We start from the raw sequence: 144179 nt of genomic DNA, 5'->3' as shown, positions 1-144179 counted from the left end.
AATATAAGTATCAACCAATTGATGCTTATATCAATATATTGCATTAAATTGAAAAAGATGAGTGTCAACCAATTGAAGCTTATGCAAATACATTGCACTCAATGGGAAAAGATGGGCGTCAACCAACTGATGCTTATCTCAATACATTGCATTAAATGGGAAAAGATGAGCATCACAGGGTTGACGGTAATGTTAGTACATTTCCAGTCAATGGGAAAAGATAAATGTGTCAACCAATTGATGAATATGTCAATACATTCCAGTCAATGGGAAAAAAATAAAAGATGAAAAGATGAGACTCACAGGCAGACAGTCTTTCTCTCTTTTCCCATCTCTTCCTTCTCTCTCTCGCTCTCTCATTCTCTCCCTCTCCATCTTCTCTCTCCCTCCCCCTTCTCTCTCCTTCACTTTGCCTCCCTCTGTCTCTTTCTCTCTACCTCCTCTTTAACCCCCCTCCTCTTCTTGCTCCCTCCCCCTCTTTCACTCCATGCCCTTCTCTCTCCCTCCTCTATCTCTCTCTCTTTCCCTCTCTATCTCAAGTCACTTCCTGTAATCGTAAGAAGCTGAAATTCGATGTATGGCCTCCTGTTGACACTCTTTAACAATGCCTTGAGAGAGAGAGGCGTGTCTGTCTGTCTGTCTCATATTTTCATATTTTAATGTTTTCCCATTCAAATAAAATAAAATAAAATGTTATTGGTCACATACACGTGTTTAGCAGATGTTATTGCGGGTGTAGCGAAATGCTTGTGCTGCTAGCTCCGACAGTGCAGTAATATCTAACAAGTAATATCTAACAATTTCAGAACATATACCCAATACACACAAATCTAAGTAAGGAATGAATTAAGAATATATACATATATGGACGAGCGATGTTATAGCGGCATGGACTAAGATACAGTAGAACAGTATAGAATACAGTATATACATATGAGATGAGTAATGCAGATACTGTATGTAAACATTATTAAAGTGACTAAGATACCATAGAATAGTATAGAATACAGTATATACAGTTGAAGTCGGAAGTTTACATACACTTAGGTTGGAGTCATTAAAACTCGTTTTTCAACCACTCCACACATTTCTTGTTAACAAACTATAGTTTTGGCAAGTCGGTTAGGACATCTACTTTGTGCATGACAACAATTGTTTACAGACAGATTATTTAACTTATAATTCACTGTATCACAAGTCCAGTGGGTCAGAAGTTTACATACACTAAGTTGACTGTGCCTTTAAACAGCTTGGAAAATTCCAGAAAATGATGTCATGGCTTTAGAAGCTTATGATAGGCTAATTGACATCATTTGAGTCAATTGGAGGTGTACCTGTGGATGTATTTCAAGGCCTACCTTCAGACTCAGTGCCTCTTTGCTTGACATCATGGGAAAATCAAAAGAAATATGCCAAGACCTCAGAAGAAAAATTGTAGACCTCCACAAGTCTGGTTCATCCTTGGGAGCAATTTCCAAATGCCTGAAGGTACCACGTTCATCTGTACAAACAATAGTACGCAAGTATAAACACCATGGGACCACGCAGTCGTCATTCCGCTCAGGAAGGAGACGCGTTCTGTCTCCTAGAGATTAACGTACTTTGGTGCGAAAAGTGCAAATCAATCCCAGAACAACAGCAAAGGACCTTGCGAATATGCTGGAGGAAACAGGTACAAAAGTATCTATATCCACAGTAAAACGAGTCCTACAGTGGGGAAAAAAAAGTATTTAGTCAGCCACCAATTGTGCAAGTTCTCCCACTTAAAAAGATGAGAGAGGCCTGTAATTTTCATCATAGGTACACGTCAACTATGACAGACAAAATGAGAAAAAAAATCCAGAAAATCACATTGTAGGATTTTAATGAATTTATTTGCAAATTATGGTGGAAAATAAGTATTTCGTCAATAACAAAAGTTTCTCAATACTTTGTTATATACCCTTTGTTGGCAATGACACAGGACAAACGTTTTCTGTAAGTCTTCACAAGGTTTTCACACACTGTTGCTGGTATTTTGGCCCATTCCTCCATGCAGATCTCCTCTAGAGCAGTGATGTTTTGGGGCTGTCGCTGGGCAACACAGACTTTCAACTCCCTCCAAAGATTTTCTATGGGGTTGAGATCTGGAGACTGGCTAGGCCACTTCAGGACCTTGAAATGCTTCTTACGAAGCCACTCCTTCGTTGCCCGGGCGGTGTGTTTGGGATCATTGTCATGCTGAAAGACCCAGCCACGTTTCATCTTCAATGCCCTTGCTGATGGAAGGAGGTTTTCACTCAAAATCTCACGGTACATGGCCCCATTCATTCTTTCCTTTACACGGATCAGTCGTCCTGGTCCCTTTGCAGAAAAACAGCCCCAAACCATGATGTTTCCACCCCCATGCTTCACAGTAGGTATGGTGTTATTTGGATGCAACTCAGCATTCTTTGTCCTCCAAACACGACGAGTTGAGTTTTTACCAAAAAGTTATATTTTGGTTTCATCTGACCATATGATATTCTCCCAATCCTCTTCTGGATCATCCAAATGGAAACTTCAGACGGGCCTGGACATGTACTGGCTTAAGCAGGGGGACACGTCTGGCACTGCAGGATTTGAGTCCCTGGCGGCGTAGTGTGTTACTGATGGTAGGCTTTGTTACTTTGGTCCCAGCTCTCTGCAGGTCATTCACTAGGTCCCCCCGTGTGGTTCTGGGAGTTTTGCTCACCGTTCTTGTGATCATTTTGACCCCACGGGGTGAGATCTTGCGTGGAGCCCCAGATCGAGGGAGATTATCAGTGGTCTAGTATGTCTTCCATTTCCTAATAATTGCTCCCACAGTTGATTTCTTCAAACCAAGCTGCTTACCTATTGCAGATTCAGTCTTTCCAGCCTGGTGCAGGTCTACAATTTTGTTTCTGGTGTCCTTTGACAGATCTTTGGTCTTGGCCATAGTGGAGTTTGGAGTGTGACTGTTTGAGGTTGTGGACAGGTGTCTTTTATACTGATAACAAGTTCAAACAGGTGCCATTAATACAGGTAACGAGTGGAGGACAGAGGAGCCTCTTAAAGAAGAAGTTACAGGTCTATGAGAGCCAGAAATCTTGCTTGTTTGTAGGTGACCAAATACTTATTTTCCACCATAATTTGCAAATAAATTCATAAAAAATCCTACAATGTGATTTTCTGGATTTTTTTTCTCAATTTGTCTGTCATAGTTGACGTGTACCTATGATGAAAATTACAGGCCTCTCTCATCTTTTTAAGTGGGAGAACTTGCACAATTGGTGGCTGACTAAATACTTTTTTCCCCCACACATATATCGCCGCTCAGCAAGGAAGAAGCCACTGCTCCAAAACCGCCATTAAAAGCCAGACTACGGTTTGCAACTGCACATTGGGACAAAGATCGTACTTTTTGGAGAAATGTCCTCTGGTCTGATGAAACAAAAATAGAACTGTTTGGCCATAATTACTATCGTTATGTTTGGAGGAAAAAGGGGGTACTTGCAAGCCGAAGAACACCATCCCAACCGTGAAGCACGGGGGTGGCAGCATCATGCTGTGGGGGTGCTTTGCTGCAGGAGGGACTGGTGCACTTCACAAAATAGATGGCATCATGAGGAAGGAAAATTATGTGGATATATTGAAGCAACATCTCAAGACATCAGTCAGGATGTTAAAGCTTGGTCGCAAATGGGTCTTCCAAATGGACAATGATCCCAAGCATCCTTCCAAAGTTGTGGAAAAATGGCTTAAGGACGACAAAGTCAAGGTATTGGAGTGGCCATCACAAAGCCCTGACCTCAATCCTATAGAAAATGTGTGGGCAGAACTGAAAAAGCGTGTGTGAGCAAGGAGGCCTACAAACCTGATTCAGTTACACCAGCTCTGTCAGGAGGAATGGGCCAAAATTCACCCAACTTATTGTGGGAAGCTTGTGGAAGGCTACCCGGAACGTTTGACCCAAGTTAAACAATGCTACCAAATACTAATTGAGTGTATGTAAACTTCTGACCCACTGGGAATGTGATGAAAGAAATAAAAGCTTAAATAAATCATTCTCTCTACTATTATTCTGACATTTCACATTCTTAAAAAAAAGTGGTGATCCTAACTGACCTAAGACAGGGAATTCTTACTAGGATTAAATGTCAGGAATTGTGAAAAACTGAGTTTTAATGTATTTGGCTAAGGTGTATGTAAACTTCCGACTTCAACTGTACATATGAGATGAGTAATGCAAGATATGTAAACACTATTAAAGTGGCTAGTGTTCCATTATTAAAGTGGCCAGTAATTTCTAGTCTATGTCTATAGGCAGCAGCTTCTAATGTGCTAGTGATGGCTGTTTAACTGTCTGATGGACTTGAGATAGAAGCAGTTTTTCAGTCTCTCTGTCCCAGCTTTGATGCACCTGTACTGACCTCGTCTTCTGGATGATAGCATGGTGAACAGGCAGTGGCTCGTGTGGTTGATGTCCTTGATGATCTTTTTGGCCTTTCTGTGACATCGGGTGCTGTAGGTGTCCTGGAGGGCGGGTAGTTTGCCCCCGGTAATGCGTTGTGCAGAGAGCCTTGCGGTTGCAGGCGGTGCAGTTGCCGTACCAGGCAGTGATACAGCCCGACAGGATGCTCTCAATTGTGCAAAAGTTTGTGAGGGTTTTAGGTGATAAGCCACATTTCTTCAGCCTCCTGAGGTTGAAGAGGCTCTGTTGCGCCTTCTTCACCACACTGTCAGTGTGGGTGGTCCATTTCAGTTTGTCAGTGATGTGTACGCCAAGGAACTTGAAGCTTTCCACCTTCTCCACTGCGGTCCCGTCGATGTGGATAGGGGGGTGCACCCTTTGCTGTTTCCTGAAGTCCACGATCATCTCCTTTGTTTTGTTGACATTGAGTGAGAGGTTATTTTCCTGGCACCACACTCCCAGAGCCCTCACCTCCTCCCTGTAGGCTGTCTCGTCATTGTTGGTAATCAAGCCTACTACTGTTGTGTCGTCTGCAAACTCGATGATTGAGTTGGAGGCGTGCTTGGCCATGCTGTCATGGGTGAACAGGGAGTACAGAAATGGGCTGAGCACGCACCCTTGTGGGGCCCCAGTGTTGAGGATCAGCGAAGTGGAGGTGTTGTTTCCTACCTTTACCACCTGGGGGCGGCCCGTCAGGAAGTCCATGACCCACTTGCACAGGGCAGGGTTCAGACCCAGGGCCTCGAGCTTAATGATGAACTTGGAGGGTACTATGGTGTTGAATGCTGAGCTATAGTCAATGAACAGCATTCTTACATAGGTTCCTCTTGTCCAGGTGGGATAGGGCAGAGTGCAGAGTGATGGCGATTGCATCGTCTGTGGATCTAATGGGGCGTTAAGCAAATTGAAGTGGGTCTAGGGTGGCAGGTAAGGTAGAGGTGATATGATCCTTGACTATTTTCTCAAAGCACTTCATGATGACAGAAGTGAGTGCTACGGGGCGATAGACGTTTATTTCACTTACCTTGCTTTCTTGGGTACAGGAACAATGGTGGCCATCTTGAAGCATGTAAGGACAGCAGACTGGGATAGGGAGAGATTGAATATGTCCGTAAACACTCCAGCCAGCTGGTCTGCGCATGCTCTGAGGACGCAGTCTGCCGTCTGGGCAGCCTTGCGAGGGTTAACACGTTTAAATGTTTTACTCACGTCGGCCACGGAGAAGGAGAGCCCACAGTCCTTGGTAGCGGGCCGTGTCAGTGGCACTGTGTTATCCTCAAAGCGGGCGAAGAAGGTGTTTACCTTGTCCGGAAGCAAGACTTCGGTCTCGGCAACGTGGCTGGTTTTCCTTTTGTAGTCCGTGATTGTCTGTAGACCCTGCCAAATACGTCTCATGTCTCAGCCGTAGAATTGCAACTCCACGTTGTCTCTATACTGACGTTTTGCTTGTTTGATTGCCTTGCGGAGTGAATAACTACATTGCTTGTATTCTGCCATATTCCTAGTCACCTTGCCATGGATAAATGCGGTGGTTCGCGCTTTCAGATTCGTGCGAATGCTGCCATCCATCCACAGTTTCTGGTTAGGGTAGGCTTTAATAGTCACAGTGGGTATGACATCTCCTATACACTTCCTGATATACTCAGTTACGGTATCGGTTTATTCGTCTAAAATAATTTTCGTAAGCTACCCGGAACATATCCCAGTCCGTGTGATCAAAACAATCCTGAAGCGTGGATTCCGATTGGTCAGACCAGCGTTGAATAGTCCTTAGCACGGGTACTTCCTGTTTGAGTTTCTGCCTATAGGAAGGGAGAAGCAAAATGGAGTCATGGTCAGATTTGCCGAAAGGAGGGCGGGGGAGGGCCTTGTAAGCATTGCGGAAGTTTGAATAACAGTGGTTCAGAGTTTTAGCAGTGCGAGTACTACAGTCGATATGTTGATAGAACTTCGGCAACCTAGTCCTCAAATTTGCTTCGTTAAAATCCCAAGCTACAATAAATGCAGCCTCAGGATATGTGCTTTCCAGTTTGTATAAAGTCCAGTGAAGTTCTTTGAGGGCCGTCATGGTATCGGCTTGAGGGGGTATATAAACGGCCGTGGCTATAACGGAGGAAAATTCTCTTGGGAGATAATACGGTTGGCATTTGATTGTAAGGTATTCTAGGTCGGGTGAACAAAAGGACTTGAGTTCCTGTATGTTACTACAATTACACCATAAGTTGTTAATCATGAAACACACCTCCGCCCTTCTGCTTCCCGGATAGATATTTATTCCTATCTGCGCGATGAACTGAGAATCCCTCTGGCTGGACCGATTCCGACAGAGTATCCCGAGAGAGCCATGTTTCCGTGAAACAAAGTATGTTACAGGCCCTGATGTCTCTCTGGAAAGAAATCCTCGCCTTCAGCTCATCAACTTTGTTATCCAATGACTGAACATTAGCGAGTAATATACTTAGAAGCGGTGGGTGGTGTACGCGCCTCCTAAATCGAACCAGCAGGCCGCCTCGAGTGCCTCTCCTCCGCCATCGATGTTTTGGGTCGGCCTCTGGAATCAGTTCAATTGCTCTGGGGAGAGCGAATAAAGGATCTGCTTCTGGGAAGTCGTATTCCTGGTCGTAATGCTGGTAGTTCTGGTGAGTTACCGCCGCTCTGATATCCAATAGTTCTTCCCGGCTGTAAAGACACAAAATATTACCTGAGCTAATAATGTCAAAAATAAATTATTGACATAAGCATCAATTGGTTGACACTCATCTTTTCCCATTGACCGGAATACGTTGACATAAACCTCAATTGGTTGACACTCATCTTTTCCCAGTAGCTGGAAATGTATCGACATAGGCATCAACCCTGTGACACTCTTCTTTTCTCATTGAATGCAATGTATTGACATAAGCTTAAATTGGTTGACACTCTTCTTTTCCCATTAAATACATTGTATTGACATAAACATCAACCCTTTGACACTCATATTTTCCCGTTGAATGCAATGTATTGACATAAGCATCAATTGGTTGGCACTCTTCTTTTTCCATTGACTGTTAATGTATTGACATTAGCGTCAGCCCTGTGACACTCATCTTTTCCAATTGAATGCAATGTATTGACATAAGCGTCAAGTGGTTGAAGCTCATCTTTTCCCATTGGCACTGCAAAGCCTGCTGGGAGCATGACCAATTGACAGAAGCTTGAATTGGTTGACGCATAACTTTAGGCAAAAACATGACAAGATGACATTGTCCTATGATACCATCTTGCAAATAACCGAAAATACCAGCAAACTCCATTGACATACTGTATCTCAAAGAGACAGAGCGATAGTAGCTATAGGCAGAGGTAAAGTGTCTTGTTTAAAAGGGCGTCACCACTTTTCTGGCTCTCGTTCTCATGAGTTTATTACAGGGAATGACTGGAATGTTCCACTTCAGTTATCGAAATATGTACATCTCTAGATTTTTCTACCCAAGGCATCAACACACAACGATTCATAGTTCTTAAATCTAAAGTGTTCCTTCTTCCTTGAGTTTCATTAGGCAGATCTCTCTTTGTCTGACCATCGTAGCCCAGTGATGTTTTCAGACAAAATGTTTAACTTGTGAACGGTCTGTTAAAGAGAGACATGGACAGGCCAGTCAGGCCACACAAGATGAAGTGTCCTGTAATGACTGTGTTTTTACAGCCTCATCAAAGCAACACAAGAACTGCAATCCATTAAAACCTGACACACACACACACAAACACACACACATGCCTCCCCCCCACCACCCCCACACACACTGAACTCACACACAATGATCAAGTTGTTAGTCAAAGCTTCTTTCCCACAGCCATCCATCCCCATGCAGCATCAGTGCCCTGTATACTTATCCTCTCCAGTCAGGCTCCAGGCATTCAGCCCACTTCAGCCCAGGTCTCAAGATGAGGGATAAGTCAGATGCTCAACCACCACGTCCCAAACACTTGGCTGTACGTGGGATAACTTTGGGAGAAGGTTGCTAGTTGGTACGATAAGAACAGAACGATCTCATAGGCATAGCTAATGTCTTCACCTCTGAAAATAACCTGTAGGTCATTACCCATTACAATCCCAGTGGACGGTAACATGGTGTGTGCACTAGTCTGTTCAGAGCACATGGGCTACGCTGATGATGGACCAATGGATGACCTTTGCAGATACCATTGTTATTGAACCACAGCCTTGACGAAGAGGGCATCTCAGAAGAGAGACAACGCTGTTGCATAGGAATGAATGACAACAGGCAAACACTTGAAGAATGAAGAATAGAGAAAGAATACAAAATGATTGACCTAGAAAGTGCAGATCTAGACAGTATCCTAACAGGTGATATGGCGGTCAACTAGGACAGTCATATAATGTGTTCTAATAAAAGCAGAGAAACGTGGTTCACTCTGGAGGCTTGTAGCATGTCCTTTTACTTTTGAGACCTACTAGAGTAGCTACAACATTGTTCTGCTAAATGCTCCAGATGGTGTGTTGCTTTTACTGTGGGAACACTGAGGATAACTGACGCCCTGCAACAAACATGCACACACACACGTGCATGCACGCACACACACACGTAGACACACATGGCCTGGGTACCATTGGAAACACGGCGCAACATCGCAGCATCTTTCCCTCATGAATATTGATGCAGGACGTTTGTTGCTTGTCGGGAGTGAAGACAGCCTCCCCCCTCCATCCCTCCATCCCTCCCATCCCCAGCCTCATTAGAATATTCATATTGCTCAGAGCTCATGAGAATGACGTCTGCCTGTCCTGCTCATAAATATTCATGCGAACGGTCCTATGAAGATTTAGATAGCGCAGTATGTTACGCTGTGACACATCTCTCACAGTAGATCAGTAACCTTAAATAATGACAGTCATTCATAAACATACTGTAAAGTAGCGGATATTTTTCTCCCTGATCAGGGCAGATCCTCTTTTCTAGGTCACAAACAAGAGAGACGAGGCATACTAAGAACTTTCCTTTTTGCGAGGATTGGACTGATGACTTGCATTTAATTGGTCAGTAAAGATGAATACATATATTACAGTCACATATACTATAGTTTTACTAGAAGATCACCAACACATATTTTCTTACGTTTCCATTGTTTTATACTGTTTATAGGGAGCTCTAGGTCAGTGCACATACAGTAGGTTGAGTACATAACAGTGGGCCTTAATTTCCCTTTCCAGTATCTTCTGGTCAAGTTTTGTTTTGACTCAAAATGTAGGACTAACATTTTAGTAATCGACCAAAGAGGTGTCAAAAGCAGCCTAAAACCTATCATTTTCCAAAATTAGGTCACAGCAGACATGTCTTCGCAATGACATCCATTTGATTTAAGTACACATACATACAGTATCTTTAGAAGCTCTAGAATCCCTCAGAACCCTTTGCAGTGTTCCGTTGACAGAATGAAGAACATTGACTGACTGAGAGGGCCTATAGGAGATACAGATTTGCACTTTTCCACGTACACACAAGCTTCTGCCCAGGCAGGTCTCAGCACGCTCCTGGAGTCCCTGGGTAGCTAGACGGGGCATAAGTGGTTAATATTTCCAACGAGTGCATTTTTGGGTGATTTTCTTATTTTCTATAGGGTGTTGCCTGCCTGCCTCCCTATGGGTCCCCGGTATTTCTGCTTAGCTAGCTGCATCTCTTTAGGGCACATACTTCTGGGCCACATATTCACAGTCATTAGTTCCAGAGTTTTGGGGGCCCCCAGAGTGCTCCTCCTGTGTTGAGTAGTGCAGTTCCCATTGTACTACACAGTAATGCTGGGGCCTGATTGAGCTGCTGATTGCCTGAACGTTTAGGGGGAGCAATTACTGTGTCTTGCAGAGTCTGTCTGGCTGATGTATGTAAGGGGCTATAGGGAATAGGAGCACACACACACACACACACACACACACAGGGTCGTTATTGTGTGCCGGTCCGGGGCCCAGGGACCTACGAAGACCTGCCAGTGTGAAAGAGTAATGGAATTTGGCTCTACCACCTGATGATTAACTAACTCCACATTCCTAATTATTGGTAATCGTATGGTTACGTGAAAAACATAAAGACGCGTTGTCTGTCTCGAGGTTGCATGCCCTCTATACAAATCCATACTCATGCTGGATAGTAAAGCAGCTCAACCAATAGGCCAATCTGATGCATGTTTATTATGGGTCAGCTGCAGAGCAGCCATGCTATTTTAGGGTCACAGCCTCACAAGCAATCCACTAATCTGCTGGTATTAGTGACTTCACCAGTTAAGAACGCTGTCACCAAAAAGATTGTACAACGCACATGATTAATGGGGCTTAAATAAACTTGTGTGGGAATACCAAAATGCTATTATGGTCTTAGGTGGATTTCATGTTGGAATGTTTGCTTCTAAGCCACACTTTTTGTTCCTTAAGAAAGAAGACTTAGTATGCCTTATTTCTTTAAGTTGAGTCACTAAATTGTTTACTACAATGACTTAAAGCTGCATTTTGGGCGACACGACCAAATTCATATAGAAATGTGTGTTGTGGATCTGCCATTCTCATTGAAAGCAAGTCTAAGAAGCGGTATATCTGTTCTATGTGTGCTATTTCTATGCTTCCCTATCTTAAGTTTCATCTTTTATTTTCGGTTTTGTACACCAGCTTCAAACAGCTGAAAATACAATATTTTTGGTTATGGTAAAGATATTTCAAAGCGGTTTAGATGGTACAATGATTCTCTACACTTCACATAAACTGAAATTAGCCGAACTATTAGAATTTTAGCAACCAGGAAGTGGCGGAGCGATTTCTGCGCAGTGCATCTTTAAAGATCAAAGACACATCAAATGTTGCTTGTAATTATACACTGAGTACACAAAACATTAAGAACACCTTCCTAATAATGAGTTGCACCCCCCCACACAGGGATTCTGGCCCATGTTGACTCCAATGCTTCCCACAATTGTGTCAAGTTGGCTGGATGTCCTTTGGGTGGTGGACCATTCTTGATACACACGGGAAATTGTTGAGCATGAAAAACCCAGCAGTGTTGTGCCTGGCACCTACTACCATACCCCGTTCAAAGGCACTTGCATATTTTGTCTTGCCCATTCACCTTCTGAATGGCACACATACACAATCCATGTCTAAATTCTCTCAAGGCTTAAAAATCCTTCTTTAACCTGTATCCTCCCCTTCATCTACACTGATTGAAGTGGATCTAATAACTGACATTAATAAGGGATCATTGCTTTCACCTGGATTCACCTGGTCAGTCCATGTCATGGAAAGAGCATGTTTTATATGCTCAGTGTAAATCAGGTAGTTTTTTTTTACCATATAAAGCATCAAAGATGTACAGGTATATTCTTGACTTTCAGTAGTTATTTGTACAGAAACTTCAGAGAACACTCGACAGAAACAGACCATTTTGAAAATATTTAGAAAATTACACAATGCTTGCCATTAAAACAGTAGCTTTCTTGTGATCAGAAGAAACATGCACATATTATAGGGGACGAGATCTAAATACAATGTACAGAATGTATTGCTTTTGCAATACATCTAACCTGATAATGGCACATAGCTGCCTTATCCTATATGTATTTGCACAACTAAATCGCTCACAATGGTGGTTTTGACTCCCAAAACAGTTCAGCCAACATCTCATGGACTCATTAACCTTCCTTGTTACCAGCCCGACTGACTGCTGACTGACCTGGTAACGTGCACGTGCTAACATGTGTAGAATAAAGAGCACTCGGCTCCACACACCATTCCCCAGGAGAGATGGCAACCGTTCAAGAAGCCAGCTATGGCGCTAGGGAGCTAGGGAGTTACTGCCTCCAACTAATCTGTTCCCATTCACGATTCATTACTGGGATTCAAACCCCGGGTCCCCGGCTCAATGAATGACATCACTCGCAGCTTGTGTTCATACAAATTTCAGCCGGGCTGAGATCTCAGTTGAGGGAACATGAACAAATATTGGCAATGAGCCTCTAGGAACTGAGGGTGGACACGTCTCTTCCGTTCGCAAGCAGGGCTTTTCTCTCCAGCGCCTACTTCTCCTACTCACACTTCTCATATTAGATATTGGATGGATTCACCGTTAAGATGTGATCATCAGAGTCAAATCTATTGGATGTATGGTGAATGTATGGTGTGTGTATGGTGGGTGAATGTAATAAATGGATGGTGATTTAAGGTGGGTGTGTGTTATTAGTGAGAGAGGCCTGATAACAATCATGTGGGGCCTGTGTATGTATGTGTGTGTGTGAGTGCGTGTGTGTCTGTTGTGTGTGTGTTGAGGAGCACAATTGAGAGATTTGTAAGGGGCTTAGAGCCCCGCAACCCCCCATGGGGCCAGAACAGAGTGTCTGCAGTCTGTGTGCTCCAAGGGCAGGACCCAGCACACTGAGCCACTGTCCCCCACTATGACCCTGTCCATCATTCACTACCGTAGCACCACAAGTGGAGCCAAACACTGTCTATCAAACTAAAGCTAGTGTAGCCAAATAATGTCCATCACACTACCACCAGCCCAGCATGGAAAAAGCCCAAAGAGAAAGAACAACGTTGAATGACACTGGCCATCCCTTCAACATTAAACAAACAAGAGGAATGGTGTATTTTGATTCAACATTAGGACTTTATTCCCCTTCAAATAGCATGAAGTTCAACATATGAAGCACAACTGAGAGAGGTTGGTCGGTAAGGGTACAGAAGTGACTCAAGAAACACTATAGACAGATGTCATGTTAAGAAAATAAATCACCATCAGAATGGGTCTGGGTCTCTCGGTCTCTCGCTCTCTCGCTCTCTCTCTCTCATGCCTTCTAATCAAGCCAGGAGAGTACAGAAACCAGCTGGACTGCTGATATGAAAGGGATCATTTCATGAGAAAACAGGTGAGAGGCCTCTCTCAAGTCTTTGATGATTCAGGGTGACTTCTAAACAAAATAGAAATGGTTTTACTATTTTCCTGTCCTGTGACAGTGGATGAAATATTACATTGCGCGGCCCATAATTCAAGTGTTTTAGGAGGCAGAGGCAAAAAAGAAGTCTGAATCAGTCGCCATTGCAACACACATACTTTCTGGTTTCCTGTTGCTGTGGAGTGGACTTGCAGTATACACAGGGACAACAGTTGAAATAATATAAGTAAATAAGTTACACAGCCATAACTCAAAAATAACTAAAACAAGCTATACTCCTCTAGTGATGATGTACATGATAGTCCAAAGGAATGGGCTGGGGAGGAAGAAGGAGGAAGGAGGAAGGAGGAAGGAGGAAGGAGGAAGGAGGAAGGACGGCATACACAACAGACCAAGATTGAGTTGGAAAGCTCAGTGAGAGAACCAGAGTGGCAGTAGGCTGGATTCCTAATGCACTGACTATCCTCCTCCAGGCTGAAGTTTGGAGAGGTCGGCCTGTGCTGGGAATACCAAGCGCCTGGCTCTCTGCAATGGGAACAATGGGAGAATGGGCGTGCTGCTGCTGCGCCAGCTCAACTTTCAAAGAGCGTGAAGCAGAGAGCAGGGAAATCACTGCTGCCCATCTCTACAGCCCTCTGACGGACATCTCTGAAGTGTACACAGAAAGAGATATTGTGATGGAAATTACTATGTTGGCTCAATATTAACAGTGATTTTCCATGATTGAAGACCATACTGGGATTTGAAAGATAATGATTTTTAGGAAGTTAGTGTTTAATGTGAATTTGTTTAAGATAAGAGAGAGATACAGTATGTCTCCTCACCAAATGCGGCATTGGTTCCAATGTGGTTATTTAGGCCATCAGTATGACTGGAATTAGAGGCTACAGTGCCATCCATACATGTTAAGGTCTGGAGTAACGTATAAGATCTATTTCTGTAAATCTCAGTCATTTCTCCAAACCTTTATGAACTTCATATGACACAATCACTTTCCCAGGGTATAGTTATGCTTTACATACACGTCTAAATGATGTAGAAGCAGACAGTATGAAGCATCGTATTATATACAGTACATGCTTCCATTGAATTACATATAGAATCCAGAGGTGTAATTTATAGGATCTCTCTGCATGCTTCTGCAAGTTGGTGACTTTCGAAAACCAAACTAAAACATATGAACCTGGAAAGAGCACTACAGCCCCAGGGGGAGGGAAGGGAAGGTGGGACCTGTCTTCTTGAAGATAGCTCATATTGACAGCTTTGAGTTCGGCCATGTTTTATCCTCTGACCTCGGCCAGTCAGCCTGCCAGTCAGCCAGTCAGTCAGTCAGTCAGTCAGTCAGTCAGTCAGTCAGTCAGCTAGTCAGCCAGTCAGTTAGTCAGCCAGCCAGTAAGTAAGACAGTCAACCAGCCAGTCAGTCAGTCAGTCAGCTAGTCAGTCAGCCAATCAGCCAACCAGTAAGTCAGTCAGTCAGCTAGTCAGTCAGTCAATCTGTCAGTCAGCCAATCAGCCAGTCAGACAGACAGACAATCAGTCCGTCCATACGTCCGTCAGTCAGCTAGTCAGTCAGTCAGTGAGCAAGTCAGCCAGCCAGCCAGTTGGTCAGTCAGTCAGTTAGTCCACGTGTCCTCTGTGATGATTCATCTGCCAGTAACTAGCCCTATACAGCCGCTGAAACCTGATCTCCTCACAATCACAGCTGCACTGCTCAGAGGCATCATGCACCCTGAAAATCTGAGGGGGCACAAAATACATGAGGATGGCTGGGGGGTGGAAGTTGTAGAATTGTGCATTTTTCAAACACCTGAAACAGCTTTTTCCTGCAATCTAGAGACATAAACATTATGCTTAATTCTATGGAAGAAATATTGTAATTATCTGCATATCTAAGCATACCTCTTGAGCTGTCTGTGTCCTCCTGACTGGTGGTTATTTTTTTAAAGAAACTAAATATGCTTCTCTGCTAAAATCTGGGTAAAAGATTGAAAGGAATGTTAGTCTTATTCAATACATTTAGGAATTGCTTGTTTTTCTAAAGTTTACCAACCTTGCCAGCAGGCATGCCAGCTAAGATAGTTAAACGAGCTAGCTACTCTAACTTGATTGATATCCTGAAATGGCTTCTTGGTACCTAGTTATGAGGTGTGGAGATTGGGTACCTATCTGGGCTAGCTAAAGCCAACGTCATAAAATTCCTAACCGGCTAGTAGTATTACAGAGAAACATTTTTTAAATTGTTTTATCATATACATAAAAAAGAGACAAATCTGAGGGGGCACGTGCCGCTTTTGCCCCCTATGGGCATGATGCCTCTGGCACTGCTCACTTTTCTATTTCTGCGCCCAAAGCTGAATTAGAGGGAGCGTTAGCATACTAAACACAGGGCACAGGCCCTGTCTGGAATGTTGGAGATAATGTCAGTCCTTTTCATAGCCTACATCATTCAGGAATCACACAACATTCTGGAATCCTCCCTCTATGAACACATGCTGTTAGCACTTTACATTACTTAAATATGTGCTCTATCCCACAACTCCAAACTTTTGAGGACCACTAGGACTCAACCAACCCCATTCCAGAAGTATTCAGGCAAGAAAGTGATAACTTGTTTCTAGTTATCTCAACAAGGGAGTTATTTTGGAGGATGTTATTCTGCAAAGGTTATGTTGGGATGTGAGTTGCCAACCTGCTGCGTAGACACCAGGAATCTTGTGGATCCTAAAATAATCATACATTATTGAAAACTTTTCTTAAATAAAACAGTAGTTTTCTGTGTGACATTTTTGAAAGTTTGTCCCTAAATGACATTCACTTGACACAAGACGGAGAGAGATATAAAGAGAGAGATGGAGAGAGATAGAGAGAGAAAGAAAGAGGGAGAGAGAGAGAGAGAGAGAGAGAGAGAGAGAGAGAGAGAGAGAGAGAGAGAGAGAGAGAGAGAGAGAGAGACAAAGAGAAAGAGACAAAGAGAAAGAGAGAGGACAATCTAGCCTACCCATACAATTTGAATACAAATGAATACGTAACTAAATACACTAATAATTAATCAAATATATGAATGAATACACAATTAGCATAACCACATAGATATATCCCTTTGCCCCCAAAAGGCAGGCAATGGTTCATTTCCATGAGAAGTGCTGCTCAAACCAAAAGCCATTTTACAGCCCTTTGTTTCAGCTAAGCAGCTGTCAATTGCCTAACATTATGCATTTTGCATTCTTCTATGCTAATTATTTTGAGGGACAATTTTTCTACAATAAGCACTCGGGCCACTAACAGAAAGCCCTTTTATGGTACAAACCCCAGGGAGCTATAAGCTGTTGCCAAGTCCAACAATGGCTTACGGCTCGCTCCGAGGCCGTCGGCCCGGCTCTTAATAAGGCATGACGTTCACAGCACACTGTATCCCCGAGCTCCACACACTCAGCACCTGGTCCGACGCCGCCTGGCAATTAATGAAGATATCAATCAATATTGACAAAAATATATAGGGGCGAAATCACTTAGGGATGGAGCGTGGAATAGCTGTAATGTAGTATTAAAGTGGATCTTTGATTTTTTTTCAGTTTATGAATCACGTCAGGTGTAAAAGGGTACTCCTGACATTAGTCATTTCTTTCATGCAACTTTTATGAATAATATCATTGTTCATAACATTTGATGGGAAATGACACAATATAATATGCATCAAGCCTCTGAACATTCTCACTCGTTTGAGCATGTTTTGTTCATTTCATAAAAACTAGTTGATCTGTGAAGAAATGTGTTTCAATCTGCTGTGAGCGAGGGATGAATCCATTTCTCATCACTCTGTTTTCACTAATTGCCCTGTTTAAACAAACATAATGCAATTAACGCACCATTTGGTCTGATAATCAGGAGTCAGCGGGGAGCTGGTTTAATTAATTTGTCATTTTATCCATACTCTGATTCATAGTCAACAAAGAGCTCTATCCATAAGTGAAGAATGACTCACACATTACCAAGGCTCAAGTTGAATAATTAAACTGAATAGTAAAGTGTAGTTCAGATGCTCAACTACACTTTACTATTCAGGTTAATTATTCAAACTTCACAGAAAATATTCTGAGGGTTTTCATTTAAGATGAGAGTTTTCTTAATAATGAATATTATGAAGCTGTATTGAGATAATAGCCTAAATTCAACGAGAGAATGTAATATATAGGTAGAGGGAAATGGGGTAGCGATACATTCCATATTGATCATGAACTACTATAGATATTGTGATCGCAGTGCAGCCCCTAAAATGAACCAAATGAGCTCACTTAAGCATTGCATGTGAGTGTGTGTTCGTGCGTGCATTTGTGTGTGTGTACGTGTGTGCGTGCATGTTTGTGTGTGTGCATGGATGTGCGCACGCTCGTGTGTGAGTGTGCGCTCTATGTTTGACTTCATTGTGTTCCTTGAATTATCCCATTCCATAACCCCAGGCCGCCTCTCTCCCTGGACAAGCAAAGTCAACTCAAATTGGGTTATTGGACACCTCAGGCTGAACAGGCAGGCAGGAGGGCCACCAGGAGTCCAAAATAAAGCAGCAACACTCCTCCCCAAAATAGTTTTCTATTATAACCATCAGCTCAGAATCAGGTTAAACCATGAAAACTTCTCACTATGACTAAGTGGGTTAAATGTTAAATCTAGGGTTCTTTATTGAGCTATGCAGCTATTCTGTTCTGACCCCATAGATATTGGTACTTTTCATAATAAAAGCCCAATTCAAACAAATTAGGCAGGACAATAATTTAGAGGTCATTGCTAAGACCCCCCGGGGGAAATCAATTCCCATTCATTGGGAATGGTGCAAGGAGATTACTTTCAACTATCTGAGCTCTGTGAGGACATGACAGGGAAAGTACCAGAAACAAATTCAACCCTTTATTCCCGCGGCACAACCCGAACCATGCAGACAATGGATGGGTCATCACATTAAGGACAAATCATAGTGTAGCCTACACTCTTAGAAAAAAAAGTGCTATCTAGAACCTAAAAGGGTTCTTCGGCTGTCCCCATAGGAGAACCCTTTGAATAACCTTTTTGGTTCCAGGTACAACCCTTTTGGTTCCAGGTAGAACCCTTTTGGGTTCAATGTAGAACCCTTTCCACAGAGGGTTCTACATGGAACCCAAAAGGGTTCTACCTGGAACCAGTGGCATGAACACTCCCCCGGCCGGTCCTGGCAGTAGGACCGCAGGAACCTACCCACATCCTGATTCACCCATTCCACCTGCCCATTAGATTCGGGGTTAAACCCAGAGGTAAGGCTGACCGAGACCCCCAGACGTTCCATGAACGCCTTCCAGACCCTAGACGTAAACTGGGGACCCTGGTCAGTCACTACGTCCTCTGGCACCCCGTAGTGCCGGAAGACGTGAGTAAACAGGGCTTCCGCAGTTTGCAGGGCCGTGGGGAGAAGGAGGCGGCAGGCTTTAGAGAAGCGGTCCACAATGACCAGGATGGTGGTGTTACCCTGAGAGAGGGGAAGATCAGTTAGAAAATCGATCGATAAGTGGGACCATGGCCACTGTGGAACTGGTAAAGGATGTAACTTACCCGCCTAGGTGCCTTACTCTGGGCGCACACTGAGCAGGAGGAGACATACACCCTCACGTCCTTAGCCAAGGTAGGCCACCAGTACTTCCCGGTCAGGCAGCGCACTGTAAGGCCGATGCCTGGGTGACCAGAGGAGGGGGACGTGTGTGCCCAATAGATAAGACGATCACGGACACTAGATGGCTTGTACTGAAGCCCAGCTGGGCACTGAGGTGGAGATGGCTCTGTGCGTAATGCCCCGCTCTATGTCCGCGTCCACCGCCCACACCACCGGCGCCACAATGCAGGAGGCCGGGAGTATGGGGGTGTTGTCAATGGGCCTCTCCTCTGTGTCATACAACCGTGACAGTGCGTCTGCCTTCACGTTCTTAGTACCTGGTATATAGGACAGCTTGAAATCAAACCGGGTAAAGAACAAGGCCCACCTGGCCTTGCGAGGGTTCAGCCTCCTCGCTGCCCAGATGTACTCCAGGTTACAGTGGTCAGTCCAGACGAGGAAAGGGTGTTTAGCCCCCTTGAGCCAGTGCCTCCACGCTGTCAGGGCTCTGACAACAGCCAACAGCTCCCGATTACCAACGTCATAGTTCTGCTCCGCTGGGCTGAGCTTCTTAGAGAGAAGGCACAGGGGCGGAGCTTGGGTGGTGTGCCCGAGCATTGCGATAGGACAGCGCCTACCCCTACCTCGGACGCGTCCACCTCTACTATGAACGGCAATGATGGATCGGGATGGGCCAGTACCGGGGCTGAGGTGAACAGAGCCCTCAGGTTACTGAAAGCCCTGTCAGCCTCAGCAGACCAGCGGAGCCAGGACGGCCCACCCTTCAACAGAGAGGTGATGGGGGCTGCGACCTTGCCAAAGACCCGGATAAACCTCAGATAGTAATTGGCAAAGCCAATGAAGCGCTGCACCTCCTTTACCGTGGTTGGAGTCGGCCAATTACGCACGGCTGAAATGCGGTCTCCCTCCATCTCCACACCTGAGGTGGTGATGTGGTATCCGAGGAAGGAGACGGATTGTTGGAAGAACAGACATTTTTCTGCCTTGGTAAACAGGTCCTGCTCCAACAGTTGGCCAAGCACTCTGCGAACCAGGGACACATGCTCGGCGCGCGTAGCGCAATACACCAGGATGTCATCGATGTAGACCACCACACCGCGACCAAGCATGTCCCGAAACACCTCGTTCACAAAGGACTGGAAGACTGATGGAGCATTCATCAACCCGTACGGCATCACCGGGTATTCATAATGCCCCGTGGTTGTGCTAAATGCTGTCTTCCATTCGTCCCCTTCCCGGACACGCACCAGGTTGTACGCATTCCTGAGATCCATACATTGATTCAATCACAGAGGAAATGAGGGGTAGAGGGTAACTATAGCGAATGGTAGTTTGTGCACGGTAATCAATGCAAGGGCGCAGACCCCTGTCTTTCTTCTTCACGAAAAATTTACTCAAGGAGGCGGGTGAAGTGGAGGGACGTATGAACCCCTGACGCAGGGACTCGGAGACGTATGTCTCCATAGCCTCCATTTCAGCCTGCAACAGGGGATATACATGACTCCTAGGAGGCACAGCGTCTAACCGGAGGTTTATCGCACAATCCCCCGCCCGATGGGGTGGTAATTTGGTCGCCTGCGTTTTGGAAAAAGCGGGCGCCAAATCGAGGTATTCACTGGAAACAGCTAGACACCTACCCTGACAGTCTCGCGACCACCCCGTAAGAACCGTCTGCAGCCACGAAAAGGTGGGGTCGTGTAGTGCAAGCCAGGGAAGGCCCAACACAACAGGGAAATCAGGGGACTCAAGAATATGTCGCTCAGCTGGTTCCGCAGGGTCGGGTCCTCTCCTCTTCAGGTGCTGGACAATCCATCGCTACGCCCAAGCTGGCTAACATATTGGAATGCTCCCGGACCCGCTCAAAGACTCCAGGCATACTCTTCACTCCTGCTGACTCCATTCTGTTGGGTGTGTGATTCTGTAGCAGGTGATTAGGGAGTCAGGCGCAGGAGGTGTGAATCACAGAATATGTTTTTTTCGTCCAATACAGCAGTTAGCAGCAATGCGTAAACAAAATATAGTGCGCCTTCAATGCGTACTGGGGAAACAAAAACACACGGGTGAATATCCCGGCGATAAAAGTACATAATGCTCAACCGAGCTAGCGACACCTCCACATGGAAACAATAACACACAAAGACATGGGGAGCAGAGGGAATACTTATACAGACTGATGAGGGGATATGAACCAGGTGTGTGTGAAAAACAAGACAAAACAAATCGAATGATGAAAAGAGGAGCGGCAGTGGCTAGAAGGCCGGTGACGACGAACGCCGAAGCCTGCCCGAACAAGGAGAGGAGGCAGCTTCGGAGGAAGTCGTGACAAGTACGTAAAAGGGTATCCCTTTACAAAGGTCCCCAGTGACGCAGTGGTGACGCAAATTGTCCACTTAAACACTTACCAATCAGGCATTAATGTGCTACAGTGCATGTCCAGCATAAATCACAACACGTTTCCTAAAGACCCCACATTAATGAGGTGTTTCAAGAAAGCACAGCTCAGCTTAGCATGGGCTTGTCCCAGCCGGCATCTCTCGCTTTACTGCCTCTCTGACAGTAGGATAAGACGGACCTGCCATCAAGACAAAAGAAGGACTCTACTAAGATAAATGAACAGATACCACCCAGCTCCACCTCTCAAATTCTTCAAAGATAATTTGCCATTTGTTTCATTTTTTCCATTTGTTTCATTTCTACAGTTTAGTAAAGAGTAGACGGTAGTGTAAGATGTTGACAGGTAGAGGTGGTCTAATCAAAAGGTAATACATCATTCTGGTGGGAAAATCAACAGAAAGAGAATTGATGCATACCAGACAGGCCCATGCATACACTGAAAACTAGTGAATGAGAAGATCTGCGGTGCTGTCCACCTCTTGTCCCATTCTAAGGTTGAATGGGGCTAAATAAGGATTTATGACCATTCTGCATTCCACACTGCAGCAGGGCAGGCCAGTGGAGAGCATAGAATTTCAATTAATTTGATAAATAGTTCTAGAACCTTCCTCTATGGTGGAGAGTGATGGGACACGACAAGGACCCTAGTGTGCCAGAAGGATGAGGGTGGAGGTTGTGTGCGCGCATGTGTGCGTGCGTGCATTTGTATGTGTGTGTGTGTGTGTGTGTGTGTGTGTGTGTGTGTGTGTGTATGTGTACACTGCGAAAGAGGTTTGGGCAGGGTGACAGGCCCTGAAGGATCTTTACACACATCGCCACATGGTGCCTGTCCCTGGCTCTGTCCCCAGATTAAGGGGAGCTGCCCAGGGGTCAGCGGTGCGGCGAGCCTCGCCACAGGCTCCTGCCATGTCAAGTCAATCTGTGTCAATCCCACTCTGTCCCACTAACCACAACTGGACTGATGGGCAGAGAGGAAAGGGACTGGATGTGACTGGACACATCAGATGCATTCTCCACGCCTGTTAGCTAATGCTTCTGTTCCGACAACGCTCATCTGCTGCGGTACCAAAACACATATACACATTCTGGGTTAGGCTAGCTGTTCACGTTAACTACTATACTGCCAGACGTAAGAGATGCTGTCTGGCTGACATATTTCCAGCCTGGAAATGAGGGGGGAGTTCACCCCATGGAGGTTGATATTCTCTGGGACTTCTGACAGCAAGGTCTGCATTGGTACAAATCATTAGATGATGTTGTGTCAAGTCCTATTCCTTGTATTGCAGATAAAAAAAACTGGTTCCATACATCATTTCTGTAATAGGTAGACAAGGTTACAAAGTCTCCTTTGGTTCCTTTAAACTCAAAAACATGAGTGTTCCCCACAGTGCTGTATTTGGAACAGAGTGCCTTTATATCCTTGTATTATCCCTGGGTGGGTTCATCCAGTAGCCCCCCCTAACCCCTCCCAAACTACCCACCCCCACACACGCCCCTCCCCACCGCAATCCACTCTACCCTCCCCATGTTTTTGCCTTTCTGGTCCAGTTCCCATTTATAAGCCCTGGGGTGTTGACAAGACCATATTTGATCATTGGGGTTCACATGCATGGCATGCCCAGCACAGCTCAGCTCATAGAAGGGCAGAAGGAGGAAAGGGAAGGCCCTCACACTTAACTGAATGCGTCCGAAAATTGCACCCTATTCCCTAAATAGTACACTACTTATGCCCAGAGCCCTATGAGCCCTGGTCAAAAGTAGTGCACTATTGGGAATAGGGTGCAATTTGGGATGCAATACTTTTATTACACAGGTGACCATGCAATAATACAGGCCATAGCTTAGTGCAGGAAGTCAAGAATGTCTTTGATCCTGTCTTTCCATTGATTTGGTACACTGCAGAGCGTAAACACTGTCTTTCAATGGGAGTTTCTTTCTTTCAACCCTCGTGTTTACGATTGACAAGCTTATCTTCTCAGCGGCTGAATGAGTGGATCTTCTGAACTTATGAGGAGATAAACAAAAGGAATAGATTTTTCTAAGCTATTCATTTACACATTTTGTGTATGAACATCGACGTGACTCTTAATAAACGTCAATGTGAAATTAGAAGTGGTGGTCTCAGCAAAAAGAGGGGTCCCATCCACACCTCAAAAACATTTCTTTTTAAATATGGTGAAGTAAAACTCAAGTAAAGCGACCAATCCACCATTTTAGTGAAATGAGCTTTGGGGTGGGAGCTCTTAGTGAAATGACCTTCGGGTGGGAGCTCTTTGTGAAATTACCTTGAGGTGGGAGCTCTTAGTGAAATGACCTTCGGGTGGGAGCTCTTTGTGAAATGACCTTGAGGTGGGAGCTCTTTGTGAAATGATCTTGGGGTGGGAGCTCTTAATGAAATAACCTTGAGGTGGGAGCTCTTTGTGAAATGACCTTGGGGTGGGAGCTCTTAGTGAAATGTTTTACTTTTGATGGTTGGAAAAGTCAAGGTCAACAAGGTGTGGGGGGGTTACCGAAATTTTGAAACCCTAATGGTGAGATTTTTTATCAGATTACTCAATAATAATCATTCCGGTAGAAATAGTTAACAATGGCTGGGAAATAACAGTGATAATGTAGCTACTCATCTTTTCTATCAAAGAATGAGTCAAATTCCACTGAGTTCTGAATTCCACTTGTGGTTTCCCAAGGAGGCGAAAGGCACTCGTCATTGATGTGTCCCTCCCTATGAAATCCAAACAAAAATTATGAAATAACAGGCGATAGTTAAAACATGGCAGACTGTAATTTAAACTTGGGCTCTCCAACCCTGTTCCTGGAGAGCTACCGCCCTGTATGGTTTTCCCTCCAACCCTAATCTAACGCACCTGATTATAATAATTAGCTGGTTCATAAGCTGAACAGGTTAGTTAAAACTGTGGTTGTAGCAAATACCTACAGGAGGGTAGCTCTCCAGGAACAGGGTTGGAGAGCCCTGATCTAAACAGAGAAGAAATGCACCCTGAGAAGTTTTCACATAACTTTGAGAATGTGTTTGATAAAGAAGGCAGAACTAATTAGAAATTGTGAAAATATATAAATAATGATAATATGAAAGCTGCTAGTCATAACAAACAACACTCTGTTTTCTTGGTAATTGAACACTGGCTTTGAAGCTAGCCTCACTCTGTAATAATAATAAAAAAAACAGTAACAACAATCCAATGAAACTAAAACCTACTGTAGTAGCCCCATGCGTAGCACAGCAATTAGCAGTTACAAATAAATTTGGGTTCAATTCAGGGAAACACGTGGAACAAATGTGATCTTTGTCCAAGAAAGTGTCTAACCGGTCTGAAATGAAAATGATTCCCTGGCATTTGTTATAACTACTTGTAGTGTAAAATCCAAATCACTGACATTCGGTTTTAGCTAATTACAGTCAATGCAAATATTTTGATTGTTGACTTTCCTAGTGCTTTGTTTTATTGGGACAACCATCCTCTCTGTTCCATTTTGTAACTGACTGTTGCCACGTCATTGTGTATTCACTTTCACCTCCTAACAAGAACATCAATACGGGAATCAATTAACTAGTCATTTAATTAAACCTCTGGGATTTCCCTCACTCCCAAGGGAGAGGAGGCCCAGTTTAGTCCATTACAAGCTCATAGGTTGGTACAGGATCTATAAGAGGTGCTTTATCTACAATGGCGGCCATTCTTCCCAGAACGAGGTGAAACTTTGAGAGTGGACAGAGAGATGAGGGAGGCCCTGCTTGTAGAAGACCGCTCCCTCTCGGATTGTTAGGAGAGAAGCCCAGGACATAAGCCCCTCGGAACTGAACAAAGATCACAACTCACAGGACACCCTCCAGCTCCTCGCCCCCTCGCCCCCTTTCAATCCCCTCTTTCGTTTTTGGTACTTACTGATCCAAAATCCTCTCTTGAGCGATTGTAGTGAACCATAAGATGGCCTGGTGCTTTGTTGTGGTGGGGTTGTGTATGTAGGGGGGACTGAGGCCTCACTTCAGTGTGTGGTGGGCCCCGGGCCCTGGCTTCCCCGCAGCAGTCTGGTCCTTATTAATCCATGGATCTACTGCCATATCTGCCTGGCCTGCCAACCAACCAGCCAGCAGGAACAATACAATACAACACTGATCAAGGAGGGGACAAACATGTCCGCTTTGGCTTTATTCTCCATTACTTATAAATCCGAAATGGCCATGAATATCAAAATGACTATAGACAGTTTTATGTAGTGGTTGGATGACTGTCTGCATGCACCTAAGTTTTATGTTCAAAGAATAATGTCAAGAATTGAGTCCATATACAGATTAATTAACATATAATATGCGGTACCACATAGCCTATAAGAACATTTCTGTATGGTGCTCATGGTTTTCAGCTAATACCATTAGGCGGAGTCAATAGAGATCTGGGTGCTTCGTTTCTCACAGATTCCTCTGAATGAGGGGAACAATACGTATTAAAGGCAATAGACATATTTACATAATTTATGCATTTCCAAGGCTTTTAAAACTCCTTTTGCTGTTCGAGTTAGTGACCTTACTATCCCGCTTCACAATGGGTCTAACAAACATTATTAATTAGGTCTCAGGACCCAGAGAGGACACAGTCCCCTCCGTCCCAGGCCTCTGCCTTAAGACTAAAGAGGAGAAAGGATCCTCAGTACAGGAGGCTTGGGAATGGACTCGGTAAATATACAGTTTCATCAATCATAGTCAAGGGGGTACTAGATCTTGGCTATGCCTTGAGTTGTATCCTGTAGAGAGATGTCTCACAGTGATGATGTAATGTCCATTATTATTTGGGCGGTTCACATCACACTGATTATCTATGCTTCCAGATAATTGGCGACCTATCATCCTTCTAAATAATGATGATAAGGTTTTAGCTATCATAAATCTAATACATTCTAATTCCACCACACATTAGGGAAACGACTGTACTTCTCAAGGCAGCTTTGTGTGTACTGTAGCACTGTTTAAAGTTGACAATGGGTTTACAATAGCCTACTGTGAGTGCCAAAGGATTTCACTCTCCCCGAACTCCCTGAAAGACTATGCAAATCACGGCATCAACAAATATACATCGCCTGATGAAAGCCAACGTCAGCCTTTTGGATGAGACTTTTTTTAAATCATTCACTCAATTTAAATCCCAAAGTGGATTTTTACAGTAGCAAGTCATCCCAAACATTCTTCTTTGTGTGACAGGTGAAATATTTATCCTAGGAGAGACAGCAGAGGAGTCAAAGGCAGGCAACCTATCTTGTTTGAATCCCGACTAACACAAAGGCTATTGAAATGCGGACAAGCTCATGCATGAAGGGCTCAGCATGGTGAGAAGGGAGGCAGTTGTATGCAATTGAAGCGGAGACAAGCGAGAATAAAAGGATGTGTATTCTTCCTGCGCTACTCTACTGTAATCTCGGCTGTTAAAAGCCATCTCCAGTCAGGCTGTGTGGTTTCTCTCTCACAGGGACGAAACAGAGACCATGGATAAGGAGGCTTTTGAAATAACTTCACTTCTCTTCAGCCATGGTGGCTGACCTCAAGAATCTGATAGCCTCTCCCTCCTTTTACGGAAGGTTCTACACAAAAACCTTTTATCGAAGTGCTGAATGGAGCTTTTAAGAACAAGGATTGTTTCTCAAATCTATCAATTCATCTCCTACAGCTATTTACACTTACCAAGTGCAGCCTCCTTGCAGACTGCCCTTATTGTGTAATCAGTGTTAGCATGCAGGTGCCAGGGTTGACCTGAGACACTAATCGCTTGACCTCAAACCCATTTAGTGGACCGTTAAAGAACATATAAAGGAGGTCTGTCCCCATTGGCTCTGGACATCAATTGGGGACGACCTTGTGAGTAAGGGGAGAGGGTGGGAGGTACAGAATAGTGTGGGGGTAGGTGCACAGGCCGACAAGGTCAATTTACGATGTTTTTTAAAATATAGTCTAAGGCCTTTTGTTAGGCATTAATTCTCTATTGTGTGCCTTTGTCCCAAAGAATTGCATTCAATTGGATTTTCAATCAATTCAGAGGCGAAGGAAACATTATGTCAAGTTTAAAGTGGACAATATTTTCTTGCATGTTTGTTGAACCAGTAACTAGGGGCCTGTTGATTTGGACATATTTGCAGATCTTTTCTGGCTCTTGGTTCACAGTTTGCTCACTATTTAAAAGGTCCAATAAAGTCCTTTGACCAGCAGAAGATCCTCAGAAGATATAGGCCTGGTTAAACACAGTAAATGACTGGAGTTGGACTCTTTCAAAGTAGATTATCAGGTCAGGTCCATTTGACCTTGAATTATCCTTGACATATGTTTGGCCATTCTGTTGGCGCTCTAGAGGTAAAACGTATTAAGGGCCACTGGTTGAAAGGTCAAAAAGGTTGTGACCCCCAACCTTTGCGTTTCAAGTACTCTTCCAACCATTTGTCAAGAAATATTGACCCTAGCACTAAGACGTTAGGCCTTCAGCTTAACCCTTGGATCTCAATGGAGTCCAAAACCATTACAGACTGAAAATCTACCCAGGCTCAAGAGAGCTTATATAGAACCACATCTGTGACTTGTGGCAATGGGTTCAATGTATGCATGCAATCTTCCAGAAACGTTGGGATTTGCTCTCATTGTTCTGCTATATGAGGTTCACACTTGTTACAGTATGTTGGGACCAGGCTGTCTTAGAGCAATAATTATTTGTACTCTCTTCACAGACGATAAAAGGATTGCCACAGTAAAGGGGGTTCCAGACAATAGGCATCCTTACTATAAAACAAACTTCTCACCCACATCCTCAGCAGTTATCTAGACTTGGGGATGATTTACAAAACATTTACCAAGTATTCTACACGTCGGAGTAGCTTTGAAGTCTCTGTGTCCCCTCACTGAACACTTATAGTGCAAATACTGCGCTTCTTTCTGTAGTGGAAAAGCATCCCACTGGGTACAGACGTCAATTCAACGTCTGTTCCACACTGGTTCAACGTAATTTCTTTGAAATGATGTGGAAACAACGTTGATTCAACCAGTGTGTGCCCAGTGGGATCTTTCAGTCATGGTAGGGAGCAGGAGACAGCTGAGTCCTCACACTTTCAAAGCTCTATCTCTTTTATAAAGTGGGGAAAAAAAGTATTTAGTCAGCCACCAATTGTGCAAGTTCTCCCACTTAAAAAGATGAGAGAGGCCTGTAATTTTCATCATAGGTACACGTCAACTATGATAGACAAAATGAGATTTTTTTTCTCCAGAAAATCACATTGTAGGATTTTTAATGAATTTATTTGCAAATTGTGGTGGAAAATAAGTATTTGGTCAATAACAAAAGTTTCTCAATACTTTGTTATGTACCCTTTGTTGGCAATGACACAGGTCAAACGTTTTCTGTAAGTCTTCACAAGGTTTTCACACACTGTTGCTGGTATTTTGGCCCATTCCTCCATGCAGATCTCTAGAGCAGTGATGTTTTGGGGCTGTCGCTGGGCAACACGGACTTTCAACTCCCTCCAAAGATTTTCTATGGGATTGAGATCTGGAGACTGGCTAGGCCACTCCAGGACCTTGAAATGCTTCTTACGAAGCCACTCCTTCGTTGCCCGGGCGGTGTGTTTGGGATCATTGTCATGCTGAAAGACCCAGCCACGTTTCATCTTCAATGCCCTTGCTGATGGAAGGAGGTTTTCACTCAAAATCTCACGATACATGGCCCCATTCATTCTTACCTTTACACAGATCAGTCGTCCTGGTCCCTTTGCAGAAAAACAGCCCCAAAGCATGATGTTTCCACCCCCATGCTTCACAGTAGGTATGGTGTTCTTTGGATGCAACTCAGCATTCTTTGTCCTCCAAACACGACGAGTTGAGTTTTTACCAAAAAGTTATATTTTGGTTTCATCTGACCATATGACATTCTCCCAATCCTCTTCTGGATCATCCAAATGCACTCTAGCAAACTTCAGACGGGCCTGGACATGTACTGGCTTAAGCAGGGGGACACGTCTGGCACTGCAGGATTTGAGTCCCTGGCGGCATAGTGTGTTACTGATGGTAGGCTTTGTTACTTTGGTCCCAGCTCTCTGCAGGTCATTCACTAGGTCCCCCCGTGTGGTTCTGGGATTTTTGCTCACCGTTCTTGTGATCATTTTGACCCCACGGGGTGAGATCTTGCGTGGAGCCCCAGATCAAGGGAGATTATCAGTGGTCTTGTATGTCTTCCATTTCCTAATAATTGTTCCCACAGTTGATTTCTTCAAACTAAGCTGCGTACCTATTGCAGATTCAGTCTTCCCAGCCTGGTGCAGGTCTACAATTTTGTTTCTGGTGTCCTTTGACAGCTCTTTGGTCTTGGCCATAGTGGAGTTTGGAGTGTGACTGTTTGAGGTTGTGGACAGGTGTCTTTTATACTGATAACAAGTTCAAACAGGTGCCATTAATACAGGTAACGAGTGGAGGACAGAGGAGCCTCTTAAAGAAGAAGTTACAGGTCTGTGAGAGCCAGAAATCTTGCTTGTTTGTAGGTGACCAAATACTTATTTTCCACCATAATTTGCAAATAAATTCATAAAAACTCCTACAATGTGATTTTCTGGATGTTTTTTTCTTAATTTGTCTGTCATAGTTGACGTGTACCTATGATGAAAATTACAGGCCTCTCTCATCTTTTTAAGTGGGAGAACTTGCACAATTGGTGGCTGACTAAATACTTTTTTTCCCCACAGTAGGAGCTGTGAATAACTGCATTTCAGCAATATTGTTGACACTGACTCTCAGACACATCAATCGACAGAAGGCCATTTAAAGTGCTCTTTCCCATGGGAATAGACCCTAGTCATATCTTCAGTCTGATACACAATGCAGCACAATGTTCAGGAAAAGGTTGTCAGGGTTAACAAAGATATATGTCTCTAGAATTGCAGTGATGTGTTGTTCGTATTAACCTATCTTTGTACAGCTCTGAAAAACAATAATATTCGGAGCATTAGAAATAGACAGAAAGACAAAACACATTTGCAGATGGCCAATTCAATCTCTTGAGGTTACACACAGATACAGGTATCTCTGTACTGTAGTCGCAACAGCAACGTAAAAACAACATAATCTATTCTCTTGTCCAAACTGGAATATGCCACGTGAGATCCCACAAACGTGAATTGCATGAAAATCGACATTTTTAAACAGACAATTTGAATCTAAACAATCTGTGCATTTCCTGCTATAAAACAGATATGCACTATTGCATTTACAAGAGCGTTTGACAAGAACACATCCAAGTTTAAATGTAGTGCAGAAACCAATGATCTGGAAACAGAACATCAAACATTAATTGTTGGGGTTCTGGAATTATAATGAGTCATGTTGATGACTCTGCTTTCATGTGGCCAATCAAACACCAGACACATAGAGGAGCGTTGAATACATCATCCATCTCTCTTCTATAGGACCCTCGTCCGACGACACCTGTCCTCTGAGACACTCAGAGGACATTTATGTGCTGGGTTGAACTTGTTTGAAATTCGTAATGTTTTATACCTAACTTCTAACCAACTCATATGTAGTCTCTCATGAATGTGCCCGACATTCATATAAATATACTAGTTAGCTGTAGAGTTGGTTAAGGCTTGCGATAATAACTGAAAGCTTAACCTCAATACAGCCTGAGTAAGTTCCCTCCGAACACACACAAACACACAAACACACACGCACGTCCCTAAAGATGAGCTAGAGGTTTGTTTTTGTGTTGAGGGGTGTCTATTGTGGCCTGTTGAATCCCAACCCTTATAGAGGGCCAGGGTCTACACAATGTGGCATAGGGAGGGTTAATCAGCACTATCCCACTAATTGGCAAGACTGCGCTTTTCCCACGACCTCAGTATTTAACACATTATTAGCTGTATTGTTCTATCCATTCAGCATTACCTCATCATTATCATATACTATGGCTACAGATGTAGGATCTTAATTTGAGCCAGTTTGCTACAGCAGGAAAATAATCCTGCAGTAACAGGAAATGTGAATTTTTATGTAGATTACAATTAAATGAGTTTTTTTGTGGGGGTTGATACATTTTTCGTTAGAGCAAATCAAGTCGGACATTTTAAAGTGGAAATTCCTAACTTTTAAGCCTTTTTAAACCTAGAATAAACTACAAGTTTGCATTTCCTGCTGTGGAGGAAAAGTCTCAGCAACAAAAGAGTAATCAAATTAAGATCCTACATCTGTACTTCACACACACAGATCAAAATAAGTGTGACTACAAATCATTTAAAGCTGTTGCAAATAGATGAGCCACTATGTGCAACAAACTCACTGACCCAAACCTCTGGCCTTGAACCTACTAGAACAAATAGCAACATAGCACCTGCCAAAACCATGCATACTACAACTCTGATTTATTTTAGAGGGAAAACATCTGAGTAAAATATAGGACTAGGATTAATCTGGGTCAAGGAAACCAGCCCTGTGTGTGTCTTGTCGTGGCAGTGCACCGAGGTCATAGGTTGCCCCAAGAAGGACAGAAGGCCTTATTGCCAACTGACCAGCTGCCTATTTACATTCTATTTTCCACAGTATATTCACCCGTTCAGGTCTACAGCTCAGCCAGCTCTTTAGCCAACCTTCTCCTTCTCCTCTAACCCCAAAGTAAGTCACAATTGTGTTTAACAGAGCTTTTTTGAAGGGCATCTCTCTGTCACGTTCTCTGGTTTTTGGGAGGCAGTCAGCTCAGAGAGAGAAGAGCAGAATTGACAAAGCTTGAAAATGTGAACAAAAAAGCATCTGTGGAGGAGCAATAAAACAAAGTGCGCATGCATGTTGTTCCTGCGTGGCACACCCCCCTTAGCCACGGCAACTGAAAAGCATGCATAGCTAACGCTTGGGATTGTGTGCAGTCTTTTGTCTGGCACACAGGCTCTGCGAGAGGCCTTGATTACAGAGTTTGGCATCATACCCAATACATTTTTTTTGCTAATGGGCCGTTGTACATCACTGACATGCGTAATACGAAATGTATTCTTCAGCCTCACCGGTTAAATTCATTTTAAACACTTTACCCCGACAAAACAACGGCCACTGGACAGGCCTATTATCTGCCGATTTATTACAGAAAATTGGCTCAGGGGTGACAGTTCTGTGAGAGTGAGAAAGAGGGGGATTTGGCAGGAGGGATGATCAAACCATGCCTAGTGTGTGTGTGTGAGAGAGAGAGAGAGAGAGAGAGAGAGAGAGAGAGAGAGAGAGAGAGAGAGAGAGAGAGAGAGAGAGAGAGAGAGAGAGAGAGAGAGAGAGAGAGAGAGAGAGAGAGCAGATGTGTTTAAAGCTCCATTGGGCTCACTTCTTCTTTCAACATCATCTAAAGAGAGCAATTTTACTTTTCAGATAAAAGAAAAGGGCCATCACCATGAACCACTCACTATTCAAATACATTTCTAATACGTAATCTGATTATCAGATGGCCAATGATAAAGAGATATGAAGCCAGCTCACAAAAAAAGAGCTTAATGTAAAAAAAGATGCTTCCAGTCAGAAAGCCATTCCTGTGACAAAGCAGTTCTACTGTCTGAGTGGCTGTGAGTAAATTCAGGGATGATGTGGTGAAGTGATGCCAAAGAGGATGGGATGGGACCAAACTACCAACTGCTGTGCTTACTGAGCAGTTACTGAACACTCTGAGTCTAAGCAGAGAGCAGAGAGCCCAGAAACGAGGCCGTCTGAGGACAGTGACCTCAAACAACCTCTCTAAGCGCCTTATCTATGGTGTGGATAGCGAAGAAAATCAACATGTACTGTACATGTACACACGCACACATTTTTCTAAACAATCCCACTGGGCACAGACATCATTTCAACGTCTGGTTTTGATTTAGATTTGGTTCAGTTGTCAACTAACGTGAATTCAACGTGAAATCCACAACAAATATCACCATCATTGGATTACGGTTAAAAGTTGGGTGAAAAAAAGATGAAATTCCCTTACGTTGATGACCTTTGCAAATGACTCAATGTCATCACATAGATTTATTTGGTCGAAATGATGTGGAAACAACGTTGATTCAACCCGTTTTTGCCCAGTGGCATAACACTACAGAAATGTGTGGAGAGCTGTGTAGTGTACACCATTGCAACCCATAGTGTCCTCCACTCTGACTGAAATACGGACGATATATAGAATGCTGTGAAAGGGAGAGCATTGCATGACCAGAACGATATTCCTGGGAGCAGAATGAATGCACTGCATAGCCCGCTGATTGTCTGTTTGCTCTTTAGGTCATCATTTTAATGCACTCCTACAGCACTGAGGCACAGTTGCCCAACAAACACACGTCATTGGAGTGGTCCCCTGCTGGGCTCCTATTACCATCAGCAGTGAACAACTTGACGCACTCAAGCAGCAGTAAACCCCAAATCTCATCTCCTTGACCCTTTACGGGCAATAAACAGAATCTGATTATGGCACACAGGCACAGGCAGAGACAGGCTCTCACAGCACAGCACAACATAGCACTCCTTCCCCTTCCTTTGGCCTGTAGTCAAATTCCAAATACGGGCCGAAGTTTATGCCAAATGGTAACGTTTTTTGACAGGCTTTGCCGTTTGGAGAAATTGAGAATTCAGAGAATTGTGGCACTTAGGGGCGTAGCTTAGTGTGGCACTCCTCTCCGCTCACACAAAAGGTAACGCTTAAGTCATGCCGCTGCTGCTTCTGCCTGCATAGGGAGGGGAAATGAAATTGCTTCTCCGCGGACATGGCATCCTGCTGAGCGCAACATGTTGCCTCATATTCAAGCAGGGCTTTAGGAAAATTATAACACATCCTCAGCGCGCTGGCGGGATATTCACCACCGCTTCTCCCTCCCTCCCCGACCATCTGTGCCCCCGCTCACAAGACATTGTGTAAAAATGTCAATATCGTTTGAATTCCTTTATGGCCTCCTATCCCTTACTTCCTCTGGACCTGAAAGAGATGTGGTCAGGGCGATTGTGGGGTGCAAACAGAGAGCTGAGCCTCGGAGCCTCACAGCCACTGACAGCAGCTTTTATTAATGATGGGCTCTCCCGCCCTGCTTTCAATAGGTGGGCTGTGGTAACAATGGCAGTTGTTGGGGCGTTGGGAGGACGTTGGGGAGGATAGAAGGTTCCTTTTGAAAAGCCCAGCCTGCTGACAGGTGTTGGTGAAAAGGTGGGTAGGGTGTCCCTGCCCATGTGCCCTCACAGGTGTGGGGAATTAGGGAGCTCAGAACACCTGCAGAGTCTTCTTCATGTCTTCTTCTTCACGCTACCGATTTCACTGTATGTATCGCTTTGCCTTTTCATACGGCTGTACGCATGCACTACATCGCTGAAAACAAGATCAGGATAGAAGATGACAACTCTGGCCAGGCTTTGGCCACACACTGTTGACACATAGTGTAGCTATGTTTGACCAGCCTGGTCTCATAGACTAGATGTAGCATAGTAAATGTACATCTGTAACTTGTTAAAACAAGATCCCATGAGGGAGATTTGATTAATTGATTAAAAATGCCATTGTGAAAGCTTGGGATAATGAACAGCAGGTTGTGGGGTGGAAACTAACAGTCTAACATGACAAGGAAGTGATGATTAATATACAACAATGTGGCTTGCATGAGTAGCTAGCATCTTTTACTACTGATAATGAAATAATTGGCTACTGAGGGAAGGGGGATCCCATTGTGCGTCAGTTTATCAATGCAGAACTAACACACTGACAAAATAAAACCCTAGAATAGACAATGAGTAAATTATAGTTGTTTTGTCTCGCTCTCTTACAAAAATGTTCAGTCACATAAATATGTATCCTGTGACCTAGAAAACCACACAATGGCAACTTTTGCCTCTCTGAGTCTGAGTAAGAACAATGATGGCATTCATAGTGGGTCCGTTTGAGTGGCAGGGCAGGGCTGATGTCGTCAGTGAACCCTGTCATTAGCAACACAACCTGGTGTGTCTCCTTAATCACAAGCCATTAAGGCTGCTCACGGCAACAACAACACCATTATTCTCTCTGTGGGCCCAGCGAGCCACAGGCAGGCAGCACACAACACAAAGATGCCTGTCATCCTCTGTCTGATGTCTGCCCTGGGTTAGTGCTGCCTTAGTGGACAGCAACACTAAGGTCGATCACCTTTTACACTGGCTGAACGTACATCTGCATTTTAGAATCTCGGGTTAGGTGAAGGGTTAGGGTTACGGTTATAGTGCTAGGGTTAGTGGATATTGAATTAAACAATGAGTTGTAAGTTGAACATCTATAAACCATCTGTAAGGGGACTCTCCAAATAAAGTGTTACCAAATGTGGCAGCACAAGCTCATCACATTCTCAAGAGCAGAATTCAAACCATAGGACATACTGTAGGATAGATAGACCCCTCCTCCATATGAAGAGAACAGGAATGTCCGCTGGGAATTTGGGCAGACACGGGCAGGTTCTATGGAGCCAAGGCTTTTAGATTATCATAATTGGAGACAAAGGGAAATGTTGGCTGGCTGGAATCCATCCCACTGTGATATCATGGCCTATGACTGCAGGAACAATGGCCGTCATGATCGGGGTGGACCAACTTTTCAGTTGTCAAGAGAACACATGGACAACAACAAAAAAATAAGACACAAACCTGTCACAAATGTCATTTTACAGTGTGAGCTTTGTTGTGGACAGTGTGGGTTTCTCATAGGGAGTTTTCACACATGCTTTTCAGAAATTAAATAATTTCACGGCATTGAGTGAGTGTAAGAGAACGTACAGTAAGAACTGACTTGACAGTTTTAAGATATTAACAAAATGTGTTCTTATGTTCTTCTCAGCATAAGCACAACAAGTTGCATTCTTTGGTTGAGAAAAAACAGCTATTACATATCTAAGTAGGATTGTTTTTAGCAATGTTTTAAACAATAGAAACTGAGAAAAATACATAATTTATTGAATGGCTCGGTTTTGGACACTAAATATTGCTTGTTGGTTATGAACAAATGCATGGCAGGCAGAACCACAGTCAGAAGAGATCTAATGTGGAAAAACATATTTGAGGTTTTTTTTAGGGCATGATGAACACATGTTCAAGCCCATAGGAAACCAGGGGATTTGAGGAACCATCTGTTGGCCAAAGCCTTTGGGAAGAACACTAAGATGGACTTAGGGCATTCTGCTCTCCTCTCCACAGGTGGGAATGGTAGGGGCTTGGTAGGGGCTTCACGGGCCAGGGACCTTCTGGGGGAGCAGTTGGGAGGAAAAGGAGGTAAACTGTTGGGCGGATTAGGAAACGAAGGGTTGTAAAGATGCTTAATTGCTGAGCCCCTGTATAATCTCATTTTCATTCATATTTTAGAGGCATTAGGTGGAGGGAAAAATCTATGAAAAACAAATGAGGGGACATAGGCTATGTTATGTCAGTGTTATCATGACTAAGGGCCTAGATCTGGGGAATTGATTTGTTCTTTAATTCAGCTTTCAACTTTTTGAAAGATTAATAACGTCAGCAAAGGTCAAAATTTTTAGTTACGTGGGAATTTTGCTCTTCAAATGCAGGATAATTACAGAAATCTAAAATTGCTTTATTTCAAGTTCCACCACTTTAGAGTGGGAGACAACATACATTGGGAATTGAGTAGCTTACGTTGTGAGGCCAGAGTGAGAGCAGTTGGCCATTACAGTGGACATCTTGTCCTGGCTTATAAGGTTATTGCCTATAGTACTTGTTTGTTTGTTTGGCGTGTGAGACAAGCTGGAAGTTAGAGGTATTAGAGGTATTCACTGTGTATCAATGGGACTTAGAGCAAGAACACATCTGCTCTACCTAGAAAATTCCACATAGGCTTCTGTGCAGAGTTCACCCAACCTTTTCATGATCCTTCTGTGTCGTCATGCACTCTGGATGCACCCCGTGATATCATCAGGACTGGACACCTGGCTGCACACAAGTTGGAGATATGATGGGCAGAAATATCCCAATCGAATGGACGCAAACAGAGACAAATATTAAACTTTCAAAACATTTGTTTTGGTTAGCCAACAGTAACTAGCTAGCTAGATGTTTAGCTTGCTAGCACACTCACATACTGAACTCATTTGTAAACAAATTAGCTAGCTAACAAGATAGTTAGCAGATTATCTAGTCAAAGCTTAGCCTCTCCTCTTTTCAACAGTAAATCTGTAAGTATCATCATGGTGACTAGGTAGCTAGAGTCAAGGTAAGTAGCTACAGTATATACTGGATCAATCATTGTACAGTAGCTAGCGAAGTACTCAGCATAACTATTGTAATTTGTGACACCAAATAGGTAAAGGACTCAACCAAGGCATTTCTGATGTTTTAACAAATATGTTGGGGTCCATGTGATTGAATTATGAGCAAGTCACATATTATCTATCATAGATAGCATACCAATAAATCAACTAGCAACTAGGCCTAACTATAATGGAAATACTTTGACTGTGATTACTACATAATTGAGAGCTCCTTGTTGATGAATGTCACAGACAAGGGCTTCTAGGACTTTTCCAGCTCCTAATTATCCCCCTACTGGTTCAATTCATCTCTTCCTCCCCTCCTCCTCCTCCTTCTCCTTGCTCTAGATAAATAAGGAATGGAGGGAGTGGGATTTTCTTTTGGGGGGGGGGGGTCTCGGATGGTTGAGGGGCAGCTCTCTGGGAACTGTGGGGGGATCTTGGATGGTTGGTGGCCTGGCGATTGGGAGCTTGGGCCGGTGGCCGATAGGTCGCTGGTTCGGGTCCCCGACTTTGACTTGGTGGGAGATCTGTCGACATGCCCTTGGGTGGGGCACTTGACCCTAGCTGCTCCTGTGGGTCGCTCTGGATGGGAGTCTGCTAGATGACTGAGTATAATGCAGGTAGATTGTATGTTTTAATATTTAACAAAACATAAAGAAAAAAAATAAGTAGTAGTCAATGTCAATATCTATTTAATGTCAGTATCTACACATGGTGCTATGACTATATCTCAAAATATTGATATGACGTCATCTAACCAAATTAAATATTCAGCCGAACTTGAATTTTTGTCAATATCTACATTTTCAGTAATTACATTAGCCCATTCGATATTATTACATAATTGCCTTCATTTGATGTATGCGCCCTAAAACACAGTTATCATTTAATTGAGAAACTGTAGCATGTGGTTCTGTCACTGGAGTTCTATATGGTTCTGTAGCTAGTGTTTGTTTGTCTTAAGAATGATCCAATGGGGTCATTGTTTAAACTCTCCCCTTTAATCCCTGACAGTAATGCCATAGTTGACCTGTTCTTCATTCTATTTTTCATATCGCTCCTTTCTCCTCTCTCAGAGGTACATTACATATTAAGAATTGTTATTATGAGTCATTGTTTTTCTAATTGAAAGGCAGCATGTTTGACTGGCCTGTGGAACAAACACACTGAAGGATTAATTAAATAGATTCGGTCCCCAGCAGCGCAGCGGTCCCGCTGGTCAAATCCGCACAAAGACTCAGCAGCTTCTTATAAGATTAATTGCTGGCAACATTAAGCCATTAAAATCTTATCACAGAGTAATCATCTATCAAAGTCTCGGAATTCATTTATGTCTCATAAAGACTCAAGCGTAATCCTGATTAGCAGTCTTTGCCTCCGACCGTCAGATAAGGATCCTTTGTGGAAGAGAGGCTCTTAACCATTGTCAAAAACAATAACTGCATGTCATTGTCAATTGACTCCTGTATAAATGACAACGGAAAAGATTATGTTGTCATACTAGATGTGTGGCAGATAATTCATAGTGAAACTAAAAGCTAAATATAACTGGAGAACCATTACCTCATTTGCTTCATCAAGAAAAAGCAACAACACCTCAATGTCAGGCATCACACCCACCTACAGCCCACAATAAACATCACATGGTACTCTTCCCCTTATAAAACACATCTATCATCTTACTTTACAAGTCTTTGTTTCTGCAAAGGGGAAAAAAATCCCCCTTATCTGTTGCATCTGTAAATGTGGTGCGTCACTTTCTGACAACGAATGAGCCACACTGTTATATCTACAGATCTACTTCTCGAAGGTAAATGGTTTCTTAGATAGCCTTGCGCTCACAAAGCATCTTTGTCATTCGAACGTGCACATTAAAACATTGTTATGTTACATCACTGGGGGAAGGAGTGAGGGGAGGGGGGATTGTAGGGAGGAGAACACAAAACACACCTTTACAGTCCTACTGTACGGTCACTGATGTAGCATTGTGTTACCTCTATCTTGGCTTCCCTTTGATGCCAGATTGCTTTCACAGTCCACGGAGCGCATAATAAAAATGCTCCACTGTACACCTACACAACACGTACAGTTCAACTGTAGGGAGCTTTGTTCATTGTCGAAGAAAGCCACAACGGGACACAATTGAACACTTTGTGAAGGAATGATGGGTACAAGGTAATTTGATCTCCATGGGCTATCATGGTGGTTTTAACTTCCTTTAAAGAGGTGGCTCAAGTTAGAACAGTAAACAATGAAGAGCTCTGTAGACGCAGGTTGACGTTTATTGTCATGAATCTTGCCCTGGAAGCAGAACTGAGCGATTTTTCCGCTAAATGGGCCAGCTACAAAGTCAAAATTGGCTATAGCGTAAAATTCACGAAAGCTACAATGTACTTTTTGATTTAAGGTTTTGGTTAGACATTAGGGTTAGCAGTGTGGTTAAGGTTAAGGTTAGATTGTATGACTTTGTGGCTGTGCTAGCTAGTGACCACTCTGCAGAGCTGCCTCCAGGTCAAGATTCATGACAATAAATGCCAACCTGCTCTGTAGATAGCCCAGAAGTTGGATTCCACCTGAGATATCCGGGTATCAGATCACTGTGGTTAGTGACTAATGTGAGGACAATGTTGCTTTCCTAGAGTCATTTGTGAATGTGAGAAGAAATGGTATGAAAATGGAAACTATATTCTCCATGATCACTATATGATTCCATTTTAGAAGTAAATGTTTTAATTGAATTGCTTTCAGTGATATCTCTTCTTCAAACATAAAATCTTCAGCATGTCCTTACACGGCACTGTTCACTGCCAAAAGTAACGCAATTTCAAAGATTTAGATCATTTACCATTTGTGATGTGTTTGAACTGCGAATTCTTCCATTTTCTCTCCCATCTTCCCTTACTCCTAATCTTTTACAATAACTATTATCATAGGCTCAGTCAGCCAGGAATTCCTATATCCAGATATCTGATAGGTCAACATAGATAGGCCTTTTAAAAGAGAAACATCCAGTGAATGTTTGTTTTCACAGTATTGTCTGTGGTACTCTGGGGGACTCCTTTGACATTTGAGAAAGAGAGGAACCAACCAAGCATGAAATATTGAACAGCTTTAGCTGCTTAGACTCTCCTGTCTTCTCAGTGTGTTCTGAGGCGTTCCCTAAACTCCTCGAGTCGAGGCTTTGTACCTTCCAGACAGCATGTTACCTCAGCGTCACTGTGCACCTCTGTCTAGACCTCTGTCGCTAGACTCAATGCTTGTTTTATGCAACCAGGCACAGGAACCTAATCATTGCAGATAGTGGATTTTCTGCACTGCACTTTCAGACAACTTTGCTGAAAGTGACCTATTTAATCTATGAGGTCTCTTAACTATACTCTTCCTTTTAACGTTGTGTGTGTTTGTGTCTGAGGAAGTGTGGCACACACACAGACACACACTGAGAGCATACATGGTGTCTGTATCAGGTTAACGGGCCTGCGGTCCAACAGCTAATCAGCTTTATTAGTGCCACTAAAACCAATCTGTGCTGATCAGACACACCAGCTGTCTACAGCCTCATTGTCACAGGATTTCATCTCATCTCATACACCAAAAGGCGGGAATGATCATTCAATTGATCCATTAACCTGTGGATCTGTGACAGTGACTGATGTGAGCCAGCTGGTTAGAGTTATTATATTACTGTACTCATGCTGCAGCAGGTAGGCTACACTGCCCTCTCTGGAGGGGCATTGCATTCACTCTGACCCATAACAGATATTCTGATACCGTCCGCGGTTAATGTACAATTGAATGACAGTGGCTTGATAAGCTGATAATGGCTTAAATGATTAATTAGCTGATTAAATAAATGAATTAAGTAGACAAATAATGAAAGCTTGGAACTGCAAAAGGAATGTTGATTCTGCTTTGATGGACATTGCATGGCCTATGAAGGCTCTTTCTGAAACATTTAATAATTTGTTGTAATTTGTTAGCTAGGCCTAATCTCAATCAGATTGTGGCAGCCATGACAAAGTAGAGAACTGATCATGATACACTCTACCCATCAATCTCTTTAAAAGCAAGATGTACGATCCAAAGATATCCCAACTCACTTCTGCCAAATGACATAAACATGTCACCTCACATCCCATGCCTACGCACCGCTGGAACATCAAGGAGTTCAAGTGGGGTTCAAACCAACAACAACTTACCATGTTTAACTATGTTGGAACAAGCATGGTTCCCTCATCAAAACGCATCAACAGTCACCATAATCAAAACCAATGTGGTTTAGAACTAACTTGTGATCCCCAATGGAGAAAAAATCCCTTTATCCACATCTTCAAAGCTGTGCTCAATTTCCTGTGAACACTAGTATGTGGTGGGCACACACAGGGGAGGCCCCTACCAGAGCATGTACACACACACACACACACACACACACACACACACACACACACACACACACACACACACACAGACAGAGAGTACAAACAGTGATTAATGGGATAAACCCAGATCCAATTTGTCTTCAAGAGAACAGCTCTCCTGTTCTACGACTCTTAGAACAGGACAGACTTGTGAGCATCACAGCTGGATAGAGTTACCTGAGCTCTCAAATGGCATTGTGGTTTCCAATACAAAGGCAAAACTGTCGCAATATTTTTTTGCGCTTTCATGGCAAAAACAATTATGTTTTGTTCTGTCATAACCAAATCCCTTTTAATTCACAATTAATCTGACAAACACCCAATGACTCAATATTTCAGAGAAGGGGCCAACATTGATAGGGTGTGACTTGCACATTAATGGCAGGGTACTTACCATGATGACATAAGATGTTCTCAAGAAATGAAGCCTGTTTCGCCCCCTGGCTCCGCAAAATCCACAGCAATGATCCATCCACACAAATTGAACATTCATCTGCAGGACACAAAGCTTGGGGACGTCAGATGGACACTCATGGTGTTCCTGGTCAGAGACTGCACCACGCCATGGTCATGAACTGACTACCATCCACTATCCCAACATTACTTACAGCAGACAACAGTTGGCTGCCGTGTTCATCTTAGTTTAACTTAGAAACTCTGCGACTTTATCAAATCCCCATGCAGTCTGGACTCTGATGACCTATAGAGCCAGTGGTGGATAGACCCACTGTTTCAACACATTACCCTACTAAACTAAGAATGGATTACTCCCCTGATTAACACTTCAAGTAACACATCATTTAACACTTTCATTAACACGCAAAATAGCCAAATACCACAAAGTGTGTACTACGCTAAAGAAGCCGTGGGGCTAATCCGCTAAACTTTTTGGGGAATGTTGCAGTGATTTTGGAGTGATCAGACAACGGTCTACTCTATGTGACCGAAACATTGATCTTAGATAAATATTAATTTGCAATACAGATCCTTTGTCTGTAGGTAAAAGATATCCAGTTCTACGGGTGTTCTGACAGGCCGATGGACAGATATTTCCAATCAGAAGAAACATCCCCCCCGCACACACAGTATTAACCCCTTCTGCATTGTCTCATAAGGTCAGTTAGATAAGCCCTGTGGATTTCCACGCACGCCATGCTTCTCGTGAACTTGACCTCTGGCAAATTCATTACCAAAATACCTTCTGTTGGGGGGTTGAAGGGTGGTGAGTGGCATGCGAACAAAATAAGCCCCTTCTACTCCCTCCATGTCGATTACCCTAATGAACCCCATATGTCCAGTCCAGTTGAAAACTGATGGGTGAGGAGTGTACTGAGGAGAGGAGGGGGTTAATATTAATGCCAGGCGTTTTATTAGGCATGCTGTGTTGTGACCACTTCCAGTACGCCAGCCTTGGCCAGGCCTCTCCATGCTTTTTTGGCCCTGGCTAAGACTGGAGGAGGGACTGGAGAGGGCAGAAGGTCCCCTGTTAATCAGAATATGGCCCTGGCTGGGACTCCCCTCTTGACTCCCCTCCTGGCCGGTAGTCAGCAGATGCTACTGACCACTAATCCTACGCGAGGAACTTAATTGTATCTGCTTTAAATAACAGTTCCTCCCTCCGTCCGGACAAATAAAGCTCTGACTGCCACAGACGGTAGAGCTGTGATTAAGGACCTATTGCTGTTAATGGGGAAAACTCTTCATTCACTGGCCTAATAAAAGCTGGATAAGTATCCGTCGCCTAATGACTCACTGACTTGGCTCTCATCCGATGGAATTCCTTGATGCTGCACAAGTGCTTTTTTGGAGGTGTTTGATAAGTACGAAGCTTTGCCTCTTGCCTGTGTGACTGGAAAAGTCTTAAAGGACATCTTTCTCTTAATGACCCTCTGTCTGTTTGGTTATATTGTCATGATCGTTGGAGGAAGTGGACCAATGCGCAGCGTGATGAGTGAACATACTTTTATTTATATTCACCCACACGAACAAAACAACAAAACGATACGTGAAGTCCTTGGTTACAACACAAAACCAACACAGAACAAGATCCCACATTCACACATGCCCAAACGGCTGCCTAAGTATGGTTCCCAATCAGAGACAACAAGCAACAGCTGATACTCGTTGCCTCTGATTGAGAACCACCCCGGCCAACATAGATACACATTGAACTAGATCCTGAACAAAGAACACAAACACATAGAATCTACACACCCTGGCTCAACATATAAGAGTCCCAGAGCCAGGGCGTGACATATATGACAAAGTGATGATATTCAATGCCTATGTCATGTGAATGTGCACTTCTTGGTGACACAACATACAGTACACTGAGTGTACAAAACATTAGGAACACCTGCTCTTTCCACGACATAGACTGACTAGGTGAATCCAGGTGAAAGTCACCTGTTAAATCCATTGTCATCAGTGTAGATAAAGGGGAGGAGACAGGTTAAAGAAGGGACAATTGAGACATGGGTTGTGTATGTGTTCCATTCAAATGGTGAATGGCCAAGAAAAAAGATATAAGTGCCTTTGAACAGGGTATGGTAGTAGGTGCCAGGTGCACCGGTTTGAGTGTGTCAAGAACTGCAGCGGTGCTGGGTTTTTCACGCTCAACAGTTTCCTGTGTGTATCAAGAATGGTCCACCACCCAAAGGACATCCAGCCAACTTGACACAACTGTGGGAAGCATTGGAGTCAACATGGGCCAGCATCCCTGTGGAACGCTTTCGACACCTTGTGGAGTCGAATTGAGACTTTTCTGAGGGCTAAAGGGGGTGAAACTCAATACAGTTCTCTCAGTATAGGACTATGTTGTGTACATTTCTGAAGACTTCTTCTATTTATATCTCAATCTTCATCTCATAATAAACAGCCATGATGAGGGTGAGGATGAGTGCCTTCAGAAAGTATTCATACCCCTTGACTTCTTCCACATTTTGTTGTGTTACAGCCTGAATTCAAAATGGATTAAATATTATTTTTTTCTAAACCATCTTAACACAATACCTCATAATAAATTTAAACGCAACATGCAACAATTTCAAAGATTTTACTGAGTTACAGTTCATATAAGGGAATCAGCAAGTTGAAATAAATAAATGAGGCCCTAATCTATGGATTTTACATGACTGGGAACACAGTCTGTTGGTCACAGATACCTTTAAAAAAGGTAGGGGCGTGGAACAGAAAACCAGTCATTATCTGGTGTGACCACCATTTGCCTCATGCAGAGCGACATCTCCTTCTCATAGAGTTGATCAGGCTGTAGATTGTGGCCTGTGGAATGTTGTCCCACTCTTCTTCAATGGCTGTGCGAAGTTGCTGGATATTGGCGGGAACTGGAACATGCTGTCTGATGAGTATGCATGCCATGGAAGAACTCTGACATTTTCAGCCTCCAGGAATTGTGTACAGATCCTTGCGATATGGGGCTGTGCATTATCATGCTGAAACATGAGGAGATGGCGGTGGATGAATGGCACGACAATGGGCCTCAGGATCTCGTCACGGTATCTCTGTGCATTCAAATTGCCATCGATAAAATGCTATTTATCTTCGTTGTCCATAGCTTATGCCTGCTCATACCATAACCCCACCGCCACCATGGGGCACTCTGTTCACAATGTTGACATCAGCATACCGCTCGCCCACACAATGCCATACACATGCTCTGCGGGTGTGAGGCCGGTTGGGCATACTGCCAAATTCATTAAAATGACGTTGGAGGCTGCTTATGGTAGAGAAATTAACACTACATTCTCATGAAACAGCTCTGGTGAACATTCCTGCAGTCAACATGCCAATTGCACGCTCCCTCAATACATCTGTGATATTGTTTTGTGTGACAAAATCGCACATTTTAGAGTGGCCTTTTATTGTCCCCAGCACAAGATGCACCTGTGTAATGATCATGCTGTTTAATAAGCTTCTTGATATGCCACACCTGTCAGGTGGATGGATTATCTTGGCAAAGGAGAAATGCTCACTAACAGGGATGTAAACAAATTTATGCATAACATTTGAGAGAAATACGTTTTTTTGTGCATATGGAACATTTCTGGGATATTTTATTTCAACTCATGAAACATGGGACCAACACTTTACATGTTGTGTACATTTCTTTGTTCAGTGTATTTTAAATTGAGGCTGTAACACAAAAAAATTTGGAAACAGTCAAGGGTTATGAATACTTTCTGAAGGTACTGTCTCTGAATGTCTTTAGGCAACGCCTGTTTCATTTGAAACACCTGTTTGTAAAGCTTATCCTGCTCTAATATAGTACAAACAATCAACTCACGCCAAAACATGGAATCATCTTTTTTTAAATATACATTTCACTGACCCAGAAATATGATCCCATACATTATTTTATTTAAAATATAGAGACAAACATTTATTTAGTAATACCTACTTACTTTGATGTATGATCTGTAGTATACATTTATACAGTTTGGGACTCCCAGTTCAACTGATGTTGTGCGGCTTAGGAAGATTGATGTTTCAGTGAGCTGTAACATTTTCAGAGGATTACGATTTGTTTACTTGCTGGATGTGGTGGCATCCACTATAGGGTAATAAACAGTTGCGCCTGAAGATCACCCAGTCTAGACTCCGGTATTGCTTTAATGAGATTCCTACAGATTTACAGTTTAAGCTTGTGGGCAGAATAAGGGCAGCTAAATAGCTAGCTTTGTGGGACCTATAGTTATCCAACTGCGTAGTCTCAGCCTGCAGCAGCCAAATGATGCTGTGCTGTTATTTATGTGTCTTCTCTGGCCGCTTGGCGTTGCAACTGTCTGCCCAGAGAACCGTGACACAGCTATCATGTGTTGAGCGTGACCAAGCACATCAACAAACGTCCCAGACTGACTCATACAGTATGACCTTCAGTACGGTGTCCATATTAGGACATATTCACGTCAATGGAAGTTGCTTCAGAGTCATTTATATGTATAAACGTGTTAGAAGTAACCACAGTCTCTTTTCCACATCCCCCGACTCCACAGACACCTCTACAGCACAGCATAATCCTGATACGACACGTCGCTAGGAACATTAAGCAACTCCAATTTAACAAAGACCCTAATCTGTTCGGCCATCTAATTGTCCAGTCTAATTCCTGTTCTACTTCCGTAATGTCATTAAAAATGATCTACGGGGTGCGTCCTGCTCGAAACCTCTCCCCTGGGCCTGTCCTGGGTATCTTTATAAAGTGCGTAGGCCTGGTTGAGTAGGGGTTGAGGCCCTGGCATGCTGCCCAGCTCCAGCTCTGGCCCCAGCTCCAGCCTCCCTCCAGCCCCTTACAGCCTGTCCAGTTTAAAGAGGTGCTAGATGACACGCTGTAACGAGTGGAATGCCTGCAGCCTGCAGCTGGCCTGGCAGTATCAGAGCAAAGACAGGGAGAGGGAGAGAGAGAGAGAAAGGAAGAGAAGGCTCTACACACTGTGGGACTACAGTCTCTCCTCTTCTGAACAGAGAGAGAGAGAGAGGCAGAGGGAGAGACAGAATAGAGTAAAAGGGGACAGAGAGAGAGAAGAAGAAGAAGAAGAGAGTCAGTGGACAAAAGCAGCCTTAGTAAACCTGCACCCAGAAGGGCTCTCTCCAGGGAGGGTCCCCAGGCCCCAAGCCCCCTGCCCCATGGACCCCCAGGCCACCGGGCACCAACCACCACGCCACAGCCTGCTGCTCAAACCCACTCTGTTTACAGTGCAGGTTTATAACATCCACAGCCAAATACTCCACATTCTTATCTCTCCCATTCATATCCTGAGCTGGAAACGAGCTGAGTGCATCTGCATTTATATATCACCTCTTCTTTTCTTAGGCCCAGACACATGTTTCCCTTTTAAAGTCACGCCGGGGGAAACAATTTTCTATCTTAACATCAACATTTTGACATCTCCTTGGGAGGTTCTGACAGAACGCTTCTTCAGACATTGGTCCAGTAGTATTAGGGAGTTGTCTATGAGGCGCCTGCTGCTCGGTAGAGAGAAAAAAGGAGCTTGAGGAGGAAAGGTTTCCATTTCCTGAAAAATAGTCATAAAAAACGTAATGGTATCCAAACAGTGGTGGATATCAGGGGAGTATCTGGTGTCAAGGGCAGGTCAGAGGAAGGCTCAGTATCTAGAACTGATAGAATCTGAAACCTACAATGTGTTGTCACACAGAACAGCACCTACTCCTAAATACATCAGCGACAGCATTATGTCTTGCAGAGGCCCTGGACAACATCAAACCCCCTCTCAACACACACACACACACACACACACACACACACACAATGCAAACACAGAGAACCCAAACCAAAGGCCACGGTCGTTGAGTGCTCAGCAAACACACAAACAGCGGCACATGAGAGGGTCAGGGTCTGCCAGGGGTCAAGCAGAGTGGGCTGGAGAGGGGCCAGAGATAGACTGATAACCCCCAGAGCTGCTCTGGAAAAGGCTGTACTTCCAGGCATGATCTCCCTGCTGATACGGCCTGATGCCCAGGTCACTTCTCTCAGGTTACTCGCTGTGTGCTGTGTCCTGTTTGGTTTCCACTCCTATCTTCCATCCCTACCCCCCATGCCTCACACCCTCCTAGCCATGGACATGGTCCTTGGACATGGACTTGAGATATGGACTTGGTCCAGGCACCAAGACAAAGGCTGACCCGTGGGCAATGGGCTGGTGGTGGTGGTGTGTTGGGAGCAGATCGAGGCATCAGCTTTATCACTATCTGCATGTTAGAATGGATCTGTTTTAGCAAGATGAGGCGCAGAACAGCCAATCTCGATCACAATATTTGCTAATCTTGATCACATAAACATAGTTATTTGGGATACAAGGGGATTTGTAGATTAAAGTGTCTGATTAAGGTAGTCAATCTCAAACACATACATTTACTCTGCTGTGAGGCTTGTCAAGGCAGCTATTCCACAGCCTCCTGTCCTGTCCAGTCTGGCTCTGGACGGACCTCTGACAGAACAAAGTGTTTCCCTTGTGACTGGAAAAGTATGCTGCGCTTTCTTGCTTTCTGTTGTACTACTTTCCCAACAGACTCCTTTAAAAAGGCAATTCACTGAACTTTAGAGGCAAGCACTGAAGCACTCACTGTAGGCCTATTGTCCACAAGGTTTTGCTCTTCAAAGACACTTCTACACAATATGCAAAGAACACAAACATTTCCATGACATAGACTGACCAGGTGAATCCAGGTGAAAGATGCAACTAAGAAGAAAACAAAAGGGGGTGCAACACAATATTAGAAGGTGTCTTTACTGTTTTGTACACTCAGTATATATATATATATATATATATATATATATATATATATATATATATATATATATATATATATATATATATATATATATATATATCACACTACCAGTCAAAAGTTTGGACACACCTACTCATTCAAGGGTTTTTCTTTATTTTAAAAATGTTTTACATTGTAGAATAATAGTGAAGACATCAAAACTATGAAATAACACATAGGAATCATGTAACCAAAAATTTAAACAAATCAAAATATATTCTTATATTTGAGATTCTTCAAATAGCCACCCTTTGGGTTGATGACAGCTTTGCACAATCTTGGCATTCTCTCAACTAGCTTCATGAGGTAGTCACCTGGAATGCATTTCAATTAACAGGTGTGCCTTCTTAAAAGTTAATTTGTGGAATTTATTTCCTTCTTAATGCATTTGAGCCAATCAGTTATGTTGTGACAAGGTAAGGGGGTATACAGAAGATAGCCCTATTTGGTAAAAGACCAAGTCCATATTATGGCAAGAACAGCTCAAATAAGCAAAGAGAAACGACAGTCCATCATTACTTTAAGACATGAAGGTCAGTCAATAAGAAACATTTCAAGAACTTTGAAAGTTTCTTCAAGTGCAGTCGCAAAAACCATCAAACGCTATGATGAAACTGGCTCTCATGAGGACCGCCACAGGAATGGAAGTCCCAGAGTTACCTCTGATGCAGAGGATAAGTTCATTAGAGTTACCACCCTCAGAAATTGCAGCCCAAATAAATGCTTCACAGAGTTCAAGTCACCGACACATCTCAACATCAACTGTTCAGAGGGGACTGTGTGAATCAGGCCTTCATGGTTGAATTGCTGCAAAGAAACCACTACTAAAGGACATCAATAATAAGAAGAGACCTGCTTGGGACAAGAAACACGAGCAATTGACAAAAGACCGGTGGAAATGTGTCCTTTGGTCTGGATTCCAAATTTGAGATTTTTGGTTCCAACGGCCGTGTCTTTGTGAGACGCGGTGTGGGTGAACGGATGATCTCTGTATATGTAATTACCACCGTAAAGCATGGAGGAGGAGGTGTTATGGTGTGTGGGTGCTTTGCTGGTGACACTGTCTGTGATTTATTTAGAATTCAAGGCACACTTAACCAGCATTTTACCACAGCATTCTGCAGCGATACGGCATCCCATCTGGTCTGGGCTTAGTGGGACTATCAGTTGTTGTTCAACAGGACAATGACCCAACACACCTCCAGGCTGTGTAAGGGCTATTTTACCAAGAAGGAGAGTGATGGAGTGCTGCATCAGATGACCTGGCCTCCACAATCCCCCGACCTCAACCCAATTGAGATGGTTTGGGATGAGTCGGACGGCAGAGTGAAGGAAAAGCAGCCAACAAGTGCTCAACATATGTGGGAACACCATCAAGACTGTTGGAAAAGCATTCCAGGTGAAGCTGATTGAGAGAATGCCAAGAGTGTGCAAAGCTGTCATCAAGGCAAAGGGTGGCTATTTGAAGAATCTCAAATATAAAATATATTTTGATTTGTTTAACACTTTTTTGGTTACTACATGATTCCTATTGTGTTATTTCATAGTTTTGATGTCTTCACTATTATTCTACAATGTAGAAAATAGTAAAAATAAAGACCCTTGAATGAGTAGGTGTGTCCAAACTTTTGACTGGTACTGTAATATATATATATATACAGTGCATTTTGAAATTATTCAGACCCCTTCACTTTTTCCACATTTTGTTACGTTACATCAATCTACACACAATACCCCATAATGACAAAGCAAAAACATTTTTTTTTTTACATAAGTATCCTAATATTGAGTTGCACCCCCTTTTGCCCTCAGAACAGCCTCAATTCATCGGGGCACGGACTCTACAAGGTGTCGAAAGCGTTCCACAGGGATGCTGGCCCATGTTGACTCCAATGCTTCCCACAGTTGTGTCAAGTTAGCTGGATGTCCTTTGGGTGGTGGACCATTCTTGATACACACAGGAAACTGTTGAGCATGAAAAACCCAGCAGCATTGTAGTTCTTGCCACAGACCGGTGTGCCTGGCACCCACTACCATACCCCATTCAAAGGCACTTAAATATTTTGTCTTGCCCATTCACCCTCTGAATGGCACACATACACAATCCATGTCTCAATTGTCTCAAGGCTTAAAAATTATTCTTTAACCTGTCTCCTCCCCTTCATCTACACTGACTGAAGTGGATTTAACGAGTGACATCAATAAGGGATCATAGCTTTCACCTGGATTCACCTGGTCAGTCTGTGTAATGGAAAGAGCAGGTGTTCTTAATGTTTTGTACACTCAGTGTATATGGTATATGTACTACAGACAACACTTTGCATTGACAAAGTCTTAAATTGAGACTTTGCAGACAGTCAACATCACCTTTGGTCATTGAATGTTGACCTCTTGTGAATAATTTGCAGGTCTATCTGTGGTATGTAGCTATGCTTCTCATTCCTAAAGTAACCCAGCCTGACAATCTCACATATTCCACCAGTCACTCCCTCATCTGATATCAGACAACATTGTCCAAAACTGTTGATGTGGAACCAAAACTTCTCATTGGCATCTTGAGAATGGAGAAGAGGGGGGCAGCCTGAGCCTGTTGATTCGACCCACACTGGCTGCCCGGCCCGGGCCAGACTTTTATGACATGTCAGAGTTGTGTTATAAACACAGGGGGTGCCTCTTGTCATCAAGGACATCCGTCTGAAAAAGAGCTCGCCCACCGCCTGCCATGAACTTCAAAGAGGTTCCAGAGGAGAGCCAGAGGAGGGCCGTGTGAGACTGATTCATCGCCACTAACGTGCCGTGTGGGAAGAGAAGAAGAGAAGGAAACAAAAGGGACCCTGCTGACCTTTCCCTCCACTCCCTCCCACTCCCTCCCCTCCCTCCACTCCCTCCCCTCCCTCCACTCCCTCCACTCCCTCCGTCCCCAGTCCCCACCACCTCCACCCCTAGAGATTGAGAGAGGCCAGACTGCAGACTCCTCAGAGGAAATAGAGAAAAAACTCTCTCTCCCCTCTCTCTTTCTCTCTCTCGTCTCAGCACAAAGTCAAAGATCATTGCTGGTATTTATTTTCTCGTTGTAACCCCTTTGTCTGAGTGCATTAGAAATGCACCAGTTATTATGAATAAAATAAAAAAGATTAAAAGCAGGAATTTCAGAGCCTTGCGGCTTGCGTTGATGGTATGCATCCTTTGTCAACTTCAAATACCACCGTCGCTTCATTTCCTTCGAAAATGAATTCTTACTGCAGAACAATTCCAGACGCGTGGTCGTACAGAGCTCCAGACAGACAGAGTGCCCTTGGGGGTGTAGCTGAATGCATACTACAGCAACGAGCAACAGTGACTTTGCAATATCAAAGTTGAATGAAAGTTGGGTGAGATGTAAGTAATGTTGAAAGGAAATGCCTTGATCTAGCGAGTCTGTGGAGAATTACGGGAAGGATAAATATGTCTGGGGCCGCCGGCCACCACCGCACAGAAAGATACTTATTTTCCTGTCTGTTGTTGCTTTTACAGACATCCCGGTGGAGGATTAAGATGTTGGTCTGCGTCTTACACAAACATCTGCAGTCCACTTTATTAGATGACATTTCAGAGATGCTCCAGCAGTCTGGAATGCAGTACGAGGCCATCACATGAAGTTCAGCCTGTACCACACCTAATTCCACTGTCTGCATCCCCAATGACACCCTATTCCCTCTGTAGTGCACTGTATAGGGAATATTGTGCCATTTGGACCACAAACACTGAATAAGACAAACACTGGCTGGCTAGGATGGGTCAGACTCCGATAGCAACCTATTTCTGGTACAATTTGTTTCATCATCGTCAACATCATCTTTATCATCATCATCAACTGTGACATCATCACTCTCCTCATCATCCTAATCATCATCATCATTAGTGTCATCATCATCCTCCATGCTGTCTCTTTCTCCGTGGTGTCAAGCTCAAACTGCAGGGTGAGAGAAGTGAGGCGTGCAAATCAGAGCCGACCAGAGGTTAGACAGAGGTGAGGGAGAAGACCAGTGATTAGTGCTGCGGTTGTATCTTGCCTCAGGTCCCTCTGGTCTCTGAGGTCTCCTCCATGGTGCTGGGCCTGGCTGTGGGGGGGAAGGAGAGTCATGTTACGGGACGTCCCTCCGCTCTCACCTTTCCCTTCTCTCTCCTCCTTCCCTTCTCACGTTCCTCCTCCAGCCTGTTCACAGAGCTAACAAAGAGCACCGCTGCCATTGATCTCCCAAGGCCACGAATGATGCCAAGTAAACAAAGGCTGATTGAAATATCAGCATCTGAGAGGATAGCAGGCATACATTGTCCAGTCTGGGTGTGTGTGTGTGTGTGTGTGAGAGAGAGAGAGAGAGAGAGAGAGAGAGAGAGAGAGAGAGAGAGAGAGAGAGAGAGAGAGAGAGAGAGAGAGAGAGAGAGAGAGAGAGAGAGAGAGAGAGAGAGAGAGAGAGAGAGAGAGAGAGAGAGAGAGAGAGAGAGAGAGAGAGAGAGAGAGAGAGAGAGAGAGAGAGAGAGAGAGAGAGAAGAGAGAGAGAGAGAGACGAGAGAGAGAGAGAGAGAGAGAGAGAGAGAGAGAGAGAGAGAGAGAGAGAGAGAGAGAGAGAGAGAGAGAGAGAGAGAGAGAGAGAAAATGAATGCCCTGGGCGCCTCAGTGATAATAGGTCATGACAGCCAGGCCACGCTGCCGTTCCATTGTGACAGACAGAGATGAGCAGCACAGTGCGATGGGAGTGTGTGTGTGTGTGTGTGTGTGTGGTGGCAGGGAGGCAGGGAGGGAGGTCAAGGCTCCGCTGGCTCTCACTCCACTGTGCCAATGATACTATAGACAGGAGAGTGGGGGAGTGGTGATACAGAGAGTGGGGCATGGGAGGTGCCCATCAACCCCCACTTCCTGGCCTCAGGGCTATGCTTCCCCTCACGTACACCGAAACACAGGGGGGGGGGGGTTTGCCTGTGGGGTGGGAGTCACTCATCACCCCAACCACAGTCCACTGGTTCACACCAAGACTGATTTGGTCAAACAAAATGTAACATTAATGAATGTACTGTTACATGTTATCAAGTGGCTTTCTGTTCTTACTCTCAGGTGATTGTCTCAGCTGTTCCTAATATATCTCCTTATCTTCTCCAACAAGTATTTACCAGTGATAATTAAAAACATGATCTCTCTCTCCCTCCCTCTCACTCTCTCTCTCCTACTCTCTGTCCCCCTCCTCTCTCTCTCTCTCACCCTCTCTTCCTCTGACAAACTGTGAGATGACACAGATGGGAAATATCCTTTCATTTTCAAATACTTCCTTTTTTTAGGGGGTAGATCAGCTTTAATATTGCAGATAGATTGTAACTTCCATCATTGTAATTTTCAAATACTTCCTTGGTTAGTGATGTGGTTGCTTCATGCATGTCCTCTGCTGCCAATCCCAGCCTCCCTCCGTTGTATTTGGCCTGGAGTAAAGGAAGGCTGTCCTCCTCTCCTCCTCCTCTCCTCTCCTCCTCTCGCCTCTTCATCCGGCACAATGGGGGAGGTCAGGGAAGGGAGGGAGTAATTTAGTCTCAGAGTGTTGGGAAATAAATCAGCCGTCTTTAGACAAGGCAGGTTGGGGGCCCTGACCACCAAGGCCAGGGGCCAGGGGAGGGGACCCATACGAGAGTTAAAGGTCAAAGGTTAGACACTCTCATGTTGGAGAACACTTCACAAAGAGGCCCAGAGAGCAGGGTGTAATGAGGAGGGTGGGGAGGGAACCCGGCTGTAATTAATACACCTGTCACAAGTAAATATGGGGGCGCTGGGGTCACGGAGCAATTTGTTTAGTCATAGGGGCCTCGAAAACATCACTCCAGAGGTGTACAATGATCCTATTTATGTCAGGGGGATTCCCCTTGGTACACAGGTACCTTGCGAAACTGTTGAGACACAGGACATTGTGCATTCCATTGTGCATTCATGCCCATTAATAACAAGGAGAAACTGTAGGGTTACTTTCAGGACTGACAGAGAAAATGCCATTCTCCGAACAATAATGTTGTTGGATTTCAACCACAGTGACCTCGAGAGAGTAACTATCAAGTCTCTCGATAGTTACACCTGGTTTTTTTTCTCTCTCTTCTACAAATAGACACGTACACACTCGCATGCATGCAAGCACGCACGTACACATAAAAAGTTACATCAATCAATTATGAAAATGTTGGCTATTGTTTCCAAATTTAAGTAACCCTTTGCACAAGATTGCTTTAGGGGAGAGTGGTGTAAGTCGAGCCAAAGGGTTAATTGAGCCACCCCTTGTTTCTACAAAATGAATAATGTGACCAAATATTTAGGAAGAGGTCATCATTTCATGGAGTCTGTGAAGGAAGAAACCACATGGAAAAAGTGGTAAGCAGGTAGATCTAAAAAACGGATTTTCACAAAGTCAAATTAATGTATTGTGTTATAGGCTTCATGATGCTTCCCACTGGGCACACAGTGGTTGAATCAAAGTTGTTCCCACTTTATTTCAATGACATTACGTTGAACCAATGTGGAATAGATGTTGAATTTACTTCTGTGCCCAGTGGGTTTTATCTAAACCAAAGTAGATTGTTTTAAGATTGTTTTATACATCAGTTGGGGTGTCTATAAGCTACAATATGAGGTCCTAAACCTGGCATGAAAGTGCATCCTTGTAGCTGTGTGGGCTAACATTGTCAAAATATTTGCCTTGGGATGAGTTGAGCCAATGACAATGGGGTAAGTTGAGCCAATGGCCACCCTAACCCATACAAATGATGATTGCATTTTGTCCGTTTTATGCATAATATGCATATTATTTTTGCAATGTGTAATGCATATGAACTCAAGATAGTGTATTTTTATTGTTACAGAACAGACCCTGTGGGGCTGTGTATACAAATGTAAAACAACCCCTCTTGAGGTTCTTGAGAGAGCAGCCAAGGAAGTGAGAGAAGGGAAGAAGTCCATTTGAGCAGCAGCAAGGGATGAGAAAATAGACTGAATGACACTGAAGAGGTACATTGATAAAAAAGAAAACTAACATGTACCGGTGTGCAAGAGAGACTATGATAGAGTAGCAGAGGCACACAAGGTCTTATCTGATGACATGGAGTCTGAGCTTACTAAACATATCAAGAATCTCGCAGACCAGTTTCATGGGCTTAGTAGCCTCAAATGCAGAGAACTTGGCTATGAATTGACACATCAAAACAACATCCCTGTCCCAGACAACACCTTCCTAATATTGAGTTGCACCCCCCCCTTTGCCCTCAGAACAGCCCCAATTCGTCAGGGCATGGACTCCACAAGGATGCTGGCCCATGTTGACTCCAATGCTTCCCACAGTTGTGTCAAGTTGGCTGGATGTCATTTGGGTGCTGGACCATTTTTGATACACACGGAAAACTGTTTAAAAACCCAGCAGTTCTTGACACAAACTGGTGCGCCTGGGACCTACTACCGTATCCCGTTCAAAGGCACTTAAATGTTCTGTCTTGCACATTCACCCTCTGAACGGTACACATTCACAATCCATGTCTCAATTGTCTCAAGGCTTAAAAATCCTTCTTTAACCTGTCTCCTCCCCTTCATCTACACTGATTGAATTGGATTAAACAAGTGACATCAATAAGGGATCATAGCTTTCACCTGGATTCACCTGGTCAGTCTATGTCATGGAAAGAGCAGGATTCACATGGTCAGTCTATGTCATGGAAAGAGCAGGATTCACATGGTCAGTCTATGTCATGGAAAGAGCAGGATTCACATGGTCAGTCTATGTCATGGAAAGAGCAGGATTCACCTGGTCAGTCTATGTCATGGAAAGAGCAGGATTCACATGGTCAGTCTATGTCATGGAAAGAGCAGGATTCACATGGTCAGTCTATGTCATGGAAAGAGCAGGATTCACCTGGTCAGTCTATGTCATGGAAAGAGCAGGATTCACCTGGTCAGTCTGTCATGGAAAGACAGATGTTCTTAATCTTTTGTATACTCAGTGTATATCTGAATGTCTATATCTTAAAGGCATACATTTAAGATTTACAATATACCACCCCCCATTCCATTAATTAAACTTTGACCTACCAGCGCCATCACCCCTGACACAGGACACCATCGCCCACTTACCCCAAGACGGCTCAACTTACCCTGTCCCTATGTTCAATTTACCCCATACCGAGGTAAGTTAAACAAAGAGACCACTTTTCTTGGACAAACTATGTTTTCTAAACTGTTATGTTTATATGAATTCTGATTGTTTCCAGGGATACACAACATCCTGAAATATATGTAGATATCTTTGTTAGAAATAGTAATATATTTCCCTTGACATATGCACTAATTTATTATAATTCTATTTCAATAACATTTCATAATGCTCCTGTAAATGGATTTGAAAAACGTCTCATGAACATGATCATTTTGTCTATTTAGAAATCTCATAAATAATCAGTTTCTATCACAACACAGAAGATGTCAAGTTCAATGTCTTCTGGTTGCCAGAGTCCTATGGCTCGTTACTGCTCTCTAGTGTTAATAAAGTTGTCTCAAAACAGCTTCTTCTACACAGAGTATACAAAACATTAAGAACAGTTTCCATGACATAGACTGACCAGGTGAATCCAGGTGAAAGCTATGTTCCCTTATTGATGTCACTTGTTAAATCCCCTTCAGTCAGTGTAGATGAAGGGGAGGAAATAGATTAAAGAAGGATTTTTAAACCTTGAGACAATTGAGACATGGATTGTATGTGTGCCATTTAGAGGGTGAATGGGCAAGACAAAAAATGTAAGTGCCTTTGAATGGGGTATGGTAGTAGGTGCCAGGTGCACCGGTTTGTGTCAAGAACTGCAACACTGCTGGGTTTTTCATGCTCAACAGTTTCCCGTGTGTCAAGAATGGTCCACCAACCAAAGGACATCCAGCCAACTTGACACAACTGTGGGAAGCATTGGAGTTAACATGGGCCAGCATCCCTGTGGAACACTTTCGACACCTTGTAGAGTCCATGCCCTGACGAATTGAGGCTGTTCTGAGGGCAAAAGGGGGTGCAACTCAATATTAGGAAGGTATTCCTAATGTTTGGTATACTCAGTGTATATTGCCCATTATAACCACATACTAACTTGTTTTGATGTACAGTAAGCCTTTCAATATTTCAGTCCAGTAGTCAACAAAAGGTCTCTCTTTGTAAGTATGTAAAGGTCTCAGACTCTCTTTGTAAGTCTTTGCAGTTAAGTTTCAGACTTACAGTGGGGGAAAAAAGTATTTAGTCAGCCACCAATTGTGCAAGTTCTCCCACTTAAAAAGATGAGAGAGGCCTGTAATTTTCATCATAGGTACACGTCAACTATGACAGACAAATTGAGGAAGAAAATCCAGAAAATCACATTGTAGGATTTTTAATGAATTTATTTGCAAATTATGGTCGAAAATAAGTATTTGGTCACCTACAAACAAGCAAGATTTCTGGCTCTCACAGACCTGTAACTTCTTCTTTAAGGGGCTCCTCTGTCCTCCACTCGTTACCTATATTAATGGCACCTGTTTGAACTTGTTATCAGTATAAAAGACACCTGTCCACAACCTCAAACAGTCACACTCCAAACTCCACTATGGCCAAGACCAAAGAGCTGTCAAAGGACGCCAGAAACAAAATTGTAGACCTGCACCAGGCTGGGAAGACTGAATCTGCAATAGGTAAGCAGCTTGGTTTGAAGAAATCAACTGTGGGAGCAATTATTAGGAAATGGAAGACATACAAGATCACTGATAATCTCCCCCGATCTGGGGCTCCACGCAAGATCTCACCCCGTGGGGTCAAAATGATCACAAGAACGGTGAGCAAAAATCCCAGAACCACACGGGGGGACCTAGTGAATGACCTGCAGAGAGCTGGGACCAAAGTAACAAAGCCTACCATCAGTAACACACTACGCCGCTAGGGACTCAAATCCTGCAGTGCCAGACGTGTCCCCCTGCTTAAGCCAGTACATGTCCAGGCCCATCTGAAGTTTGCTAGAGTGCATTTGGATGATCCAGAAGAGGATTGGGAGAATGTCATATGGTCAGATGAAACCAAAATATAACTTTTTGGTAAAAACTCAACTCATCGTGTTTGGAGGACAAAGAATGCTGAGTTGCATCCAAAGTACACCATACCTACTGTGAAGCATGGGGGTGGAAACATCATGCTTTGGGGCTGTTTTTCTGCAAAGGGACCAGGACGACTGATCTGTGTAAAGGAAAGAAAGAATGGGGCCATGTATCGTGAGATTTTGAGTGAAAACCTCCTTCCATCAGCAAGGGCATTGAAGATGAAACGTGGCTGGGTCTTTCAGCATGACAATGATCCCAAACACACCGCCCAAGCAACGAAGGAGTGGCTTCGTAAGAAGCATTTCAAGGTCCTGGAGTGGCCTAGCCAGTCTCCAGATCTCAACCCCATAGAAAATCTTTGGAGGAAGTTGAAAGTCCGTGTTGCCCAGCGACAGCCCCAAAACATCACTGCTCTAGAGGAGATCTGCATGGAGGAATGGGCCAAAATACCAGCAACAGTGTGTGAAAACCTTGTGAAGACTTACAGAAAACGTTTGACCTGTGTCATTGCCAACAAAGGGTATATAACAAAGTATTGAGAAACTTTTGTTATTGACCAAATACTTATTTTCCTCCATAATTTGCAAATAAATTCATAAAAAATCCTACAATGTGATTTTCTGGATTTTTTTTTTTTCATTTTGTCTGTCATAGTTGACTTGTACCTATGATGAAAATTACAGGCCTCTCTCATCTTTTTAAGTGGGAGAACTTGCACAATTGGTGGCTGACTAAATACTTTTTTTCCCCACTGTACCTTGTGAAAGCATCATTGGTGGTCATGCTATGATGGCTAGCTGTAGAATGGGCCTCAGAACTCAGACCATAACCAAAGCTGAAGCCAATTCAAATCTCCATAACTTCTCCTTAATTAATAGTGTCAACAACGCATAACTACTAGACTATCCGTAAGGGTTGACAGATAGGAAGGCAGTGTCTGAAAAGCTTAAATGAAATACTTTTTCAATGTACATTTTATAGTTTACGGTTAGGCCTACATGATGAAACAGTGTGCTTTATATAAGCACCAGTGTGCTGTGCATTTTTTGTTAGTTTGATTCTTTCTTTTAAATCGCTCAGTGTAAAATACTAAACTTATTGACCTACAGCTCAAAATATGCAATAACAGTGATACCTAGTGTGAAGAGAAGGGTGCATTTCAGGGCGTTCCTGCATGTGGGCATTCCTGTATCTGCAGGAACCCCTCTTTATACTTCTATTGGTTCATTTTTAAACTAGGACTCGAGTACAGTAGTTGGTGGTAATGCGCCATAACGTTGGATGCCAACTGCCGATAAGAAGAAGAGGCACTGCTTTCCCGCAGTTCTGTTAACGACGGCGAGGGCAGGTGTTCCGCAGGCGGAAGCAAAGCACCTGCCCTCGCCGTCGTTCACAGAACTGTGTGTGATAGCTGAGACTCCGGTAAACAGCAGGATGGAGGCAAGGGCGACACCATTAGCTAGCTAGCTAGCTATGACACGGGTAGACAGTGTCCTTTGTCACCGAAAATGCTGATAATACTTTTATTTTCCTTTATGACCCATATTTTAATCGCATCGACAATCAGAGGAAATCCAGAATATCAAAAGTGCCTCACAAGTGTGAAGAGGTCGTGCGCGAGGGGGGGCGTTCATGCAGGAACCAATGGGATGCAGGAACACCCAAAATTGCGGGCGGCAATCACGCACTATTGGAATGTACAAAACATTAAAAGTTGGAATCCGTTGCAGTGAAACTGACACGTTCATTTGCGATATTACAACAAATAAATTACTTCAAACAACAAACACTGTTTTACTCCCTCGGACATCATTGCACGCGTGATAGAACAGCAGAGTATGTTCTACGATTTTATTTTTATTACGTTGTTGGATGCTCATCTCCTCCTTTTCAAAAACAAAACAAAAACAATAACAAATGCGCCTGGGGCGACCAGCGGCACTGTTTTACCTTTCGTGGATATCAGCTTTAATTAGTTCTACAAAACACTACAACATTACATTACATTCAGAGCAACACCAAGAAGTGCCCTACCCAATACCCTGAAATGAGAAAATGAGGTAGCCTAGCGGAGTCTGCAGCCAAACTCTATGGGCTTATAGTGGAGTCTGACTGGATTTGGGGAGACTCATACTCACAGCAGTGTGTCTGTAGGGTGAAGTCACAGGGTTAGCTCTACCACCAAAATGATTCCTGGTGCTATAAGCCTCTCAGGACGTGCAACTCTCCTCTCAACAATGAGCAGCGGAAGATCTCCCACTGCTGCGTGGAAGCCATATCCCCACGTCGGCGCACAATGACCAGAGACCTGTCTTTATCTCCAGGCTCTAATCCCCTTTCTCTCCCCTGGGACGCTCCCTCGCTGTGGGCTCGCCTCGCACCATTCAGGGCCTGGCCCCTCCGCCGCCACAGCCCACGATGCAGCTAACTTCACACAATGGCGCTAATAACGATAGCGAGTTTCCCATCTCTAAAACAAGCCTCTGTCAAACGGCCCGCGGTTCAAGTTCTGTGTCCTGTGTCTGCCCAACAGAAGAGCTGCTTATTTATATCAAAGAGAGCGAGAGAGAGAGAGAGAGGGCTTTTCTGAATGAATGCAGCGGGAATTGCATAATGAAGACAAAATGAAACAATGAGGCGTTTATTGCTTTCCTGAATGTGACAAATAAACACTTATTGAATTAGTGGCACACAGGCCTAAGCCTGGGACAGAATATAGAGGAGGCAGTTCACTGGAAGCTCTGGGCAGGCAGACCTTTTACTGAATGTTTATGGGGGAAGGATAAGGACTGGAGCGTCTTAGTCCACTGAGATGTGACTGGACCAAAACAAAAGGACTCATCTGGACTTGACATTCAACTACATGGAGATCACTTAAGTGTGACTTTCCCTTTTCGCTGGGCCCAGTGTGGTGTCTCAGACTCTCAGTCAGGACAATAACAGTGACATAGATTGTCTGGTGGTCGCTGGTTCTCACACTGAAACACGTGTATGCAGCGGGATGAGACAAGTGGTCCAACGTGTTGCCAATGCATGTGAATGAATAAACAGCCTTCTGGAGTATCATGGAGAAACAGACTATCTGTAGTACTCGAAACAGACTCTGTCTGTAGTACCAGGAACAAAAGAGCACATAAGAGGGGCTTGGTCTATCAAGAGGTTGGCAACAGGTGAACATGATGTCATCATCTATCTATGCATGTGATCATCATAAACCTACTGGCTGAGAATTACATCATGACCATGACATCATGAATATATGACAGCCAGAATACTCTAAGACAATACACACCTCAAGTTATGGTGTCCAAGTATGTTTAAACAACAGAAATGCTACTGAAAATGCCTGTTGGTTACCAACACAGTGCAGACACAAGAACTAAAACGTTGTCCTACTTGGTGCTGGTCGAAGATACCGTATGAAAGACAAAGTGCCATCTTACGAGAACAACATCATAGAATAAAATGGTTCATACAGTAGTCCCTATCTTGTCCCTGCAGACTGCAGCCTCAACCTGGTCTAGCAGGCTGAAAGAGAAGACAGAAGGAGAGGAGACAGAGCGTGTGTGACAGAGCCCAGGCCAGCCAGGCTGAGTCAGTCGGTGTGTCAGTGCCCATTGTCTCTGGTCTCACTGGGCTGGGCCTGCCGTCCCTTGTCCTCGTCCCTCAGAGTGGCAGCTCAGCCCGTCCTGGCGCGGTGCCAGCAGACACACTCAGGGTGAAACAGAGAGTGCTCTCTGTGATCTGTGGGAACTGTAGGGCTGGCAGGAAGCTGAATGGATGATGGCAGTGGAGGGCATACTCCTTTCACACCCCTGAGGACACCAATGCGTCATTTGTATCTTTGCTGCTGAAAGCCCTGATCTGGAGGTTTTGTAAGAATAAATCGAAATCTGAATTTGAGATTTCTTTGCATAACGTGTATTAGCAGTCTGAGCATAATGATCTAATACAAAATATATAATGAAAGTGTACTAATTGCATAATACTTTACAAAGGAGGACAGAACAGAACTAAATAAACTGGACAATGAATGATGCATTCATTCCTTGTGTCTTTCAACCACCTCAAAGAATGTACCGATTCAACAGATTTCACTATTCTGTACCTTGTTTTCACAGTGATGTAACGTCATCCGACCCTGGTGAAATGATACTACACAATAAAATGGTACTGTGCTGTGGGTCTGCTGCATGGTGGATCAATCTCAATCCTGTACCAGCGTTAAGGTCAACAGTGTGGCTCACTCATAACAAACATGGCTGAGTCTGGGCACTTAATCAATTACCATGGAAAATGTACAGGTCACCTGGGGTCAAGTAAGACAGGGTATTATTCATGCAGCCTGGCCAGGCAGCATATCTGATACAAAACACACTCGGCCAGGGCATGTGTGTGTGCGTGTGTGTGTGTGTGTGTGTGTTTGTGCGTGTGTATGTCTTTCAGGACCACAAAGAAACCTCTGCGGATATTAAAGGTCAGAGGTCATCTAGCATGTGTTCAGGAGCTAAGGTTACTGAAGACTAAACTTTATACAAAGACATACCCATCCATCAGGTAAATTAGCCAAGTTTAATTACAGATTTACGTCTTTGATCATGCCACAGATCCACATGTATTTAATTTCATTACCATTTTTCTATATGAATAGAAAAATTTAGTAAACGTGTTTAACGGACTGAAGTTATCTTCTGAATAGCCTTAGCTATCGAAGGTCCACTTTAAAATGCCCAATTATGTCAGATTGACATTGCAGCAACTTCACTGTACTGTACACCTATTGACATTAGTGTCCTTTCTCTGTGTATTGCGAGTGATTGTAATACCACTAGATGGAGACTTACTAAAGGATTTCAGGGACATCTGCTATTCATTTCATTGAACTTATAATTCCTGCAGCATTACTAACATAGCTTATCTAACCCTTTCACCCTCTCACCATGGCTTCCAAAAACGATTACTCTAGGCTACCATAATATATAATAATATATGCCATTTAGCAGACACTTTTATCCAAAGCGACTTACAGTCATGGGTGCATATGTTTGTACCCACGTGTGGTCCTGGAAATTGCACCCACTACTGGCATTGCAAGCACCATGCTCTTCCAACTGAGCTACAGAGGACCAGATACTGAAGCAGTAGTAACGCACTCAAAAACATGGAAATATTATCACGAATATCTCAGTAAGAGTCAACGTATCAATAACAGGAGACCTACTGCCACCATGTGGTGTAATATGGAATAGCAAGGTGGACGGCTCACCATCCTCATTTTCATATTGTTGTCAAATACACACAAAAAAACACTCATAATCGGACTTTGAAAACCCACAGCTGCACACAACAATGGCTTCATTGGCTCTATCTGTATACAGGCCGTGGTGCTGTTTTAGGAATGTGTGAGATCATATGGAAAAATCTCACAACAAGTATGATCTCACAATAACTTCACTGTGCAACCACCAACCACACCCCAACTCTGACACATCTTTGACTCTTCCTCCCAAGGCCTCTAATCAAATCAAATCAAATTGTATTTGTCACATGCGCCGAAAACAACAGGTGTAGACCTTACCGTGAAACGCGTACTTACGAGCACTTAAACAACAATGCAGTTCAAGAAATAGAGTAAAGAAAATATTTACTAAATAAACTAAAGTAAAAAATAAAATAAAAAGTTACACAATAAAATAACAATAACGAGGCTATATACAGGGGGTATCGGTACCAAATCAATGTGTAGGGGTACAGGTTAGTCGAGGTGATTTGTACATGTAGGTAGGGGTAAAGTAACTATGCATAAATAATAAACAGCCAGTAGCAGCAGTGTAAAAACAACAGGGGGGGTCAATGTAAATATTCCGGGTGGCCATTTGATTAATTGTTCAGCAGTCTTATGGCTAGAAGCTGTTAAGGAACATTTTGGACATAGATTTGGCGCTCCGGTACCACTTGCCGTGCGGTAGCAGAGAGAACAGTCTATGACTTGGGTGACTGGAGTCCTTGACAGTTTTTTGGGCCTTCCTCTGACACCGCCTAGTATATAGGTCCTGGATGGCAGGAAGCTTGGCCCCAGTGATGTACTGGGCCGTACGCTTTACCCTCTGTAGCGCCTTACGGTCGGATGCCGAGCAGTTGCCATTCCAGGCGGTGATGCAACCGGTCAGGATGCTATTGATAGTGCAGCTGTAATCCTGGCAACACATTGCCACGTATCTGACCTCATTCCTATAGGCTGTCTCATCGTTGTCGGTGATCAGGCCTACCACTGTTGTGTCGTCAGCAAACTTAATGATGGTGTTGGAGTCGTGCTTGGCCACGCAGTCGTGGGTGAACAGGGAGTACAGGAGGGGACTAAGCACGCACCCCTGAGGGGCCCCCGTGTTGAGGATCAGCGTGGCAGATATGTTGTTGCCTACCCTTACCACCTGGGGGCGGCCCGTCAGGAAGTCCAGGATCCAGTTGCAGAGGGAGGTATTTAGTCCCAGGGTCCTTAGCTTAGTGATGAACTTTTTGGGCACTATGGTGTTGAACGCTGAGCTGTAGTCAATGAACAGCATTTTCACATAGGTGTTCCTTTTGTCCAGGTGGGAAAGGGCAGTGTGGAGTGCGATTGAGATTATGTAATCTGTGGATCTATTGGGGTGGTATGCGAATTGGAGTGGGTCTAGGGTTTCCGAGATGAGGGTGTTGATGTGTGCCATGACCAGCCTTTCAAAGCACTTCATGGCTACCGACGTGAGGAATATGGGGCGTTAGTTACCTTCGCTTTCTTGGGCACAGGGACTATGGTGGTCTGCTTGAAACATGTAGGTATTACAGACTCGGTCAGGGAGAGGTTGAAAATGTCAGTGAAGACACTTGCCAGTTGGTCGGCGCATGCTCTGAGTACACGTCCTGGTAATCCGTCTGGCCCCGCGGCCTTGTGAATGTTGACCTGTTTAAAGGTCTTGCTCACATCGGCTACGGAGAGCGTGATCACACAATCGTCCGGAACAGCTGGTGCTCTCATGCGTGCTTCAGTGTTGCTTGCCTCGAAGCGAGCATAAAAGGCATTTAGCTCGTCTAGTAGGCTCGCGTCACTGATCAGCTCGCGGCTGGGTTTCCCTTTGTTGTCCGTAATAGTTTGCAAACCCTGCCACATCCGACGAGCGTCAGAGCCGGTGTAGTAGGATTCAATCTTAGTCCTGTATTGATGCTTTGCCTGTTTGATGGTTCGTCTGAGGGCATAGCGGGATTTCTTATAAGCGTCAAGATTAGTGTCACGCTCCTTGAAAGTGGCATCTCTAGCCTTTAGCTCAGTGCGGATGTTGCCTGTAATGCATGGCTTCTGGTTGGGATATGTACGTACGGTCACTGTGGGGATGACGTCGTCGATGCACTTATTGATGAAGCCGGTGACTGAGGTGGTATACTCCTCAATGCCATTGGATGAATGCCTGAATATATTCCAGTCTGTGCTAGCAAAATAGTCCTGTAGCGTAGCATCCGCATCATCTGACCACTTCCGTATTGAGCGAGTCACTGGTACTTCCTGCTTTAGTTTTTGCTTGTAAGCAGGAATCAGGAGGATATAATTAAGGTCAGATTTGTCAAATGGAGGCCGAGGGAGAGCTTTGTATGTGTCTCTGTGTGTGGAGTAAAGGTGGTCTAGAGTTTTTTTCCCTCTGGTAGAAATGAGGTAAAACGCATTTAAGTTTGCCTGCATTAAAGTCCCCGGCCACTAGGAGCGCCGCTTCTGGATGAGCACTTTCTTGTTTGGTTATGGCCTTATACAGCTCATTGAGTGCGGTATTAGTGCCAGCATCGGTTTGTGGTGGTAAATAGACGGCTACGAAAAATATAGATGAAAACTCTCTTGGTGGTCTACAGTTTATCATGAGGTACTCTACCTCAGGCGAGCAATACCTCGAGACTTCCTTAATAGTAGACATGACGCTAAGATACTCATTAAAATTCCTGTCTTTACGATCGCTGGCACAAGAACAAGGCGAATATTACTTGTGAACAAACAAGTACCCTACTATGGCCTCTATGAGTTCTAAAGTATGCCCTGTGGGTTTTAGAATGCCCCGATATCTACCATGATGGATGGGGTTACTTAGAATCAATTTAATTTGATTTAAAATGTTCTGCACTTCGTGTAAAACTGGAAGCTACGGATGTTCTAATTGCCTAAGGTTGCCTATTGATACCTCTCTAATGTGTCTTTGTCCATGCAAGTTATCCATTGCTCCACTAGATGTCATTATTTTATATGAAATGAACATATCTACTGGACTATTGGTTAAATACAACCCAACACAATTATGTTCTATTTGGTTCTCACCACACATATATTTTTTAACGACTGAGGTATGAAGTGACAGACCGTAGGCCTACCTATATGCTTGTTTTGGAACACTGACTGAATTTTAGACTGGAACTAGTCTGAATAGTTAGAAAGGAAAAGGGCCCGTGCTGTGCTGTCTGCAACCATCACGGCAATTACTGGAAGAGGACCTTCCAAAATGTGTCAATGACCACTAGGCCTATACACAATACAGTTCTGCTATATAAATAAAACGTTTCAATGGTCTAAGAAGCAATGAACATCATACAATTTGAGTTATTCTCAATTATAGAAATTAAATAGGCCTATATTCTACAAATGTCCAATATCGTTAGTTCGATTGATTAATAACTGCTCATCGAAAAACATAATCCAAACACAGGTGCTCGAGAGAATTGGGCTACACAACATGCCGCGGATGAATATGATTGTCCAAATGAATATATTATTAATAAATTAGCATAAGATTAAATACCTATGGTATACATTAGGGTAATTACCTTGTTATGGCAGATTTCGTTTCTTGGCTCCAATATTCCAAATATGCATTAATGATCATATTTGTTATAATTTATGTAATTCATTTAGTTAATCGTTAAATTGGGCTACACGCGTTTCAGTGCCTGCACTTCGAGGTAATAAGAAGGGCTGGAATTCGGGTGGTAAGGACGTTGGTTGTTTACTGTTGAGGATAAATAAATTGCATACACTTCAGCTCACAAAATGACTCCAGTTTTTTCATTTATCTAAATGTAATGTTATTATTATGCAATTATTTCTTATTTTTAAGGCATATCTACAGATAATATATCCTACACATACAAACTAGTCTACTATGTTTTAAATAAAACATTATAATTAAAACATGTCTATTTTAATTGGCTAAGACACTAACATCTTATGGGGAGTTTGGATGCAGGTTAAACCCCTAATATTAAACAATGGTGAAACTTTACCCAACTTTTCTCTACACCTAGAGCCTTAGTTGGTTTGGCTAGCCCGGCCCATCTGGTACAGCAAATGGTAATACTCACCAGAGAGCTAGAGAGGAGTGAGAGAAGAGAGACAGAGGGGGAGAGAGAGAATGAGGGGGACCAGATTGAAAACATATCAGCCTGGCGTCTCAATACCACATTTCTAACGAAGAATGAACCACCCTCAAACCTTTTAGACCTCTTTAGGCTACAAAGTTCGATATCCTGCAATGTTTTCTTAGTAAGGGAGGATCGATTTCAAAAACTTGTTTCGTTTATTCTCCGTGATGGATTGTAAAAGTTGAGTCGACGCACATAAACTCTACGGTGAACTTTATGAGAAGTTGTGAAGAATAATTTAGTTAGTCTTGATCGTGTTTAAGCTACTAGACTAGACTTTATGGATTTCATTCTTGCATTGGAAGGAGTTTGTTACTTCTTGCTTTTTGACCGAGAAAGTTTGACCTAACGGTAATCTTCGATCGCGTTGCTGAAACTTGTACAGAACTATTGGACAAACAGAACGGAGGGGACACCGGGTCATACTCAGACCATACCGACCACAGGCATCACCACTGAGGTAGGTGGACTGGACATGCATGTGATGATGAACTCTGGAAATCATCTTTCTTATTAATTATTAGAAGATTTTTCTTATTACTAATATGTTACCAAATAATTAGAAACATTCGTTTTAGAGCAAATTTGAAATTGTTACTTTGAGTTGCCTAAAAAGGTATTTAAACGGAACCTATTAAAATAGCGTTTTCTTTGGAATATTGACCATACAGAATAAATAAAAACAATGCAAATTGTGAACATGAGCCATATAGATGAGACAAAACTACACATTCTGATTACTTGAAACACTTTATTATCTCCACTATCAACCTAACTCACTTGACATTGGAATGTAACAAATTCTGCCCTGCAACTTGATCTATTCGTCAGGAGATGCGCTCAAAATTCTGCATGAGACATCATAGGCCTATTGTTGCTTAGATAGAATCCTTAGTTGCTGCATCCATTTTTGGATAAAGCTTATAAATGCCTCATGAGTTTAGTTCAACTGTCGTACCCCATCAGAACCCCAAATATAAGCTTGTTTTACTCCAATGTTTGTAAACAATGTGAACAAACGCGGTATAGCCTCAAAACATAGTTAAAACTATAATTTTTATATCATGGAAGGTCTGTCCTTGCATCCATAACTATGTATATGAATTTGAGAATGATTACATTTCTCCAGGCCCATCCCTCAGCGTTTTACCAAAACAGAGGCTGGATGATCGCTTTATTATTGTTTCAATTAAGGATTCTAGCTTTAACTTGAGCTTTCATGAGTTTAGGCTACTTGAATGAAAGATACCCTTCCTAAATCCCCTGAATCTGAAAGGTATCCAACTAGTAGAAAGTTAGTGTGTTTGCTACTGAGAGTCATTAGTGGTCACGCTCAATGCAGAACATTTACATTGCTGTGCATTTCAATGGAACCAATTAATATTCATTGTTAATGTTTCCCTGTTGTGTTATTAATGTGTTAATCAATTACAATCAGAACATGAAACAACATTTGGATATGCATTTGCTAATAGTCTTATATTTATTTGAGAGAAAATAAGCTAGTGGTGGTTGTTAATAGAGATACGCATTATAATCAAATGGACAAAGATGTGTACAAATATGAGTAATATTAAAAAAGGTTCTAAATATGTCCTCTAATATGTAACCACTCTCATCCCGGCTGTTTTCAAACAGAGTGGGTTCTGGCCTGGGATGTGTGTTTGTATGTGAATGGTTGGTTTAGTTCATTTGCATTAGAAAAAAAGTTTTAGTGCATTTGCTATTGTGCAGAATGAAGAGTTCCAGCAGTCAGGCAGCAAAGAGTTGAAAAGATTTAAAGAAATGATGGGCCTTTCACATTATTCAAAGGGGACTGAGGCTTGGGGCTGCGGTCATCAACCTACCCCCACTTTCATCTCAGCCTCTCAAATGGCATCCTATCCAGCCCAGGTCAAAAGCAGTGCACTATATAGGGAATATGGTGCCATTCGGGACACAGACTCTCACCAAGCAGAGCCATTCTGCAGCCGTTTTCACACCGTTGTCCCACTCCACGAATGCCTTTATTGATTTTGCTAGCTTTTCTCTTCTCCAGAGAACTGTGGAAAACACAGACAAAAAAAGAGCGACTTCCTGGTTTTTTAAGTGTTTGAAAAAGTGGAATAGAAGTGGAGTCTGGTATTCAGGAGAGAGAGAGGAGCAGGGGAGAAGTCTGAATAAAAAGTGAGTAAAACTCTCCACTGAGAGGATTGAAAAGTATCTTATCCCCATAAACAAGAACACAGCACCAATTAAGCTATCTGGCCTAGGAAGTCATTCAGGTAGGTGAAAGGAAATGCCACTGGCTAAACACTAGAAATAACAGGTTGGATAAGGCTTACACCGTAGGCATTACCATGTAGTGAAATAAAGCTTTCTATTGGATGATATCTTATTCTTATTTCTGCCTGTTTGAAAATATTACAAATTGCTATGAGATACCTATATATAGTTATCTTTAATTTTATTAGAATTGTAAATGTTATCTGATGTCCAACTGTTTAGAAGTGGGCATTTACAATTAATCTACACTCAATCACATCACATGACCACCCCCTTCCCTCTCTCAAATCAAATCACATTTTATTTGTCACATGCTCGTAAACAACAGGTGTAGACTAACAGTGAAATGCTTACTTAACCTCCCCCTCCCCTCTCTGTCTCTGTCTCTGTCTCTGTCTCTGTCTCTGTCTCTGTCTCTGTCTCTGTCTCTGTCTCTGTCTCTGTCTCTGTCTCTGTCTCTGTCTCTGTCTCTGTCTCTGTCTCTGTCTCTGTCTCTGTCTCTGTCTCTGTCTCTGTCTCTGTCTCTGTCTCTGTCTCTCTTCCCTCTCTTCTTTTCCTTTTTTTTTCTCTCTCTCTCTCTCTCTCTCTCTCTCTCTCTCTCTCTCGCTCTCAGAGTTTCCCTTCTTCCCACGCAGTAATTGCTGCCATACCCTCCAGAGAACTAATATTTTGGTTTGTTCAGAGAGGCCCCTGACCACAGCAGTGTGTGTGTGTGTGTGTGTGTGTGTGTGTGTGTGCGCGTGCTATGGCTCTATCGACAAAGGCAGCATTAACTGTCTCTGTCCTAAGGGGACAACACTAGAACCACAAAAAAACAGCGGCTCACCTCACATTTTCTTATGACACAGTCCTTATGGATTACATCATGTGAAGTGAGTCGATTTTGTCAGGCTGTGTAAACTCTGTTCTCCTCTGATTCAGAGGAAAAACTCTGACTGTAAAGTTTGAAACTGTCAGTGTTAATACCATGCATTTTCACCTTCATGTAAACTGTATTATACAGTTATCCAGCTTGGCTGTTTCTACAGCTTTGGCTCAGACAAAGGCATGAACATTGTTGTACTATTCCTCTCAACACCACATCACATATGGCTCAGGTCAAACCAATTGCTATCTTTGGAGGGAATTTGAATATTAATCAAACTTTGTTTAATTCCATTGTTTAACTTAGCATCTATCAACTATTTATTCACTCATTACACTGTCTTGTCTAATATAAGTTTTGTTTAATGTGCAAAAATTTTAACAAAAAAGAGGCCAATATCCCAGCTGGCGCATAACGTTCTGAGAACAATATGTTTCTTAGCGCTTGGTGAGAGTGTGGTTGTCCTATGGTTATTTTGCATACAACCTTCCCACAATGTTCTGGGAATGATGCAGTGTACCCAGCTAGCGCATAACATTCATGTTTCTTAGGTGTGAATTTCAATACTTAAGCATAACTTTTCTTACACGTTTCCTCATGGTTCTATTTAAAGTAAAGTTCTCAAATTGTTCCGAGAACGTTAAGAAACAGCGTTCTTCTGTGGCAATTTTAGCACTTCAGCATAAAGTTTTCTATAGGTTTCGTCGTGGTTCTATTTAAAGACATGGTCTCAGAACATTTAGAAAAATGTCCATAAAAATCACAAGAACACATTAGTAACATTCAAAGAACGTTCTAAGAATGCTATTTAAAAACATACACATTCCGTTCTCAGCATCAACAAATCTCTCTCTATCCTCTATCTTGTTAACTGTGTTCAGGAGTGTTGGCCACACCCACTAATTGGCCACACTTGATCTTAATAAGTGTTTGTTTAATTTGAAATGAGGACTGTTTAAATAGAGAAAAATGACCAGCTCTGTATGAGTAAATAAAACAAACATGGCATGCTAGCTCCATCCTGGTGGCACAGTGGACTAATTCCATGGATAGAGAACAGAAGATTATAGGTTTGAATCTCCCTGAAACCATGCCACAATAAAAATAAATGTGTTTGCATGATTAATGCCTAAGCAAATGAATTTCTGTCTGTGCTTGGAGTTTAAAACTGTTAACTCAAACTAAGCTAGCAGTATTTTTAAGTCTTATTGAAACATGTTCTCAGAAAGTTAAATAATTATCTTCAAATAACCTATAATTTTCGTTCTCAGAACATGAATAAAACCTCCCAGGAAAACTTTCAGGGAACCACAGTAAAACGTTCTCAGAACCTCCCTGCAACCTAAAAATTAACTTTCCCAGAACAGGCAAAATGTTCACTTCCGTTCTCAGAACGTTTAGAAAACGTTCACTTTTACCGGTCAGGTAAATCAATGGGAAACCAAAAATGTACGTTCCCACAACTTCCAAGGAACCAAATGTGCTAGCTGGGATGTATCTTGCATTATAAGACCATCTTAGAAATATATTAAAATTGCAGCTTTTAAGAGTCTCAGCTCAGCCACTGTGTTTGATGATATCTACAGGTCATATTTATTTAATTTCTTTAGCTCAAACAAACAGTGAGGTGTGTTTTCTCTCTCAGCACTCTACAGGAGCAGGCTCAGACATCAACAACACAGAGCTCAACTCCAGAATCAGTTTGGTCTCACAGCTAGACTTCCTCTATTATCTTCTTTGTCACTCTCTCTCTCTCTCTCTCTCTCTCTCTCTCTTCTTTTTTTTTCTTTCTCTCTCTCTCCTACGTACCTTTGTTTTTGCATAATCTAGATTCTAGATGACAGTAAACATTTTATAGCATATTTGCACTGCTGAGGTAGATATTGGTCGACTAATTGGTATTAATCAATCCCAACCAGCTGTGCCCCTCATAATAAGATACTGTATCATAAGCAGAAAAATCTATTTTAACGCAAATGCAAATATACATGATGAAAACAGAGCTCCGTTTCATGCAATGGCATCACAGATAACTCACACACATACCAAGACATTACACACATACCAAGAGACATCACACATACACATACACATACACACACACACACACACACACACCAAGAGACATGAGAAATCAAAGTTCCGGACCAGAGGGCCACAGGGGACATGGGCCTCTCTCCTCCTCTGGTCCTCGTCCTCAGTACTGTATTTAATGTAGTGTGACTCATAGTTCCTATGGCTCTGCTTTGATTCACCAGTTAATTAATTCCTGAAGGGACGCTATAACCCTGATGATCTCTTCTGACTCCTTTTGACAGCAACAGGGAGTGTGTGTTTTGTGTGTGTGTGTGTGTGTGTGTGTGTGTGTGTGTGTGTGTGTGTGTGTGATATCAGTAATAGAAATGTCCTCGTGAAAAGAAGTGAACACAATCAACAACACCACCCATTTCAAATGCATCCTAAAACCAGTGACTGGTGCCAGGGACTCAGTGGACTTTGAATGGTGTCAGAGGGTAGGGGATAGTTTTGATTTTGCATTGAGAAAAGCCTTCATGATTTGGCCATGGCAAGGGAAGAAACTCGAGATGTGATAACTTATTTGTCAGCGCTGAATAGCTTCAAAGCAGCAACCCAAATCCTGCCTGTAGGGGTTCTGTATTAGATCCATGCGACAAGTGATGAAATTGGAAAAGAGCTGAAACGCAGCCAAGCCACAGACTCCTTACTGACAGACTAGAAAGCCCAGAACGGGGCTTGTCTTACATGTGGTATTCACCCAGCCCATGTGTTATCCCTTTGCAATCAATCCCCCTTGCCTTCTTCTCCCCACAAGGCAGCACTCTCAGCTCCCAGCTCCTACAATCAGGCGCAGGGTTAGGACCTGGTTGGGCCCCTCCGCAGGCCCTCCGAGGCCTCGCTCCACCCTGTAGAAGGCAAGGTCTGCATCCTAAATGGCGCCCTATTTAGTAAACTACTTTTGACCAGGGCCCATAGGGCTCTGGTCAAAAGTAGTGCACTATATAGGGAGTAGGGTCTCACTTGGGACGCAGCCAAAGACTGTCAGAGGCAGTAGCAGTCTTCATCCTGTGGGCCCTCATGCCTTCACACTGAGCACCAGAGCCTCGCTGGGGTCACTGGGCCTTTCCACTGTGTCAGTAGCCATTAGTACTGCATGGCTTTTACGTGAGCTGTGTGTGTTTCTCTCTGTTATGCCGCTGTTTGGCAGCTGTGGCTGGTGGACTGGAGAGTGGTTACAGCCATGGCTTAAGGGTGTTTGAAGAGATCCCTCTGGCTGTGGTATTTCCCTGTCATGGCTACAGCTTCCTCTGAGCAGGAGCTTACTGGTTGGTTAAGAGGTTAATGTTGTGCTAAATGGAGAGATCAGGGTGTTGCTGATCAGGGTGACGTTTTGGTGATGAACTGTTACTCACCCGTTTAGAGGCTCAGCTGCCAACAGCAGAGATAACAGAAGGAGTTAAAACTGTGGCTGTAAAACATGAGATGTGTAACATAGTTTAACACACCATTTGGCATCTGGATGAAAAGGCATAGTGGTGATACCAAGCGGTTAATCAATGCCCACATGCCACTTCACTGTTGCTCAGGGATATGAAGGGCCAGGGCGTAACCCTCGTTGCTCTGGGCAATACACATGGCGGAGCTAGCTCTGGTAGCTACTGTAAACCTGTGTTAAGAGACGAGAGACACCTCCTCTTTGCCTGAAGAGGCCTGTATCTCTAGCAGACGAGAGAGGAGCAGTAATTCTTTGGGCTGAGTCACGGTGACAGGCTAAATCCTCTAGTAGGCGATTTCTCCTCTGAAGTGGAGTTAGAGCTGTAAGCGCAACATCTGGTTGGCATTGCCAGGACCTGAAGAGATCACCCACAGGATATTACACGTACAGGCAGGGGATGGGTTCGTATCCACGGGGCTCCTCTCTTCTCCTCCTCTCCTCTCTGCTCCTCTCTGCTTCGTCTATCCACAACCAGCCAACCAACCAATCTCCTCTGATCCTATAGAGGGAGAGAGGAGCATCACTGCCCCTCAGGCATGATGACTGTGACTTTGATGATTCTTAACTGAATCATGCTTCGTTTCTCTATTGTTTCACTTCACCAATTGAAGTGAAATAATAACGATATGGATCGTGTGATAGTGAATAGCGGGATTCAGTGTGGATTCCCAGGCTAGCTCCCATTTTCTCTTGTGCAGTAGCGGTGAGTGGGTAAAATCACTGGAGAAGCTAAGTCAGAAACAAATGTCATATTACAACCTATGTGTTGTGATAATTGTGTTGTTTGCTCTATAACCTGTTAGTTCACATGCCTTGCCACCGTGATATATAGACCTAAGGCCAAGACAATAAGAAGACACAGTGGCAGAATAAATTCAACCACACTTTTGTTTCATCACAAAACCAGATTGAAGTCCACAAAGCATATTGCATGTAACAAACAGTTACATGACCTACAGCATGGTCAAGCAAGTTAATGTTTCCGACATTTTTGGACTCCTAAACAACTAAACAGGAGCTGCCTCCATTATTCCAGCACCATTTCAACTTCAACATTTCAACATCATCTAATCACCTATGCTTAGTCTAATACAGTGACAACTAAAATATACCAAAAATAATTTAGTCCAATCAATGTAAGATAAATATGATGTGGCTACCCATGGTTCTGATTTCTCTGTGTGTGTGTGTGTGTGTGTGTGTGTGTGTGTGCGTGCGTGCGTTCGTTCGTGCAAGTAGAAAAAACATGTTGACTCACCTTGTAGAGAAACGCCAATGCCATCCTCCTTTCTTTCATGTTGACAAAATGGTCTATGACTCTGTTATACAGTACACGCTTATATTTTTTGTCCTAGGCTACCTGGCTAAAATGCTTGCTCCCTAGCCTAACTTCCTTTTTATGGGCAACGTTAGCTAGTTAACATTAGCCTTCTACATCAAGCTACAAATGGAACTTCCATCCTCTCAGGCCAGGGGCACAATGTATGAATTTATGGTTGGATCAGAATTGCCGTTATAATCATTGGCCAGTATGGAGAATTAAGTAAAACCACAAGTCCAAATCCCTATCTCCATCCATGGCTAATTTAGAAAAGGGCCAATTTTAGCTAGCTAGCAAGCCACCGGACAACAACACAACGAGATGCAACAATTCAAGTTGATTCTGTCAATGACGTATTGCTCTCGATGTGATGTGATTGGAGTGAAGCCAAGTCCAAACTGGCTTTTTGGTGCACCAGGACCATTCACAGTTGAGCTCACTCAATTTAGCTCAACGCTGGTTGGCTATCAAGGGAGGCCAAATGCTCGCTGGTTTCCCTTGCATTCAATGCTACGGGCAGCAACAATGTCATACTCTTTTTGACCAGACAGCATCAGATAGATGGCCTACACATACAGAGACAGAGGGGCGCTGTTTCGCTCGCGCGGATGCTTTCTCCGGTGAGATACATTCAGCCTCTTGCAAATTGAAGGAAAATTATGAAACACAGATAGACGAAGGATACATTATTTAATGTTTTTATTTTTTCTTCTTGCAACGCCAGGGTTGTGGGTTCGATTCCCACGGGGGGCCACTATGAAAAAATGTATGCACTCACTAACTGTAAGTCGCTCTGGATAAAAGCGTCTGCTAAATGACTAAAATGTAAATGTAAAATGCATCCATGAATACACGCCACCGCTCGTGTCAATGTTAGCCCTTGTTGTAATAAAAAATGTCTAGGCTAGAGACTCGTCCAGTGACTAATACACTCTTCAGAGTGTATTCTCAGAAGACCCTTGGTGGGCCTTTTGACGGGGAAATGATTCACCTATTCAAATGGTTTGGCAGAACAACCTTGTTTAACTTGACATTTTCTGCATGTAGTCTATGGTACAAACATACTCCAAATAATAAAGATTATTCGTATTCAAACGCCACCACAAGTGATCTCCCACTTGTGCTTATATTCATAAACAGTATGTGGGCTGCTTTTACGAGATTACCATTTTTCAGAAGAGGGTACATCAATTCCAGAAAGTGCCCGACACTTCAGTCCCTTCAGAGAGAGGCTGAGTAGTGGGACTGACTCTACTCTGTGATTTTACTGCACTACTGTGACCTTTCAGAGTTCAGTCACAGTCATTTGTTTGGCTGACAGCTTGCGGTGTAATAACTAAACGTGGTGATGTTTTGTGGGAAGCTGCATGTAATACTCTGTGATGTGCCAAACTGCACTCTGCTCCGGTAAAGCAGGAGACCAGCACCTGGAATGCAGAGACATTAATTTTTCCAGACACCGGGAATACCCTTCTCTCTCACGGCAGGCCATTTTGAATCCTAGGACATCTGGGTTTCTCACAAGAATAATACATGTATGTCAGAGTAACTCAGAACTACAGTTAATACGCCCAGATATTTTTGTTGCTCATCAACTAACCATATGATACAATACTTTTTGTCCAAGACTCTTTTTCATACAACTATGTCTAACGGTCTAACGATCATGGCTAATATTTAGTTAATTTCTGCTCTTGGAATTTTGAGCTTGTTAGTGAAAAAATGATTAGATTAACAAGAGGAAAGTCTCCATTGGTTTAGCTAAGAGTGGTTCAACCTGGCCTCGCATTTTTACATCCAGCTGTGTTTTGTCTACTTGCGTTTGCACACAGGAAGTGGACTGGACATTGGGTTAACTGGATAACTGTACTCAATCACTTCTCAGTCTCTTAGGGATGAGGAACATCTTTCCATTCCTATCTTATTCAGACATTTTCCTGATTATTACACTTCAATGACCTGGAACTACAATGACTCATAAGTACTGATGGCCATGTTAAATATACAATAGTTGAAAAGTAAGAACAGAATACAGCGCATTAAATCTTTACCTTTTTCTGGAGGTCTAGTAGGGTGTGGATTTAGAGACACATGGGATATACCCTGTAAAAAATGGCAATACCTAAGATGAGACAGAAAAAGAAAAAACCCAGGAGGACGCTTGAGCTTCCTGTTCTCTCAGAGCTCCTGAAAGGAAAGGAGAGCTGAACAGTATTGGAGGGAACTTCAGTTAAAGACCGAGGCGCTAAAACAAACAGGCATTGATTTCAACACAAAGATAGAGGCTGAATGGGAAAGTAGTTTGAGGAGTTGTTGTTCTTCTGTCATAAATAACCTTTTTGTTAGGCTTTGCATTGTTCGTTTTCACGGTTAAATGGATCATTGTGTGTTGTCTTTAAAGGCAATGGCGGTTAACAATAGGAGGTAGAAGTTCATTATTCCTCACAGCTGCATATCTAAATCTACTGCTGGGTTTATTATCATGGTAATTAACCATCTCCTAGCTACGAAAATAATACTAGTCTATTCCCTCACATTTATTTAGCTTTTCAACTTTAATAATTGTATGGTACACAATAAATACCCCATTTGCAATTTATTGTTTCTACCATCAATAGATTTAGCCATGACTCTCAGAGATAAGACATTCATATGTTGACACGAAGGCACACACAAAAACACACTCAGGAATGCGAACGCGCACACACACATGCACAAACACACACACACACATTTGACATGAACTGAACTTTTCTGTGCCATTCTTGAGAACCCATTTCGTTTTCACAGACTGAGTCACAAACAGTTAACAGGGTGAAACAGTTAAACAGGCCGGACAGACAGTGAGTTTGTAGGTCTACATTGTTAAAACACAGTTTACTGCCCCTTGAACAAGCTGGAATGGCTGGCAGAAGGTAAAGGCCTGATGGACAGCTTTGTCTACTGTGGTGTCTCTTTGAGACAGCCTAGCAGGTGTGAGGGGCCAGGGGCCCTTTTTCTCCACCGATGCTGCTTTGTGGGGAGGGTGGTAAATGTGGCACATGACAGCAGTAGTGTGGTGTCGTTCATTCATGCCCCAGTCAGCCTGTCCTCTGGTGTATTTTGGTTTTGATTAGTAAACATCAGTCAGGCTAGAGTTTTTAGCTGCTCAGTCCCCCTTCTGATCATGAATTACGCCATAGTAATGATGATGTGCCATTCACACGTTTAGATGAGGTTGGAATTAGTGTCACTTTTAACTATCAGTGGATCTTACTGACCTCCTCATCAGTGTCATGGAACAAGGGAGTAGAGTGGAGAGGAGAGGAGAGGAGAGGAGAGGAGAGGAGAGGAGAGGAGAGGAGAGGAGAGGAGAGAGCCCTGGTGACCAACAGGAGAGTGTGGTGTCTGACACCTGTAGTGTCCCATAGCCCTGTCTCCTCTGTCTCCTGTCCGTCCGGCCAGTCTCCCCTGGGGGATGATACACCATGTGTCGCAGCTCTTCAGAGGGGGAGGGACAGTTTACCGCTCCTCCTCCCCCATCTCCACATACCCCCGCACATACCCCACTTACACGTAGTCTAGGCTGGAGGCTGGTCTTATTAATAGGACACCGATGATGATCTTGCACAAGATGTCCCAATCCAAAGGTATTTTTCCTTGAACGTGTTGTAAGGTCTGGGCTTAGTGTATCTATCTATCTCCCCTATATTGTGTAAAGCAGGGCGAGCAAACTATAATATAAACTCAACTGAGCCCAGCCTGCAGTGTGTGAATCTGACTGTCTCTCAAACAGCCATCAACGTGCTCAAACAGCCATCTAAACGAAGGAGGACTTGGCAGGCAGCGCGTCGCTTGTTTATCTTTGTTGAACCTAGTCGCTTATCTTTGGTTGCAGTGCAAACATGTAGTGGTTTTGTCCTGAAAGAAAATCTAATTTGAGTTGCTGCTTTCATCCAGGACCCCAGTGATTCATGCTCAGGTTTGCTCTCTCTGAATGGGGCTTAGTTTAACCTAGCCTGGCTGGCATCAAAGTTTATTTAACTGTTAATCTTTTTATCAGCACTATTTGAATTGATTGCTAAGCTTGGCTTGCTAAGAATAATACACCCTTATCTTCAAAGGTGTTGCGAAAACACAGTGGATCTCTTCAGAGGATGCGGCCTACTGTATAATGTGGCCTACTGTATACATGTCATTAGCCAACTGTATACATATCATTGGCCTACTGTATACATATCATATAATGATATGATAAAGACGATGCCATCTCATGTCGTTTCCTTCAGAGCTTCTGATGTCCAGAATGGAGACCTCTGCCCCGACGACCACAGAGAAGAAAGGCTCTGGTCTGGATGGAAATGGCTACACTGACCTCCCGAAGAAACCCTCACCTTCAGCTGTCACCAGAGGTACTGTACACTTTTCTTCCAAATAAACTGGTGTAGTTTTACTGTAAGGATAATGGTCCGGCTCTATTCTCTTCTGTACCTCGACTCCAGGTTGGTTTGAGCACTTCTCCTGCTGACACAGGTTTTACTGTAAGGAAAAGGGTCCCTGCATCCAAGGTCTTACAGAGACTGATAGGGCCGGGGGCAAGGAGGAGGTTTGAGGGAGAACATGCACATGAAATATACATATCAAAGATAAAATGCTTTCTTGGGAGAAGTTGCTCTGGGCTCTAATCATCCCTGATAAGGCTCTCCTTGTAGCACCTGGAGCAGTCAGAGGTGACTTACAGTAGAGCTGATAGGAATCAGTAATGTAACGATGGGGCCTTTTAAAGAGCATTATTAATACTGAACAAGTACTGTAGCATAGCACTGTGTGTATGTTTTTTGGTGTGTGTGTGTGGTGTGGGTGGTTGTGTGTGTGTGTGTGTGTGTGCGGTTGTGAGTATGTGCATGTGTGTCTGTCACAGGGAGAAGTTCATAAAGACTAAAGACAGTGACGTGAGTTGTGGGTCGATTTTGGGGCATCATCTCTGATTAATGGTTCATATAACTACATGGGGCTGGCCTGGGAAAGGTAAAATGGCTGTGTTTGTTGAAATTAATGAAAAGTAGCAGTGCACTTCTTTCATAGGGGGGTCGGGAGAGACAGAGAGAGAATGCATGTTTTAAAGATGTCAGTGAATGTGTGATGAAAGGCCAGTATAATGAGGTTGAAAGACCTTGTTCTTACCTCTAGAGTATCACACTGATAAATTACTAAAAATGGCTGGTAGAACAGAGCTGCAGTGGACGACATGGCCCTTCCTTCAAAGATTGACAGAGATGCAGATTGACGGCTACCTTTGAAATGGTAATACAACTTCTTGTGATTTACTGACATTTTTACTTTTTAATGAAGGGCTTGGTGGCCTGCCATAATAAAGAAATATCCATTAATTGTTTAAGGAAGAACAAAGATGAAAATAGGGCATTCATTTTTTGTCCCTAACGATTGACATCAGGACCAATTATTTTTAAACCTTCTATAGACCTCAAGTTTGTTTTCATAGCCTTGTGGAGTTTGCAGAGCACGGCCCGTTGGTCCAACAATAAATTCATGATTTTGTGTAAGAATAAGGAAAGACAATTTGAGTTGACAAAGAGTAAAATAGTAGGCGTCTATAGGGGCGATTCTGTGATGTCTTAAATGTCTACTAGGAATTCTTGGTACAGAATCCAGTAGTTTTTCTCCTAATTTACTTCAGAGTGAATCCTAATTCTTTAACCTATCAGAAGGGCCAAAGCTAATTAGTTAATTAGACCAATTTCAAGATGTCACTGATAACTTAAATTAATACAGGTATGATGACACTAATAACGAGGATAGTTTGTCTTTGAAATGACATTCAAGACTAGTGTCCACCGAAATGAGGAGAGACAGACAGAGAGAGAATGCATGTTTTAAAGATGTCAGTGAATGTGTAATGAAAGGCCAGTATTATGAGGTTGAAAGACCTTGTTCTTACCTCTAGAGTATCACACTGATTAATTACTAAAAATGGCTAGTAGAGCAGAGCTCAGTGGACGACATGGCCCTTCCTTCAGAGATTGACAGAGATGCAGATTGAAGGCTACCTTTGAAATGGTAATATTACTTGTGATTTAGTGACATTTCTACTCTTGAATGAAGGACTTGGTGGCCTGCCATTATAAAGAAAGAAAGATTAATTGTTTATTAGACAAAATCAATCTAGGACATATTTTACATACCCTATAAATGGGACATGAATCAAGTGGGATTTGTTTTCAACAACTTGTTTCATGTCGACATCAATATCGTTAATTCAATTATATTGACCATTTTATTTCCAGCTAACTCATTAATTTTTTATTGCTCTACGATTACTTAAATCATATTACTGGCAATGAATAAGCATTTCTAATATGGAGCTTAGAATGTCTGAACAATGGTTATTTTGTCGTGAAGGAATATGTTTCCAGACCTGAGCCTTCTGGCAATTAAGAAAACATTTGATCGCCTACGAACCTAAAATCCTAATCTGTTAATGTGATCACCCTCTCTAATTTAATCTCAGTATGCCTTCCTCAATGGAGCCAATTCACACACGCTGAGGTCATATGTTTAAATACTCTCGGCCGCAGCGAGCGATAGAGAGGGCCTTTCTGTTGGGCCAATCGTCTTCTGTAGATAAGCCCCCTCATCCCCGTAGAGAGGGCCTTTAAAGTAGGTTGATTTAACTTTCAAAGGGGCCCAGAGAGAGACTCTTGATTACCAGGCGCAGGGTAACAAGGCAGGCCCCCTGTGCCACCCCACCCTCTCTCTCCTCCCTGCCCTGCTATAACTGTGCTTTCCCCTTGTCTGCAATGGCTCTGGTTCTGCTGGGTCTCTGCCTGGTCCGGTTTGGCCCAGAACAAGTGCTGTATCCAGGCATGGGTTGCTCTGTTTCCCCCCTGGCTGCGGATCTAAAGTGGGGCTGAGGTTTTAAACCTGCATCCTCTCTTCCCATAACTCCTTTACCCTATCACTTTTAGAATAGTGTCACCGTCCGTATTTTAATCTTTATAACAGCACACACTCACACCCTCAGTCCAATAGAATATGTTCTGGGTAGAGCCAGCTTATAGAGTTACAGCTTTATAGGTCTAAAATCTCAGCTGTCTGTCAGCACGCCAAGACAGGGCAATTACTTATCTCAGTAATATGCATTATTATTCCTGTTTGCCCAGACACAGATAAGTGAATATGCAGTATGAGCGCAGCCAAAAGAGAAGGTCCTTGAACTTAAAAGCGCATTCCCAAGCAGAGCCGCCTGGGCCACGGCTGGAAGGAAAAGTAGACAATTCTAATATACTGCCCCTGTTCCGGCGCTGTAGCTTTATTGTCAGTGTGTAGTTTACTATGGGCTGGTGGATTCTTGTCAGCTAAGTCGTGCCCACCTCAGAGAACCAGACATGGCCGACCAGCTCCATTATAGAACCCCCCCTGTTTTATACTCCTGTCCGCGTTATTTATTCACAACAATTTCCTCTCTATCAGAGGACAGGGCTAATGCAGAGTTTTAATATATTATTTACACATAAAAACACAAGCTCTCTATGTGTGTAGACCAGAGGGGTGGGGGTGAAATGAATGGGCCGCTCTGCGCTCCCATCTTTTATATCAGAGTTTAACAATCTGGATTGCTAATAGAACCATTTATCATGGAGTGGTCATTTATTTGATGTGAACATGCAGCCCAGGTCTGGTCTCCTATCCCAGAGGTCTATGGAAATGGGGTATGGCGTCGACGCATGCATACATTGAACTCAAGTAGGAGTCACTTTGTTTAAAAGTGAAAACACTACTCCAGTCTATTAAAATGGGGGCCCAGGTGCAGCCTGGTCTGTGTCTGGTCCTGTTGATGATATTCCTGTGTGTGTGTGTGTGTGTGTGTGTGTGTGTGTGTGTGTGTGTGTGTGTGTATGGAACTCTAGTTTCTACTCCTCTCCTCAGTCTGTATTTTATATTGCTGGAAGGACCAGGAAGGTGATGTTAACTGGACCTATAAGAAGTCTGGCCCGTGACTTCTGGACTGCAGCCCACGTTGTTTATTGAAGCATGGCCTCACTTTCTGTGTGTGTGCGTCTGCGTGTTCATTGGGAACTGCTGGGCCTGGACACAGCACAGCTAACCCTCACCACTGGGCCATGCACAGGGTTTTGGCTCCCTTTAATGAATTTAAATGAGCTCCTGTATTTCCTGTGACAGCCCGCATCTGTCTGGTTAGCGGTTAGAAAGGCTGTCGGCCCGGGTATATAGGTTTATGGGGTTTCATGCATGACTTTTATGATTTCAAATCCGTTTCGTAATTTGGAAGGCATTTACAGACATCATATATTGTCGAAATTGTACTCAGATTTTCGGAAGAGGTGAATATTTACCTTATAATGCTATTCAACCCTTATTGATATGTGCTGATAAATATAATTCTGTTCTTTGAATCACATTTTTTTTGTATGCTGGTGAAATATAGGAAGGTCTGTAACAGGGGTTGAGAAACCGGAAAAGGGCAACCTTTGTTTTCAAAGGATCAAGCTATTTGTATACCTTTTTGACCTCTCTATCTATGCTTTCTAAACTAGGCCATGGGAGCCAGAGCTGGTGCTATTCTGCTAGTAATGATTTGATTAACTGGCTTTGGTGGCTGGTGACATACATCTTGCTGAGAGTGAGTTTGTCATTGGAGAGGGAGATTGATGTGGCGCGGCGAGCGCCTCTCGGCCCCCTGGTTCTCCCCTGCAACGCTCCGGCTTTTTCTGCTGAGTCGGGCCGCCCGTAGGGAGGATGCCAAGTACTTAGCACCTCCCAGTCTGGCCCCCTGGACCCGGGGCCAGGCCTAAACAGAGTCCCACAGCCCCCACAGGCCAGGCCTAAGCAGGCTCAGAGAGTCCCACGGCGCCAGAGGAGAGAAGCGGAGAGGGAGAGGAGAGGAGAGACCAGGAACAAAACAATGAGATATATTTTCCTCTGAGCCTGTTTCCTCTTACAAACGATGCCTAATACCTACGTTATTCTTGAGGTAATAAACAGAGGTATTGATCAATGATGGATGGCACTGTAGCTATCTTTACTGGGCTGGGCTAAACATTGCTGGCTATTAAAGTGCTTAGGTCCTATCATGCCTTAGTCAGTGTGAAGGTGGCTAGAGCTACAGTAACATTATTTTGATTGGATAGGAGGAATGGAATCCCAGACCCTGGTCAATGGGTCCTCTGCTAGATGGATGGAGATGGAGGATGGGTCTGGGCTGTGTAAATAGTGTTTTAAAGAGAGGTGTGTTAGCGATAAGGACGCTTTCTTTATCACCTCCTTGATGTCTGGTCCTAGGGCTGGGGGCTGCCTGGCTACAGCAGGGAATAATTGATGGGGGCTGAGGCTGGATCGAGGATGTACGGGCCCCAGCCCACGGCCCCCACCACTGGCTCTCTCCGCAGCAGCAGCACATGAACTACTGGGGGAGCACTCAGGGGTCAGGCTGCTGGCAGAGAAAAATGCGCCAGAAAAAGCCTCTGCGTCCGCCGGTCCACCTCTTCCTACTAGTCCAAAAGGACGGCCACTAATCTTCCTGAGAAGGGATTTGTTTCTCTCTCTCTCTCTCTCTCTCTCTCTCTCTCTCTCTCTCTCTCTCTCTCTCTCTCTCTCTCTCTCTCTCTCTCTCTCTCTCTCTCTCTCTCTCTCTCTCTCTCTCTCTCTCTCTCTCTCTCTCTCTCTCTCTCTGTCTAAATGAGGCCTTCTCAGGGAGGGTTCACAGGGCTTGGGAGAAGCAGGATGAGAAACGAGCCCCCTGACACTGGGAACTAAGGTTTACTTACAACTCAGGCAGACTGGGATCTCTCATTCAGAACAGCCTTGTGGCCTTACAGAGAACGATGTAGCTGAGCATGATAGAAGTGTCAAAATAAAAAGTTTGATATAAAATGCAATGAACAGTAACATATACTGTACATTTGAGAGAGGATAAAGAACCATAAAGTCATACCTACTGTATCAGTAGTGCCTAATATGAGCATATATTGATTAAGAAGTCAATGGAATGAATTACAGTTGCGCATTTCTAACTGGATTTCTTCAAGTTACAGTTAGGTCATTTGAAGCTGCTGTGCTCTCAGGTAGTAGTGGCTGTAGTCTTTCAATAGAGAGTACAAGTCTTTCCACATGGAAACACTCTGTTGTTCTGAGGACAGAATAATCAACTTGGTAATGGGATTTCTGTCTGCACAAATACATTTCTGTGGCTTTTTTGTAAACATTTAGCTGGATGGCGTTCCAAGATACCCTCTTCCTTTTCCCTTTTATCCTAACTGTTACTTGGGGGACTGGCTAGCTTGGGGGCAGCCATTAAGATTAGGTAGACTAAGTAAAAACAGAAAAGTGTTTTTTCTTATTTTTTTGTCCATTTATAGGCAGGGCAGATGTTTGCCCAGATAAAAATCTACTTTCGCTCTCTCTCTCTTTCAAGAAGATGTTTCTTGTTGTGCTGGGATATCCTTGTGATTAGAGAGTGTTAAAGTTTAAAGATGAATGGCCTTGATACTCAAGATATCAGATATATTTTATGTTGTGTGATTTTTGTCTTCCTCAAGCAAAAACACTAATGGAAATAGAAGCATAGCCACTGCAGCTGTATTGAATATCTAAGACTGTGAATTATTTCAAAAGCTTCTGTTATTAAAATATCACTATACCAAGATGACTATAGTAAACTATAAATATAGGTATTGTTAGCTGAAGGCTTGCTTTTCCGGTTTATCACTGTGAATCAAGAGGAGATTTCTAGACCTTCTAAACAGTCCCTGTAATAATGGGTATCAAACAATACTTGTCTCATTGGTTTACTTCTATTCCAAGTTCAAAGTCTAATGTAATAGTGAGCTTTGGGCAACAACGTCTAGAGACATAAATCTCTCAAATCCATTAGACTGAGTTAGCATGCACTGAGCCCCAAAAACAACATGCTACATTCCTGGAGATGTACAAGTGTTGGAAGAGACGTTGGGAGAGGTTGAGAGAGGGTTAGAGAGCGATATATGGATGCTTTAGGGGATTAAGAGTCTAAATCCCCCACCTCTTTTTTTCCTTCTTCTTCTTCTTCAAGAAGCGGCAAACCATTCCCAGAATGTTCTGATTTAGCGCTGCTTTCCCTCCCGTGTGTTGTGTTATGTTCTTATCATTTCAAATTACTCCTCACCATCTCTGAAGAGGGTTGTGTCCATGTCTGAGTTTTGGGGCAGGTTGGTTCCCTTCTGTTGTCCTCTTCAAGTCACCATACTGCCCTTGTAGGCTGCAGTACAGGCCCAGTGAGCTACCCTTCTCCCTTCTCAGACAGAGAGGAGAGGTGTCTGCAGTCCAGAACATGGGAATCTGCTGCTACCACCAACACCCCAGTGATCCCTAGCCCACTGCTCTGAGTCAGGGATCCATCCCAGTCCAGCCCCAGACTGCCACTGTTAGCTCACAGTCTGACAGCGTAGCCACAGAGCCTGTGGATTACCCAAACCATAATAAACAGATACATGGGAAGGGGAGCACGTGGGAAGGGAGACGGTACACACACACACACACACACACACACACACACACACACACACACACACACTGGACCGGGCGCTAGCGTGGTGTACTCCTTGTATAAACAGGTCAGGGCGTGGGACCCTAGCAACGGCTGGACGGGTCATCTGGGCTCAAACCAGACTGACTAAAGTTCTCATAACGTACCTCAGCTTAGACATGTCTGCCCTCTGCAGAATTAAAACACAACACATATGTGTGTATGTGTTCGTTTAGCTCTTAACCTCATACAGTAAACTGAGGTTCACTTTACCATGATGCTGTGTGTTTATCTGGAACATGGAATCTTCAATGCAGTGGGCTTGGTCAGTTGCTCAAAGAAGAGACAAACTGGGGCTACAACTCTCTCAGCCTCTCCCCAGACAGAGCCTCTCAGAGCTCCCTCTCCGCCTGTTCAGTAGTTAACTGTTAGGGTCAGGACTGGAGCTCCAGGCAACAGGACAGCAGATGTAATCATGTGGTACTGATCTGTGATACTCACCCATCCAGAAAAGAACACATCAAGAATTATTGAGCATTGCAAATCACTGTGGCTGCAGCAACAGTCTGTGTTTCAGGAGCTTTTGTTGTGTGTGGGCGCTTGCCCTGCCGCGCACAGTGCTCATTTGCATGATAAGGGGATGATAAACGGGTAAAGGGGAGGAGAAGAAGAAGCGAGTGAGAGGGAGGAGAGGAGGAGACAAGAGGACACCCTTGGGTGAGACACCATCAGAGTATTTGTGTTGTGGTGTAATATTGTTTTGTCTTCAGTTCTTCCTCTGTTTTTCTTCACTCTATCGTGTTGTGTTATGTTATGTAGACATTAGCGTGCCAAGAGTAGTCTGGCTGGCAGCCAGTTATCCTGGGCTCCAGGTGAACCCTCCCTCCGTTAGTCAGTCAGGCAAGCCTCACCCTGCTGGGGGAGACGAGGAGAGGAGACTCCCAGGCGTCTTGGCTTTGTGAGGGCCGTCACGGCTGTGCCAAACCCCCAAAACAGGCTCCCGTCCTCCCACATCATTCTGCCTGGTGGTGTTGGTGGTGGGGATGGTGGGATCAGTCTGACAATGCTAAGTGTAGAGTAGATCCATTCACAACTTCATGCACCCTACACACATTGAGGCTTATACAGTACAGTGAGGGGAGGAAGAACTTCATGACTAAACATATATAGACATATTTATCACATTAATGCAAGTAATGAATTAAAGATCCCTACATTTTGTTAACTGCACCTGAAATAGTTAAAATTCACTTGATAACTGGTACTTTGAATAGCTTGTGGCCTGACCCAAGTCGTTGATTAAATTCCCCAATAATTTTTCGAAAAGTACAATGACCAAATAAGAAATGCTTCTTCATTTAAGCAACGATAATCAAGGCCAAAAGAGTTGATGTGGAACTATTTCCCATCTCAGCATGGGCCCGTTCCTAATTCCATCTGACAAAAGAGAGAGAAGGAGAAGAGAAAGAGAAAGGAGGAGGCAGGATGAGAAATCTGTGGGCTGAAGCAGAGAGGCAGAGAGACACACAGGAGACTGGATGGGTGGGTGTGGAGCAGGGTGGGGAGTCGCAGGGGGTTCCGTTTGGATCAACAATGAGACCCCCTCACATCTATTCAAGCCTCCTGCTTCAGTTGTCCATCATAATGACATGTGATTTTGTTTGGATTTTAGACTGGTTAGTGGTAACACCAGCGTTTCCCATGCGTATTCCCCCCATACTGTGAGGAAAATGTAGCTTCTATGAGGCAATTTGTCTTTGTAATGTTATCAAAAAGGAAAATATGAGCTATGAGGTGGGATATTTGATATTTCATTAAATAGATAAGGTCATTTTTTTCCTGAGTTTTTTTGGGACATTTATCATCAACTCCTAGCCACTTCAGTTCCCACCTCAAACTCATTTTTGATCTGATTTTGATGCATTACTATTCATAGGAAAATAAATATTGTAGCAAAGAAATGTGAGGGACCTTTTTACACAAAAATATAAAATAATTTGTCCCCTTTTGTATTTCAATTGCAACACTTAACTGCTTTAGTAGTGCAGTAAAGTTGACCTATTATCATACTGCTTCAAGTGATTTGAAATAGGAGAAGGCAGACTAATTGCCTTGTAACTACGGAGACAAACAGCTGGAGATTAAGCAATAACATCTCATTAAGACTGCCAAGAGTTTAATACACAAATCAAAGCTCAAATGAGGATAAAACACCACCGCAGTGTATTTGTCTGCTAATTATGACTCATTACAAAAATACCAGGTTGTTACAGTGCATTCATGGATTTGAAATAAAATATTATAACAGTGAAACCTGTTAAAAGGTATTGTATATATTTGTTATTTTAACTGTAAAACCTATAACACGTCTAGTCCACACATCACCAGTGGCCCATAGCCAACTGTTAATGACTATTAAACAAGTGCAGGTGGTTTAATTCCCTGATTGAGCCGTATTTTCCCTCATAAACACAGTGAAGTCAATGGGCCCCTATTAGCAAGCCTTATTCTCTCTCAGAGAGAGCCAGAGAGAATGAAAAAGATCCCAATAAAAGGCTCTTTGTTGGAGTATGAATCCAGACCAAATCCAAATGCATATTTATTATACATTTCTTGAGCTTACAAGTCAACGCTGTCACACCCTTCGTGTAAGTACATACGTGTATAATGTACACTGATAATGTGAAAGCAATCATCAAATAGTTTAGTTAATCAATCGAGCTATAGTCCATAAAACACAGAACAAGAACTTCAAGTCAGTCAGCCTCCAGCTAAAAATTCCAGCTAGACCCCAGTAGAGCTGGGAAGTCCCACAAACCTTCAGTGGAACTGACAAAACTAGGCCCAACGAAGGTGACTGTATTCCCCTCCGGTAATGGACGTCTCTTCCCCTCAGGGTTGACGAAAGACCTGCCTCTCAATGAGACCCTTTATACTTCCCTCAAATGGGGGTTTCTCTCTCTCGATCTCTCCCGCTCTCCCTCTCCTCTCCTCCTCCCATCACTGCCACTCCTCCTGATCCCCCATCGTCAGTCAGTCTAGCTGCCTAAAAAAAGGCCTGGGACGAGAAGGGAAGGGGAAGGAGATTCCAATGAGAACAGTACAGGCATGGAGAAAATCTAAATACCCAGTGGCCCTTGAGTGAAGTGGCAGGGAGGGCAAACCGAGGCAGAGGGTCTGCGTCCCAAAAGGCAGCCTATTCCCTATTTAGTGCACTACTTTTGACCAGGGCCCATAGGGTAATAGGGTTCCATTTGGGACGCACCCTGGGTTTCCATTGATGGCGGTGGAGTGGAGGATGTAGAAAGTCAGAAGGTGAAAGGAGACTAAATAGTGAGAGCTTGATCTATTTTCACTAGCTAATGACTTGGCTGGCAGTCCTGCAGATATCACTGAACAACGTGCTAAAAATACGGGAGGTATGGATGGACCTTTTCTACATTGGCTTTGGTTCAAGATCATATACCGATACGCATATTTAACAAACAAAAAAATGACCAACAAAATATGTCTGATTTAACTTACTTCGTATGCTAACTTTTTTAATTTAAATATTATCTCTACCCCATGTGGTTGGAACTCAACTAAAAACACAGCGGGGACACATTTTTTGAAAAACTCGTCTCTGAGCAGTGGGTGTAATGACACATTTCTCATTGAAGGCAGAACTCAATCATATCTGACAACCTGTCAGCTCTATTACCTTGTAGTGGTTGTAGGTTGTAGTTGTACAGAGCCGACCCAGTGTCTGGGGTGTAACCAGAGTATAACTGATGGTTCTGCACAGCAGCACTCTCTCTGCTTTGGCTGTGGCCCCATAGTCATGCATGCACACACACACAAACCAACACACACACACACACACACGGGTGGGATGCAGCAAGCAGGGTTTATGGAGCCTCGCTCTCTAGCCAGCAGGACCCATGCTTGGCCCCTCATATCACAATCAAGGGGATTCCTCCATTCCTCTCTCAAATAATACTGGAATCACTGAGCTCTTCTCCATGTAATTATGAGAGCCTAGGACCCAGGCCTGGTAAGATTGATAGTAGCTGAGGGCAACTCACAATCAGGGTTTCAGTCTGTAAAAACCTTCACTGTTCTGTTCTTTCTTTTGAGAGTGCAGCTCAAGATTATAGTATTATTTGGAAAACTTGGATGAGGGTTCTCCATTGTAGCTCTTTACTGCAATCAATTACCAAAAGCGCCCTCTTTGGCCTCATGGGTGGAATGTTATTAATATTTTTCATAATTGCATAATGAATAAAGATTTTTTACAATTATACTACGAAATGCCGGTGTTTCTGTGTCAAACTTTGTTATATTTCAGTCTTCTGTGATGTATATAAAGTATAATATTGGGATGCAAACTCAAAATGTAATACATTTCAACTCTATATCTGACATGGTACAGGTGTCTTCTTTTTTTAAAGCCCATAACCATGTGTGTGAGGCGTATACTTTTTTTTCAAAGTAGATTTGTTTAAGACTACCAAGAATCACTCTGTGTGAGCCTGATTTAGCCCACTGCAGTAAAAGGTTAAAGCCTGAGCAGCAAAATTCTGAATGGCTTTTATTTGAATATTGGATTATACATGTCGCTAATGTTCTTTCTGTACAGTATGTATGTTAATTAAGGTATAAGACAAATGGATGAAATGAGTGTAGTGTTTGTTATTACTGTCTCTAATGCTCTCAGTAGGCCAATGGTCCTTCTGTAGACTAATTGTTGGTGTAACATGCTTTGTCTTCCACCCGATGGTTGAGCGTGTACACACTAATTAGCTAGCTAAGCATGCCAGGCTCAGACTAGAATAAGGTCACAAATCATGCTGTTCATTTATCCTTTTCTAATTAGGGAATTTCACAAGTCATGGATATATGGTCTACTTATAATTACTGAATGAAGAGGTTTTCAACAATGTCTCACTTTAATGATACCACACAATGATAGAGTCTATCACACGGTATAGCTTGTCTCATGGGCAATGGATGGCCATTTGTACAGGGGGATTCTGAACTACTCATCATTGTGTTGTTTGCCTCCTGGTCTCAAAGGACTAGCCTTTAGTTCAGGGCTAGGCAACCCTGGTCCTGGAGTGCCGCAGGCACTTCATTTTTTTGATTTAACCGACCTGGAAGCAGTGTTGGAAAAAGTACCCAATTGTCATACTTGAGTAAAAGTAAAAAACCCTAATAGAAAATACTCAAGTAAAAGTGAAAGTCTCTCAGTAAAATACTACTTGAGTAAAAGTCTAAAAGTATTTGGTTTAAAATATACTTAAGTATCAAAAGTAAAAGTAAAAGTATAAATAATTTCACATTCCTTATATTAAGCAAACCAGACGCCACAATTTTCTTGTTTTTTAAATTTACGGATAGCCAGGGGCACACTCCAACATCATTTACAAATGAAGCGTTTGTGTTTAGTGAGTCTGCCAGATAAGAGGCAGTAGGGATGACCAGGGATGTTTTGTTGATGTGTGTGAATTTGACCATTTTCCTGTCCTGCTAAGCATTCAAAATGTAACGACTACTTTTGGGTGTCAAGGAAAATGTATGGAGCAAAAAGTTCATTATCTTCTTTAGGAATGTAGTGAAGTAAAAGTAAAAGTTGTCAAAAATATAAATAGTAAAGTAAAGTACAGATACCCAAAAAAACTACTTAAGTAGTACTTGAAATCATTTTTACTTAAGCACTTTACACCACTGCCTGGAAGACCAGGTGTGTTGAATTTAGGCAATCACTGAACTGATCATTAGCTCAGTTGGTCAGGTGTGATGCCTAGTTGGACAAAATCCTACAATAATCCTGGAATAGGGTTGCCTACCGCTGCTTTATTTGATAGCAAATTTTTTTGGTAATTAAAAAAAAAAGTATACGTACAACATCTGAAGTCAAATCAAGTGATTTTTTCCATTGTTTTAATTCCTTGTTAAAATATCCCCTATCTGATTGTGAGTTGTTGAGATCTCTGTTGATCTTATAATCACTTAGATGAGAGGTTTGAGTTCCGTGTTTGACTGTGTTCTCTTCCCTCTTTGTGTGGGCATCCACTTTCCCAGACTAAGCACTTTATCATTACAAACTGCTCTGTTTGCCTGGTTTGGTGCCCCTGCCATTGGTATTCAGTCCCTGAATTACAGGGGTCAGGGTTGTTCTATTGGGGATGTGTAAGAGATGAAGAGAGAGAGGGAGCGAGTGAGAGAGGGATGGCTGGAGAGGGAGGTGGAGTCAAGTCACTGCTGCAGTCTTAATAAAGGACTGGCCCCAGCCTCATCCAGGCCCCTCAGCCGACGTCGGGCGTATTGTTGCAAGTGTGCACAGGGCTTGTTCAACAATATTTGCCAGAATGTTAAAGAGGTTTTGAATAGTCTCGTGTGTGTGAGAGCAAAGGAAAGCTAGGCGGGATGTAGCTTACTCCCCTGTCCCACTGACACGCAGAGACAAGCAGCTGCTTCTGAAGCCAGACTACAGAACATGTCAAGGGATGTGACTGAAGTTCTTGGCCAGGGGTCTGAGACTAGAGTGGAGATATCCTCCTGGCTGAGCCCTGTTGGCTGTTGCAATGTGTAGCCTGGCCTGCTGCTTAGTGCTGAAGTGAGAGCGACAGCAGTGAGCGCGACATAGGCAGAGCAGAAATGGAGCGGGCTCCCGTCGCATGTCGAAAGAAAGGGGGAAAAAGAAAGGCAGTGAAGGAGCAGAGTCAGGGGAGTGATATTTGGTCCTAGTCAGAAACACTGGTCTGGGATTCACAGTCTACAGGCTTTACAGTCTCCTGCTGTCATCTCACCATAGAAAGCCAGGCTGTAGTAAGTGTTTTTTTCTGTTCATGCAAACTCTTTTGTGGCGATTTCCATATGTTAGGGAAAACATCCTTTAGGAAAATATTTTTTGGCATTGGTCGTCTTTAATAAAAACAACAGACGTTCCTCATTAACTGCTGTGATAACAACAGCTGACGTGTGGTGCAGGCGAACCTCTGTTTAGTGCCATATAAATAGAACGTTTTGGGTCTTTACGTTTTTAACAGAGTTTTGTTTCTCATTAACATTATGTGTTTGTTCTCTTCACTCTGCCCTTTTGGTTTGGAAATGTCTTTACTCTCCTGTTCCTTATCAAAGTAGTTGTTATGAATTTGAACGTTTCCATCCTATGTTCAGTTACGTTCATACCTTCTAATTGTAAACTTGTGTGATATTCTTCTGCTGAGAGGAGAGGAGAGCAGAGGACAGCACCAAGCGGAGATCGAGGAGGGACAGCCAGCTGATCTCTGGATTGTATTAAAATTCTTTGGGCAACACGCGCCCCGCCCCGGGGGTACCAGCGGGACTCGCGTTATAGGGTGACCTGGGAGCGCAGGGAGCAGAGAGTCAGAGGGGTCAGGGCCACAGATCGTTATCTGTACCTGCCATGCACACTAGGGGCCTCCAGGACCCGGCCGGGGCCCCACAGAGCCCAGCGCAGGGACAGAACCTGTGTGAGTCAGCATTCCAAGGCCATTCCTCTCACTTTGTAGTCTGACAACATGATGGACAGGCCCGTCCCCACGACACAGGAAATGGCCCCACTCCAGCAGGTCTGCATAATGCCACAGAGAATTGTGATTTAAGAGGAGCGGTTATTTGAGGGTATATGCTTTGTCTCAAGATGGCCAACATTTTTTTCTTTAGTTTGTCTCCGGTGTCTGAGCTTTATTTAGTTTTAGAGACAAGCAAAAAAAAATGCAAGCTCTGGTGAAAAACATATGGCTTAAGAAATGTAATTGTGGTCTAGAATAAGGATGGTAACTTGACTGATTGATCAAATTAAGTCATTGCTTTTCAATTGAAAAAACGATTTAGTCCTACAGCCACAGTGCATAGAGTTACTGTAGTGTTCAGTAAAGCAGTGTACTGCAGGGCTTGGTTTTCTAGTGGCATTATACCACAGAGTGGGCCTTTAAAGCTATTGTGTGAGTGACTCATGCTTGAGTCATATTTCCCCTCTGAAGTGTTTCGTCATGGAAACATGCCCGGGGTTCTGTTTAATTGATCTAAAACACCATAAAGCAAAGCACACCTGACATTCAAAACTCCAGCAGGCAGGCAGGCAGGCGACGCAACACTAATGCTCCGCAGCTGTTTTAAACACAACATGGAAAACAGAGGAGCGTCGCTGCTGTAGCTAGCTAACTCCATTCCCTCAGCAGAAAAAGCAACCAGATCACCGTCTGTCTTCTCCGTAGTCCATAGCAGTGGATCTATCCTATCTGACCAAGCTGACCAGCCTCTGTGTGTCTTTCTCCCTGTGTGTGGGACAGGCATTCTCCACCATGGGGATGTTTTGTCACCAGAATAATAGCCCTCTTTGTGTGACTGCATAGGGTGGTTGAGTGGGTGCAAACCAAACAGGCTCATTCAAAGTGCAGGCCAAGTTAATGCACCATTAATAATGGTTGGGGGTGAATTATGGAAGGGGGTAATAGGGGAGAGAGGGGTTGAGGGGTCGAGGAGGGACAGGAGACAAAGGGTAGCCAGAACTAGGTCATCTAGACGGAGAGAAGCGGCTCCCAACACCACACCATGGTGTGACCACACTCAATGCCCACTGACCTATTCCGCAAAAGTTACTTTACTGTGAGAACGGAGGATATTTATCTTTCACAATGGAAACAGAACTCACATTGGCAGTAGCTCATCATTATGACAAAACTCATCAGTAATGTTTTTATCTGGCCTGGGCCCCTGTTTTTAAACATACGATTTTGATTACTTTATATAAGCCAGCTAGAATCAATCACACATGAAAATGACTGCAAGCTGCTATTTTAATTCCACAAGCGTACATATTAGCCACTAATTCCATTCCTTACGGATACCTGCTATTACATTTCTCACGTGTCAACAAAAGGCTCCCCCACTTGGGGGGAGAGAGCCCTGAGGCAGGCAGAAGAGGCAGCATGGGCGTCCTGAGCCAGTCAGCACAGTGGACCAGTGGGGGGATTGACCAACCCTGAGCAGGGTTTATTCTATCACCCAGACAGCTCCATTGTTCACACGCAGCGGGGAGAACAAAAGGCGAGCGCTCTGGAGAGTTCAGGAGGCTGCATGCGTTCACCTGATTCACTGACTGGGCCCAATCACCCATGGGGGAAGCAGTGTTGGAATGTCCCGGTGCTTAGGCCCTCACATCTATTAGTCTTTGGGTGATAACATTTGTTTTTACATCTGGTGGAGCACCGCAGCAGGCCCTCTCACTTTCTCATAGTCACACACACACCCCTCCACACACACACACACATGCAGAAACATCGGGTTCTAATGGGACCGTACTGTACATTGCATTGCCTGAACTGGACTCGACTGGAGGACAAAACTAATTTGATGGTGGAAAACAATTTTTTTTAAACGTTCCGACTCTTCATGCTATTTCAAGCGGAGATCCACTCAGGGACATTCCCACAATTATATGGAGTAGAATCCTTTCTGTGTCTGTCTTTAAGTGAGAATATACTTACATCAGGTGTTGACAGTCCTATTGCTATTATACAGGTAAAAATAAATCCCTCTTTTTCATGTCCAAACTGATCCTAGATCTGGATGGCTTAATGGGCTCACTGGCATTAATGGATATCCTGAGAGGAGAGACCTCAGCAGTGAAATTAAAAGCTTTTCTGTTTTACTAGCAGAATGACGGGGGAAATTAGCCTCACTCAGACAGGAAATAATCTGCCTGGGGTCCTAACTACACAACCCTGTGCCAACTGCTGCTACACACAGGGCCTCATGCTGCACGGCACTCTGGGAGATGACGGGGACATGCAGCTTTAGATTTTCAGATTGGCTTTCGGAATAGCTCTCAGTAGCCTCTCAATTTAAAAGCTTTGAAAATACATAATGTGATTATAATGAATTAAACCAAAAGCTCCACCATGTCCTTCCTGTTATTGGTCAATTTTAATTGTTAACTTCAGTGTAATATTTACGGTACCCAACCATGAGCTACGGGACAGGGAGAGGAGGGGAAGTTATCAGCATTTGTCAGCTGGGTCCTGAGCCACCTACTAATAACCTCCATGCATCACTGTTCTGAAGGCGAGCATGCTGCATTGTGCTGTTGCTGCGGGGTGCTGCGGTACGATTGGCTGGTGGCTACCTGGCTGGCATTAACAAACATCCTGATGGGCCTCCTCTGTCCTCCTCTACGGCCTGCGACGAGCGCTGTGTTGTTAGCATGCTGTTTGTGTAATTTAGGCACTTAACGACTGCAAGGGTCTCCCAAAGACTGATTACACCGTGGATGTAATCACCCAGTAGCATCACACCACCACTACAGGTCTGATTTATCACCACACCGCTTAATAGCACTGCTTAACACACAGGTTTGTCCTGATTAAGTAATTACCTTAAACCAGAAGTTTATTATCTTTACGACTGAGCCCAGTGATAAAAAGGAGGCTGTCGAGGAAAGCCAAGGAAGATTGTGTACCTGGTGAATGAGGGACATAATTAAAATACAATTAATTAAATATGGCGCTGCAGCAGCTGTCAGCGTGTTCCCATTACCCCACTGGAACACTTTACACGGGGCGGCTGGGATTATACCTCAGTGAAGGGTGTAGGTACCAGCTGAATTGAGAATGACTCTAAAGGCCCATTAGATCTGTAAATTAAAACAAGGTCCTAGTTCATCTCAAACAAAAGGGGGAAAAACCTTTTTTGAGTTCTAAAAATAACACCTGAAAACGAGTGGCAAAGAGTGTATATTAGCTGTGACCATATCAGCTGATTAATGGTGTTGTGTGAAGTGGCGTCTTGATAAGGTTGGATCTCAGTCTGGCAATCTGAGTATTCTCTTTCCATGGTGTGGGATGTTACTAAAAGGAGGGGGGAACAGAAAAACAGGAGGGGGGAACAGAAAAACGAAGCTGGGACTGTTTGTGAATGATGCACCCTTCTTCTCCTCTTCTGCTCCTCATTGTATACAGCCTTGTCGGTGATGGATGGTTGCAAACCAGAAATAGCCAGCGCTTCCTGCCTCCTCACGCCTCTTGATGCTCCTCTCCTGCTTCCTAGTCTGATCCCTCTAACAACGCTAAAATAGAAACAGTCTTCCAACAGCCCTGTCCTTTCAGCACTTTATAAACAGTCCCTTCTGGCTCGATGGGACGCTGCCCAGTATCCATAACCTGTCAGGTGAAATGTGCAACTCTGTAACTTCTGTATTTGCAAACAAGGAAACAGTCTTTATGACACATATCCCATGACCTTACTAGTGCTGCCTAGCGGTTTGACGTCTCACTGTTTGTTTGTCCGAGGTACTTCACTGCTGGTTGTGATGTAAAGCAGGTCCCCTCATGCTGGCTTTCATACAGGGATGTTTAAAAAGAGCTCCAAGTCTGCCCAAAATGGGAAGCTCCACTTCAACTAAGCCCTTCAAACAGGCCAACGATTGTGGTCACTACAGAAACCACTCTGTGGTGGTTGGTGGGTGGACAGAACAGCTCCTATTTCAGCTCAGATTACCAGAGGTCTCCTCTGTGAATGTTAGTGTAAGATGATTTGCCTGGCTCCTCTCCACCCACATTGTGCTCTGACCTCTGTCCTTAGCTTATACAAACTCTGCCCTCTCTATACCAAATAGCTTTTTCAGCTCCTCAGGAATGACCTGCCTGCCCAGCACTCTCTCCATTAAAGAGGTGTGGTCAGGAGAGAGACAGAGGGGGACTCCTCATTGAATTCCATTTGATTACCCTCAGGCCAGAGTCATCCATGTTTGCATTAGAAATCGCTGCTGTGAAACACAGCAATGCTGTTACAGTTGACACAGCTTAGCGTTCACTTCAACAGGTTCTGGATGGAGAAGCAATCTCAGCCAGGGAGTTTCTTGTAAAACATAAATTAGGACCAGCTGCTGTGGGGTGCGGCCTGCGGTGGGATGCCTCCTGTTGGTTTGGATCCTGGACCGACCGGTGCCTTAGCAGGGGGGAGTTCCCGGTTGGAGACTGGCCTTCTCCTTGACTGTCTGCTTGGGGGCCCTCAAATTTGTCTTGAAATGCCTAACATCAATGTTTTACAAAAATGACCTGATCCTCATAAAAGCTCAATTTATTTTCATTCTTTTTTCCATTTTCCATGCTGTGCTCTCTTGTGTTTCCGGACATAAATAATACAAAGTCCATGTCCCTGGGTCTGGTTTTGGTTAAGAGACTGTAAAGCTGTTTTTCAAGCATTCCCTTTTCATGCTAACTCTAATACAGTAACATGACATTGAAAAGTACCTTAAAATGATCTGTGTGTCTTATACAAAAGTTAGTGCATCAGGTCTTTCCCAACAGCCTTGCTGAGAAAAGGGCTCCAATTACTAAGTATTTACTAAGAAATCTTTTGTACATTTACTAACATCTTAAGTAAATTAAACTATCATCTGACTCTGAGCCTGTAATCCTGTTTAAGCCTGAATAATTATTTCTCCCACTCCTAAATAATACAGGGGAATTTGATTCGGTTTGTTTACAAACGTGCATTACACTAGAGTGTGACTGAGTAGCTGGGTACACTACACTACCCTGTCAGTGCTGTCTACAGTGTCTACTGTCTACCGCCTGCTTCGACGTCTGAGGAGGGCCGTGCTGTTCCTGTTTGGATGGGTAGTGTTGGTGCAGGCAGCTACAAGAAGAAGTCTTTTCCCCATGCTGTCAGGCCCGGTTTGCGTCGAGGCTCCAGTTCTCCTTGATGCGGTCCATCATCCCCCTTAGTTCAAAGACTTACGCGCTGCAGGTCTTTGTCAAAAGCCCAGTTGGAGATCTTTTATGTTCAAGATGTAGGATTTCTTAGGATGACTTTGATTATTTATTTATTCCACTTCTCTTGTGTGATAGTGCCAATATTTTAGGCGAAACTGCTCAGCTTGCTCGGAAATTCATGTTGCTTTATTGTAGCTCCCTTTCGCCTTTGAAATGTAGCCTTTGAAAAGCCCAGCTCTTTTTTAAAAGTCTGAACTCTTCTTCTCTCTGTCTCTCCCTCTTCTTCTCTGTTCTGTTCTGCAGCCCCTCACCACATATTTCCGACGTTCCACACGCCCATCCCGATTGACATGCGTCACCATGAGGGAAGATACCACTATGAACCACACACCCTACATGCCATGCATGGGTAAGTCTTCTTCAGGCTGGTTTCTACTGTATACACAAGCTGTTTACACGAATAGATAGCCATTAGCTATTAGATAGCCTTGTTTTAGCCAACACTGCATAGCATTTAAAGGGCAACCTTCCCTTTAAAGGATGAGAGTAAAAGTGTTGGCCAGATTTGATATCACAGATGAAATATTATTATCTTTAAAAAGTACAATTTACTATCCAATGTCAGTTAATAAAGAATGTTAACATTTTTCCTCACATCTCTCATTTCCTATAACAGTTGATGATTATGGGGGACAGCTTTACTTTTTGCCAGGTATCAACCTATAGGCCTGTGGCCAGCCAATACACATCCTCTTTCCATTAGTTAGCTATACAGTGCTGGATCCATCACAAATGACATGACGCACACACACACACATACAAACACAACCTTTCCCCCTCTACCTAGAACAGTCCTTTATGTTCATTACTGTTATAGTGGACCTAATCTGTTTGGGCCCAAGAAAACAACATAATTACGCTCTCACACAGTACAGAGGTCACCAATACAGTATAGTAATTGGTTCTATGATGGTTACATGTACAGGAATTCAACTTTCAGGTTACTGTGCAGTCCGTTGGATAATTAGCTTGGTTAGTAGTGACCATGATTGGTTTGGTAGCAACATCTCAGTTATTTAACATTTGAAATTGAACCAGAACGTTTTTGACTTTGCTATAGTATAGACTATCTTTATCTTAAAAACGATAGTAGTAAAACACAAAAAAGTCAATAGAATTCTGGAAATAGTGTTCAGCTTCATTTCCATTTAAATTCAGTAGATTTGATGGTGATACATATTGTTTGCCTGGCTTCAGCAGGGCTATTTATCACAGAACTAGGGAAGTAGAGGGGGAGAAAAACCTGTCTCTACACACGGCCACCTTGATTAATGTGATTTGATCTTGACAGTGGACCCCTAATTCATCAAGACCTTGATCTAGCTGTCTTTCCCCGTGCCTGTGCCAAATTCACTCTAATTACAGGAACATTGCACAGCAAATTAAGTGTGGTGTCATTTGTCGAGGAGACGCGGCAGTCAGGCCCACTTTATTATACGCTGGTGGCTGCATGTCAGAGGTCCCCTGCTTGATTGTCTAACATGACATCTCCATACAGTCCCCTTTATCATTGTTTGCATATAACATAATGAGAGGGATGGTTATTTTGTCACAGCTGTCATAAAGTGGGGAGGAAGCGGCGGCAGTGGGAGGAAGTAGGAAGGGGAAGAGTAGCTTAGAGTCTCTTCTTCTGGGGTTTTTCTACTGTATGGAGGAGAGATTTTTCATCACTGTCGAATGAGAGGACAGGAGCAGTCCTGGGCTCAAAGCAGTGGTTCGGCTACAGACAGAGAACAGTGGGGATGGGGATAGCTAACCTCCTTTGCCGTGCCGTGTAGCGATGCAGAAGCTTGGACTGAAGCGATGATATAAACCACCCACATGGAGTGTGCGCGTTGACACAAGCTGTCCGAGCTCTCATGACACTATGACAAATCATCGCTGTTCTAGAAACCTCCAAAAACTTTTTATGAGTTGAGTTTTTCACTCGAAGACCTGTTGTAAGAGACAACCACAGCTACAGCATAGTTAGGTACTTTCCAATGAATGACAATTCAGAGAGAATTATGACATCATTTTAACATGCGTTATTCCCAGAGAGAATCATTTATTACCTCTATCAATAGGATCATTAGAACAAAGTGCACAAGTTGTGGCCTGAACAGAGGCAAGACATTCAGTTTCTTTCGATGTTTTCGCTCCCATCCTGAGTCTCCCAAACTAGGGGAAGAAAACAATACCGTGCCTCAGTCTGCCCATTATTATCTATGAGGAGGAGGATTGCGTCTAGTCTACCAAACAGCCCAGGGCTATAAGATCAGATCAAGTCACTGACAGAGGCTGCCAGTGAGTGCAACACTCCCATTAATATCCTAACATTGCAGCTTCTGGCTCTGTTGCTCTGTGACTTCAGTTCTAAAAACTCTATAATCGCTGTCACATTCCCATCTCCCATCTGTTTGTTAAGAGCTGTCAGGAACAACTTTGCAGAGATGACTTGTTTGGTTGATTGGTAAAGTGTTGTCAGCCCTGAAGGTACATATTTAAGAGGCTAATCATGTAGTTTCTTCCCAAAGTGGATCGCTATGGGTCTGGCAAGCGAGACTATTAATAATGTCATCATGGCAGTACTGTTTCTACAGTTGTACCTTTCAGCTGTAGTTTTAAACACAACAATTAGTGGATGTTTTAATAATCGGCAAATAATGCTACAGGTTGGCCAGCTTTCCCAGTAGGTAGCAATGCTGAGCTGACCAGAGTCAACAAAGGATGGTTGTGTCCACAGAAATATTGATATGTTACCATTCCGTTGTTTAAACCTCCTAATTCAATGAACTGTTTGTTGTAAGTAATTTTCCCCTCTTTCTGCATATGTGGAACTGCTGAAAGTATTGTATGTTAAGTTTAAGCCCAAACCATCCATATCATGTTGCAGTCCAGGCCCATATACAGTGGGGAAAAAAAGTATTTAGTCAGCCACCAATTGTGCAAGTTCTCCCACTTAAAAAGATGAGAGAGTCCTGTAATTTTCATCATAGGTACACGTCAACTATGACAGACAAAATGAGAATTTTTTTTCCAGAAAATCACATTGTAGGATTTTTAATGAATTTATTTGCAAATTATGGTGGAAAATAAGTATTTGGTCAATAACAAAAGTTTCTCAATACTTTGTTATATACGCTTTGTTGGCAATGACACAGGTCAAACGTTTTCTGTAAGTCTTCACAAGGTTTTCACACACTGTTGCTGGTATTTTGGCCCATTCCTCCATGCAGATCTCCTCTAGAGCAGTGATGTTTTGGGGCTGTCGCTGGGCAACACGGACTTTCAACTCCCCTCCAAAGATTTTCTATGGTGTTGAGATCTGGAGACTGGCTAGGCCACTCCAGGACCTTGAAATGCTTCTTACGAAGCCACTCCTTCGTTGCCCGGGCAGTGTGTTTGGGATCATTGTCATGCTGAAAGACCCAGCCACGTTTCATCTTCAATGCCCTTGCTGATGGAAGGAGGTTTTCACTCAAAATCTCACGATACATGGCCCCATTCATTCTTTTCCTTTACATGGATCAGTCGTCCTGGTCCCTTTGCAGAAAAACAGCCCCAAAGCATGATGTTTCCACCCCCCATGCTTCACAGTAGGTATGGTGATCTTTGGATGCAACTGAGCATTCTTTGTCCTCCAAACACGACGAGTTGAGCTTTTACCAAAAAGTTATATTTTGGTTTCATCTGACCATATGACATTCTCCCAATCCTCTTCTGGATCATCCAAATGCACTCTAGCAAACTTCAGACGGGCCTGGACATCTACTGGCTTAAGCAGGGGGACACGTCTTGCACTGCATCATTTTCATCATAGGTACACGTCAACTATGACAGACAAATTGAGGAAAAAAAATCCAGAAAATCACATTGTAGGATTTTTAATGAATTTATTTGCAAATTATGGTGGAAAATAAGTATTTGGTCACCTACAAACAAGCAAGATTTCTGGCTCTCACAGACCTGTAACTTCTTCTTTAAGAGGCTCCTCTGTCCTCCACTCGTTACCTGTATTAATGGCACCTGTTTGAACTTGTTATCAGTATAAAAGACACCTGTCCACAACCTCAAACAGTCACACTCCAAACTCCACTATGGCCAAGACCAAAGAGCTGTCAAAGGACACCAGAAACAAAATTGTAGACTTGCACCAGGCTGGGAAGACTGAATCTGCAATAGGTAAGCAGCTTGGTTTGAAGAAATCAACTGTGGGAGCAATTATTAGGAAATGGAAGACATACAAGACCACTGATAATCTCCCTCGATCTGGGGCTCCACGCAAGATCTCACCCTGTGGGGGTCAAAATGATCACAAGAACGGTGAGCAAAAATCCCAGAACCACACGGGTGGACCTAGTGAATGACCTGCAGAGAGCTGGGACCAAAGTAACAAAGCCTACCATCAGTAACACACTACGCCGCCAGGGACTCAAATCCTGCAGTGCAAGACGTGTCCCCCTGCTTAAGCCAGTAGATGTCCAGGCCCCGTCTGAAGTTTGCTAGAGTGCATTTGGATGATCCAGAAGAGGATTGGGAGAATGTCATATGGTCAGATGAAACCAAAATATAACTTTTGGTAAAAGCTCAACTCGTCGTGTTTGGAGGACAAAGAATGCTCAGTTGCATCCAAAGATCACCATACCTACTGTGAAGCATGGGGGTGGAAACATCATGCTTTGGGGCTGTTTTTCTGCAAAGGGACCAGGACGACTGATCCATGTAAAGGAAAGAATGAATGGGGCCATGTATCGTGAGATTTTGAGTGAAAACCTCCTTCCATCAGCAAGGGCATTGAAGATGAAACGTGGCTGGGTCTTTCAGCATGACAATGATCCCAAACACACTGCCCGGGCAACGAAGGAGTGGCTTCGTAAGAAGCATTTCAAGGTCCTGGAGTGGCCTAGCCAGTCTCCAGATCTCAACACCATAGAAAATCTTTGGAGGGAGTTGAAAGTCCGTGTTGCCCAGCGACAGCCCCAAAACATCACTGCTCTAGAGGAGATCTGCATGGAGGAATGGGCCAAAATACCAGCAACAGTGTGTGAAAACCTTGTGAAGACTTACAGAAAACGTTTGACCTGTGTCATTGCCAACAAAGCGTATATAACAAAGTATTGAGAAACTTTTGTTATTGACCAAATACTTATTTTCCACCATAATTTGCAAATAAATTCATTAAAAATCCTACAATGTGATTTTCTGGAAAAAAAATTCTCATTTTGTCTGTCATAGTTGACGTGTACCTATGATGAAAATTACAGGCCTCTCTCATCTTTTTAAGTGGGAGAACTTGCACAATTGGTGGCTGACTAAATACTTTTTTTCCCCACTGTAAATCTACAGCAGTAGTTCATTCCAGCCCTGCAATGGACAATGTGATTTATCTAAATCACAGCTCCAGCCCTGAGGTAGCTACAGAGGAGACACCGTCACATTGTAATTAATCTCTAGTGTCGCTCACCGCAACGGCCCAACGCAGGGACATGACACACACACACACACACACACACACACACACACACACACACACACACACACACACACACACACACACACACACACACACCAGCACCACACACACACACACACACACACACACACACACACACACACACACACACACACACATACCAGCCATACATGCACCACACACACAAAGCATACACACACACACACACACACACACAATTATCCACACTTCATTATACAAATTATATCTTATATTGAGCACACTTTAAATCCAGACAGCCAAAATAAAACCAACGTCAACTGAACAGCAGGGGGATAACATATACTTACAGTACAGTAGAATTAGGTAATGTCTGCGGAGGAGAGGTGTAAATGAAATCAGGTTCAATTACCCAAAGTGTTTCAGACAGGACACTAAGTGGACTAATTAGAACAAGTATACAACTGCTCCAGCTTTAGCTCGCTCTGTTGGGACTGTGTAGGCTAGGCTAGGCTAGCAACTCGTTGGTCTGGTCCTGCATTGTGCGAGCTAACAGCCAGGGCAGGACTGACGGAGCCTCCTCCTCAGCAGGGCGACTGAGGTGAGAACCCCACAGCTTCCCTGATCTCACACCCACCCGGCGCCAGGCCCAGATACGCTCCACAGCCTGGCATTGTATGTTTGAAGCTCCGGTCGCATCTGAAGCCCTGGCCTCCGCATAGTAATGATGAAACCATTCCACGAGAGGGCCTTAAACATTTGAATATTGCGTTACTTATTTAGGGTGCTGCTCTCTCTACATCGTATCATTTTAAGTAAAGGCCTACTGTTCTTTATCGACAAGGGTTTTGTTTGAGTTAACTGATGACTGCTGGCTAAAGAAATCAGTATAAAGGCCATTAGTTAAATCTATTCAGGTCTATGATCTTGGGATGGGACTGATGCCTGATGTAGGTGCTTGCTATTGTTATGATATACGAACATCTCAGGTCCTATGCAAATAGCTTTCTGTAACCCTGGCAACCCCGGGGTTTTCTATGACAAGGTCTTGTCTGTTCATGCAGATGAAGTGTTAATAGTTAATAGTGGTGCGAGGGTTTATAACGTTGAGGCATTTGAACTATCAATCAGATCGTTATCTCCTTCGAATCAAACAATAGGTCTTGCTTCATTCGTGATGCAATCACACTGTATTGCTGCAATAGAATACGACCGTTGGTTTATTTTTCAAGTCGCAATTGTACATATCTGTTTGGCTCTCTGGACCTAGTAGACTGCTTCCCATGGTAGAGGTAGACTCAGGGAGATGAAAAGGTCTGTGGCTAAAGGCCCAGAGCGACTGACTGGCATTGCCAATAAATTAGCTATAGGCAGATAAGAGCATTTTGCAGCCAGGTTCCAGTCCATAATATCATGTTGAAGTTTTAAGTTGCCCAGTAATCTAAAGGCTTTCTTTGTATGGAATGCCTGTTTCTTCTCAGGCCTCAGACTGAGAGCCCTTTATGGTCATCTGTTAGCTAGGGCCCATGGCAGAAAGTTGGCTCATGGCAGAAAGTTGGCTTTGGGACAAGCCTTGGTCGTCTGGGGGCATTTACTGGAAACGGAGTGGACTCACTTTGGCTCAAGCACAGACCAACCAGCCCCTAGAGACAGACAGTACTAGGGATAACTGAGAGATTGAGGTCAACCTGGGTCCGTATTCAAAAAGCATCAAAGAAGGTGTGCAAATAGATGAAGATTCCAACTTCAGACACTATACAGTACAATCGCTTCTCATTGGGTGACTAGGGAAGCTCTAAGCATAAGGTTTTGTGAAATTAAGCCTTCAGTCTGGGTATATCTATATTTGAATGGAGATAGTGTGTACTAGTTTCTGGTGTGCTGGATGAAAATCAGTCTGGTGTCTCCTGCATAGTGTATAGTCTAGCTTTCCAGACTCATGGCTCCACCCCCAGAGGTTCAGACATACAGTGGCTGTGGGAAGAGACTACCTGGTGCATGCTACTGTATCCTCTGGTCTTCAGCCTGTCAGAGGGTCTGTCTGGACAGCTAGCAGCAACCAGGCAGGAGACACACCTCTCATTGACATGCCATGAGTTCCTCACTTTCTCCTCTCCAGGTCAGGATAGAACTCATATCAGATACAGTGTGACTATCTTCAGTATCATCCATGTCTGGGGTTAAAGGAACAATCCTTGATATGACCCCAAAGGAACTTGCGAGGTATGAGGTTATGTTACAGTGTATTTGTTTGTGGATGAGGTAACTTAGGGTAAATTAGTGTGACATCAGGTAATGCCTTAGGGATGTAATATCATTATATTGCATGGTTGCGTGCCGTACTATATGATGTGTACACACACACACACACACACACACACACACACACACACAGTCTGCTCCATGACCCCAACTCACAGGAAACCTCTGCCGCAACCTATTTCCAGATCAAAGCCCTGATAGGATAAGGAATGACCTGCATCCCAAATGGCACCCTATTCACTATATAGTGCACTACTTTTGACCTGGGCCCATAGTGCACCAGGGGATAGGGTGCCATCTGGGATGCAGACCATGATTTTAGACATTGTCTCATTCTCATTCCAGTCTATATACACAGAGCAAGGAGACAGAGCATATCAGATTCACCTTAGATTCATTATTCAGGCTTAGACCTGGCTGGTTGATACACCTGGCCTGCCTGCAGAGTTTATAGAAACGTCTCAGGTGTGTGTGTGAACGAGTGCTCTGACTGCATCGCACAGCATGGTCTGCACCACTCTGTAGTGTCAGATGGAAAAATGGTTAGGCCTTAGGCTATGTCATGTAAGGACCTAAGTCAGGTGAGATGCAGCAAAGGGTCCCGTTGTTTTACTTTAATTTGTAACTGTTTTTCTTTCCATTGTAACTTAAAGAAATCACAGGTACTTGAGATGTCTGGATGAAAGAAACTGTTCAAAAGTTTCCGTCTGTCACAAGAGACTAACAATGCCATGGACCAGTGTGCATGAACTAAGATGATAACGCTCTCTCTCTCTCTCTCTCTCTCTCTCTCTCTCTCTCTCTCTCTCTCTCTCTCTCTCTCTCTCTCTCTCTCTCTCTCTCTCTCTCTCTCTCTCTCTCTCTCTCTCTCTCTCTCTCTCTCTCTCTCTCTCTCTCTCTCTCTCCCTCCCTCCCTCCCTCTCTCCCTTCTCCAGTCCTGGACTAGGTGGCAGCCCGATCATGTCAGACATCTCTCTGATCCGTCTGTCCCCCCACGCAGCCGGGACGGGGGAGTCGCCCTTCAGCCCCACTCACCCCTACTTCAACCCCCACATGGAGCACTACTTCCGCTCCATTCACAGCAGCCCAACCCTGTCCATGATCTCTGCAGCCCGCGGACTCAGCCCTGCAGACTGTGAGTTCAACTGCATGTCTAGATTGTCCACATCCAAGGTCATTCACTGCAATGAGCATCACCTTACAATGTGGATCCCAATAGATGGAATTGTGTCATTGATCTATTACTGAAAGCTTGGTGGAGAATTGAAGGATTAGAACTTAAAATAAAATAAATAAATAGGTCATTTAGCAGTCGCACTTACCCAGAGCGATTTACAGGAGCAATTAGGGTTAAGTGCTTTGCTCAAGGGCACATCGACAGATTTTTCACTTAGTCGGCTCGGGGATTAGAACCAGCGACCTTTCGGTTACTGGTACCACGCTCTTAACCACTAAGCTACCTGCCGCTTCTGTCTGACACTTCTGAGGATTATGCAATTGTTTTCAGTGTGGAGAGAGGATTTGCTGTTGTGATTGCTAGTAAACAGCATGTTTGAGTAGGTATACAGATTAGGTTAGACACATAGAGCCGGTCCTACACCATTGCATGAATTAGTCTTACATGCTAAATATTGCTCTTTGTGAAGCTCTGACCTCCCTCTTCTCGCCACATGTTCAATATACCAAGGGGGTTATTGGAAAGCCATGGAAATGTATCAAACAAAACAGTCCCAATGGAACACCCCCCAAATTTCCCCCTTTACCTCAGAGCGACGTGATGACAACTCTTTTTCAGAGCTGAATTACAATAACGGGTGGAGGCGAGGAGCCAGAATAGGAAATAAATCACCTTTTACATTCTGTCAAGAGTAATGTGGTCCTGCTTTTAAAGTTAAATAAGCAGTGCAGGGTTGGAGATCTCGCAGTGATAAAGCTATGTGAAAGAGGAAGAAAATTAAGGAGGTTATTTTGGGTTGAGGGAATGCAAATGGTTTGGAGAGAGAGGAGAGACGGCCTTGGATTTCATTGAGAGAAGGTGGACGTTTAGTTTGACATTTGATGTTCCCATGTGACCCTTTTCAAAAACAACTGTTATATCTTCTAGGACTTTTAATAGGACAACTGTGTTTCAGTCTGGATTTTGTTCTGAATTACAATTTTTCTATTAAAACTGATTTTATATGGAATACTACTAGTAGAAATGAAATGGTTTCAGGAAATTGTCTTCCTAGTCGCTGGCCAACACATATAACAGAGGTATAACAGGCAGAGGTTCTGCTGCTATTTTCTTATTGCCGTTTCGGTGCTACAACACATTAGCATGACATTAGCATTGACAGGCCTCAGGATTCCTTTGGGCCCAGTCTGCTGTGTTCTATTCCTCATTCACATTCTCTTTCTATGGACTTTCTGTTCATTTGATTGAAAAAAAAGAACAGTTGTACGGTAGGGACAGCTCAGCTCTGCTCTGGACTTCATCGGACTGCTTCAAAAGACATGTTCCTGGTTGTGCTGATCCAAAGTGACTCCCTCCATTTAAGTGGTTATGTGATCCAGGAGAGAGAGAGAGAAGGAGAAAATAAAGGTCTGGTTCTGCTATATGAAGTCAGTACAAGCACATGTCTGTTCTCTTTTAGTGCAGCACTGCCTAATTGTGTCTGAAAGATCACTTACAGTGGGAGAGGTGACACATTAGGGGAGAGAGAGAGGAGAGCGGGAGAGCGAGAGAGAGAGAGAGAGAGCGAGAGCGAGAGCGAGAGAGAGAGAGAGAGAGAGAGAGAGAGAGAGAGAGAGAGAGAGAGAGAGAGAGAGAGAGAGAGAGAGAGAGAGAGAGAGAGAGAGAGATAAAAGAGGGGAGCCCCTGCACCCTGACCCAGACCATAAACAGAACAGACATTTCCTCCTAAATTCCTGGAGAAACAGATGGCATTTGGAAGCCTCTGGGACAGAGTGCTGCTATTCACCAGCAGATATAGGCCATGTAAAACAAATTCATATTCCACTCTTATTGCCCCTGACACTTTTAAAAGGGCTTTACTGGGTGAAGATGTTAACAGCCTAACACCGTTGTTACTGTAGGATTCAGGGTGCTCCTTCAGGGTGTGTGTGTGTGTGTGTGTGTGTGTGTGTGTTGTGTTTTCAAAGAGAGAAACAGTGCAACTTCAGCCCCACCACTACTTTGCTTCTGAGTTGGAGGAAATGCAGGAATGTGGAGTGGGGCCCTTCTCTCTCTCTCTCTCTCTCCCTCTCCCTCTCCCTCTCCCTCTCCCTCTCCCTCTCCCCCTCTCCCTCCCTCTCCCTCTCTCTCTCTCTCTCTCTCTCCTCTCTCTCTCTCTCTCTCTCTCTCTCTCTCTCTCTCTCTCTCTCTCTCTCTCTCTCTCTCTCTCTCTCTCTCTCTCTCTCTCTCTCTCTCTCTCTCTCTCTCTCTCTCTCTCTCTCTCTCTCTCTCTCTCTCTCTCTCTCTCTCTCTCTCTCTCTGTCTGTCTGTCTGTCTGTCTGTCTCCTTAATCTGCAGGACTACTGACATGCCTCGCTGCACATCACTAACCTCACTGCCCAGCCAGCCTGGCCCTCCCACTCCCTCCCATTCCTCTTGTCCTGCATCAATGACTGTGTCCCAAATGGCACTATATTCTCTAGTCCTGGTCAAAAGTAGTGCACTATATAGGGAATAGGATGCCATTTGGGATGTAGATAATGTCTCCCTAGGACAGTGCCATCATGCCAATCCTAACCCTAACCCTTTTTAAATGGCTCTGGCCATGTGGTGAGACCAAGTAGACCAACCAGGGCTGGAATCTGGAATCTGGAACGTCTTTCTCTCCCCTCACTCATTCTCTCTCTCTCTTCATCTCATTCCTCCCTCATTCTCCCTAAACCTTCCTTCCTCTCCCTGCAATGTTCCTGTCTTCCCTCACTCATTCTCTCCCTCCTCTCTTCCTCCCTTCACTCATTCCCTCCTCCTTCCTCTGCTCCTTCCTCTTCTCCTTCATCTCCTTCCTCCTCTCCTTCATCTCCTCCTTCCTCTTCCCTTTCATCTCCTCCTTCCTCTTCTTCTTCATCTCCTCCTTCCTCTTCTTCTTCATCTCCTCCTTCCTCTTCCTCCTTCATCTCCTCCTTCCTCTTCCCTTTCATCTCCTCCTTCCTCTTCCCTTTCATCTCCTCCTTCCTCTTCTTCTTCATCTCCTCCTTCCTCTTCCTCCTTCATCTCCTCCTTCCTCTCCTCCTTCATCTCCTCCTTCATCTCCTCCTTCATCTCATCCTTCCTCTTCTCCTTCCTTTCCTCCTTCCTCTTCTCCTTCATCTACTCCTTCCTCTTCTCCTTCATCTCCTCCTTCCTCTTCTCCTTCCTCTCCTCCTTCCTCTTCTCCTTCATCTACTCCTTCCTCTTCTCCTTCATCCACTCCTTCCTCTTCTCCTTCATCTCCTCTTTCCTCTTCCCCCTTCATCTCCTCCTTCCTCTCCTCCTTCATCTTCTCCTTCATCTCCTCCTCCTTCATCTCATCCTTCCTCTTCTCCTTCCTCTCCTCCTTCCTCTTCTCCTTCATCTACTCCTTCCTCTTCTCCTTCATCCACTCCTTTCTCTTCTCCTTCATCTCCTCCTTCCTCTTCTCCTTCATCTCCTCCTTCCTCTTCTTCTTAATCTCCTCCTTCCTCTTCCTCCTTCATTTCCTCCTTCCTCTCCTCCTTCATCTCCTCCTTCCTCTCCTCCTTCATCTACTCCTTCCTCTTCTCCTTCATCTCCTCCTTCCTCCTCTCCTTCATCTCCTCCTTCCTCTTCCCTTTCATCTCCTCCTTCCTCTTCTTCTTCATCTCCTCCTTCCTCTTCCCTCTTCATCTCCTCCTTCCTCTCCTCCTTCATCTCCTCCTTCCTCTCCTCCTTCATCTCCTCCTTCCTCTTCTCCTTCCTCTTCTCCTTCCTCTCCCTGCAAATGTGTCTCCTTTCTCTCCTCCTTCCTCTCCTCCTTCCTCTCCCTGTAAATGTCTGTCTCCTTTCTCTCCTTCTCTCCACCCCTGTTTCCTCCCTCTGTGTCCCTCACTCATTCTCCTCCTTCCTATCCCCCTGCAGTGGCGCATGAACACTTGAAAGAGCGGGGTCTGTTTGGGTTGCCCCCTCCCCCTCCTGGAGCCAGCCCTGCTGAGTACTACCACCTGATGGCCAGCCACCGTAACCCCTACGGAGAGCTGCTGATGCAGGGGGGTGGGGCGGCAGCTGCACACCTGCCAGACTACATCACCCCCATGGATGGTGAGTTAGACTGGGACTACACAGAGGCCCACTCCTCTTTACTGTATGTCTGTTGTATCTTCAGAACAGGTTTATACTGTCTGTGTGGGAAGGGGTGGAATTGTGTGTGTGGGGGGGCATGCATGGGAACACAGTCCCAAAAGTGAAATAATCTTTACAAGTGTATTTGAGCTAAATTCCTGGTGATTTACAGTGGTCAGTTCACAGACTTTGCCAGTTCCCAGACTTCCATCCTTGGAAGTGTGTGGGTACGAATTGTAACATTCATTTTAGGGGAAAGATTTTATTTGTGTCCCCTGCCCCTTACTCTGTTGGCATCAGTGTGTACTGTAGGCCTATAATATGGTGGCATTTTTATTGGAAGGTATGTCACTTTTAAAAGCAACATGAGATTGCAACAACCTCACCTTAGGAGAATGATGAAATCCAGATCAATGGAATTGTAGGCAGCAGAACATAAAAAGGCTTTTATACATTTTTCATTTCAAACAACTTCAAAGGGCGGGCCAGAAGCCCTCAGGTACTGCAACCACAGTATAGGTTCAGTAAGTATTTCCCTCTCTCAAGTCTGTGCCAGGACATTCCATAAACAACAGACCTGATTGTACTGAGATGACATTTACTGGAGGAGGTTGCTCATTCAGAGGGGAGGAGGGGGACAGGGGGAGGAGGGGTGATGCAGAGGGCACCTGGGTCAGAAGTATGTTTAATGTAATGAATGCCTACTTCCATCCTCAACTACCTCTGTCACCTTAAAAGGGTAGTGGTGTCTAGGGAGAGACTGATTATTGTACACAGGGATAGTGTTACAGTACAGTAGCATTACCCATTAGGCTATAGTGTAGTGGGACGGAACATGACATCAAAACCACCCTATACAGAAGCTTGGATATCAAACAAGTTCACTGTGTTCATATAACAGATAGGTTCAGATTAGGACAGGCACTGATATTCCCTTGCCTTTTACTGTATTGCTGCATGACATTTACAGGAATCCCGACAGACGTTAAGGCAATAGGAAATACTGTAGGCCCTTATCCATCATCAAATGAGGCTCACAGCTACCAGTGTTTCTACTGTAGCTACTACCACTACTGCTTCCTCGGCCGATAAAACACACAACTCACCCCAGTGATGTCGCCTCAAGCAGCTCACCCTACGCTCCAAACACTCAGAGAAGGTGAGATCAGGCCCCTCTACTCAAGGTGAAGGATAGGATTTGATTTGACACACAGACAGTGAGTTTTGCTACCTGTCCTGTACAAGTTAAATGATTGCTCTGAGCCTAGTCGGTCTACCTGGGTGTGCAGTGAGAGAGTGAACATTGTCCTCCAGTGTCTGAGTTGTGCAGCATCCAGCAGGCCGTGGTTCTGAATGAGCTGTTGTGTTGCATTGTGTCTGGGCCAAGCTTCTGCTTGCTCAGGCCAGCCAGGGGCATGCAGCCAAAGGCCTCAGCCTGCTGTGCGTAGAAAAACTGTCATAACTTAACTCCCAAACAGTGAAATACACTGTGCAGACCTCTCTGTAGCCCAGCTCCCAAGACAAAGGCTGTGTACTGTATGATGAATTTGGCTTGTTAGTAGTGTAATATCTATGTTACACAGAGAAACAATGGACCTTAACTACCAGGAGAACAGAGTTTAAATAAGACCACAGCCACTTTGGCTCATACAGCTTCTCCACCACTGAAGTCATAGTCCTCCTCATAGTGAAGTTAAACCCAGCACAGATAGATTTGGCAATGTTAACATATGTTTCCCATGCCAATAAAGCCCTTCAATTTTTAATTGAAAATAGATACATCCCTCTGTCTCTCATAGTGAAGTTAACCAGAGAGATACATCCCTCTGTCTCTCATAGTGAAGTTAACCAGAGAGATACATACCTATGTCTCTCATAGTGAACTTAACCAGATATATACATCCCTCTGTCTCTCTTAGTGAACTCAGCCAAGGAAGCCTGGCCAGAGCAGGCTGTGAATGTGAGAGCCAGCCTTACCTAGTGACATGGCCACTCAGGTCTCAAGGCCAGCCCAGCCTCTGGAGGAGGAGGGGTCCAATCCACACACACAACCTAGCAGTCGGTCGTCCACACACACACCTAGCAGTCGGTCGCTGCCTGGTGCCTGGCTTGCTGACATAAATCACAGGGGGAAAAAGGAGGCGAGGGGCTGCGAGGGGAGGGGGGACGAGGAGAGGTGAGGTGAGCGCCAGGCCCGGCTTTCCATTACCTCATTTATCAGGGGAAGTGGCACATTAATAAACACATCTCCCCTGAGGTGAGCCGCTAACACAGATAAATAAGGCTGCCATTTCTGAATGGCTTGTTCCAGTCACTGAAACTATAGAACCATTAATGCAATGTAAATACTAAGGGCTAAATTCACCTTTTCTTCTAGAATTAACCTGAGTTAGTAACTAGTTAACTACTGCTAAATTACAACACGTATTCTCCAACGCGAACCCCCTCCCCCGATCATGTGCTCGAGTTCTTTAACAGCTCATGTAAGACATTTATTTATATTAAGTCTCATAGCATAAATATCCCCTGAGAGACAGTGGTGGAGTCCATATCAGGGCTGGGGTCAATTATTATTTAAAAGTGATTTTCATTTAAAATAAAAAAATTGACAAGTTTTTTAATAAATAGCTTCCACTCCTCAGTTTATTGAGAAGTCATTGAAAATAGACACCTTTTTTTTTTAATTGTTGTTATTTAAGTTTACTTCCTGAATTCACTGCCTTTAATTCGAATTGACCCAAGCCCTGGTCAATATGTCCCAGGACGTTTCGGAAAGTCCCAAAGCACTAAAACTGAGCACATGTGTGGTACTTATGGGACTGTATTGGAGATACTATTTAGAAATGACAGTTAGCCATTAGCTTCTGCTAAGAATAATGGCACAGGAAGCAAGAATGTTATTCTCTGTGGTGGTAGCCTGAGTTTGATCAGCCGAGGCACTGTTTGTGTAGAGCTGCTGGTGCAGTGCCTGGTGTTGGCACCACATGTTATTGAGTCATTATGGGATATCCGTTGCAGTGCCTTTGGTTATTACCCCACAGGTCCTAAGGACACTGTTGGTCTGGACCGGCTCCACTAATACCACTGCTAATGTCTAGCACCTGTTGAGCCCTGAACAACTGGCTGACTGGCTCTCCTGCTGACACCACTGGCGCCCTAGAGCAACAGACACCAGAAACACACCGATTACATATCACAGGAAATTAGAGAATAATCAGCTTTATGAATTTAATCTGTGATTTGGTGTTTTATTAATTTTTTCAAAATGCCATTACCCATACAGTTTATTCTTCAAATATGTTTAAACAGCTGGTTACAGTAACTACTGTACCTGGCTGGTAGCAAATTATACATAGTGGCAATTTTCATGAAGTAATTATTGGATAGTTATTACGTAATTATCATCCTACATTGTCATTTTTCAAAGTAAGACCAGGTAGCTTAGGGACTTAAAGAATAAACTGTGACAAAATGTACATTATAAACCATGAACATAAGAGCGATCAAAAACACTTTGCATACATTTCAGTTTAAATCAATTCTCTAAATTGGCCTCATTTACCAAAGTGAAGTACAGAATGTTTTCGATCTCAGTGAGATTTTTATCTGATTAATTAAAGTACATTATTTAGGCTTAGATTTATTATCCTTTACACTGAATCTTAATGAGGTCACCGTGGCCTATGTCTGCATCCCAAATGACACCCTATTCCCTACATAAGGCTCTGGTCAAAAGTGGTGCACTATATAGGAAATAGGTTGCCATTTAGGATGCATGGATTCCGAAAGACACCAGAGCTAAGATCTTTTCAAACAGAATAGAAGCCGTTTGTTATGCGCATTTTGTTTGATTTTAATTCTAGGTCGTGTACATTGAAAATGTGTGTCACTAGGGCTCATTAAAGAAAGTTGTTTGAGGATTGTTGCTTTCGGTTTTTTATTTCCATCTTTCATCTCCATCCCCTATCTATCCTCTGCTTTATTTCCTTCCCCTGCTATAATTCTAGCACCGGATAAGAGATGAGTTTATTTTACTGCAACAATATCTTCTGCCAGGCTCGGTTTCCATCACCTCAGACAAATTGTTTACTGTATTAGCTGGGAATCAATCTTGAGCACTTATTGATAGTGCTGCTCTATTTCCAGGGGGTTTGGGTGTCGGAGGGAGGCTGCGTTAGCATCCATCACACAGTCCCAGGCTGGGCTAGAGGCTGGGCTGGGCTGGAGCGTTCCTCTAGGTCTGTCTCTCTCTCTGTAACTCCAGAAATAGCACAGAGTTGGGCAGGGTAGGATGGGATGGGGAAATGACACAATGATAGTGAGAAAGAAAGATTGACTCGATAGATTTATTTTTGCCTATATTAAATTATTTTAAAAGTTGCAAACATTCTTAATATCTCACAGTGGTAAAGTGGGTGCCCTCCCTTAGGGAGAGAGAGAGAGACACTGGGCTTTTGACTTGGCTTGGAGTGAACAATAAGGGGGATAGGTGTAGGGGCAGAAAGCAGGTTACAGGGCATAAAAGTTTAAACTGATAGCCATTATAGATCACGCATGTTGTGGATATACTGTATATATATATATATATATATGCAAACTACGACAATAAGTCTCTGCATACTTCAATCAGATGCAACTTGGGAGATATAGGCAAACTATGCCCAGCTGAGAGGAGAAGTTCAAAGGTTGTCAGACTAACGGTCTGTATGTGTCTGTGTTTCTTTCTCTTCCTCAGTGTCACGGTTCTCCAGTCCCAGACTGACCCCCAGGCTGAACAGAAAGCGAGCCCTGTCCATCTCTCCTCTCTCAGACGCCAGCATCGACCTGCAGACCATGATCCGTACCTCACCCAACTCTCTGGTGGCCTACATTAACAACTCACGCTCTAGCTCGGCAGCCAGCAGCTCCTACGGACACCTCTCTGTTGGAGGCATCAGGTACCCTAGCCAGTAACTAGTCAATATGTAGTAATAACTGATTGTTCAAACTTTTGATATAAGAATGCTTGGATAGGGTTAACTGATATACTGGTCACATGAATATGAACTCCACTTAAGTCACAAAGTTATACATGACTTGGACTTTTACGGTGACCGTATCAGACCCACACCGGCGGTCACGAGTCATGACGGCAGTCAAATTCCACGTGACCGTTTAGTCACACTAATTAGGCTTCTCCAAGCTCTGATGCTGCTGACGGTCATTAGTAGCCTACCAAACTTGCTAACTGCCTGGTACTCAGCACTCTATTGTCCCTCTAATCACTCTGACGTCAATGCAAATATAATCGAAAATCTAATCAAACACTTCATGAGAGCCCATGAGCTCATGTTGCGCAACATTTTTATAGGCTATGCAATTGCGTGAGAAAACAGAGTGATGGCCTCTATTAAAAAGACGAGGATCCCATCAGCTTTCTATAGGCTAAGCCTACTATATTTTATTTCTCAACTTTCCTAATATTAAGCACATTGCTTCTCTTTACAACAGGACTATAGCCTACCTGGCTGGCATGAAAATGAACCACGGGAAAAGCGTTCTCCATTCGCTATTTAAGTGTATAGATGACATGTATTTTTTTCCGCTACCCCTGTTTCAACATAGGTGCATGATAATGGTCCATTCTAAATCTAAATAAATTTCACACATATATTATTTAGTATATGTAAAGACAAGATTAAATCAAGAATAGTATGATGGGTGACAATATTAGCCTATCACTTGTGAATGATATATTATCACTTGTGAATTATATATTATCACTTGTGAATGATATATTATCACTTGTGAATGATATATTATCATTTGTGAATGATGCCCAGCTTAAGGCAAGAAACAGCGCACGCTTTTTTTGGCAACTTGTTCTAATCATAGTCCCACGCCTCATGTAGCCTAGCCCATAGGCCTATACAGTGCATTCGGAAAGCATTCAGATCCCTTGACTTTTTCCACATTTTGTTACGTTACAGCCTTATTCTAAAATGGATTAAATAAATAAAAAATCATCATCAATCTACACACAATACCCCATAATTACAAAGCAAAAACAGGTTTTAAGAAATGTTTGCACATTTCTTACAAATAAAAAACAGAAATACCATAAGTATTCAGACCCTTTGCTATGAGAATCGAAATTGAGCTCAGGTGCATCCTGTTTCCATTGATCATGAGATGTTGAGATGTTTGAGATGTTTCTACAACTTGATTGGAGTCCACCTGTGGTACATTCAATTGATTGGACATGATTTGGAAAGTCACACACCTGTCTATATAAGGTCCCACAGTTGACAGTGCATGTCAGACCAAAAACCAAGCCATGAGGTCGTAGAGCTCCGAGACAGGATTATGTCGAGGCACAGATCTGGGGAAGGGTTCCAAAAAATGTCTGCAGCATTGAAGGTCCCCAAGAACACAGTGGCCTCCATCATTCTTAAATTGAAGAAGTTTGGAACCACCAAGACTCTTCCTAGAGCTGGCCGCCTGGCCAAACTGAGCAATCAGGGGAGAGTGCCATGGACAGGGAGGTGACCAAGAACCCGATGGTCACTCTGACAGCCCGCTTGTAGTTTGCCAAAAGGCACCTAAAGGACTCTCAGACCATGAGAAACAAGATTCTCTGGTCTGATGAAACCAAGATTGAACTCTTTGGCCTGAATGCCAAGCGTTACGTCTGGAGGAAAACTGGCACCATCCCTACGGTGAAGCATGGTGGTGGCAGCATCATGCTGTGGGGATGTTTTTCAGTGGCAGGGACTGGGAGACTAGTCAGGATCGAGGGAAAGATGAACGGAGCAAAGTACAGAGAGAACCTTGATGAAAACCTGCTCCAGAGCACTCAGGACCTCAGACTGAGGCAAAGGTTCACCTTCCAACAGGACAACGACCCTAAGCGCACAGCCAAGACAACGCAGGAGTCTCTGAATGTCCTTGAGTGACCCGATCAAACATCTCTGGAGAGACCCGAAAATAGCTGTGCGGCAACGCTCCCCATCCAACCTGACAGAGCTTGAGAGGATCTGCAGAGAAGAATGGGAGAAACTCCCCAAATACAGGTGTGCCGAGTTTGTAGCGTTATACCCAAGAAGACTCTAGGCTGTAATCACTGCCAAAGGTGCTTCAGCAAAGTCTTTTTTATTTTTATTTTTTATTTAACCTTTATTTAACCAGGTAAGCCAGTTGAGAACAAGTTCTCATTTACAACTGCGACCTGGCCAAGATAAAAACAACAACACAGAGTTACATATGGGGTAAAACAAAACATAAAGTCAAAAATACAACAGAAAATATATATACAGTGTGTGCAAATGTAGCAAGTTATGGCAATAAATAGGCTATAGTGCAAAAGAATTACAGTTAGTATTAACACTGGAATGATAGATGTGCAAGAGATTATGTGCAAATAGAGATACTGGGGTGCAAATGAGCAAAATAAATAACAATATGGGGATGAGGGAGTTGGGTGGGCTAATTTCAGATGGGCTGTGTACAGGTGCAGTGATCGGTAAGGTGCTCTGACAACTGATGCTTAAAGTTAGTAAAGTACTGAGTAAAGGGTCTGAATACTTATGTAAATGTAATATTTCAGTTTTTTTCTAAAAACCTGTTTTTGCTTTGTCATGATGGGGTATTGTGTGTAGATTGATGAGGGGAAAAAACTATTTAATATGTTTTAGAATAAGGCTGTAATGTAACAAAATGTGGAAAAAGTCAAGGGGTCTGAATACTTTCCGTATGCACTGTATGTTTTGATAAGGTTTGTATCATAACTAAAGTGGCCAACTAACTTCTTAAAATGAAGCACATTAATCCACTTTACAAAACGGGTGTAGAGCCTAACTGGCATACATACACAGCACGTGAGTTTCAAGTTTGGGGAAGATAGTTTTTACCATAAAAATGCACCTTTGTGATAAAAGCATTACATGCATAATCGCATTTGTGGTCACTTTTGAGAATGGTGTTTTCCTGCTAATGGAACATTCGCACTTATAGCCTACTGCTGTGTGCGCATTGCTGTGCTTATAATGTGAAGAAATGGCCTAATAGTTTATCAACATTTTTAGCTAAACGTTCTCATCTGTTGCGTCAGGCTCATTGCTTAAAACAGGTTTTTGATGCTAGTAGTTGTATTAATTTGGGATCTATCGCATCCCACAACGGTCCCAGACTATGTTTGGAATATTTGTTTCTCGCACAGAATAGAAATGTCAACTTTTGTACTATGGGGGATAGTAGATTGACATAGGCTAGTAAATGTGGACAGTTCCTCCATTATTTTCAATATGCGCCGCGGAATTGGATAAGGACACGCACAGTTGCGTCCCCGATGTGTCTGTCTTCACTTGTAGCCTGTAAGAAAGACCCGATCACTTGACAGAGAACCATGTGAGTAAGAGGTGCTTCATCACGGAGTTATAATTATTATATTCAGCCCAAGGGCACAACGGCCACTTTGACTGCAAAAGGCAAGGATTTTTTTTCTTCTTTCTGAAATAGACTACATTTTCTTCATAAAATGTCTAAAATAAATAATGGATTTATTGTGATGTTGTAGGCTATATTACATGGATTTATTCGACTTTTTTAAATGTAGATGTTCCGAAGGTCTGCATCAGTGGCTTGTAGGCTATGCGTGGAAGCCAGGAGATGCTAAATGTGTTTATGTTTATTAATGGTAAATTACTGTGAGACCGGCAGTTATTTGCTTGACAATCACTGGCTGACAGAATTTCATGACCGCCACAGCCTTATTCATGGCTGACAAAATGTAATGACCGCCACAGCCTTATACAGTTGAAGTCGGAAGTTTACATACACTTAGGTTGGAGTCATTAAAACTCGTTTTTCAACCACTCCACAAATTTCTTGTTAACAAACTATAGTTTTGGCAAGTTGGTTAGGACATCTACTTTGTGCATGACACAAGTAATTTTTCCAACAATTGTTTACAGACAGATTAGTTCACTTTTAATTCACTGTATCACAATTCCAGTGGGTCAGAAGTTTACATTCACTAAGTTGACTGTGCATTTAAACAGCTTGGAAAATTCCAGAAAATGATGTCATGGCTTTAGAAGCTTCTGATAAGCTAATTTACATAATTTGAGTCAATTGGAGGTGTACCTGCGGATGTATTTCAAGGCCTACCTTCAAACTCAGTGCCTCTTTGCTTGACATCATGGGAAAATCCAAAGAAATCAGCCAAGACCTCAGAAAAAAAATGTTTGACCTCCACAAGTCTGGTTCATCCTTGGGAGCAATTTCCAAATGCCTGAAGGTACCACGTTCATCTGTACAAACAATAGTACGCAAGTATAAACACCATGGGACCACGCAGCCGTCATACCGCTCAGGAAGGAGACGCGTTCTGTCTCCTAGAGATGAACGTACTTTGGTGCGAAAAGTGCAAATCAATCCCAGAACAACAGCAAAGGACCTTGTGAAGATGCTGGAGGAAACAGGTACAAAAGTATCTATATCCACAGTAAAACCTGAAAGGCCGCTAAGCAAGGAAGAAGCCACTGCTCCAAAACCGCCATAAAAAAGCCAGACTACGGTTTGCAACTGCACATGGGGACAAAGATCGTACTTTTCTGAGAAATGTCCTCTGGTCTGATGAAACAAAAATAGAACTGTTTGGCCATAATGACCATCGTTATGTTTGGAGGAAAAAGGGGGACCTTGCAAGCCGAAGAACACCATCCCAACCGTGAAGCACGAGGGTGGCAGCATCATGCTGTGGGGGTGCTTTACTGCAGGAGGGACTGGTGCACTTCACAAAATAGATGGCATCATGAGGAAGGAAAATTATGTGGATATATTGAAGCAACATCTCAAGACATCAGTCAGGAAGTTAAGCTTGGTCGCAAATGGGTCTTCCAAATGGACAATGACCCCAAGCATACTTCCAAAGCTGTGGCAAAATGGCTTAAGGACAACAAAGTCAAGGTATTGGAGTGGCCATCACAAAGCCCTGACCTCAATCCTATAGAAAATCTGTGGGCAGAACTGAAAAAGTGTGTGCGAGCAAGGAGGCCTACAAACATGACTCAGTTACACCAGCTCTGTCAGGAGGAATGGGCCAAAATTCACCCAACTTATTGTGGGAAGCTTGTGGAAGGCTACCCGAAACGTTTGACCCAAGTTAAACCATTTAAAGGCAATGCTACCAAATACTAATTGAGTGTATGTAAACTTCTGACCCACTGGGAATGTGATGAAAGAAATAAAAGCTGAAATAAACCATTCTCTCTACTATTATTCTAACATTTCACATTCTTCAAATAAAGTGGTGATCCTAACTGACCTAAGACAGGGAATTTTTACTACGATTAAATGTCAGGAATTGTGAAAAACTGAGTTTAAATGTATTTGGTTAAGGTGTATGTAAACTTCCGACTTCAACTGTACATGACCATATATGACCAACATTGGGTTCAGGTGAAAAGTAGTGACATTTTAGTAATTTAGGAGACGCTCGATTTACAGGAGCAGTTAGGGTTAAGTGCCTTGCTCAAGGGCACATTGACATATTTTTCACCTAGTCAGCTTGTGGATTCGAACTAGCAACCTTTTGGTTACTGGTCCAACACTCTTAACCTCTAGGCTACCTGGGTTGAAAGTGGAACTTTGTGTCACCGTTGGAGATCAGTGACATATCTCTCATGTGTTTTATTGTCTTGTGTTCCAGTCCGTCCTTTACGTTCCCCCACCACATCAACCCCATGGCCTACCAGCAGCTCCTGTCCCAGCAGAGAGGCCTAAGTGCATTCGGCCACACCCCTCCCCTCATCCAGCCCCCGCCCACCTTCTCCAGTCGCCAGTCTTCCCTGGGTCTCTCTTCTCTGCCCCCCTCCTCACACAACCACAACAATGGCTCACAGTCAAAGGTGAGACTGCTCTTCTTTGGTAATGGTGGTGTGCAAACCAGCTTTGATGTGTGAAGACTTTTTCCTTCAGTTTGTCAGTCTTCTTCCTGAACTGTACCTAAATTGTCCGGTACGAGGTAGATCTTCTCATTATCCATAACCGCCAAATGTGAGCCTTGCCCTGTGGCCTTCTGGGAATTCTGGTATTGTGTGGGATGCTCTAATCCAACCAGCATTACATCTACAGCTGTACAATTTTCTTCTGTTGTTTGCGTTCTCAGTAAACTTGTTTTAAGATGATTTAAAACATCAGTACTGCAGTCCCCTTCCCTCATCCATTGTATACATCCACTGTGGTTTGTGGTTCTCTCTGCCAGTGCATTTATTATCATACCATTCACTGAAATGCCCCTTCTTAAGGTAAACTCCATACCAATGAATAAAGGGATTGGGGACATTAAACCCTCATTGCCCCAACCCACACGATCCCAACCCCACGGTTCTGTTTCAGCCCACAGTAAACACAGAGGGATACTGAGGAGAAACAAAGTCTTCCTCTGATTAGGAACACTTTGCTGTGGTTTAGTGCAATCACAGAATCACAGTCTAGCATGACTATTCAAACCAACTGCCAGATACTGCCTATGTCAGCTTATTGTGAAGCATTGACTGTGTAGGTGGTGGGGTGTGCCTTCTCTTTTCTCTAAGGTTTCTCTAGGATTCACCTGGTTTACACTGAAGCCTCAGGCAGTGGGCTCACTGTAGATGGATGGGATGTTTCCATACTGTACTCCACCCTCTCATCATAAAACACTTTAAATTGTTTTGTCTCTGTGGTGGCTCACCTCTGATATATGAATGTCTATTTGACTCTAGCCCTCTATTAACCCCAATCTTTTCTTTTCTTTACATTTCCTTTCTTTTCTTTTCTTTTCTTCTATCCACTCCTCTCTTCTCCTCTCTCCCCTCCTCTCCTCCTCCTCTCCTCTCCTATTCTCTCCTCCACTCCAGATCACATGTGGGGACTCGGCAGTGAGCAGTACAGTCAATCCCATGATCACCAAGAGGTCAAAGGTGAAGACAGAGGTGGAGTGTCCGAGGCCGCTGTCCCCATGTTCTCCGGTAAGAATCAGATAAGGATCTACTACTTTATAAATCAGTTGTTATGATGAACCTTGTTGCCCTGTACAGTAAGTGAAACGTATGGGTTGATAGGATCTAAAGAGAATGACATGTTGAGGGCAATGAAAAAATGATCAATTCTTTGCAACTGATGATTAAAAAACAGCTTCCTTTGCTTCCTTTCCTCTGCCATTTCCTCCCCAAATACTCCTCTGTGCTGAATTGACACAGACCCCTGGGAACCAGCCAGTCCCCTGACCCCCTTTCTTTCTCTGCTACGGCTGAAAGAAGAAAAACTCTGTGTGATAAGAGCTTTGCATCCATTCGTTTGTTCCGCTCTCTCTTCTTTTCTCCCTGGCCACTGTAAACTGTGCCACAGCACTTCATTTTAATGAAATATTGGCCAGACTTTATTGTCATCTGAGGTGCTTTCTCTCTCTCTCTCTCTCTCTCTCTCTCTCTCTCTCTCTCTCTCTCTCTCTCTCTCTCTCTCTCCTCGACAAATTTGCGCCCTCCTCTCCGACTCAGAGGCAGGTTTGGGTTTGTGCTTGATGCATGGGGATGGCGGTGCGCACAGTCGTCTTGGGGCCAGTAGAATTGATGAAGATAGTGGCGCGGTGCAGAGATAAACATGCTGCAGTCAGCACATTGGAGCAGGGAAGGGTGGGAGGCTGGCACTGTGGAGAGAGAGAGAGGAGACCAGGGGATGGGCTGCACGTCACACAAACATACACACACACAGCCTGCAGGCCTGGGAACTGTCAATGAATCCCTGCCTGGCCAGAAAAAAATGAACGCATCTGTCTGTTACATGTACATTAGTCACTCTGTTCCTCCAGACAAGTCAATCTGGGCTATCTCGGATAATGTCAGGGTATCCCCTCCCCACATCAGTAACAGTAATAGTTGAAGTGTTGTTGAGTAGAATTTCAGCAGGAGGGTTAATGGCTTGTATTGGGTTAAAAGAAAAAATATTTCCGTGGACCGTAAGAAAGAATGGACTATAAAGTATTCTTCTTCTCTTTTCTCGTGTTCTTCTAACTCTAACAGGATCATCTAGGTGGGATGCTGGACCTGAAGGAGGACTTGGATAAAGATGAATGCAAGCATGAGCCAGAGATGGTGTATGAGACCAACTGCCAATGGGAGGGATGCTCCAAGGAGTACGACACGCAGGAACAACTGGTCCATGTAAGGAGAGGATGGGGACGGAGGGACAGGAGGGGATGGGGACAGGGACAGGGGACAGGCATCAGACAAGCGTTTCCTTTTTGTTTAACTAGCTCAGAAAATGTCCCTGCGTGTTTTAAAACAACCAACCTGGAGCCGGTTTCCTAAAGAGCATCTTAAGGCTAAGCTAATCGTTAGAACCTATGGACTCTGGTAGTATGTTACCTGTGGTTCTAATGATGAAACCTGGCCCAGGGCCAAGAGCAGAGGAAGGTCGCTATCTAATGAGTGCGTGGTGAGAGAGAGGAGGTCTGCCTGTCAGTGCAGCTGGAATAAGTCCAGAATAAATCCCATTGACCTCTAGGTCTATATGAGCTCCCTAACCTCTGACCTCTGACCTTTGAAGCCCAACATAAAGCCGTCCTGCCAGGAACACTAAACCCCTAAACCCTCCCTGATTTAGTCTCCACAGTAACCTCTAACAGACTAAAAGAGTCCATATTTTAGTGCTGCCTAAGACTGAGGCTTGTCAATAGACTTAAACTGGGGTCCTGTTTTATTATGCTTTCCTCCAGATAGTTACTGAGAGTCAAATGATTCCTATAGATACTGAGAGTCAAATGATTCATATAGATACTGATAGTCAAATGATTCCTATAGATACTGAGAGTCAAATGATTAATATAGATACTGAGAGTCAAATGATTCCTATAGATACTGAGAGTCAAATGATTAATATAGATACTGAGAGTCAAATGATTCCTATAGATACTGAGAGTCAAATGATTAATATAGATACTGAGAGTCAAATGATTCCTATAGATACTGAGAGTCAAATGATTCATATAGATACTGATAGTCAAATGATTAATTGGTTGTTCACATAAGTAAGCTTAGCTAAGTGTTTAGCCTCCATGAAACTGGGATTGTTTTACTCTATTGGACTTTTTGGCATGTAGAGTCTTGGTCGAGCAGGGGCATTCCAGGCCGTCAGTGAAGCAGAGAGAGGGGGGGCAGACAGAGAGAGAGACAGAGAGAGAGAGAAAGAGAGAAAGAGATGGGGGGAGGGGCAGAGTGAGAGAGAGTGAGAGAGTGAGAGTGAGAGTGAGAGAGAGAGAGAGAGAGAGAGAGAGAGAGAGAGAGAGAGAGAGAGAGAGAGAGAGAGAGAGAGAGAGAGAGAGAGAGAGAGAGAGAGAGAGCACTGTGACACAGAGGAGCTCAGACTATGGCCTCCATTATCTGTCCTCATTGTTTCACTCAGTCACGACAGTTACACTCCAGCTGAACATTAGACCTCTCTGAGATCCTTCCTAATGATAGGCACACACACACAAACACACACACCCTCATAATGATAGGCCAGGATGGTTTAGGTTAGGCAGTTACGGACAAAGAGCTGCTTGTCTGAGAGAGCAGTCAACGCACGCTCAACCACCATGTGTCTTTGGCTTAATTATCATGGGCCAGACATTAAACCAACAAGTAGGGAGCGTAGCCTAAGGAATATGCTGGCATTTAGCTGCCACAATGATGGTCCTTGTCACTGATGTGTGTGTGTGTGTGTGTGTGTGTGTGTGTGTGTGTGTGTGTGTGTGTGTGTGTGTGTGTGTGTGTGTGTGTGTGTGTGTGTGTGTGTGTGTGTGTGTGTGTGTGTGTGTGTGTGTGTGTGTGTGTGTGTGTGTGTGTGTGTGTGTGTGTGTGTGTGTGTGTGTGCGTGCGTGCGTGTGTGTGTGTGAATGCATACATGCCTGTTAGCACTATACTCTTGCAAGGAAAAAAGTAACTTTAGTTGCTGCAGGTTTGAAACCCGAGCATCCTGTTAGTTACCTGGTTGTTCGTAATTCCTGATGTTCTCAGGGTATTAAGTCCATTTCTACAAATGGGTTCATCAAGGGATCCCAAGAAACAGTGGTTTGAGTTGTAATCCCTCCACACTCACTGGGCCCCTGCACTCAAACACTACAGCCCTAATGAGGGAATGCTTACAAGTGCACAATACCTGTCCAAACCCATTCGCCCTAGGCTATGCACGCCAGCCAGCAGGATACCACATCAATCTTGGATAAGAGAGTTGGAAATCCGTCACAGGGCAATTCCATTAAATTAAAGTGTTGAAAGGCTGCACCTCTAGACACATACAAACAGAACGGAGCAAAGGAGCATTTGCCTGTTTGACGATTGATTTAATTTCCCTAACCGTAGAATCCCTCTTAGGGAGAAAGTAGACTAGTGGAACTCATCTATCAAAGACAAACAGCGCCACATGGCAAATTGTGCGTACCTACAACACAATCACGTCTTTTTCTTCACTGTCTGACAAACGGAAAGTAAACTGCAAACTTTGATTGATGGCGTTACTCCTAATTTCTTTGATAGGCAAATGGCTGCTCTGCCTTTGAAACAACCTGAAATTGACTTGTTCTAACAGACTTCTATCACAGAGAAAACCTCTGTCTCCTGTTGATAGTGTGTTTGCATGTTTTCTAAGTAGTAAAATTACACTCAATAACAGATAGAACAGAACACAACTAGACACCTAATAAAAAAGACAGTTCAATCACAGACAACCTTAGAGGGACTTCAGTGGAGAGAGAAACATTAGAAGTTACAGGCCCTGCACAGAAAGAAAACCTATCCCTTTCCCCCTAGGCACTTCATGTAGATTTCATATAATTACTACAATTGAATTACTATTGCTTACACCTATCTAATCCCTTAGATCGACACAATTGTCTAGGGAGTAGGGGCTAGGGGTTGTTACTGGACTGGTCCGTAATCTCACAGGCTGTAGAGATCAAGAAAGTCTCATCCGGGCATGTCTCCCTATAGCACATCAATAACGACCATATCCACGGGGAGAAGAAGGAGTTCGTGTGCCGCTGGGATGAGTGCTCGCGGGAGCAGAAGCCCTTCAAGGCTCAGTACATGCTGGTTGTTCACATGAGGAGGCACACCGGGGAGAAGCCACACAAGTGTACCGTGAGTAACTGATCATTGCCAGGCTCGGCCTATGCTGAGCATTTGCCTCTCTAAACACTTGTAGAGTGTACCGTCACACACACACAAACACACTCACAGAGAATCACACACACACATGGGCTTTTCTCAATATTTCACTTGATCATTCTAGAAAAGGAAGAAAGATGGTTCATCGTGCTTACAGAATGAACAACATTACATATTCTCATAGAGGATCTCCCTAAGCTGGTTAGTAGGGTGGATGTTAGTGGTTTCAGATGTAATTACCAGTATATCATGTAAGTAAAGAAGTGGAAAGGGCAATGGTTCCTTATTACAGTAAGACCTAGATATATCTTCTACAGGACTGTATTGTAAGTCCCTCGTGTACAACATCTAAGACTTTGCTCTCTTCAGGCCAAATCCTTAACTTTTCGCATAAATCATGCACTGATGTCAAGGGGAGATTTGTTTCTAAAGTTAGGATTGGTGGCTATTTACAGTGCATTCGGAAAGTATTCAGACCCCTTCACTTTCCCACATTTTGTTACGTTACAGCCTTATTCTAAAATTGATAAAATTGTTTTTTTCCCTCATCAATCTACACACAATACCCCATAATGACAAAGCAAAAACAGATTTTTTGACCTTTTCGCTAATTTAAAAAAAATAAAAAATGGAAATATCACAAGTATTCAGACCCTTTACTATGAGACTAGATAATTGAGCTTAGGTGCATCCAGTTTCCACTGATCATCCTTGAGATGTTTCTACAACTTGATTTGAGTCCACCTGTGGTAAATTCAATTGAAAAAAATTCAAGTATTCAGACCCTTTACTCAGTACTTTGTTGAAGCACCTTTGGCAGCGATTACAGCCAAACTCCAAGTGGGCTGTCATGTGCCTTTTACTGAGGAGTGGCTTCCATCTGGCCACGCTACCATAAAGGCCTGATTGGTGGAGTGCTGCAGAGATGGTTGTCCTTCTGGAAGGTTCTCCCAACTCCACAGAGGAACTCCGGAGCTCTGTCAGACTGGCCATCGGGTTCTTGGTCACCTCCCTGACCAAGGTCCTTCTTCCCCGATTGCTCAGTTTGGCCGGGCGGCCAGCTCTAGGAAGAGTCTTGGTGGTTCCAAACTTCTTCCATTTAAAAATTATGGAGGCCACTGTGTTCTTGGGGACCTTCAATGTTGCAGAAATGTGTTGGTACCCTTCCCCAGATCTGTGCCTCAACACATTCCTGTCTCGGAGCTCTACGGACAATTCCTTCGACCTCATGGCTTGGTTTTTGCTCTGACCTTCACTGTCAACTGTGGGACCTTATATAGACAGGTGTGTGCCGTTCCAAATAATGTCCAATCAATTGAATTTACCACAGGTGGATCAAGTTGTAGAAACATCTCAAGGATGACAATGGAAACAGGATGCACCTGCGCTCAATTTCCAGTCTCATAGCAAAGGGTCTGAATACTTATGTAAATAAGGTATTTCCGTTTTTTTTTATAAATTAGCAAAGAAAATCCTAAAACATGTTTTTGCTTTGTCTATATGGGGAATTGTGTGTAGATTGATGAGGAATTGTTTTTATTTAATCCATTTTAGAATAAGGCTGTAACATAACAAAATGTGGAAAAAGTGAAGGTGTCTGAATACTTTCCGAATGGACTGTATATGCCTCCACACTAGAGTGTAATTCATTACACAATAATTGCAAAGATCATCTTTATAAAAATTAAACAGAATTGGAAAACAAGGATAGACGTGAAATACACTGTACAAAGATCCTGTGTTTGACTGCTTCGGTGTTTTCCTTTCTCTCTTTTGCAGTTTGAGGGCTGCTGTAAGGCCTATTCTCGCCTGGAGAATCTGAAGACCCACCTGCGGTCTCACACAGGGGAAAAACCATATGTGTGTGACCACGAGGGATGCAACAAAGCCTTCTCTAACGCCTCGGACAGAGCCAAGCACCAGAACCGCACACACTCCAACGAGGTGCACACACGCGCACACGCGCACACACTTCAATGAGGTCCTACTGGAGCTGCCTCCCAAACACCACCCTATTCCCTTCATAGTGCACTACTTTTGACCAGGGCCTTGGTCAAAAGTAGTGCACTATGCAGGGAATATGGTGCCATTTGGGATGCAGGCAAGCTCCCACACTGCACAGCACTGCAGCTCCATTCTGCCCTGCCAAGACTTCAGATAGACTCACTTATAGAGTCCATTAGATATTCTCTTAGACAGACATCCGTAGGATCAATATTCTTCTATCTTTTGTGACTGACTGTAAGGTCCTGGGCCAAAAGATTGTGGCATCAAGAAAGTACAAACTGACTAATGTGTCTTCAATCTGTTGTCTGCTAGCCTTTTACATATTCAGGCTGAAATGAGATGTCTGGACTTTTTCTCATCACGCACAGTGATTGTTCTTGGATGTCTATACTTGCCCCATTAAACCACAGCCGTGTGTGTGTGTTTGTTTGTGTGTGCATGTGTTCCCAAGTGTGCGTGTGTGTGTATGCAGGCGTGTGTGTGAGTAAATAATGATGTGCGGAACTAATGAGCGTGGCAGCCCCACAATGCATTAGTGTGAATCAAGTGTAGGCATCCCCTATGGAGATCCAGACCACCTGCAGATCACCAATACAAAATGAACCCTGGAACCGTTTCAAGCCTCCTACTAGCCTATCCATCAGGAGATAGAGGAGAGAAATGTGGGGGGAGAGCACAATGTCCCATAGATCCACACACACAGACACACACACACACTCTACCCCTCGGGATGAAAAACAAGACTGGATCCATCCCACCAGTATAACTTTAACTTTATTACTGGAAACCACATACATCTTAGTGATATTCTGTGGCTCTAAGCAGAACCAACAAGTCACTGGTTTTACATACATAATTTATACACTCTAATTGCGTGGTTACAACAACAGCTAGTCACAGCTAATCTGAGTAAGTAGGAGGGGATGGATATTCTAATTCACAGTCATGTATTTGAATGTTATTAAACAGAATATGAACTGGGTGATATTCATCTCACTCTGGATCCTGTGTGGCTCACTTGGTAAGAGTGTGGTGGTAACAACGCAAGGGTTTTTGGTTTGCTTCCCACTGGGGCCATATTTAAATGTATGCACTCACTGTACTGTAAATCGCTTCGGATTAAATATATATATATATATATACAGTGCATTCGGAAAGTATTCAGACCCCTTCACTTTTTCCACATTTTGTTACGTTACAGCCTTATTGTAAAATTGATTAAATCGTTTTTTTCCCTCATCAATCTACACACAATACCCCCAAAGCAAAAACAGATTTTTAGAATAAAAAATTGAAATATCACATTTACATAAGTATTTAGACCCTTTACTATGAGACTAGAAATTGAGCTTAGGTGCATCCTGTTTCCACTGATCATCCTTGAGATATTTCTACAACTTGATTGGAGTCCACCTGTGGTAAAGTCAATTGATTAGACATGATTTGGAAAGGCACAAACATGTCTATATAAGGTAGTTTGCCAAAAGGCACCAAAGGACTCTCAGACCATGAGAAACAAGATTATCTGGTCTGATGAAACCAAGATTGAACTCTTTGACCTGAATGCCAAGCGTCATCACGTCTGGAGGAAACCTGGCACCATCCCTACGGTGAAGCATGGTGGTGGAAGCATCATGCTGTGGGGATGTTTTTCATCGGCAGAGACTGGAAGACTAGTCAGGATCGAGGGAAAGATGAACGGAGCAAAGTACAGAGAGATCCTTGATGAAAACCTGCTCCAGAGCGCTCAGGACCTCAGACTGGGGCGAAGGTTCACCTTCCAACAGGACAATGACCCTAAGCACACAGCCAAGACAACGCAGGAGTGGCTTTGGGACAAGTCTCTGAATGTCCTTGAGTGGCCTAGCCAGAGCCCGGACTTGAACCCAATGGAACATCTCTGGCGAGACCTGAAAATAGCTGTGCAGTGACGCTCCCCATCCAACCTGACAGAGCTTGAGAAAATCTGCAGAGAAGAATGGGAGAAACTCCCCAAATACAGGTGTGCCAAGCTTGTAGCGTCATACCCAAGAAGACTCGAGGCTGTAATCCCAAATACTGCCCAAATACTTATGTAAATTTAATATTTCCGTTTTTTATTTTTTATTAATTTGCAAAAAAAATCTAAAAACCTGTTTTTGCTTTGTCATTATGGGCTATTGTGTGTCGACTGATGAGGGGAAAAAACTGTTTAATAAATTTTAGAATAAGGCTGTAACATAACAAAATGTGGAAAAAGTAACATTTTAATTAATTTTATCTCTCTGAGTATAACCTTTAGAAATAAAGGTGAAATAAATCAAATAATTGTATCCACAGAAACCCTACGTGTGTAAGATCCCCGGGTGTACGAAGCGCTACACGGACCCCAGCTCTCTTAGGAAGCACGTGAAGACAGTCCACGGACCAGAGGCCCACGTCACAAAGAAACAGCGCAGCGACCTGCCGCCCAGCAGACCCATGCCACCCAAAGAGAATGGAGAGAACGAGACAGGCCGGGGCATGGAGGAGAAGATGGACAGCACCTCGAGAGGCATGGAGGACTACCTGCAGGTCAAGTCTATCAAGACGGAGAACTCTGTGGTAAGAGATCGTCTGGTGTTGCAGCCTATCATTCAATGAGAGATCATTTGGAGTAGAAGATATACATGTATAGTGGAAATATAATTCAGCAAATACAGACAGTTTTTAGTTTACTATGGTTATGTGTGCCTCCTAATATATGGTTTAGCCACTTTATAGATTTGTGCAATCAGATAATGACCTTCTACTTTCTCAGTCTGAGCCCCTACTAACAATGGCATGCAAATCTTACCTAACAAACGTGTATCCTTCCTCTCTAACACTCTCTGCTTGCTACTTGAACATTTCCTTTCCATTTATCTTCTCCTTCAAACTTTCCTTAAGGACAGACATTACTAAGGTGAGCACAGCTTCAGTTTTAGCTTCAGTTCATTACAGAATATCTATCAGAATATCTCTCATCATTTCATCATCCTGTACTACTGCTGTATAACAAGCCATAGCCAGCAAGGGACACAGTCCAAAAATGTGTATAATAGTTTTAAGTCCACATTTTGTACACCGTCAAGAGGGACTGGGGAGCCCAACAACCCAGAGAGCCACAGATGCATAGCCCCGTGTGCTGGCCTAGCATGTACTCAAGCATCCTTTAATCTCTCCCATTTCTAATTCACAGACAGTCAAAGAGAGCTATAATCTGTAGCCACCCCAACCAACACTCATTATTTACAATTAAAGTTGTGGATAAAAGAAGTTGCATGATTCACTGTTGTTCATCTCCTTATGTTGTTATGTTATCACTGTTCTACTTTGCCTTCGTTAGATGGTGATCCCTTTCCTTTTTAGATAGTTGATAAACATGTTGTCTCTCTCTGCCTCTCTCTCTTCCTCTCTCTCTCTCTCTCTCTCTCCTCTCTCTCTCTCTCTCTCTCTCTGCCTCTCTCTCTTCTCTCTCTCTCTCTCGCTCTCTCTCTCTCTCTCTCTCTCTCTCTCTCTCTCTCTCTCTCTCTCTCTCTCTCTCTCTCTCTCTCTCGCTCTCTCTCTCTCTCTAGATGTATCAGTCCAGCCCTGGTGGTCAGTCGTCATGTAGCAGCGAGCCGTCGCCACTTGGCAGTTCCACCAACCATGACAGTGGAGTAGAGATGGCCCTCCACAGCGGCGGGGGCAGCATGGGGGACCTGACTGGGCTGGACGACCCCTCGGGGCCCCTCATTGACTCCTCCTCCTCTGGCCTCTCGTCTGGCACAGCAGGGGTCGGGGTGGGCCTCCACCTACATCAACACCTAGGCCCCAGCCACATCCACAGACTAGAACACCTGAAGAAGGAGAAACTGAAGACGGTGAGGGACTCCTGCCAGTGGGCCAATCATCATCCAGCTCCTCCAGTCCAGAACACCAAGCTACCGCCCATACCAGGAAGCGGTGAGTGAACATAAAAACAAAGAAGTAACCAGTGTTTTCATAATGATCCTTTTTGAGTATTAGATGGTAGATAAAGTAAGATAGATATAAGATCAAATATGTTTTGTCAATAAAAAATGCAGTACATTCAGAAAACTATTCAGACTATATTTCTCCTGTGTAAAATAAATTATTATTCTCTTCAGGGTCCCTTCTGGAGAGTGGAAATATGGGTGGTGGGCCTGGATCGTTCCCCGGCCTCAGTCTCAGTGAGCTGTGTTCCAGTAAGATGACTGTCCTGAACCAGCTGGACCATCTGATGGAACGCAGGGACAGCACCACCAGCACCGTCTCCTCTGCCTACATCAGCCGGCGCTCCTCTGGCATCTCCCCCTGTTACTCCAGCCGCCGCTCCAGCGATGCCTCCACGTTCAGTGGCCACCGCCACAACAACATCAGCTCCACCGGCTCCTACGACCCCATCTCTACAGACCTGTCCCGGAGGTCCAGCGACGCCAGCCAATGTGGAGGAGGGAGGAGGGGGAGGGTCTGCCCAGTCTCCTCAGCCTCACCCCCGCCCAGCACTACCACCTCAAGGCTAAATATGCGGCGGCTACAGGTGGAGCCCCACCCACGCCTCTACCCAACATGGAGAGGATGAGTCTCAAGACCTGCATGGCCCTCTACGGGGACGCTTCCCAGCGAGACTCGTCGTCTGGTTACTCCTCCTTCAACACCATTGCCCCAAGTGGTGTTCCCAGGCACTGCAGCGGCGATATGGGAGGCTATAACGGCCGCAGCATGATGCCCCACGAAGCTCCGTCCAACATTCCCCGTCGGGCTAGCGACCCCGTCCCCCGACGGCCGTCCCTGGACGCGCTGTCTCCGCTGTCCCACCAGCCTCAGGTGCAGCGCTACAACAGCATGGGCAACATGCAGAACCTCCACCCACACGCCTCCCAGCCGAACCAGGCCCTATCTGCAGCCGAGCGGCGCCACCTGGCCCTCCAGAGCCACCAGCCGCGCTCCGACGGCAGCCTGCAGCGATACCCCTACTGCCCCCGGCCGCCCAGCATCTCTGAGAACGTGGCCATGGAGACCATGGCCGGCGACATGAGCGGTAGTCGCAACAACAGTGAGGAGGAGATGATGGTACTTCCTGATGACGTCGTTCACTACATCACCTCTCAGGGCGGAGCTGAAGAGTCAGACTGTGCCACCGGGTACAACCGACAAGCACAAGGTGGTTTCCATGGAAACACAATAAACCCTGACCCCCAGCAGCAACAGCAGTTTTACCAGCGAAGGATGGCTGTGGTGGACACCAATATGAATATGAACCCCTCGTCTGCACCACAAACCATGCCCATCTCCTGTGCTCTAAGCCCAGGCCATCGGCAGCAGTCTTTCCCCTCCTCACCCAGTAAGACGAGCACCATGCCGGTACAGTGGAACGAGGTCAGCTCAGGGACTGTGGAAGCTCCTCACAACCCAACCCAACAGCCGCCATTCTGTCGAAGCAAACCAAACCTCGCCATGGTCCAACAGAAACAGAACTTTGTCTCGTTCCGGAATCAGAATCTTAACTCCAACCAGCACATTGCACAGATGAACCACAACCTGGCTCACGCAGCCCAGCAGGGGAGATACGTACAACAGCAGAAGGCTGACTCGAGGCTGAGTTGTGTCCAGCAACAGAGCCTACAGCAACAGCAGCCCGCTAATGCTAACCTCAATGAACCAGTGAGCCTCGAGTATGGGTTTAACCAGGGTCCTAGCGATGCTAACGCTAACGCTAACCAGCGGTCCTCCTGTAGTAGTATGGCAGTTGGTGGCACTCTGGGTATGTTGAGCCAAAACAGTAAACTCTCTGTAGACATGCAGAACAGCCAGCTGAGGACGCAGCCAGGGGGGAGTCAATCGTCTCAAGTCACATTTAAGGATAGCGGTGTGAATTCTTTGCGGATGATCTCACATCAACAGAACTATAATATAGCATCCCAGGTTCAGCATCCCATCCAAAATGGAGGTCAAATACTCCTCCAGCCAAGACCGCCCACAGAACCTAAGTCTCTAAGCAGACAGCATTCAGGGTCAATGACAATGCAGCGACAAAACTCAATTGGCAATCACTGCAGCAATGGCAACAACACAGACAACAATGGTATGTTCTACACGGGACAGATACACGTGTTTGAGCCAAACGGGAACGTCAACATGCAGATGATGACATCATCAGTAGTGAATGTTCCTCAATGTCCCTTAGACAGCACTGAGACCACCATGACCTCGCCGGGAGTAAACAACCAGGTCTCCAGTACGGTGGACTCTTCCAATGGGACAGGGGCAGAGGAGCCCCAGATTGACTTTGACACCATGCTGGATGACGGGGACCACTCCAGCCTAATGTCAGGTACCATCAGCCCCAGTATCCTCCAGAGTCTGTCCCAGACCTCCTCCAGACTCACCACCCCCCGGAACTCTGTCACCCTGCCTTCCCTGTCCCTCCCTGCAGGGGGCAGCAACATGGCCATCAGTGATATGAGCTCCCTGCTCACCGCGCTGGCAGAAGAGAACAAGTTCCTCAACATGATGTCATAAGGATGATCCCAAATACACTGAAGGCAGACACAAGTAAAACCAGGGTACCTACCTTGGTGTATTTGGCCCAGGACTTGTGTTAAAAGAATTGACCTATTGTAACCCAAGCTCTTTAAACTGACTGTGTGAATGATAAGAGGGGAACATACTAGTTAACATTGTTGCAGAGGTGTTGAACTCCTCCTGACCATGTGATTGAACACTAAGCACCTCATTGGAGAACTTTGACGACCACCAGAGACTAAGGAACTTCATGTTAAAACACCTCTATGTTTGTGTTACTTATTGTATTATCCTGTACAGTATTATTATGGAGCTAATATGGCAATTTCATATCTATTGAGAAGCCATATTTTGCCTTAGATGATTAAAGTAAGTATAATGTAATCCACAGCACAATTCTGTTAATGTTGTACATGAGATATAGTGTACAGTTCTGCAGTAAAACAAGTTTACCAAGTGCCTGGCTATGCCGCAGAATATGCAAGACAAGCATATGACACAGTTCACGTTGAAATGCAACCAGGTCATTCTGTATGATACCGATTTGGGATTTTTCTATCATGTCGTTATTTGAAGACACACATATATGTAAATTGTGTAAATTACTTGATCTAAAATGATTTGATTCTTTCTTTCACATCTTATTCGAAAGTCATTCATCCGTGCAGATTTTGTTTTTTCTGTCAGTGAAATTGCAAAAAAATAAATATGGGACAAAAATTATTAAATAATTCAATAGTCAGAAGAAATCTTTTTCTAATCTATTTAGTCATGTCAGGTCTACTTCCATACAGTGTCTTCGATATGCGCCATTGTCTTATTTGTCCGTTGAGTTGGACTATTGAGATTAACAGTGACGTCTCAGTGTCGGGACAAGTTGTGACTGGAATTAAGTAAACATTTCAAAAGAATATGCAAATACTTCATATGATACATATTCTGGGGGAGATTACATTGCCATTAACTCTCGTTGATGAATTAGGAAAAATCTAAAAGGGAAAAATAATCCTAATTTTCAATGAAAAATGACATTTTCTCCAGTGCAGCCCTTGCTGATGACAAGGATACTAAGATATCATAGTGTATTAGGAATCAAAGCTTTTTCTACACTACCATGCAACTCTGTTGTGCTGGATATGTATATATCTTTTGTAAATTTTTATAAAATACAGTATTGTTTTTCTTTTACTGAATTGCTGTCTGGTGAGTTATTTCAAACCATGGGTGTTATTTCTCATGGAATATGATATGTTTGAAATTACACTACTGGTCAAAGGTTTTAGAACACCTACTCATTCAAGGGTTTTTCTTAATTTTTTACTATTTTCTACATTATAGAATAGTAGGCAAGACATCAAAACTATGAAATAACACATATGGAATCATGTAGTAACCAAAAAAGTGTTAAACAAATCAAAATATATCTTATATTTGAAAGTCTTCAAATAGCCACCCTTTGCCTTGATGACAGCTTTGCACACTCTTGGCATTATCTCAACCAGCTTCACCTGGAATGCTTTCCCAACAGTCTTGAAGGAGTTCCCACATATGCTGAGCACTTGTTGGCTGCTTTTCCTTCACTCTGTGGTCCGACTCATCCCAAACCATCTCAATTTGGTTGAGGTCGGGGGATTGTGGAGGCCAGGTCATCTGATGCAGCATTACATCACTCTCCTTCTTGGTAAAATAGCCCTTACACCGCCTGGAGGTGTGTTGGGTCATTGTCCTGTTGAAAAACAAATGATAGTCCCACTAAGCCCAAACCAGATGGGATGGCGTATCGCTGCAGAATGCTGTGGTAGCCATGCTGGTTAAGTGTGCCTTGAATTCTAAATAAATATGGACTTGGTCTTTTACCAAAAAAGGCTATCTTCTGTATACAAACCCTACCTTGTCACAACACAACTGATTGGCTCAAATGCATTAAATTACACAAATTAACTTTTAAGAAGGCACACCTGTTAATTGAAATGCATTCCAAGTGACTACCTCATGAAGCTGGTTGAGAGAATGCAAAGCTGTCATCAAGGCAAAGGGTGGCTACTTTGAAGAAGCTCAAATATAAAATGTGTTTTGATTTATTTAACACTTTTTTGGTTACTACATGATTCCATATGTGTTATTTCATAGTTTGGATGTCTTCACTATTATTCTACAATGTAGAAAATAGTAAAAATTAAGAAAAACCGTTCAATGAGTAGGTGTTCTAAAACTTTTGACCGGTAGTGTAGGATGCATTGTTTTAGGTCTCCAATATACAGTACCAGGCAGATAGAATCCAATTGGCCTGTAAATTCATATTACACTTTACTAGAAAATAAAACTCCCATTTTCAGAAATCCCCCCACAATATAAATGGTCCGTTGTTGTATTTCCCACTCCTTGGTTCAAAACTGAACATAGAGACAGTAGACACAATAGACAGTAGCCACCACATCAGAGAGCTGAACTGTTCTTTGTAAACCTCTCCTTCCATCTTAGAAGTATATGAGTGTTGATTGCTTAAATAATTCAGGAGAAAAACTTTCATCTTTGAAGCCACACAATTTCTCCCTCTCCTTGCTGCCAACAAAGCATTTTTCCTCCACATCGTATCCTATCATGTCAGACATTTAAAAGACACCGGCTATCTTTCAAGGTAATTATGGAGGCTTTGAATATGTTTGTCTTACCCCTGCTCATAATGTTGGCCTGGACACAATGCTAGTTTCACTCCAGAAACAGGTGAGAAAGGACACACTTGTAAAACCGCAAGGTGCATACAGAGCAATTGCTAAAGTTAGCCTGTGTGTAGTCTAACATGAGCAGTTACAGATCGCCCCAAAGGAAATTGCTGTTGAAACCACATAAAACACACACCAGTTGGAGGGAGAGAGAGAAAGAGAGATTGAGAGAGAGAGGTCCAGGGAAGGACAAAGCGTCAAGCAGAGTGTTAGCGCTGAGGAACAAATGATTTTATTCTGACAGCTTTTGCCACTGGAATTCCTTATTCTCTCAGAAAAATGAAGGAGAGAAAATAGCCTGAGGATATGAAATCGTATCAGACAGGGGGTTAGCGAGAAGCAAGTCATAAATTAGCAACACCTCAATTTATTGGTAGAGCTAATAGGTTGAGAATAGGGAGATGCACTGACTTTCGCAGTATGTACAGACTACAAAAACATCAGCTGTATTAGGCAGACATTGAGGGGAAAAAACGTTGGTTCTTAGCATTCTGGACATGTTTTAAAATAACCAAGGTTTATTACAGGAGGCACCAGCCTTAACCTCAAATCTAGCAACCCTAACACTAGCTTCATGTCCACATCCTGGTTCAACCCTAACCCTAGCTTCATGTCCACATCCTGGTTCAACCCTAACCCTAGCTTCATGTCCACATCCTGGTTCAACCCTAACCCTAGCTACATGTCCACATCCTGGTTCAACCCTAACCCTAGCTACATGTCTACATCCTGGTTCAACCCTAACCATAGCTACATGTCCACATCCTTGTTCAACTCTAACCCTAGCTACATGTCCACATCCTGGTTCAACCCTAACCCTAGCTACATGTCCACATCCTGGTTCAACCCTAACCATAGCTACATGTCCACATCCTTGTTCAACTCTAACCCTAGCTACATGTCCACATCCTGGTTCAACCCTAACCCTAGCTTCATGTCCACATCCTGGTTCAACCCTAAGCCTCAACCACAACCCCCCTAACCCTAACACTGTCCACAAGTACCAGTTCTGTTCTGTCACAGAAACAGTAACCAACGGTGAAGTAAATCCACAGCTTACATGTGATATTATTAGCAGAGGTCATTTTCAACCCTTTCTCGTCCCCTCATTGCCTCAAAGGAAAGCATGTCCCTCTAAACCCTGCAGTAAAGCAGACATGTCTGTTGTGAATTAAAGGGGCTTTTGAGGCATGCATTTTACAGCAGGTCCTGCATTCTTCTGTCCCCAGGGGAGAGGAATGTGATTTACAGGGTCTCTTTATGAGTGACAAGGTATTCAGGACACACACATGACTCTCCATACAGCTGCCCACAGACATCAGCCACAGACAGTCTGGCACACGGCACAGCGGGGCAGCTGCATGCTGACTAACACTGGCACTGGTCTGGACTGGTCTCCACTGCTGCTAACCACTGGACCTGGGACAACTCAAATTATACATTGGCAACATCCACAGGCTGATGAAAGATAACCGAGATACACCATCCCCATCCACTCAAACCTGTGGGACATGGGACTAGTGCTACAGCAGTGCACTGAGCCACAGGCCCAGGATTGGACCACAGTACTAATGATGCTTTAATATAGTGCTGCTGTCCTCTGGAACAGGCTCTTGACTGATTGGATGAGCAATGAGAGCAGGGCAAAGAGCTGCAAGCGCATTGTTGGACAATCAATCAATTAACCAAGCAGGCAGTTCCAGGCTGGCTGGTATACAGGCAGCAGGCAGGCATGCCCCCCTAATTACCACACAGGGTTAGGTCCTTGCATCGCTCAGCATGGGGTCTAAAACAACCACCTTTGGGTCATTGAATAGAACAACAATTGCATTTGATTATTCAACAAATTAAGCATTGCAAAAGATTATGTATTTAATGATTTGTCATTTTAACCTCACTAAAATGGTGCTGTGACAGTTCCCTAAACCAGGCCTGCATGATAGAAATTCTGAACACCTAGTTTGTCTTCTGCAGCACCATAGACCTTCATCAGAGAAGGCTTTCATCCTGTGTCCCCTAGTCAGAACATCACCATCCACGGTGGTGCATCAGATCAGCCTTCACACACACACACTTCCCCTTGCGGAGGGGCCTACACATGTCTGTTAGTGATCTGCCGGAGATCTGAGGGTCTCTCCGTTCTCACCAGGCCCCCGTGAGAGCTTCCAAGAGGGGCAGCCAGCCCCCCCCGACGCTCCACTCCGCTGGTGCTCGCTCTCATTTAACTTCCAGAGTGAAGAGCATTTGCTGCATGTGACACACCCGGGCCAACACACTTGAAGTGCCTCTCCTACATCTCCTCGATGTTGTTAATTAGATATAGCACAAAGCTCCTCTCCCAGAGTGGTGTCAGGGGCTTCTCTCAGAAAGAGAGAGAGAAAGAGAGTAGCCGCAAAGTTGTCAGCACTCCCAATGAGGAGGAGGGGGGGAGGGGAGGAGAAGGGGGAGGAAGGGGGGAGACGATGATTTTGCCTGCATATAGGATGTAGCAGTGCCTGGGCTGGTCCTTATTAGGGAAATAATTATGTTTGAAATGGGATCGTCCCATGCCTGCTCAGTTGGAACAGCACATTTTATATATGGGCAGCCAGTCTACCC

The 144179-nt window shown here is 43.8% G+C and overlaps 1 pseudogene; it reads left to right on the top strand.

The window, feature by feature from the left end:
* The first annotated feature begins 68886 nt into the window (after nt 1–68886).
* Nucleotides 68887–140051, top strand: LOC121586960 (annotated as a pseudogene).
* The last annotated feature ends 4128 nt before the right edge of the window (nt 140052–144179 follow it).

Source organism: Coregonus clupeaformis, chromosome 6 (genome assembly GCF_020615455.1).
Source record: "Coregonus clupeaformis isolate EN_2021a chromosome 6, ASM2061545v1, whole genome shotgun sequence".
Classification (NCBI taxonomy): Eukaryota; Metazoa; Chordata; class Actinopteri; order Salmoniformes; family Salmonidae; genus Coregonus; species Coregonus clupeaformis.
Note: the sequence above shows the minus strand (reverse complement) of the source record. Positions and strands in the feature narration are given on the sequence as shown.